Source organism: Polypterus senegalus, chromosome 11, assembly GCF_016835505.1.
Source record: "Polypterus senegalus isolate Bchr_013 chromosome 11, ASM1683550v1, whole genome shotgun sequence".
In the NCBI taxonomy this organism is placed as follows: domain Eukaryota; kingdom Metazoa; phylum Chordata; class Cladistia; order Polypteriformes; family Polypteridae; genus Polypterus; species Polypterus senegalus.
In genome coordinates this window covers 111441916-111586094 of record NC_053164.1, presented here as the reverse complement: position 1 = coordinate 111586094, position 144179 = coordinate 111441916, and the positions used below count along the sequence as shown (strand labels likewise).

The 144179-nt window shown below is 37.7% G+C and overlaps 1 protein-coding gene across 3 annotated transcripts; it reads left to right on the top strand.

Moving 5' to 3' along the window:
- The first annotated feature begins 36435 nt into the window (after positions 1-36435).
- etv6 (ETS variant transcription factor 6) lies at positions 36436-138868 on the top strand. Of its 3 annotated transcripts, XM_039769481.1 has the most exons (9): positions 36439-36945; positions 52448-52543; positions 75571-75700; positions 116678-116842; positions 124879-125016; positions 129857-130405; positions 133805-133947; positions 136166-136266; positions 137751-138868. In XM_039769481.1, exons 3-9 carry the CDS (start codon positions 75664-75666, stop codon positions 137851-137853), a joined length of 1236 nt encoding a protein of 411 aa, XP_039625415.1. In that variant the 5' UTR covers positions 36439-36945; positions 52448-52543; positions 75571-75663; the 3' UTR covers positions 137854-138868. The 3 variants fall into 3 exon arrangements, with proteins under 3 accessions (XP_039625414.1, XP_039625413.1, XP_039625415.1); XM_039769480.1 differs by lacking the exon at positions 52448-52543 and having other exon boundaries at positions 36436-36945; positions 75574-75700; XM_039769479.1 differs by lacking the exon at positions 52448-52543 and having other exon boundaries at positions 36437-36945.
- The last annotated feature ends 5311 nt before the right edge of the window (positions 138869-144179 follow it).

Here is a 144179-nt window from a genome sequence, read left to right as displayed (position 1 = left end):
GCATATAGCAAAGAAATATGAATTAAGTTTCTCATTCCAACAGATGGAGCGTCACAAACCTTTGTAGTAATGCATTTTATTACTGCAAATGTTTGTGATGCGCCATCTGTTGGAATGACAAATGCAGTTCATTTTATTACTACATGCATTAAAAAATACATTCTAATAGATGCTGCTTTGCAAATGTTAACATTGAGGTCTAAATTAGACAAGTAGCAAAGGTAGTGTTTACATAAATAATTAATAATCTTCAAATCACTGACATGTTTAAATTACAAAATTGTGTTCTTTTGTTATTCTGATGCCAATGTTAATTGTATTTGCCCCAGGCTAAAAAATAAAGTTGCTTCACATTCCAACAATAACAATGGATATGACTAGCAGTCAGATATTTTTTGGGATTCTAAAATGATTAAATAAAAGATACAAAGTTCAAAGCAATAAGCATTCAGGGTTTAAATCAATACATAGCAGTATGCTCTCCTATCAGTTAAAAAGATGCAAAATATCATTTAAACTGATAATTGAATTTGAGCAAACCATCTTTATTATCTGCATAGCTTATATTTATTTCAGCTAGTTTATCAAGTCACAATTCAAAACTTTACTTTGTTAAAGTTCTTATTTTATTTATTATTTTAATTCACTTTTCAGTAAAGTGATTTTTTGAAGACGTCTTCATTTTATCTTCTTTCAATCACCATGCACACAATATATAACCGCTGAAACATAAGATAACTCTAGAAACTCCTTCACTGCTAGGCCAAAGTTAACTTTGGAGACTCAAATGCTGCCCTCTGTGTCATTCACGTTTGTTTCTGAAATAAACATTTGACCAGTGTCAAGTATAACCAGGCTCAGTTTTTCAGATGCAGCATTCACAGTGGCCTTCAAATCTGTAATACAATCTAGTGCTACAATATTTGTGGCTGGCAGAACGCTGTGATCTTAAAAGCACTTTTGATTAAATACGGGGTAGATGTTACAGCGAGATACAGGCATTTATTTGCAAACCACATCCGTGTACTTTGTTCAACATACAGGTGCTGCAAATTAGGATTTACATATGCAAAATGTGTTTTGCATGCTGCAAATTGTTTTTTCTTCTTAACGATATAGTTATCTGTGTTTTGTTTCTTCTTTCACAGATAACACTCAGTCATGTGTGTTTTCCCCACCCAGGAGTACAGTATTGAATAAACCTGAAGATATGTTAAATACACAGACAGCATCGGAGTGCCCAATTCAAGTCACCACATTCTTGTTTTACTAATGTCCACCTTAGGTGTCGATCTCTAAAAACAACTAAATGATTCCAACCCATCATAAGACTATTCATCAATCACAACGGGTAAGTACTGGCAGATACATTTACTGTAAGTCACTAAGTCGTATCTTTATCCTCAGTCTAACTTCTTTGTAGACGTCTTTCAAGAGACATGAATATTATGGCTCTTTCAATTGAGAAAGTTGTTAAATAGGGTGACCATGCAGGAAGGATTTCCCACTCTCAGATATCAGTTATAACCTAATTGCATTTATCAGAAATCTTTATTTTTCCCATACTAAATGTTGTTAACTGCAGTGACTTATGCTAACACTACACTGCACACCTTTTCTGCACTTTTCAACCAGCGAATTCCTACCTCAGTAATCCAACAGGAAGCATCTGACCAAAGAGATATTCTCTGATTGTGCTTAGGTCACCATACACTTTAGTAAGCTTGAACCCAGCAAGAGATTCTTCTAGTGGAACACATCTTTTAGACTTAAAATGAGGAAGTCTTCCCCTGTAAATATATAAGGAAAACAAAAGTGAAATAAAGAAGGGTTGAGGACCAGCCATCATCCCGTTAAACATGGCAAAGAAACAGAAAATAAAATGCCAGCAACAAAAGGAATTGTTGTTGCTGCATTTCTGTGGCTGACTCTCTTACCAGGCTGCTCTGTTCTGAATTCTAATCTGGTTTGTCCATTAACATCGACTTTTTGAACTTTTGGTCTTTAAATTGCCCATGGGGCGGAAGTGATGGGTCATCTGGGGCCAGACTGGAAGTGACCTCAGTGGATTTCATCGTCCAGCCTGTAGTGAAAGAGAAGAGGCTGTTAGCAACTGCGTTTCCCCATATGCTGGTTTGTGAGTCCTTACTTCCAAATTGTCGCTGGGATGCTCCATTCAATATCAGGTTGTAATATTAAAATGTATGCATTGTGGCTAATGGTTTGGATCCTTTAATTGTTTTTTGTGGTCTTTGCTTAAATTTATGTAAAATGTGGTCTATGGTGCCCTAATCATGGGGCCTGTATGAGCCGAGCTGCAGTGTGCTGTTTAGAGCCTCCTTTTAGCTTTGTGGATTTGTCATATATATACCCGGTGTAAATGTGGGTGAAAGATACGAGAATGTACTGAAATATCGAAAAGAAGTGACAAATGACTCTCTTTCACTTACCCTTGGGCAGCCCCACAACATCAGAAACCTTCCATGGAGTGAAAGGGAAAAAGCTTACTTGATTTTGATTTTAATTATACATACAAACTGTAACTTTTTAAACATTTTTTCCTTCCTGTCATCCAAATTATCTGCCATTTTTCCCTCACAATAAGCAGTAAACATTTTTAACTAATTAATCTTTCCATTTAATTGGTAATAGACATCTTAGAAATTTTCAGTTTAGGCTCTTTTTGCTGTTCAGTGGTTGACACAGTCTTAGAATTTCTTCTTTTTTGCTATTAAATCCACAAACGTGCCCCAGAGGGGGGGGGGATTGACTAAGTGAAGTGAGTAGGGGGCAAAGTCCTCTAGTACCCTAGTATATTTATATATATATATATATATATATATATATATATATATATATATATATATATATATATATATATATATATATATATATACAGTGGAACCTCAGGTCATGACTGTAATTCGTTCCAAAACTCTGGTCGCAACCCGATTTGTTCGTGACCCGAAGTAATTTCCCCCATAGGATTGTATGTAAATGCAATTAATCCATTCCAGACATACAAACTGTATGTAAATATATATTTTTTAAAGATTTTTAAGCAAAAAAATAGTTAATTATACCATAGAATGCACAGTGTAATAGTAAACTAAATGTAAAACATTGAATAACACTGAGAAAACTTTGAACAGAGAAAACTAACATTGCAAGAGTTCATGCTACAGCCTTACGAACCGCTAAGGGAAAAAAATGAACATTTAAAAAATCTGTAATTTATGCAAAAACTAACCATAAACAACCAAGAAAACTAACCTTGCATGAGTCAAGTTCTGGCATGAAGGAAGTGGAGAGAAGATTACAGTTTTGAGGTAAAGTCTGTGACGATGAGGGTTTGCTGCATGCGCCCATCTCACTTCTGGGAGCCCTTAAACCCGTCACTGTCGGTAATGTTGCCGATGAGCATGACAGTGAGGCACTACAATTGTAGCAATCGGATGGTGCAAAAAGTGCCAAGTGCTTTTATTAAAATCAAGAAAACAACCATCAAAAACAAAGTCCAAATTAAATAAAGTGCAGTGCTTTCAGAATCCTTCAATAAGTAAATTATCCCATAAAAACAAAAGTGAAGTGGAGGTTAAAATCCAATAGAAAAAAAGTCTTCATTAAATACAGCGAGATTAAAACAATGCTTGAAGCATCTCTTTAAAAACAAGCCCAGTGCATTCTTTAACTGCCTTCTCAGCCTTACTGCCTTCTCACACTCTTTCTCTCTCTCTCGCTCACTCGCTCGCACACTCTGCAATTGGAAGAAATCCTTAGAAATCAGCGTGAGGCAAATACAAACTGATGTCATCAAAGACACAATGAAAGAATGAACAATAACTTCAAGAACATAAAATGAATAAAAAATATATTGAATACACCAAAGTAAATGTAAACAGCTGCAGGTCCTGACACATATCTACCTGACAAAGCTGAAAAGGGGATCATTATATAAGCCAACAACACTGTTTTTTTTGTTTTCTATTCACGTAATAATATTTAGTTCCAAGACAGTGCTGTCAAAACACTTAGTCTTTTTATTGAGTTTTTCTCTTCAGTTAAATGCTGAATGTTCAGTTATTCTGCTTTGACATTTTTGTTATTTAGCAGACACATAATATGTACACCAGTTATGGTCTATATTTATTTGTCACTTGTTATGAAATACTTCCAGGCTCATCTGAGGTATGTAATACCACCCCAGATCCAGAGGGGGTGCTAGAGCTAACCATATCTTAGCAGTCAAAATATATAAGATATCAGGTTAGTCTCATACAAAATATCATCTCTGCCCTTATTTATTAAACTTCTCAGAGTAGGAAAATGATCCTAACTGGCTCAAAATTCTTAGAGTGATGCAAATTTAATAGAACTCTTAGGAGAAGGAATACAAGCATTTTATTAATTTTTCCTAATTTAGGAAACTACTCCTAACTTAGCAGAGCTTGTGAACCATTCTAACCCACTAAAAGCATCCAGAAGATGACATTCAGGCAAAGATCACACATCCTAGGAATGGCAAACAGTTTTGGCAATGCATGACCACAAAGAACTTGTTAAAAGATACTGATTTGACAAAGATGGCATACTATTTGTAACAAATCATGTATGTTACATGATTGCTCCATCTAGGTAAAGAAACCATGCACAGTCAGTTGAAAGTGTGGGTAACAATACATGTAAAATGCAGCTTTGCAATAGTGATGATTTATTTAAAAAAGGCAATCACTTTACCACATGCAGGGCTGGATGCAGATTAACGTCATACCCAGGACAGAACCTGCAGGGAAAAACGTGGGGGTTGGTGGCTGAATTGGCACTCCGGCCACCACAAAAAACCTCCTACTGGTTCCACTCCATCTGAACTAGTGTGGTGCTGAGGTGTCACCCATTGCATGGCTGCACTCAGGTCCCAATCTGGATCCTGAGTTGGTGTGTCGTGTGGTGGGTGTGGCAATGCGTTGTATCAGTGTGTGCTCTCTCTCTTTACCATAGACACCCTAGGGCATCGGATAAATAGAGTGTCACACAAGATGAGGGGGAGACACAGCAAGGCACAATGGAAGACGATCAGGAATAGTGAAGGTCGCTTTAGAAACAATGTAAGAATAGTTGTGGCTAGTTCCAGTAACTTATTACTTTATGAGGTGTTTCCAGTGGCCATAACAATGAAGAAGTGATGCATCTGAAAGTACGGCTGTGAATTATCTATCCATTTTCTAAACCCACTTTATCCTAAGCAGGGTCACATAGAAGCTGGAGTCTGTACCAGCCAGCATAGTACACAAGGCAGCAAAAATCCCTAGAGTATTCATTATTGAATAGCCATCGTCATTTTCATGCTTTACTCTCATTCAGTGTGTATGTCCCAGTCTGTGTTCATTACAGTATTATTCTTTAATAAAAGCCCTGTGGAACTAGCCCCGGACACAGACAGGTAGACATGTTTAATCACCACCACACGTTTATTTACATTACTATTTACAAGTTCAAGTGCACACATAGAACCCCCAAGACTTCCCCAAAGTCCAGGCCTCTCACACTCCGCCTCACTTTTCAGGCCGCCTCCACTTTCTTCTTCCAGCTCTTGTCCTCTCCTCACCTGACTCCAGCCCTGAATGACGGGAGGCGGCCCCTTTTATAGTCACCCGGATGTGCTCCAGGTGCTTCTTGGCAATCTTCTGAGACACACTCCTGGTGTCCCTGGTCCTCTTCCCCCCCACCACTTCCGGGTGTGGCAGAAGTGCTGAGGTCCAGGGCTCCATAGGCAGCAGGGCACCCCCTGGTGGTGACCACGGGCCCCTACAGGGTTGAGCTTCCAAGCCCTGCACCCGTGATCCCCAAAGCAACCAGGGTGGTCACCCCCTCGTGGTCTGGAGGAGACACAAGCCCTCCTCCGGTCCTCCTGGGCATCCCGACTGGGTAGAAGCCCCAGGCACTCGCCACAACCCATATTAGTGTACAACTACCACCACTTTACAGTTTTTAAACTAAACAGGATATTCTGTTAAGGTCTCAGATATTTAGGCCACCAATAGGTTTCCAAGCCTTTCAACTTTTAAGATTTACTGTATATTGAAAAGAATATGTAGAACTGGAGCCCAAGCCTATTAACGTTTTTTTCTTATTAGCAACACATCCAGAAAAATCATATGGGCCACACTGCCTCTATGAATTACTTGAATATAACAAGTGTAAAACATTTCTTTTGACTAGAAATAATGGATGGTTTAATGAAATGAATGCTCAAAATGAAGTGTGAAAATTCCTATGCCGACAAAGTTTTACCACTTTCTCTTAAACAGTAATGTTTATGCAGTGGAAATGACTGTTGGCTCAAAACACTGCAGCCATAACCCAAAAGGAACGTTATACTAAACAGAGAGGTTTCTGCTTCCGAATAGAGATCATTCTCTTGCTAAAGTAGCACATAAAGGAAATTCTCCAAATTAGGAAATGAATTCAAGTCCTAACAACTCCCAGCAGGCTTTTGTGCATAGTTTGTAAAAAATGGAAAAGTGGAACTGGTTAGGCAATGATCTAATAAGCAGTCATGTAGGTCTTCACTCAACTTTACATTTCAGCAGATCTCATTTATTTGGAATAGGATTTCGGTGGGTATGATGTTGTCAAGGGTAGTTAGTATATAATGGCATAATGCAATGGGCTAAACAGTGTTCTTCCACAAATGAAAATAAAAATCATGATTTTTTTTTATGCTACATGAAAGATTTAGCAGTTCAGCGGGCCTATTTTAAATAAATAATCTGACAACTAATAGAAATGATTAAATTGTAACAGGATATGAAATGTCATTTAATAGAATTATGCACTGTTAACATTTCCAAAAACAAAACCTTAAACTGAAGTCGAATCCAAAGTTAGCAAGAATCTGCACACCATATTGTAAGAAAACTAGGGTGCTCCACCCCCTGCTCGCTTCGCTTGCCAGCCCAGGGTTTGTTTTCCCAGAAATATGATTTAAAGAGATTGTTTTTTTCATAGGAATTGTTACATATGCATTATGTTCACTTTTACTTTAAAACTTCAGTAAAAACAATGTTTGGAATGAACTTTTCTGATATCATTTTCATGGTCTTCCATTGTTAAATTTTCATCTGCTGTTATCTCTTTCTTTATCTCTGATTCGTTAATTGCTGCATTATCAAATCTTCTGCTTCTAACCTTTCTTTGATGATCGAAAGAGCCGTTTGTTCATTCGACTTTTTGGATAATGATCCTTTGAACGCTTCCCATAATTGTAAAGTATCAACTTGACCCATCATAATTATGTACACGAAGAAGTGTCTTAAATTATCAGACATCATTTCAAACATATAGTCGTCCAATTTACATAACCCTGCTGCTCACGCCGCTTTTTGAAAGGTACCGTACGTAGTTCCATCTATAGTTAGAACATCTGTATACGATGTTGCTCCTTTCGATTCACGTAACAACAATTTTAAATTAAACCATTCGATATCTTTTGGTGATGCAATATTTAATCAAGCAACACTTTTGCAATTAGTTTTTCTTGGCTGCCACACTCTTTTTTGTTTCTGCCACGTGTAATGTTGAGGAATTTGCACATATGTATATGCTTTTGCATTTACGTCTGTTTTATTAAGTTCAAAATAAGCCATTAATTTTGTATTTCTGTTTTTTGCTACCTTTAAAGCTTCTGCTTCTTCGCCCTCTTTAAACTGAATCATATTCTGACCTGGAAAATGAATCGTTAATAATTCAACAGAATGACTGCAACCGTACATTGGCAATTCCATTAAATGCCAGCCGCTTTCCATTGCACTGACAAACTTTGTCCTGAGACTGTTCTTTCGATAAAGTTATGCATACTCTATTGTGCCCTTTATGAATGTACTTTGGATGTACTTAATACTCATAACCGATGCACAATACTCAACATTAATAATAATAATAATAATAATAATAATTCATTTTATTTATATAGCGCCTTTCCCATGCTCAAAGCACTTACAAAATATAAGAAAGAACGGCAGGGTATACAGTATATAGCATTGTACAAAGCAAATAAATAAATAAATAAAGAAGACAGTAAATTCAGAGAAAGCCTAACAGACAACATAATTGATGGTCTAGCACACACACACACAGGTTACAGGAGCATCTTGACAGAGAGGTAAACTGAGAGAAGGGTAATAAAGTCAAGTAGAGCTAAAAGCCTTCCTGAACAGATGAGTTTTGAGTTGTTTTTTAAAAGAATTCATGGAGTCAGCTGATCTGATTAATTTCGGTAGGTCATTCCAGAGTCTCTGCACTATACAGCTGAAGGCCCTGTCACCCATGGAGTGTAGATTAGTGTAGGCACAACAAGATTGCCAGAATCAGAGGACCTTAGTGAGCGGGCAGGCACATAGTGATGGAGAAGGTCACTGATGTAGTTTGTCGCGAAGTTATTTAAGGCTTTGTAGGTTATTAGTAGGATTTTATATTCGATTCTGTAAGACACAGGGGGCCAGTGAAGACGGAGCAGGATGGGTGTGATGTGCTCGCTGCTGCTGGTTCGAGTAAGGACTCTTGCAGCCGAGTTTTGAATAAGCTGGAGCTGTGATATAAGACTAGAAGGGGCACCTGCCAGCAGCGAGTTACAATAATCGATGCGGGATGTGATAAAAGTATGGACAAGTTTCTCAGCATTAGAAAAGGAGAGGAAGGAGCGAACACGAGATATGTTATGGAGGTGAAAGTAAGAAAGTTTCTTAATGTGATTTATGTGGACAGAGTAAGAAAGGGAGGAATCAAAAATGACACCAAGATTCTTTGCAGTAGAGGCAGGTCTGATGAGATCACTGCCAAGATGGACTGGGAAGGAGTTCATTTTATTAAGTTGCATTTTAGTCCCAATTTGCAGGAGTTCAGTTTTGTTGCAATTTAATTTTAAAGAGTTCTGCTCCATCTAGGTTTTAATTTCACTGAGGCAGGTTGTGAGCTGAGAAAGCTCTGATGAAGTTCCACTTTTAACATTGAAGTAAAGTTGGGTATCATCTGCATAAAAATGATAGCCCAGTCCATAGCTACGAATAATATGGCCAAGGGGAAGCATATAAATACAGAAGAGAAGAGGGCCAAGGACAGTGCCCTGAGGAACTCCTTGTGTGACTGGCGCCAAGCTGGATCTGCTGTTGCCAAGACTAACAAACTCTTGCCTAGGACAGTGCCAGAGATACCCAGCATGTTCTCCATTCTGGACAGTAGAATGTCATGTCTGACAGTGTCAAATGCTGCACTGAGGTCTAATAGAATTAAATATGCTGGTTTGTCCAGAGTCTGCTGCCATGAGCAAATCATTGGTTACCCATAGCAGAGCAGTTTCACAACTGTGCTGCACCCTGAAACCAGAGTGAAAGGGATCCATCAAGTTATTAGTGGTTAAGTAATTGGTGAGCTGGGAGGCTACAACACACTCAAGAGCTTTTGACAGGAGAGATAAGTGGGAAATAGGCCAGACTTTTTTAACATTGGGGTTACAGAAGCGATTTTAAAAGTGAGCGACACAGAGCCAATGTCAAGGGATGAGTTTATTACTGTTGTAACAGTCGGGATTCTGGCATGAAGGCAGGATTTAAGTAGTGTTCTGGGGATTGGGTCCAGTACATAAGTAGTCAGTCTCATCTTACAAAGCAGGTTATTAACAAACGCAGATGTGACAGGTGAGAACTTAGAGAAGAAGCTGGATGGAGTGGGAAAACAGGGAGAGATATAAACAGATGATGTATTTATGTTAGTTGAATTATTTAGATCTTTAATTTTGTTACGGAAAAAGTGGAGGAAATCCTCACAGACTTCAGTAGAAGAGGTAGTTGGGCCAGATGCAGGTTTGAGTAGTTTATTAACTACAGAAAACAAAACCCTTGGGTTATTGTGGCCAATTTCTATTATTCTGCAATAGTGGGTGTTCTTAGCAGCAGTTAGTGCTTCTCTGTAAACTCTTTGGTGGTCAGAGAAAGCCTGGATTAAGATGACAATCGAATCGTTTGAGCAAATATGGGTTATATGGTACAATCATTGAATTATTGAGGATCACAATTTTACTATCTTTCTTACCATGGTAAGTGTGTTGTTTGTGACGAGTATCTCTTCGGCGATAAACAGGAAAGCCAGCCTTAGTCATATCTGTTGTTTGAACGAACACTTTTTGAAATTTCTTTAAACACTTTTTTTCTTTTGAGTCCCAACATACTGAATTTTTTAAACGTTGTCTGTGAGACGTGTTTAATGACTTTGTACCATAATTCAGGAAAGGTTTCTCTGTTTGGAATTTCAGCACAGACAAACCAATCTACATCATCAACAGTTAATAATTTATTCTTCAAAGAAACCAATAAATGCATGTGAGGCAAACCCTGTTTTTGAAATTCGATTATGTAACTGTATGCTCTGATTTGACTGAACACCATTTCGAGTTCATTTAATAAAAGTAAGACTTTCTGATAAAACAATCTACTTACGAAAGTGGGAATATCCAGAGCCGATGTAGCTGGTGGCATTGTTCTCAAGAATCTGTGGATTTGTGTACATTGTGAATTGCACGTGATTGTAATAAATACAGTAAATCTGGCTGACCGATATTTTTGGATATTGCCATTGCATCATGATATAACTGTTGCAACGCTCTTGGACTACCTTGATATGATGTTGGTAATATTACTGCTTTACCTATTTTGAATTTGTCTGAACTATTTGATTACATCTTGCCTGAAGAAGGGGCCTGAGTTGCCTCGAAAGTTTGCATATTGTAATCTTTTTAGTTAGCCAATAAAAGGTGTCATTTTGCTTGGCTTTTCTGAACTATTGATATTTGAATTTTGAACGTGATCAATGAGATCTTGCATATGTTCCGTTCTAAGTTTTGCTTGATTCGATTTAATAAAGAAGAGACAATTAGCCCTGAGTTTTAGATACGCATTAATAATGTAATGTTACGATAGATGTTGCAGATCTTTCTTCTTCACTTAGTCGTTGCTTACTTTCCTTATTATCAGAATTTGCACATAGATTATTATTGTTCTTTGTTGCATTTTTTGGGCATTCTTTTCTCTCAAATGCTTTTGGGTCTCTTTTTGACGCACTGCCCTTTCTTCTTCACTTAGTCATGGACGTCTCATCTTTTATACATTTTTTAGAGCTGCTCTTTCTTCATCGCTTAGTCATTTTTGAAGTTCTGTCCAACAACTGAGAGGTTAGATGACCATGATCTTGTTTGAAAATGTAGGCCGTGACTTGACTGTGTCACGGGACGTGAAAGTGTCTCTCTGAAGTGTCTGTCTTCTAATCTGTCTCTCTTCAAAAGATCACTTCTCATCCCTAGTTTTTTTTTTATAACATCGAAATATCCGCAATCTTGGATGAGTGGTATTGACCAATAGCATAGTGGACGCCACTATAGCCATCACAGTTCCTCGGGGGGCATCCAGATCCAACGGCACCCTTTTGAGACCTCAGCAAAATCAGCCATAAAAATCTTTCATTTTTGCAAAAAGTTTAAACAAATTTGTTAATTGTGAGGCTAAACCAAATAGTGAAAAACTGGCAACACAAGATGTTACAAGCAACAGGCAGGTGAGAAAATCTGCACACGTTAGCTGATAGATAATGAAAGGATCCATCATGATTAGAAAAAAGAAATAACTAAATGAAGCTCACATCAAGCAACTCGCACAGCAGGCTGTAGCCAAACTTCCAAAGATAACAGCTATGCTTAAAATATCAGGGGAACAGGGAACTGGTGAAATGTTACCAAGAGTACCATAAAGAGACTGTATGCATGTCAGGTGAATTGAACATCATTGCAAGTGCTTGTCCTCCTTGCCCACCTCTTCCTATTGCAGACAACCATTAGCTTGTTTATAATTGTGCCAAGCAACTTGACAGACCCAGACCCAGGTAAAAATAAGGTGTGGGAACCAGCCTCGACACGGACAGACACCAAGACAGCTTATGTCCAAAACACATGTTTTATTTGTTTCTTTAAGTACAGTGCACCAATCACTCACAGTCCTTCCTTCTTCCTATTCTTTTATTGCCGCCTTCACTCCTCTCTTGTAAGCTTCTTCACGCTCCCTCCCAGCTCCGGCTCTCTGACTGGAGTGAGGTGGCCTCTTTTATACAGTACTCCAGGTGCTTCCTGACGATCTTCCTACAGCACTTCTGGGTGTGCCGGAATTGCTGCATGAGCACCTGGAAGCACACCGGGTGTATCTGCCTCCTGGCCTAGCAGCACTTCCCGTTGTGGCAGAAGTGCTGCAGTCCTCGTCTCCTGGAATATCCCGGCAGACCATGGTGATCGCCACATGCCCTAACCTGGTGGATCTTCCCAGCTCGTTCAGGGTGGTTGCCCTCTCATGTCCCAGGGGAGGTATTGGTCCTCTCCTGGTTCTTCCACCTTCCAGGTATCCCAGCTGTGCAGATGCCCCAGGCGTCTGTGACAAAGGACATGATGTATTTAAATAGAAATAAGTGAATAATACCACTGGGGTCACTAAATGTTTTATTGTTACATGTTAATGCCACGGTTTTCCTCCTAACTGCCACAAATTGGCCAGGCACACTCTGGGTTTAATTTAAACTTAATATTTTTTTAAATAGTTTGTAAGTTCAGCAGAGAGGCAAATAAGTTTGAAATACAGGAGATCACCTATTTAGTATTGCTCTAGGTGCCAACAGAGAAAAGAAAAGTGTTAAATGCAGAAAATTGTCAAGGAATACTTAGGATCCTAGTAATACAAGTCTGGGTTCACTGTGTTCAGTTTTCTTTTTGCTGCATTTATTTTAGAATTCCGATTATCATCCAGATTGAAGTGTCCTGATTAGGTCTATTCATTCAGTGGAATTATTATTAACATTTTTGTTCTTTCCAATTGTTATTCCTTGTCGTGAATGTCGCTGTGTTATTGATAGCAACTGCATCATTGTTATAAACATCCATGCACCACCTTACATTTCGAATTTTAAACCAAAAAAGGCTAAACTGCGACTCAGTCCCATTTTTTCGCTCATATGTTACAAAGATCTCGTAATTTTAGAGAATAATGATTAACAAATAATGTCAAGAAATCAGAACTTTTCAGAAAGGCTTGGCATTGCTTTTGTAATGACTGTTTTGCATCCAAAACGTCCCCATCGCTCTCACCAGTCTCGTCTCCTGTCTTTTGGGCCACTTGTTTCCATGGATGGAACACCATCAGGGATAAATGCAGTCAAACCAACAGCTCAGATCTATTTGTTTCTTGATTCTCTTGCTTGCCATCAAGAGCTAATGAATTTGATTGCACCATTCACTGAAATGATGTGAAGTAAAGCATCAAACATTATCTTTTAGTTTGCATTTGTCTGACAAAATTGTCTTATTCAATTTGTGTATGCAGAACACATTCAGGATGGACATATTTTAATAAAAGCAGAAAAAACAGATACAATGCAAAAATGAATATAGCAAAAAACCAGGACAGAGTCACTTTTAACTCTTATGTCAACTTAGCCTTAAAAGACTCGCACTTCTTCAGACTTGCGAATTTTATGTCAACAATAGCATCCAAAAAAAAAACATTACATATGTGAAAATGCTAAAGATGGGAACATTAAATAAGGGTTCTATTGTAAATGTTTTTTTTAGAAAAGGCCCCCACCTCTGTTACTGCAGGTGGGCCCATGAATTCTGCAATATACCACTAATGCTAACAGTTCACACAGTTTGCAACCCCCAGTCATTTCTCAGAAGCAACCACTATAGCAACTAAACACAAGTCAAGTCAAGTCAAGTTGGGGAGCATGCACTTGTATAGTGCAGTGCCCCATGCACTACACGACGAAACAACTTGGGATCCCAGTTGGCAACCCCCCAGGCAGACATGCAGTCCAGTACCACCCTCCGGAAGTGACCCTCTATCTGCCACAGCCAGGTGTTATGTGGGTGACCCCTTGGCTTGGTCCAGCCACTTAGGTCCCCAACAATGAGGATCTTACGAGCCGGATCACCCTCGGGGAAACGCACCACATGGTCGTAGTGCCGTAACTGACGCTCCCTCACAATGCAGGTAATGTGCCTCATTCGGGACTCCATGAGCAACCGCTCATTCGACGCAAAGTCAAACCAACTGTACCCAAGGATTTTCTGGAGAGACACAGTACCAAAGGAGTCCAGTCTTCGTCTCAGGTCATTGGATAGCGTCCATGTCTAGCAACAATATAGCAAGACAGGAAGCACCAGAACTCTAAATACTTGAACCTTCGTCCTTTTGTATGGATATTGGGAGTGTCACTCCCAATCTGTCTACTGACTTCATAGGAAGAGTCTCCAGAGACATGAATGTCACTGCCAAGGTAAGTAAACCTCTCAACAAGGTCAACACTCTCCTCAGACAGACACACTGCTGATGGCTGTGCCCAAGAGGTCATTAAGGCTTGGATCTTGGTTTTTATCAAGGACACTCACAAGCAATGTTCCCTCTAAGCTGAGCGCGTGGGCGATCGCTCACACGAATTCAGAGCGTCGCTCATACTTCCTGCACGATCGCTCACTCCGACCGTCGGAGTCCAAAGCCGAAGGTCTTATTCTTTTAGGCCGCCACCTAAGAAACGTGCTTGCGTTATAAAAATTTTTTGAAACTTGTTTCTGTTTGTCTCAGCGAGTCAGTGTATGTGATTAACTTTGGTAAAAATTGTTTGAAACTTGTTTCTGTTTGTTTGGCTCTGCGTATGTGATTATCTTTGTTTGAACATAGGTTCGAAGTTCGAAAGTTTTATTTATTTCCGACTTCTGACTCGTGTTTAAAGCCTTTCTTTACGCACATATTTTGATTTACATAGAATTAGGCGCATCAGTTTATATTAGGAGTTTAAAATCAAGAGCCATGTCTAAGCGTCAGGCAGACAATTGTTCAGAAAACGCGATTAAAAAGTGATGTTTGGAATTCAAGAAAGAATGGTTGACAGGATGTTCAGTAGACGCAGACTTGCCACATGGCTCTGGACAACACGTGCAGCTGGGTGAAATTTTTGAGTACTCTGAAGTACGTGGTGTTATATGCAAAATTTGCATGAAAGCTGGAGCCAACAGTGAATGGACAGCAGGAAAAACATGGACCGACTGGAAAGTTGATCATCTAAAAAAACATTTAGGTCAAAAATCTCATGTGGATTTTGTCACAAAACTTAAAAATCAAAGCAGAGGGATTTTGAAAAGCATGCTAACTGAATCAAAAGAAGATCGTGAAACCAGGAAAGAGACCACACAGCGAAAACAAGCAACCCCAGATGAGATAAAGATTTTAATAGATAACGTTTTGCTTGCTATTAGAATAAATTATTCAATGCTGTCAGTTCAGGATATTCATGATCACGTCGGAAAATATGTCAAAATCCCAGAGAGTTGGCAAAGTAAGTAACTATGCCTTTGAGTTTAGTGAGTGTATAAACTCAGCTATCAAAACTGAAATGTATACCGAAATAAGGAAAGCAGCTTATCATACCTTGATAGTTGATGAGTCAACTGACATTTCCGTTTCAAAGATGTTAATTTTATACATAAAGTGCAGGAGTGAAAATGAATTTGTCTATAAAACTGTGTTTGCGGGAATCCTGAAGTTAATAGCATGCGATAGTTCATCAATCTTTCAAGCTATTCAGAACTTTTATTTTGAAAACGGGTTTGATTTAAACAAGATGGTTATGTTTAATTCTGATGGAGCCTTGGTCATGCTGGGTAAAAGAAAAGGTGTAGCTGCACTATTGCGACAGTCAATTCCACATTTATCAGAGCAACATTGTATAGCCCATCGTGAGGATTTGGGTATAGATGATGCATGGAAGAATATACCTTTGATGAGAGAGATAAAAACTTTAGTAAGGACTTTTTACACAATATTCTGCAGATCATCTGTTAAGAAGGCAAAGTTTGAAGAACTAGCTAAAGCTGCTGATGCAGACGTGATTGCATTTAGACCACTGAAGGAGGTTAGGTGGCTATCCAGACATTTTGCAGTAAATGCTTTGGTAAAGAATTATGATGTTTTGCTGCAATATTGCCAAGAAAAAGTGGAGGAAGACAATGATCCTGTTCACACATATTGCTTAGAGAAGTTATGTAATCCAGAACACCATGTAGCAATTGGAATACTTAATGATGTTCTAGCAGAACTAGCAGAATTAACTAAAATTCTACAAAGAAGTGTGCTTTCAACTATTGAAGCCTTTCAGTTTACAAAAGCAAAAATTAAGAAATTGCGATCACAGTATCTGGGAGAGAATAAGCATTTCCTTAAAGAAACAAGCATTCTAATTTCTTCATTTCAAGTCCCAGTGAACACAACATCAATAATAAAATTTATCCAGAAGATGTGTGACCATATGGACAGCCGATTTCCAGATGATGAATTAAAAGATTAGTCAATATTTGAAAAAGACTCTTTCTGTGCCACTGCAAATCAGGAGGAGTATTCATTTGGACATGAGCAGATGAAAAGCCTTGCAGCCAGATACTGTCTTTTCCTACAGAAAGATGAAGATATTCTTAAAAGTGATCTTTGTAAACAGTGTTCAGAATTCAAAATTCTTATTAATGAGAAGTTAAAATGTGGAGCATTAAAGACATTTTCAGATATTCTTACATTCACTCAACAACAGGATCACTTAAATGAACTCTTCTTAATCATGGATATTTGCAGGACATTCCAGGTCTCAAGTGCAGACTGTGAAAGAGGGTTTAGCCTGATGAACAGTATAAAGACTAAAGCCAGAAACCGTTTAGAAGTTGAACATTTGGAACATTTAATGAGAATTAAACTCTTCTTGAATTCTGGAAAGGCTGTAGACGTAGATAAAGTTTATAACATCTGGAAAGCAGAAAAAAGCAGAAGAGAGACTATTTGAATTTGACTAAGGAACTAATTTAGTAAGTTTAACTTAGTACATTTACTTAATATAAATATTTTGCTTATGTAAACCTGCATCTTCAATTTTTAAATATTTTTCAAATGTCAATACAACTTGTCATTTTACTGAAATAAACCCCAGAATCGCTACGCGAAAATTGGTGCTCATAAATTTTTGGCTTAAACAAAATGTCGCTCATAAACAATGTTTTTTGCTCACTATATGCTACTCCTTAGAGGGAACATTGCTCACAAGCCCAGACACTCAGACTCCTCACTCAGTCTCTCGAGCGCCCCGATCAAAGCCTCCATTGACTCTACGAAAATCACAGCATCGTCAGCAAAGTCAAGATCCATCAATCTTTCTTCACCAACAGATGCCACACAGCCACTGGACCCCACGACCTTTCCCAACACCCAGTCCATACAAGCATTGTACAGAGTAGGAGCAAGAACACACCCCTGACGAACCCCAGCATCAACTGGAAAAATCACAGAGGTTCTGCCTCCACTCTGCACAGCACTCACAGTACCAGTGTATAGGCCGGCCATAATATCCAACAACCTTGATGGGATCCCGTCAACCCTTAGGATGTCCCACAGGGCAGCTCGATCAACTGAGTCGAATGCGTTATGAAAATCGACAAAGGCTGCAAAGAAACTCTGCCGATATTCGAGTTTGCGCTCCATAAGAAGCCTCAGTGCCAGGATGTGGTCGATGGTAGATTTCTTAGGCATAAAACCAGACTGTTCCGGTCGCTGGTAGGTGATCCTATTGAGGACGACCCTAGAAAGGACCTTACCCAGCACCGAGAGCAGTGTTATCTCCCTGTAGTTGCTGCAATCCAGGCAATCATCCTTCCCTTTCCAGTTAGGGACAACAAGTCCCGTCTTCCACTCAGTTGGGATGATGCCTGTCTCCCAAAAAAGGAAGCAAAGATTGCTTGTAATGCCAGGAGGACAGCCTTACCACCAGCCTGGAGAAGTTCACCTCGAATACCAAAGATCCCTGCAGCCTTTCCTCCCCTCAGCTGGTTCACCACCTGTGCAATCTTGGTGCCATCCAAAAAAAGATATTTTGAAAAAATGATGTAATTTCAGCTATCTTAAAACTTATTCCAAACTATACATAAACACTAGAAATCGAACCAGCAACCCAAAAAATCTATAGTATATGTAAAGCAATCTAAAATTGAAGAAGACTAAAAAATAAAAAAATAAAATGAAACCAATTTATACCAAACCGGCTTAAACACAAAGGCAGCATGTGCAGCAAAGAATTCCAAAAATCCAGTGGCCCCCTAAAGCTGTGGACGGTGTCCATTGGAGGAAATCAAGCATGCATGCTGAGAGAGTAGCTGTGAAAGAATAAAAGGACCTATGTTTCCTCCTGCTAAACCACTAGATGCCACTCTCTGTGATGATCTCAGTTTTTCATAACCATCATTTAATACAGTATGTCTAATTTTATTGAACATGTGCATGTTTATTTTTGCTGTTTTGAATATATTGTCATTTTTCTGGGGATGCCATTTTGTGTTCTGTGTTTCAGTTGGTTCTCACCATTTTGAGACCATGTTTGTGCGGCTGTTGCCATTGTAGTTTGTTGTTGTTATGCCCAAATTCTAGCTGTTTAAGATGGCAGCACATAGTAGTTGTAATCTGAGTACTGGATTTTTTTCTATAATCAAACTTCATGGTGATAATATTTAATGGAACACAAAGCCGAAAGTGTACAACTTGTGGCTTGAATTTTTGTTGTTTGACTTTAATTCTGGCTTATTTAACTTTGTTTGTTTTCTCTGATTTTTTGAACTGCTTGCTTATCTTCTAGTTTGCCTCTTACAATATCTTCCATTCCCAGGTTTTCTGCACTGCTCAGTCATAAACTTTAGAGTACCAGGTCCTCCTGGGAATTCACTATTATTTGGGGTCCTAGTTTAGAAGCACTCTTTGTCATGCTGGGAGGAGACACTCCATGTACAGTTATACATGTCTGGTCCAATATCTGAGGGCTCAGATAGGGTGATCTGATGGCCTTGGAATTTATTAGGTCAAAGCTGATGTTGAATCTAAATATAAGGATGTAGCAGAAGCAATTCACGGATGGAGGAAAGGATGGTTTCCCCCTAGCCAAGAATTTTTATGAATATCCCCTGACAGGAAGGCTAAAACCACTGAACCACCTTTTCTAAAATGAAACTTTTTTTTTATTTAAATAATATTTTAAAAAAATCAACAAAACTGGGCACTTTAATTGTTTTCTAAATCCACTTTTAGATAGGACCTCTTCCACAGGGGGAACGGCATCTAACACCGCAAAGATAATTACAAAGTTTATAACTGATCAAAACTTATCAGACCCCTGGAGGTTTTTAAACCCAAATTCAAGAACATATTCTTTTTACTCACCAGTACATCATTGCTACTCATGGATTGATTGCTTCTTTATAGACAATAACTTCTTGCCTATGATTAAATATTGCAAATACGAAGCTATTGTTATTTCTGACCCTGCACCTATGGTCTTGGAGCTAAAATTATTAAGCCCCATACACTCACCCCAGAGATGGCCTCAACCGCTTCTATTAGCTGAGAGAATTGTACTGAATTTATATCTAAACAAATCAAATTCTTTCTAGAGACAAATACATCCCCCGAGATCTCTGCAGGAATACTCTGGGAAACTCTCAAGGCCTTCTTAAGAGGACAGATTATCTCATATCTTTCCCACAGAAATAAATCCGAAGCCAAGAAAGTAGCAGAGATAAAAAGTGAAATTACTAGAATAGATGAAGAACACGCCAGACTACCAAGCGAGACTCTACATAGAAAAAGGCAGGCTCCACATTCAGACAACTAAAGAAACTGAACAACTAATCTATAAATCCAGACATCATTACTATGAACATGGAGAGAAGCTAATAAGCTTTTAGCTCAACAAATTCACAAGCAAGAAGTGCAACACAATCTCGTAATCACCAACCTAACGGAGATAAAATCATCGAACACAAAAATATAATGCACACTTTCAGAGACTACTATAAATCCCTATATACTACTGAGTTTAAAGAAGACAATACACAATCTAATGCATTTCTGGATACATTACAGATACCACAAATAGACGCTTTTAGTGTGGAGGAACTTGATAAACCTCTGGCATTATCAGAATTACTAGATGCTATAAAGTCACTCCAAGGTGGAAAAGCAGGCCCTGATGGCTACCCTGCAGAATTTTACAAGAAATTCTCCGCTCAGCTAGCTCCCTCCTATTAGCAACATTTACAGAAGCCAGAGATAACCAATCTCTTCCACAAACCTTTCGCCAAGCACTAATCACTGTTTTCCAAAACAAAATAAGGACTTATTACAATGTGCATCATACAGACCAATTTCACTTCTGAATAACGACGTTAAAATACTCTCTAAAATCATAGCTAGAAGGATGGAGAAAGTGCTCCCTTCGGTAATATCACAAGACCAAACTGGATTTATTAGCGGCCAACACTTATCTTCAAATCTTCGATGCCTGTTTAATGTAATATACTCACCAACTAAATCAAACACCCCAGAAATATTATTATCATTGGATGCAGAAAAAGCATTCGACATGATTGAATGGAAATACCTTTTACTACATTGGAGAAGTTTGGGTTTGGCCCGAACATTTGTGCATGGATTAAATTACTGTATACTAAGCCAGAAGCTTCAGTTTGCATCAACAACATTTGCTCAGACTACTTTAAACTAGAGCGTGGCACAGACAAGGATGCCCTTGTCACCGCTGCTGTTTGCAATTGCCATTGAACCACTGGCAATACATTGTCGAAATACTGATCAGATAAAGGGGATTAGCAGAGAAGGACTGGAACAGAAAATCTCATTATATGCAGATGATATGGTACTGTATATATCGGACCCAGAAAATTCTGTGCCTGCAGTCTTAGCAGCACTCACAGAATTTCAAAAGATCTCTGGTCTCAGAATTAATCTGAATAAAAGTGTACTCTTTCCAGTGAATTCTCAAGCATATAATATTAGATTAGATACCCTACCTTTTATCATTGCAGAACAGTTTAAATACCTAGGGTAAACATCACAAGTAAACATAAAGCTCTTATCAACAAAATTTCACGTCTGCATGGAAAAAATTAAACAAGACTTGCATAGATGGTCAACCCTTCATCTCACACTAGCTGGAAGAATTAACACTGTTAAGATGAATATTCTTCCTAAGCTCCTTTTTATTTCAAAACATCCAATATACATTAATAAATCATTCTTTAAGCAATTAGATTCAACAATAACCTCATTTATTTGGAATTCAAAACATCCACGCATCAAAAGAGCGACCCTACAAAGACAAAAGGCAGAAGGCGGCATGGCTCTACCTAACTTCCAGTTTTATTACTGGGCAGCAAATATACAGTCGATAAGAACCTGGACACAAATAGAAGAACATACACAGGCTTGGACCGCAATAGAAGTAAAATCCTGCAGTACTTCTTTGTATTCCTTGCTCTGTGCTCCAATAAACACACGTTATCGGCAATACACTAATAACCCAATTGTGCTCCACTCACTTAGAATCTGGAACCAATGTAGAAAGCATTTTAAGACGGAGAAGCTTCTATCTGTGGCACCTCTGCAAGAGAACCACCTCTTTCAACCTTCACAAACATATGCAGTTTTAATATCTGGAAAAATTTGGAATTAACTTGCTTAGAGATCTTTATATAGACAACGTCTTTGCATCCTATGAACAATTACATTCCAAATTTAACATTCCAGCTACACATTTCTTTCACTATCTTCAAATCAGGAACTTTGTTAAACAGAACCTTCCAGATTTTCCTCATCTTGCACCCTCATCCATGCTGGAAAAATATTGCTCAATCTCAAGGACTTAGACTCCATCTCTACAATATATAAAATCATTTTACAATCCCTCCTTTCAAAGATCCAAGAGGACACTGGGAAAAATATCTCTCAATTAATATATCAGAAAAGGAGTGGAAAGTAGCAATGCAGAGAATTCACTCGAGCTCCATATGCAAAAGCATACAATTATACAACTCAAAATTATATATCGAGCACATCTGTCTCGACTAAAACTCTCAAAATGTTTCCAGGGCATGATCCAACCTGCGAACGCTGCAACCAAGTCCCAGCCTCACTGGGTCACATGTTCTGGGCCTGCACCAAATTAACATTATTCTGGACAAAAATTTTTAATTACCTCTCAGACAGCCTTGGACTCACAATCCCTCCTAACCCATTAACAGCTGTGTTTGGGGTTCTTCCAGAGGGCTTAAAGTGGAGAAGGACAAACAAATTGTGATTGCATTCACTACACTGTTGGCACGCAGACTTATTCTGATAAACTGGAAGACCCCAAACTCTCCTCTTTTAAGTCAGTGGGAAACTGATGTGTTATATTATTTGAAATTGGAAAAAATCAAATACTCAGTTAGAGGATCTGTACAGACTTTTTCAAAACATGGCAGGATCTAATCAGTAATATTTTAAAATAAGCTCATAAAGCACAGAGAATTTATTAATTTAGGTATGTTTACAAGCCTTAAATTTCACGCTGTCTAGCCCTCTCTCTAAGGGGTGGGGATCGATCTGTTCTCAACTTAATTTTTCTTTTTGTAAAAACTTGATTGCTTTGTATGGATTGCAATAAGATTAATAAAGTATATAAAAAAAAAATCAACAAAATATTCAGAAAAATCTATAAAATTCTAAAAAAAAACTGAACAAAGATAAACTCATCAACAAGAGGAAAATAACTAAACTGAAAAAGCCAAAAATCAACAAATTCAAAATTTTGCCTCCTTAAATTCTAAACCAATAGTAAAAAAACTGCATAAGAGTAAATGGTCATCTCTCCCACAAAAATATGAAAAAGTCAGAACACCGCCATAAGAGCTAATGCCACAGCAAGTCCCCGGTGGAGGCAGGCAATCATGTAATTACTTATTCAACCAAGAAACAGCCTGAGAGACACGAATGACCAGAAAGGGCATAAGGAAGTGAGGAGACAGAGGCAATTAAAACAAAATATAAAACAAAAACAAGCAAGGAATCAGGGATACTTTACAGAAGTAACAAAAAATAAAAACAACAACAAAACAGAACTGCACTCCTAGCAGAAAATATGGAGTTTTGGGTTGAAGGAGTTTCCCCTCCTCCATGTCAGTTGGTCATCTAATTACATCCAGGGATCAAATAAAAGAAAGAAAGAAAGAAAACTTCTACATCATAAATCAACAGAAACCGCTACAGACTGTTTTATTCACTTTTGTATCTTTTCTTTAATGTTAATAACATCAAACTGTTCCTACTCAATGGGTTGACATCTACGTATGCCTAGGTAAAATCTAGATATACTGTACACTGCATATATTTATTTTTATATATGTTACTGCAACATGTGAAAAGCTGGTATTGTATTGAATACCTAGGAAATCTATATAGGCATTCTTCACAATGCCTAACTTCATACATTCACACATATTTATTAATTAGATCGGATTAGATCTAGATTAGATTAGATTAATTAGAAAACCTTTTTTTGGTAAGAGTGAAGGTTTGCTTTGTACTTTGGTGGTTAAACTTTGCTTAACAATACCTGGTTGATTTTTCATTTAGTGTACGTATATTTATTAGAAATTATCATACTATTAACTAATGATAATAGTCCAAGTACATGCGGTATATCTTTATTTTTGTTGATTAACCAAGGGAAAGACACCTTGAGTTGTATGTAAATGTATGATAAGGTGCTATATAAATAAAGTTATTATTATTATTACCTAAAAAATTCTGATTAAAACTAGGTAGTGACAAGGGGTCTCATGTATAACGCCATATGTAGAAGTCACACTCTAACAAGGCATAAGCACAAAAGTAGGAATGTGCGTACGCACAGAAAAATCCAGATGCAGGAATCTGTGCGTACGCAAACTTCCACGTTCTTCCGCTCCATAAATCCCGATTAGCATGAAAAGTAACGCACGTGCCTGCTGTCCCGCCCCAACTCCTCCCAGAATTATGCCTCTTTGAATATGTAAATCAATATAAGTAGCGCTTAAGCTCAGCATTCTGTGAAAAGACAATGGCAAAACGAGGAAAAATAGAACAATTTCAGCGAATATCAAGTGGAGGCAAGGAAAAATGTACTATTTGTTGGTTTAAACTGGTATAAACAAGAAAAGGAAGCTGATCAAGTGCGAGTCGTAGCCCACCATCTGAGTGTCATATGAAAGCTTATTAGGGTACAGAGAAAAAAAAAGACACACAGTGGGGAAAAAAGGCACAAAATGTCAAATTTAGTCTTGAAATTTCCACTATAAACTAACACGTAGTTTATTTTGTCATTAAAGTAGAACATCCATCCATTATCCAACCCGCTATATCCAAACTACAGGGTCATGGGGGACTGCTGGAGCCAATCCCAGCCAACACAGGGTGCACACCCACACACACACACACTAGGAACAATTTAGATTCACCAATGCACCTAACCTGCATGTCTTTGGGAGGAAACTGGAGTACCCGGAGGAAACCCACGCAGACACGGGGAGAACATGCAAACTTCACGCAGGGAGGTCTCCTAACTGCAAGGCAGCAACGCTACCCACTGCACCACCGTGCCGCCTTTAAAGTAGAACATCACAAACTTAATCTTAAAATCATTTAATTTACTAGTTTCTCAAATCCCATTGTAACTAAAGTAATACGTTAAATGCTTTGTTTTGTATTTGATCTTCTATGTGCTCTATGTGTGTGAATCACTACGTGCTTCTTAAACAGGCTTTCTCTTCCTCTCACAGGACACAGAATACATTACATTCGTGATATTACAGCTCTCTAAATAGCTAAAATACTGAGATGTATACTTGATATCATTTTCATGATGATAGGAGTTAAAGCATGTTATTAAACATGGGAACACGGTGGTGCAGTGATTGTGCGCGACTTTTGATGAAATAATTTATTGCAGCAGTACTGTCTCTTTCATACGTACTAACCTCCAATTCCTGTCCTTCCTTTTCTTTCTCCAAATACCCAATCGCCACACAATCAGCTCTGTAATAGATGTTAAGCCATCTGTAAGCTTATAATGCCGATTCTTCAAAACTTTTAAGGAACATTGAAATATCTTCGTAGTACATGTTTAATTATTCTATCCTTCCAGTGTCGCGCCAGCCCCAGTGAAGCATACAGTGTGAAGTAGGAACAATCCGTGAACGGAGTGCCAGATCCTTGCTAGCGTAGCGACACCGTGTCCTTTAATTATTAATAATATAGATTATTTAAATAAAGTTAAAGTTTTATCTGTATAATATAATAAACATATTTTGCTGCATTTAATCTTAAAAATGATATTGTCATCATATGTAAATATGTGCTTTATAAAGTGGCTCAGGTTGTGCAATATTATAACTGTATCACAAGTTTACAGTGAGGTAATTGTACTTATAAGTACAAACAGTTCTACAAGGAGCAGTTGATACAGTGATTGATCGTGTTTAGAGCTCTTGGGGTGAAACTCTTTCTGAACCGCGAGGTCCGTACAGGAAAGGTTTTGAAGCTTTTGCCGTGTGAGAAGCAGTTCAAATAGGAAGCATGGCTGAGGCAGCATGTGCTTGATGCTGTATACCGATAATTCTCTTTCCAATCAGCTGCTCCGAGTGGTACAGTGAGAGTAATATGGAAAAAGATGATCCGCTGTGGCAACCCCTAATGAGACCAGCTGAAAGAAGAAGAAGGTGCAGTGAGAGTAACAACACTAAAGCAGCTATGGTATTTAGAATAGTTTGACCATTCTGTGGACCATTATATTGTTACTGGTTAATTACAATCAGATGCATTAAACTAATAAACAATATGCGGTTAATTTCAGTGTATTTATAAAGCTGCATCAGGGATGTGGATCTAAAAAAGAAAGGGTAACCACACAGGAACAGTAGCACTGCTTTGACGCTGGGTGCCGCCAGTCTGCAAAACCGAGCGCAGAACTTACGTACGACAAGGTATGAGCTACCGTGGAAATGTGCGTGGCTTTAGGCCAAGTTTAGGTTTTATACATCGCAATTTGAACGTGGAAACAGGCTTACACAACATTTCTGTGCGTACGCACCATTTATACATGAGGCCCAAGGAATGTGGTTAAATTGTGGAGTGACCCGATCAGGTCAGTTTGCATTTGACATGTTGTTTAGCAGTTCCAATAAGACAATTCTTCTCTATTTTATTTACTGTTTTTACTCTCTCTCTTTTATTAATAAAAAATATATTGTTTGGATCACCCCCAGCTAAAAGAAACTGTCAAAAGTGTACCTGCAGTTAAAAGGATGCAAACAAAAAAGCAAAAAAAAAAAAGGAAAGCAAAGAAATGTTTGTAATGTAAAGTAACATAATATAACATAACATAACAATACTTATTCAGTATTAAAAAGAAAAAAATATTTTTTCTTTATTTTTCTGAAATGAGCATGAAATGAAGGATGAGTACTTTGATTATACAAAGCAAAAAACAAATGTGAATCTTGTTAAGAATTGTTTACCAAGATCAAGTTTTATACTGTACATTGTGGCCCCCCAGGAGGACGTGAGGAGGGCTTGTGCCTCCTCCAGACCGCGAGGGGGCGTCCGTCCTGGTTCTGTTGGGGGCCACGGGTTGAGGGCATGGAAGCCCTTCCCTGTAGGGGCCCGTGGTCACCGCCAGGCGGCGCCGATGCGGTTTATCCGTCGCGGTTGCCGGTGGGGCTGGAGCCCGGCCGGGACGCCTTGGAGGACCGGAGGAGGGCAAGTGCCTCCTCCAGACAGAGTGGGGACGTCCGTCCTGGTTAGGCAGGGGCCTCGGGTACAGGGCTTTGAAGCCCAGCCCTGTAGGGACCCGTGGCCACCGCCAGGCGGCGCCCCGGTGCCTAATTATCCCGGGAGCCCGGCACTTCCGCCACACCAGGAAGTGCCGGGGGGAAGACTTTGTGTGGCACCCGGAGAGCTGCCAGGAAGACAGCCGACACTTCCGCCACGCTTGGGCGTGGCTAAGGACGGAACACCTGGGGCTCATCCGGGAGCCTTATTTAAGGGGCGGCACGGTGGCGCAGTGGTAGCGCTGCTGCCTCGCAGTTAGGAGACCCGGGTTCGCTTCCCGGGTCCTCCCTGCGTATCCAAAGACATGCAGGTTAGGTGGAAGTCGGGAGGAAGCAGACGGAGCTGGAGAGCGAGGACAGGAGGCGGCCAGGACAAAGGCACAGAGACTGTGGGCCCTGGACTTTGGGGGATTCAGTGCCAAGGGCGCTGGGGTTGTGAGTGCACGTGATTTGAACTTGTTATTGTAAATAGTGTAAATAAACAGTGTGTTGGGCAAAAATATGCTGTCCGTCTGTCTGTGCCGGGGCCAGCTTTCACAACATACATTTTCTGAGATTATGGTTCCATTATAGGAGTGTAGACACCTGATGCCTCTCCTGGCATCATCAGGCACAAGGCTGAAAGGAATCCTTACTGAGACTTCAGTTATAGTTGGGCAATTTAAAAGTACAAACAAATATGATATGAGTATGCTTGAGATGTTGGAAGAATCTGTAGTAGCTGGAGAAAATCCACACAGCCACTCGCCATAAGGGGTAAGAACCCAGTCTGAGCTTTTTGCAAACATTATATAATTCTCATTATCATGACATATACTTTTATTAATTTTAATTTGAAGCAAATAACATTCCATGCAATCAAGTCAAACACACATCCGAATCTGTTTCTCGGAAAGTTGAAGTCAGGACAGGTGATGAAACGGTCCTTACGGATGACAATGCAGTTGTGACCTGCTGGGCTGGCTACTTTGAGCAACTGTTTAAAGCTGATCCTCTGGCTAGGACGTTGGATATCTCTGGGTCCATGATTCTTGAGGCTGATCCTCCAATTAGCTGTGAACCACCCAATCGCACTGAGATTGCAAAGTTGGTGAACCAGCTGAGGTTAAAGAAGGCTGCCAGGATCTGAGGTATCCGGGGTGAACTTCTCCAGGCTGGTGATAAGGCTGTCCCCCAGGCATTGCATGAAATATTTGCTTCCATTTGGGAGACTGGCATCATCCCAACTGACTGGAAAACAGGACTTGTCATCCCTATCTGGAAAGGGAAGGGTGATCACCTGGATTGCAGCAACTACAAGGGGATAACACTGCTCTCAGTGCCTGGTAAGGTCCTCGCTAGGGTCATCCTCAATAGGATCTGTGATCACTTGCTCACCTACCAGTGACTGGAGCAGTCTGGTTTTATACCTAAGAAGTTTACCATTGACCACATCATGGCACTGCAGGTTCTCATAAAGCACAAACACGAAAATCAGCAGAGTTTCATTGCAGCTTTTGTCAATTTTCATACAGCGTTCAACTCAGTTGATTTAGCTGCCTTATGGGACATCCTGAGACTTTGCAGGATCCCCTCAAGGTTGCTGGATATCATGGCTGGCCTGTACACTGGTACTGTGAGTGCTGTGCAGAGTGGAGTCAGAACCTCTGTATTTTTCCCAGTTCATTCTGGGGTTCGTCAGGGGTGTGTTTTTGCTCCTACTCTGTTCAGTGCTTGTATGAACTGGGTGTTGGGCAAGATCGTGGGGTCCAGCAGCTGTGGGGCATCTGTTGGTGAAGAAAGATTCACTGATCTTGATATTGATGATGATGCTGTGATCTTCGTGGAGTCACTGGAGGCTCTGATCGGGGCTCTTGAGAGACTGAGCGATGAATCTGAGTGTCTGGGCTTGCGAGTGTCCTGGATAAAAACCAAGATCTAGGCCTTTAATGACCTCTTAGGCACAGCCATCAACAGTATATCTGTCTGAGGAGAGAGTGTCGACCTTGTCGAGAGGTTTACTTATCTCAGCAGTGACATTCATGTCTCTAGTGACTCTTCCTATGAAGTTGGTAGACAGATTAGGAGGGCATGGGGGTTCATGAGATCGCTGGAAAAGGGGTGTGTGGTGCTCCCGATATCTGTGCAAAAGGACGAAGGTCCAAGTTTTTAGAATCCTGGTGCTTCCTATCTTGCTATATGGTTGGGAGACATGGACGCTATCCAGTGACCTGAGACGAAGACTGGAGTCCTTTGGTACTTGAATCCTTGGTACCACTGGTTTGACTTTGTGTTAAATGAGCGGTTGCTAATGGAGTCTAGAATGAGGCACATTACCTGCATTGTGAGGGAGCATCAGTTATGGCCATGTGACGCGAATCCCCAAGGATGATCCAGCTCGTAAGATCCTCATTGTTGGGGACCCTAGTGGCTGGACCAGGCCAAGGGGATGCCCACGTAACATTTGGCTACCACAGATAGAGGGTCATTTCCGGAGGGTGGGCCTGGACTATATGTCTGCCTGGGGGGTTGCCAACCAGGATCCCAAGCTCTTTCATCACAGGGTGGGTGCGGCAACGTGCTGTACTAGTGCATGCTCCCCAAATTGACCTGACCTGACAAGACATATTTAACATACCAAAATTCAACACCCAGTCTATTCTATTTAGTTATATTCTCTAATTCTAATTCATCTTTTAACATACAAGACACATTAACAGTTAGGTGGCTAATGTGAAATTAAAAAAAAAGAATTGTTTTTTTTCCTAAAAGGAAGTGAGATCTACACAACTATAAACATATTCTGCTCTAACTTCATAGTTAAGGTCTTTGTTGAACTTATTTTCAAAGTATTTTTATAGTCACCTAACAATCTGTTGCATATTTTCATGTTAAAGAGACCATGAAAGGACACTGCATAGGGGCATTCAGACCACCAGGAAAAGAAAAAATGCCATGGTCAAGCCATATAAAAGGCACATTTCTGAGATTTATTAATTTCGGAAAAGACAAAAAGGCAGCATGTTTAGCCTCCTGGGCTGTCACGCCTATTTTTCTTTGTTTCCTGAACAAATGTAAAAAACAAAAAGTCTGGCTGCTGGACTACTTTAACTTAATGGGTCTGCTCCCACAATCTCAAATCTAGCATTCAGTAAAGGGTATAGTTCCTGGCGTTCTGACAGCCAAACCGGAACTGATAAGGTAGAGAGCTCTTTACTCCTTCTCGGGGCCTGTACAGGATGTGTCTTCCTTGGCTCTTGTGGTTGTGTATGGTCTGCTTTTGCAGCCTTCTGATCCTTATCTGAAATGGAGTTTTTAACTTCAGAAATTTAAAAAATTTAAAATTTGAATAACTGTTATTTTTGGTTGAATAAAAGAAAATGTGTGATCTGTAATGTATTAATAGAATGCAGCTTCCCTATTTATGATCTGATATTTTAATTTTCCATTGTGTATTAAGATAGTGTGTCAATACTTGTTTGCACTGAAACTGAAAGACAGGTGACAGAGATGGAGGTAGCAGAGTTAAAGATGTTAAGATTTGCATTGGGTGTGACAAGGATGAACAGGATTAGAAATGAGGACATTTGAGGGTCAGCTCAAGTTGGACAGTTGGGAAACAAAGTCAGAGAGGCAAGATTGTGTTGGTTTGGACATGTGCAGAGGAGAGATGCTGGGTATATTGGGAGAAGGATGCTAAGAATAGAGCTGGCAGGGAAGAGGAAAAGAGGAAGGCCTAAGAGAAGGTTCATGGATGTGGTGAGGGAGGACATGCAGGTGATGCATGTAACAGAACAAGATACAGAGGACAGAAAGATATGGAAGAAGATGATCCGCTGTGGCAACCCCAAATGGGAGCAGCCAAAAGAAGAAGAAGATTGAAATAGAAAAAGTATAAACTTGTGAGTTATATGCTAGGGCTATTTACAATAAAAGTACTCCTACAATAATTTAATACCATAAATGGTACAGAAAACAAGAGGTACAGTTCATCGTTTTTTTTAGTATTACATAGAGTCATTATTAGTTTATTCTCCTGGTCATTCCACTAACACCAGGAGCCAGAAAAAAAGAAAAGAGCATTTCATTTAAATCATGTCCTTTTGTATTAATCAAGCTGTGTGTATCAATGCTTATACTGTTGGCAGTGTGGACAACCCATTAGGTTACCCCTTGACACTCCAAATCACCCTTGAAATGGAATTAAAATTAAAAAGTACACCACACAGAACATTATATTTGGTAATATATATTATAAGTTAGGGAAAAAAGGATCAAAACTTGTGATGTGATGGCATAACAAGCCTTTCTCTGAGGAAACTGTTAAAAAAATTCAGATTCTAAATAAAGTTGACTTAAATATAATTATTGACTTTAAAACATGCCAGGCTGTTAGAACAGCTGATGTGTGGTAACTAGAAAAATCAGTGCAGGAAACTGAAGACATGATCACTGATCAGCTTTTGTCACTGTCATATTTTTATAATTACTATCAGATTTATGCAATAATGTGAATTATTCAAAGATCAATTGTGGATGATTGGAAGGATACTTGAAACATTGAGAAAGTTTTGGGTTGTAAATAAATTAAAACAAAACAGACACTCAATTGTGTATACAGAGATATTTAAATAAACTATCTGTCTTCTGTCATGAGGTCTTTAATGGAAATCAAACAGGTCATCTTCGGGAGCTCCATGCTATTTGCAGTTTGGGTCCGATACGAGACGCCATTCTCTGGGTCGTCTATTCTTTTATAATCCTCTGGCATTTAGGGACATAGTCAATTGTCCTCAGTGGGCATCTTCTCATTGCCGTGGGTGACAAAAGAGACAACAATGTTAGTGACTGCTCCCCCTGTCACCTCGGGGTGGTATTGCTTACATCTGTTTAGGTAGTGTTTGTCACTATATCATAGTCAGGATTGACGTTTCTTAAATCCAAACTCCATCAAAACGGAAAGACATCAGATTTTGCAAATTGGCAGAAAAACAAAAAGTGAACTAAGTTGTTGAATATATTAGCAGTGTTGTCATATTTTGTTGCATTTCAACAAATTCTTTGCATTGGAGATCAAAAGACAGTGCTATAAAGGAAAGGTTTTCCACATTCATTTTATGGAAAGAATAGACCAGAGGTTTGATGGAGAACAGAAACCTGATTGTGTTATTTATTGGTTTTTATAGAAATAATCTAAACATAGTGGTGATACAGTAGGTATTGCTGTTGCTTCATAGATCCAGTATCCTAAGATCACATTATACAGGTGCCGGTCATAAAATTAGAATATCATGACAAAGTTGATTTATTTCAGTAATTCCATTCAAAAAGTGAAACTTGTATATTAGATTCATTCATTACACACAGACTGATGTATTTCAAATGTTTATTTCTTTTAATTATGATGATTATAACTGACAACTAATGAAAGTCCCAAATTCAGTACGTCAGAAAATTAGAATATTGTGAAAAGGTTCAATATTGAAGACACCTGGTGCCACACTCTAATCAGCTAATTAACTCAAAACACCTGACAAATCCTTTAAATGGTCTCTCAGTCTAGTTCTGTAGGCTATACAATCATGGGGAAGACTGCAGCCATGACAGTTGTCCAAAAGACGACCATTGACACCTTGCACAAGGAGGGCAAGACACAAAAGGTCATTGCTAGTGAGGCTGGCTGTTCACAGAGCTCTGTGTCCAAGCACATTAATAGAGAGGCGAAGGGAAGGACAAGATGTGGTAGAAAAAAGTGTACAAGCAATAGGGATAATCGCACCCTGGAGAGGATTGTGAAACAAAACCCATTCAAAACTGCGTCAGAAGCGTCTCGCCTGGGCTAAAGACAAAACTGCTGCTGAGTGGTCCAAAGTTATGTTCTCTGATGAAAGTAAATTTTGCATTTCCTTTGGAAATCAAGGTCCCAGAGTCTGGAGGAAGAGAGGAGAGGCACAGAATCCATGTTGCTTGAGGTCCAGTGTAAACTTTCCACAGTCAGTGATGGTTTGGGGTGCTATGTCATCTGCTGGTGTTGGTCCATTGTGTTTTCTGAGGTCCAAGGTCAACACAGCCATCTACCAGGAAGTTTTAGAGCACTTCATGCTTCCTGCTGCTGACGAACTTTATGAAGATGCAGATTTCATTTTCCAACAGGACCTGGCACCAGCACACAGTGCCAAAGCTACCAGTACCTGGTTTAAGGACCATGGTATCCCTGTTATTGATTGGCCAGCAAACTCGCCTGACCTTAACCCCGTAGAAAATCTGTAGGGTATTGTGAAGAGGAAGATGCAATACGCCAGACCCAACAATTCAGAAGAGCTGAAGGCCACTAACAGAGCAACATGGGCTCTCATAACACCTGAGCAGTGCCACAGACTGATCGACTCCATGCCACGCCGCATTGCTGCAGTAATCCAGGCCAAAGGAGCCCCAACTAAATATTGAGTGCTGTACATGCTCATACTTTTCATGTTCATACCTTTCAGTTGGCCAACATTTCTAAAAATCCTTTTTTGCGTTGGTCTTAATTGATATTGCAATTTTCTGAGATACTGAATTTGGGACTTTCATTAGTTGTCAGTTATAATAATTAAAATTAAAAGAAATAAACATTTGAAATACATCAGTCTGTGTGTAGTGAATGAATCTAATATACAAGTTTCACTTTTTTGAATGGAATTACGGAAATAAATCAACTTTGTCATGATATTCTAATTTTATGACCGGCACCTGTACATGTGGCATTTGCGCTTACTTTTATTTTTCTTTCACATTCCCAAATGTGGGGATTAGGTTGAGTGCCGATTCTAAAGTGGTATGAGTGTGGCTGTTTGAATGAATGTGCCCAGTAATGGACTAGTGTCCTGTCCAAAGCTGGCTCTTGCCTTGTGTTAAGTGCTGCCAGGATAGGCAGCTGCCCTCTGTGACCCTGAAATGGATTAAACTGAAGAGAGAAATTATGAATAAATAACTCATAGCATATGCCACAAGCCACTACTTCGATTCAAACATCCAACCCTACTGCTAGCACCTAATTTGTTGTTATTAATTTGTAATTTTGTAGATTACTAGCAACTAGTCATATATGCATTCAAATTATTACGTACTACAAAACCAGTGCTTTAATTTCTCTATCGTGTTACTTTGAATTTGGTTCTTGCAATGGTATTCTCTGTAAAAGATGCTACTTATAATACATGTAAACACTAAGATTTGGTGATATAATATAAATGTGGTATATTTGGTAACATTTTACTATTGTCTAAGGAGCTATGGATAAAAAATATTGGCAGAGTTTAAGGTCACATGCCAATTCATTAACTTTGATTGGATAGACTCCTGGCAAATTAAGTACTACCTACAGTATTTATCTATCTATCTTTTGTCACACACGTGTGCATAGGAGGCAGCTGAAGGGCTTAGAGATGAATGATAATACATCTGCCCTGGCGGGGTGCACTGACTCTCTTTCTAAGTCCCTGCAGGCCTTTCCTGGGAAATCCCACCAGGAGCCACCACCTCAACTCAGGACACATCACTTCCGGTCCCGAGGACGACATCACTTCCCCCAAACTTCCTATGAAGCCTCACACCTTCTACCTGGAAGGCAGTTCTGTTTTGGACTCTGTCTCGTAACCTTGACTCAACTATGAATCATTTACTTTTGCAGCCAGGATACCGAATCAAACGGGTGGCTGCCCCAAACCTTGCCATGTCTCTTGTCTCTTCTTCTCACACTATCTATCTATCTATCTATCTATCTATCTATCTATCTATCTATCTATCTATCTATCTATCTATTTGAGATTAGTAAAACACTTGTGATTGATAGATAGATAATACTGTATTTGTCATTTTACAAAAGCTTAAACAGCATGGAAATACCATAAGAAACAATAACACCCTCAAATACACAAAATAATTAGAAAAAAGGAAGAAAACGAATGACTTGATTAAAGATAAAGATAAGAAAGCATGTGTGAGCCATTATAAAGGCGTATTGCTGTAGCTATGAAGGAATCCCAGCAGCCTTTCTTGACTCAGGTCTGCTGAATAATACGTTGGCTGGAAGTACTCAGTCTTAGTGCGTCAGAGAGAAGTGGTGCAGTATACTTTAAATTACATAGCCATTAATCAGATGTGCTTTGAGGTTTCTAATTTTATACTATTGCTAGCTATTTTTGTATTTTTAAACAGTAAATTTGTAGAAGATTTTTTTTCTTGTTTTTGTCAGTGTCATTTAAATCTTAAAACTTGCTTTTATCTAGTTTTTCAGTTTTCTCAGTTTTATCTTAACAAAACACAAAACACTCTGGATTTTATTTTTGTAGATGAGAACTAAAGCCTTTACTAACATCTTTCTATCCACAATCTAGTCCATGTTTTTGAACATCATCTAATGTATAAAATGGCATGGATATATAGCATCAGCAGCAGTGCCTGTGTTTGCGAACACAGTGATGGATGGCAATCCGTTATTAAAGCCAAAATGCAGATTTTTTTCAATAGTGTTTGCTTTAAAGATGTTTAAAACTGGAAGTCACAATGCTGTATTTTTATATGATTTCAAGGAAAAAAGTGAGGCTTAAAAACTATAGTTCTGAAGAATGTACAGACATCAGACACACCACATCAAGTCAGATTTCATTTATGCTAACTAATGGTCAGGAAACTGAAAGAGTGAGTGATTGGGGGTCATCAATGGAATTCCACAGAAATCTGTGTTAGGAAAGTCACTTCTCCCAGTCTGAGAGTCCTTTAGGTGCCTTTTTGCAAACTCTAAGTGGGCTTCCATATGTCTTTTCATCCGGAGATGCTTCTGCCTGGCTACTCTGTCATTAAGCCTAGATTGGTGGTGTGTTACAATGATGGTTGTTCTTCTGAAAGTTTTTCCCATCTCCACACAGCCTTGCCCAGATCTTTACCTTAACACAATTCCGTCTCTAAGCTCTGTGGGCAGCTTTTGACCTCATGGTTTGGTTTTTGTTCTGTTATACGTTGTCAGCTGTAGGACCTCACGTGGACAGATGTGTGCCATTCCTAATCAAGTCCAATCAGTTGTACTGACCACTGGTGGCCATCAAACAAGGTGTAAAAACATCTCAATGGTGACCAATAGAACAGGAGGAACCTGGACCAAACTTCAAGTGCCATAGCAAAGGGTCTGAATACTTGTGTTAATGGACAGACCACCCCCTCTGCCCAACTACGCCAGTGACTGTATTTACTATTATTTAGTGATTTATGCAGATATTGTTTCCAATTTTGTATATGCCCTTTTGTTCATTTTAATTTTCTGTGAAGTGCTTTTGAGCAAGGGAAAGGCGCTATATAAAAAAGTATTATTATCATTATTATTTCACCTTCTTTTCTGAATAAAAGAAAACATATAATACATTGTATATTAATATAATAGCATTATATAGCTGATATGTTGTAATGACGTTTTACATATAGTATTACACACGTTATTCATATATACATACATACACACTATCTTAGAGGCAAGTCTCGGGGTGTGCCTAGGAGAGGTGGGGGACGGAGCTGACAGACGTCGCCCGTTGGCCTTTTGCTCTTTGTAATGTGTTGCCACCGAGCGTGAGGGCGACCCTTCTCGCCAACGATGCCTCCCGCGGCCGTTTAAAGAGACGCAGCCCCTCACTTCCTCGCGGCGCGCCTGCAACTCGAGCAGTTATTTCCTGGATCGCCGAGTTCCCCTTTAAGGGGCAGCGATCAGTGCTGGGAATTAACGTCAACTCGGCTCCCGAGCACTCCGGCAGATCAATGAGCTGAGCGCGTTTCTCTTTTCGGCTTCTGTCTTCCAGGAAGCGGACAGCTCGCAAAATGTAACAAAAATTGGACAAGGGCGAGAGGAAGAAATCGCAAAACGTAAATAAGAGGAACGTCTTTTCACAGCCACGTTTAGAAGGAAACAAAGTCGCGGTGCGCGATCGGACGCTGGAAGAGGAATAGGAGGAGGAGGAAAGGGGACGGGAGAGAGTGACGAGGAACAGAGGGGATGAACGTGCTTCTCTGGATTATTTCAAGGAAATACGGGAAAGGGGACCGCGAGGGGGGTAGAATTGACCCCTTCATCCCTTCGGGGAACTTCCTGGATTGCACGAGACATGTCTGAAGCGCCTCTCCAACTGGCGGTGAAGGTAGGTGTGATCTTTTTAATGGACGTGGCCTTTCCGCTCTTGTTTACGGCGTTAAGTCGCGCAAATCACTGGAAGGGGCATCGGTTCTTCCCAGCTGTAAACAGGTTTATGTTGCCACGCGCAACAAAGCCACCTGATTCAAGGGCTGAGGGGGGGTCGGGCAAATGGTTTGCAGTCAGTGGTCAACAAAATACATGCGGTTGTCCCAACCGTTCATCAGTGCTCGTGTCATACTCTAGAACAGTCGCCGCTGAGAACTTGGGGGCAGCGCAGCGCACCTTCTAAGCGACTCGCAGCTTCATGGGAACTTCCAGCGGTTGTCGCTCCTGTCTCCTCCCGTTCCGTTTTTTAAAAAGTGTGGGAACAGGGCTGACTTCCCTGTCGTCAATGTTACCTTTTCTTTAAACAGAAGAACTTTTCACTGTCCGGTTTCAGACCTTAGTTTGGTTCTTTGTTTCTGATCATCAAGATCAATATTTTATTTTTGTATAATAGTTAAATTGATTGCAGTCATAAAGAAACATCGCCTTGAAGCTTAAACGTCTTTAAATGAAACCTTGCAGAATAAAACCTCAACTGTAACACAGTCAGTGGCCTAAAGGTAAAATGGGTTGGACTGCTATAATAAAAATAGAGGACACTTGTCAAAATTGAGCAGGTTATTACTTTGATTACTTATATCACGGATATTAATACAGTGAAAGGATCGTGACGGCGTCACATGTTAAACTGCACGTTTTATGCATCAGCATAGAACCATTTGACCAACTTGGAGAGAAGACAGGATATGAGCCCGTGGGCACAATCGCGCAGTCCAAGGGTGCGAGGGCACAGCATTAGCATGGCAAAATTGATTTTAAGTTAATTTCACTTTAGATTTTTTCTCTTTTCAGAAATCAAGATATTGTGTTTTGACTCACACTTATGCCCCCGCTACAGCGTAATTAGGGATGCAGAATATATATTTTTTTCAGTAATTTTTTTCATTTCATATAATACAAAATTATGCCTATACTGAATGATTAAAAGTACAGCCTCGGAACGTTAATCAGTTGTGGTAAAAATGATCCCAGCTTGAAGGAGTGTGGGCAGTGCCCTGTGATACAACTGGCATCCCATCCAAGTCTTGCTCTGTGTGTTGCTAAGGCAGGTTTCATATCTATTTGGGCCTTAGATTGGTTCAGTAGACATAGGGATGGAAATCAAAGAAACTGCAAGGATTTCTCAAGATCATAAATCTGTTATCAACTGGGCAAAGGGCATGCTTGTAAAATAAATAGTACTGACAATAATAAACCATCACACAACAAAAAAAAAAAAAATCCCCCTAAAAATGGATTTGTCCAGCCCTTGACTTTTCTTCCATAAATTTTAGATTTAGTTTTGTCCGATATTCCATGCAGATAACACTCTTTCAAGTTCTTTTTATATTATTTTGTGATTAAAAAGACAATAACATACATTCTTTAAGTCATCAGTAAAAAACAAATTGGTAACTGCTCATAATTCCCTTGCGTCATTTTCTTTCCACTGTACAGACCACGTGTTGACCAAGCCATGGTGATATTTACATCAGAACAGTGGCAGTATTCAGACTTTTAGAATATGCAAGGAAAAATGCAGTATCAACACAAAGCTACAGAAGACAGCATAAAAGCTGAAATTGGTCATTAGTGTTGCTGTCTAACAGTGGGTGGATATTTACTATTGTTTAACAGAGACAGGAATTTGTGCCAGTTATAGACTGTGAAACACATCTGTTGAATTGCCCCAAATAGTATTTGCAGCTCTCCTTATTTGTTGTGGATTTGCCTTGATGGGTTTAAACTTAGTTCTGCTACAAATGAAGTAATTCCTTATTTTTAAACTGCTATCCTTAGCCAGGTTTGTTTGGCATGGGAATGGTTGGAAAGAAACAAAAGAGCTGTAGTGATCGTGAAAGAAGAAAGGTAGCTGTGTTTTGCTTGTTAATCATTATAACTCTTGATGTGACATTTAATGTGTGATCTCTTAGATTTACTAATTGCTTCTGTGAAAGTATGTGGCGTCTTTAACAATAGAAGGATTTATGATAAGAACAGTTTAATATTTTCTCGTTTGTGTACTTTTATTTGAGATATGCATTCATTGTCCATAGAGTTATATTTAATAATAATAATAATAAGTTTTATTTATGTAGCACCTTTCATACACTCAAGGACACTTAGCAATTCAATACACACATTAACAGGACAGTAGAAATTACATACACGAAAACAAATAATACTCATTGAAAAGATGTGTTTTTAACAGAAGTTTGAAATTTAATAATAGATTTTTCCTCGCGAAGGCTGAGAAGGAGAAAATTCCAAATTTTAGGGGCTATCACTCTGAAGGATCTGTCACCCATAGTTACAAACCTGTATTTAGGTACGGTGAGTAACTTAGCGCCCGATGATCGTAATGCACGGGCAGGAGTGTAAGGGAGCAGCAGCTCAGACAGATAATGAGGGGCTAAACCATGAAGGGCTTTAAAAGTGAGAAGGATAATTTTAGATTTGATTCTTGAAGAAACTGGTAACCAATGTAACTCATAGAGGACAGGAGTGATGTGAGCAGATTTCTTAGTGTGTGCAAGTAAACGAGCAGCAGAATTCTGAACATATTGTAATCTATTGATATATTTAGTTGGGAGGCCATAAAACAAAGCATTGCAATAGTCCATATTTAGATATCAAACCACGAGGTGCAGGTCTTATTTCAAGTTGTGACTTTTGTGTGAATCTGTTTGTTCTGCCTGTGTCAGTGTGTGTGTGTGTGTGTGTTATCCTTGGGCTCCATTTTTCATAATGAAATAATTTCACACTTGCTTTTTAAGTTCCTTGAGATAATTGAATAATTACTTGGCACTTTGATTATAAAATCAGAAAAACTATAATTATTGTGTGCATTTTTTCCCAAATTTGTATTTGTTGATATGCATGATTTTGTTTTTCTTCTTATTAATTTGTTTTACTCATTTTGTTCAAGATTTGCTGCAATATTTGTTGCTTTATTTTGGCGTTGGCGGTTATTTTGTGCTTAGCAGTGTGTTCCTGGTGTTACATGTGAGACCTGAATGTTGCACGTTGTCACCTCATCACCTGGAAGGTATTTAAGGGAGTGACGTGTTTTCCTCCTAGTTTACAAGCTTCTCGATTCTTTCTTAGAAATCAGCCTTATAACTGTGTTAGCAAGCAGCCAGTGGAATTAACAATTTTTTAAGAACTACAGATAACTTGCATGTTATTTCAAACTCGTCTTTAACTTGCATGTTATTTCAAACTCGTCTTTGATTTACATATTAGGCTTTGTTGTTTCCTTTTCTATAAATGCACATTATTTGTTCACCATGATTTTTTTTTTTGTTTTTACCATGTCCTGGTCCATCCATAATAAATACTTTCTCCGCCTTCTCCTGCCTTGGCAGAATAGCTGGCACCTCGAAGGGGGAGGCTTTCAAAAGCAGCTGGGCAGAACCGATTCCAAAGCATCTGTTAGAACAAAAGTGGCAGGTTGCTTGGCCACCCTTCAATCCCATCCACATGTGTCTACTGTTCCTTTCTGAATTCGGCTCCATCAAAATATCAGTCACAAACACACAGTGTGCCATGTCTGGGTTGTCTGTCGATTCATCAATGACAAGGAATATACAATCAACCTGATTGACTCCATCGATCTCCTAACTTTGGAAATTCTCTACTAAGACAAGAATGTAACATGCAACAGCTGACAGAGCTACCTGTGCAGATTCAATAACTGTATTTGTTGAATTATCACGTTCAGGCTCTGATAAAATGCCTATAACATATTCTTTTTAATGCCTCTGCATTACTGAAGGCTTTTTTGTGCTTAAGCAGTATCCATGTAGCTTGAAGGGAAACATTTGTTGCTCAGTCTTATGGAGTTAGTGAGCGTGTGCTGCCATTATAAAGACTACTGTTCAGTTTATTCATCATTGAAGAGACAATTCTTGGTATCAGTTTTTTTCTTAAGGCATGTTCATGGTGACATTTTTGCAAACAAGCTCATTTTGATAGCAAAAAAAAAAATGTAAACGATTGCGCTTGCTCATTAGGAATGAGAATATCCCCAGAATGAATTGAGTGCGACATATGCTTGATGAGTTGTTATGTTGTGTAGGAACAAATTTAACAGGTTTAAATTGACTTAACGTTTGTGCAATGTTAATGAGTCGGTGACTGGATGAGAGTGTGTGTTAAAGTGTATGAAATGTGTGTGTGAGCAAGGTATGAATTACAGCAGGGCCTGGCTCAAAGAGTATTAGTTTTGTGAGAATTTGGCCCCAGGCAAATCTTTTTGGTGTCCCCTGATAGTGTATACACAATGTAACCAGTAGGGGGAGTCACTGAACCCCAAACCCTAGACACAATCACTCCTGAACCAGCCATGGGTTCAAATACATGTTATCTTTGGTTAAGATAACCAAAGTATAAACAGCACAGAAAACAATTCCCTTCCTTCACACTCCTCCCATCAAGTCTTGTCCACTGCCTCCCGTGGATAGAGAACATTCATATAATGTGAGACATTTCAATAACACTTTATTTGAAGGGCGTCTACATAGTGACTCCATAACATATGCATAATCATGGAATGACATTTAAGACGAGATACTGGATTATTAATGGACAGTTAACATCAGTATTTAGATGTGAAACAAAATATCATTGAAAAAAAACTTTTTCACAGCACTGCACTCATTTAAAATTCAACATAATTTAACTAACAATATGTATTGCTACATCAGAGTCTACACATATTATGTTTTAATACAATGCAATTGCATCTACTTTATAAACATTTGAATCATCTTATGAATAATATTATAAAAATATAAAATATTGCTTCTTAAATAATAAATGTTATTCAATAACCTATTCGTGTGTTATGAATCTCCATGTTGACACCCTTCAACTAGACCGTTAGCAATATTTATTCCCCTATTGGACATTTAAAATAATCTCAAATTAGTTGAAGTTAAACATACAGACGGAAGACTCGTGTCTTTCTATAACTCTTCAGTTCTGCTCAGTTGTAGCAGTCACGTTAATTTCTCGAAAAATGTGTCCTCACAGTCCTCAGACAAAAAGCAAGCATATTAAAATGAGGAATCAAGAAATGATGCTTGTTGACAGTGGCTTTGAATGAATGAAACATAAAAGAAAAAGAACCAGCCATCGTGACTGACAACGCCACTATTATAGAGCTACTTCATGTTACCTGCTTTGCACACACTCACTTTTGTGTCTCCTGCTGCTCTCAAAATTCCAACAATTGCCCATTTGCTTTAGCCGGGTGAGGCGTGTTGCAAACTTCTTCCTTTGTAGCAATACAGCTAGCCATGTGCTTAAAGAGATGCAACATTTATTGGACTTGCCAACACAAGAACTTGTGATTGATGCATTTACACAATGGAACGACGCATTGGAAATGCAAGAAAAGTTTTTGGAAGAACAGCGAGTCATCTCAGCAGCTCTGCATATAGTCAGCGAGGTTGCTCCTGGTGTGACTGGCATGCCGTGCGCTTGTCTGCAGCACATCCGACACAGGTGCCCAGTGGTTTTTAATGTGTGATTGTCACGTAGGAATCTGCTGCCCCGGATGTTCAGCTGTCCACCTGATTTAAGTGTTGAAGACGCTGATTTCAGTTAAAGAGGACCCACCAATTTATGCAAGATAGTAAATTGCTCTTTCCATAGAAAGTCTTAACAGGTGCATCTACTGGACCTGTGTCACAAAAATGACAATAAAAGATCATAAAGGTTTGGGGCAACCACCCATATGATGTGCTTTGGCTGCAAAAAGGTATTTTTAAAGATAGCGAGTTGTTCACAAATCTAAAACAGAACTGTAGTGAATAGTCAAGATAGCGGTTTTAAAGGCCAGTCTAGGAAGTGATGTCATCGGGGCCGGAAGCAGAAGTGACGTCATCAGAGGTGGGGCCAGAAGTGCTGTCATCAAAGGCACCGGAACTGGAAGTGACGTCATCAACGGCGTCAGGACTATGTGGGATTTTCAGAGAATGGTCTGCAAAGGATCGAGAAAGACAGTTAGTGCACCCCACTGCCCCCTGGTCTGACGTGGAATTGCCATTATTCAGGCCCTTTAGTTGACTCCTACTCACACGTGTGTGACAACTGATATGAAAAAAATGATCATGATGAAATTTGTTTTTCCCCATATCACCCAGGCCTACTCATGCATGCACCCATTATCACTCATACTGGGCCAGTTTAGTTTCATCAGTCAATATAAAATGCATATATTTGGATATGGAATTGCAGTCTGAGAATCACATGGAAAAACTTGCATGGACATAGAAAGTACTTTCAAAGTCAGGCCAGAATTTGAATGCATTCTCTTAGTGCTTTGAGACATCAGAGCTACCCATTGTGTCACCCTATCACCTGAAACTAAAGTAGTATATAAATAATAAAGCGGCACTGGCTCAGCCAACTCTGTCAGTGTCACTTGCACTTGTCTGCTTAATAAAAACAGGGTAAGTTAGAAACAAGTAAGAACTACTCTTTAAGTGAAAAGTTTAAGGCAACTTCTGTCCAACAGTGTATAAAATATACATACTGTACCTTCTGTCTTAAACACATCACACAGCTTTATTTTATACTTAAGAAACTGCTAGTGGGAATTGGCCATCTGTTAAGCTAGTAAATGCAGGAATTGTCAACCATTTTTTAAGCTTGGTGAACAAGAAAGCCTGAAGCTACTTCAGGTGAAAACAACATGCTTGAACTAATTTTAACAGAATTAGGGAGCCAGATATGAGGAATGGGCAGGGAGGAAAAAAACCCGCTTTCTGAATAGAGGTAGGTGTCCAATTAAGTGCCTACATTGTAATAGCTACCCTACCATGTTGGTTTAGGAAATATATTAAGACATTAAAAATAGCATCTAGTCCTAAGGCAGGCAATATGGTCAGGTGATTCAAATGTAAAAGTGGGAAGTCACTGGATCAAGCCATCTTGAAGCCATCATATAATTAGCATTGGGTCCAAGAGTTAAAAACTACTGATGGGTTGTGGGAGGGTGCAGGTGAGTTTGAAAATCCATGTATTATCTGTATATCTGGGCAGACCTTTTTGCTTTAAATTCCTTTGATTTTTCTCCTGGGGTATAGCAGCTGCTGATATCTTCTCAATGTGCTTCTGATATGTGTAAAGAACGAAAGACTGTAAAGCACATGTTCACGTTTTCAAGAAGCATATTAACTTGCCTCATTTTATATATGTGACTCACTTTCTTACCTACTACCCACGCTAAAGTCCAGAGTTTATACCACAGCCTAGTGGCTGTCTTCATTTGCACATTCTACCCATGGGCTTTCTTTCACTTACCAAAGACGTGCATTTTAAGTTAAATGGCAGCTATAGACTGACCAAGTGTGTGTGTGTGTTTTTGACTATGGTGGACTGGCATCCAGTCAGGAATGGTTCTAACTGTGTTCCTGGTGCTGCCCTCAAGCAGGGGGCCAACAATGGATTGATGGATGGAATAGATGAAATTTAGAAATGCATTGTCTTTTTTTTTTTTTTTAAGCAGGTAATGCCTCCTTTATTATTTGATTTGAAAGATCAATAACCAAGTGGGCAAAATACAATAATTTACCTTTACTATGCTGTATAAATAGATCAATTCTCAGAAATAATCAATGTGGCTTGATTGCTTTAAGGATGTGAGCTTGTTATAACTTTATAGCTGGGGAGTTCCGCATTAAGTATACATATTTAAATAGTGGAAATCTGTTCATAGATATTACTTTTTTTGTTTGTTTTTATGAAGTAACAGGAAAGGGTAGAGTCCAACTCGAAACAGTTTAGAGTGTCTTTGGAACACGCTATTGCTATTTTCATTTGATCGAGTTATGCTTTGTAATTATGCTTTTGTTTCTTAACAAAGTTGTAAAAAGTGGCTAAAACAAAGTTTAAGATTCAGTATTTCCTAGAAAACATCTATTATGTGAAAATATGTGAAGTCTGGTACTATGCACTATGGTGGAAGGTTTCACTCTTAAGGAGTTTTACAGCACTACTTAATACACAGGAGATACTTACTGACTAGGAAGTGATGAGAATAGAGTTGTGTAACTTGCTGTCTTCAAAGTGGGCTAGGAAGAGTCAAAAACACTCCTATATGGTGTGTCCCATACACATACCTGAACATGCTACTGCTGGAATTAAGGAACAGTAGGTGGGTTCAAGATCACAGGTAGATATTGTTAAATATGCATTTTAAATCTGAAAGCAAGCAGATTTGAGACAGGAAAATTTCAGGATTTTGTTGGGGGAAAATTTAAAAACCTTAACTTGTATTTCAATAGATCATTTATATTGTGACTAATCCCTTTCTTTAACTGTATTCTTATCCAAATTATGTTCTTATTAACTAACACCGTTACCAATGCTTGAAGTCACAGCCTTAGATTATTTTAGATGCTGGAGGGCAGTATGCATTAGGCTTGGAGAATATGGTGGTAGTATTGTGGTGATGTTTGTAGCCTTGACCCACAATTTTATTTTTTCCTTGAGATGATGATTTCAAATGCTCAGTTGTGCATGCTAGAGGAATAAAGAAATATTTCCAGATTCAGGAAATGATTACTTAAGAAAAAGGGTTGCTAATCTGATGCATCGTTACTTAGTTTTGGTGGCCTAATGGTGACAAGCTCATGTTAAGTAAGATAGACTGGACTATTTAAGATTGTATTTTATGGTTATAGTATTTGGATTGTATTGTCAATAGATATCTCTGTTTTAATCCTTATACACCACTGCTGGGGGGTTTGTTTTGTTTTGGACATGCTCTGTCTCTATATGCTCTTCAGATGACTGGGACTTTGTGAAGTGTGGTCTAGCCTCACGTGGTCTAGCCAAATTGGGTGGCGGAGGGACTTGGTGAGAGAGCAAGTTATCTCAAATCTGTCATTTTAATCCTTATAATTATAAGTGCCAATGTAACAATAGGCTTCATGACAACAAAATGTTCAGAAGCAATGTCTCCATGACTGAACAGTTAACTTTGTGAGTTGGAATGTTAACGGTCTAAATCATGAATTAAAGAGAAAGTATTCTCTCACCTAACAGGTCTAAACACTAAAATGGTATTTTGCCAGGAGACCTACTTAATTAAGCAAGAATCATTTTCAGCTGCACAGAGACTGGACTGGCCAAATATTCCATTCCAGCTTTACAAAGAAAACTAGAGGTGTGGGAATTCTAATACATAGAACAATCTCATTTGTAAGGAAGCAGATTCTCTCCCCTCTCTTTTTATTGTTTATTTGTATTCATTTATTAATTTATCTATTTACTTATTTTTACTAGTTTAAAGTTTTACTCTGTTGGCCTAGCTCTCTTTCTCATTGGTGGGGGTTGATTTGTTTCGAACCTAGTTTTGTTAAACTTGACTTGCTTATATGGATTTTTTTTATTTTAATAGAATCAATAAAATGCTTAAAAAATTAGAAAGTTAATGTGCCTTGCAGCAGGTACCAGCCTTCAGGTGTGCTACAGCTGATGACAGGCCGGCACCTGCTCTCATGTGGCAAGATATTTGCATTTTTGAGCCTGTGAATGCTGTTCTAAAGCCAGTTGATGTGTCTAACAGTTTTTTTGATAGTACTTAGTAGGCTTGTACTGATAGGTGATATCATTTGCAATCAGTGGTTGATTACTGACATCACCAATAGACTTTTCTTTGCAAAGGATTTGAATCAAGTGGTTAAACACATAAACACACTATGCACTTGTATCCCAGTTGTATACAACTATGCTGTAAATGCATTGCTTTTACTTGAAGTAGGAAACTTAAATGTTTCTTTACCAGAAAGCTACAAATCTAAATATATTTTCACCAATAAAACTCAAATTAGCAAACTGACAACATCCTCTATTGTGAAGTTCAATATAGTAGACACTCTGTTTTAATCACTAGCTGAAGAAGTCACTTGTCATGTATTATTTAGTGAAGACAAGAGAGGCAGAGGTTGTGCTGCTGCAACTGTGTAATTGTGACAGCTCTAGTGAAAGTCACACCTTTGCTGCGGTCATCCTGGATGCGTGAACAGAATCAACATTCCTGCTTAGATCATTCAATGACCGCTACTGCTGTTTGCCAGACTCTGCAAGCATTATTTCACATTCTTTAGTTTTTGCAAAAGACAGCATGAGATTTGAAGAATGTGCTGCAGCCAGTGTCATGGTATAATGCCACTGGTACTGGCTCTTCTAACACCTTATCCAGCCTTTTTGTAATAAGCAAATCAGTGAGCCAGTCTATTTGGAAAGAGTGTTGTGCTCTCTGGTCAGCTCAGCAGAAGACTTCACCAACAAGGGAACAACTCTGTGCAGCGTTGGCCTTCAAAGGCTAACGTATCCCACCACTGGCCCTAAAAATAATTTGACATAGATTATTACAATCGAAAGGGATACAACCACTTAATTTAAATCTAGGCTAATTTTCTTTACAGGAGTGTCATTTTTGAGTAGTTGAATGCTGACATGTATGGCTGAAAAATACATATTATGTGAAGCAAATGTAATTTATTCACATAAATAATGTGAAACGGCTATGGTACCATTATGTTCACCTCGCACTGCCCTGCCAATAAATAATGGCTGGTGAGATACAGTGTAGTCCACTGAATGCTGATGATAATTTGAGTTTGTTATGAATCTTTCTCAATAAAAAATCTTTTTGCTTACTCAACAAATTACTTTGGTTAATTCATTTGAGTCACCATGCACATTTGCTTTGCAATCAAAGTGTAGCTGGATAGGCAAGGCTGATTTCTTAGCCAACCATTTGCACATCTGTATTTTTCTATATTTAATTGAAAATATTTTTGTGCCATTTCACAGTGCATGGCAATTATTAATGAGGACACCCAGCAGCCAATTTATAAAAAGCAGGAATTGAGGAGAAGCACTCTTGGCAATCTTTTTCTCTTAAACCCCCAACCTGATGATATCAGCTATCAACAATGTTTAAGAGGACGATGACCAACCTGAGTTTTACATATTGCCCAACCCTAGAATGCATCATCCAGTATTTTGGGTATAAAAGAATGCACTCAATGACTCTATGAAAATCAATTTTTCAAATTAGTTTAGTTAGGAAAAGGCTCCTTAGTAATGGTTAGGACCTCTGCTTTGAGTTTTGATTAAAGACTGTTATTTTTCATCATTACACTTTGGCCTGTTTTTTTTATGGCTTTACCAGGAATTTTGGGAGAGACTGATACAACCTGCCCCACTAGAAATGAATGATTCTGCAGTCAATATGGTAGAATCCTTCAAATTTCTGGGCACAACTATACACCCTCAGCTGGGACATTAACACCACTTACATCACTAAAAGGCACAGCAGCCGTTGTACTTCTTACACCAAGTGAAGAAATTAAGTATTTCCCAGCCAGTCCTAGTTCAATTTTACAAAGCCATAATTGAAAGTGTAATCACATTCTCCATTATTGTCTGGTTTGGCTCAGCAACGGCACACTCCAAATCTAAATTACAGTATATTGTGAGGTCTGCTGAGAAGATAATTGGCTGTGCTCTTCCATTTGTGGCAGACCTGCTGTCGTGTGACTAACTATATCATAGGGATCGCCACAGAGTCATCTCACCCAGCTCATGCCTTATTCCAAAAATTCCCCACTGGTAAATACTTCTGGTCAGTTTAAACTAAAACTAACAAACACCTCAGTAGTTTCTTTCCCAGAGCCATAGCCCTTTCAAACCAGTAATTTAGCCAGTGTTCTTTGTATATTCATACGTGCTGTCATACACTTATGAAGGTTTGTGTGTTTACAGTGTATGGACATGTATGTGTGTGCACTTGCACACATACTATACACTCACATTTTCACTTGCACATCATCATTTGCATGTCTCTTTTATAATTGAATTGCATCCTTTGGCCACATTAGTTCTGTCTAAATCTGCCCTAGTGATACTTTCAATTTACCTTCCTGATGCTAATTTTTATCACAAATTATTTTATTTGTTCAGGGTTTTCCTGTAATGTTTGTATTTTTGAATTTATTGTGACTTATTTTCTTTTATTCTATTTCAAAGCTTTGTGTTTCCTGTATTTATCTTTTTTTTTAGCATTTTATGCTGATACTTTTTGTATCTAATGTTATGTATTTGATCTTGATTCTGATTATAGTGTTTTACACGCACACACTTAACTGGGTGAAGATGAGGAACTTGATTAAGGTAGAAACCTGGTTTATTAAAAACCCATGTTTACATGCATAAGTATGCTTCTGGAGTTCTCCTATGATAAAATGCTCTGACCTCATTAAACTGCACAAATGTCATCATCATGTGTTTTATAAAAACGTTTAGTCCGTCATGTATTACGAAATAAATAGCATTGATCCCCATTTTACATCCTCGATCTGAGCGCTCGGTGATTTGCAGTATGAACACTGGCCACATGTATAGCAAATAGTTGGAATAAAAATAAACTGGCACTTTTTTAATATGTTTCTGTTGCTGGATTGCATACAGCACACTCTTCTTTTCGACTGTGTGATTGGGCTCCTCAAAGGAGCGGCACACCAGGACGTGTCTTTTCTGCCCTACACTCAGTGCTGCTGTGATAGTAACTCTGGGATATTGCTTAAATAAAATAAGCATTGCATTTAATTACTTGTAAAAATGAATAGAATTAATTAACACACGTTAGTTTTTACTCATTAACCTGCTGCTCTTGAGATTGAGCTGTGGAGCTTAGCTCTGTATGTTCAGCTCATCAAAATAAATGTAGTGGTTTCTGAAATACTGAGAACAGAATATTTCAAGCAGGAAAAGGAATAATGCGATCATATCTTGTGGACACTTCCACCTATGACTGTGTGAATGAAGCTAAGCAGGCGAGCAGAGTGCAATGAACATGCTTAGACTACAGAATCAATTTGGGGTTTACTTGACCGACCAAATAAATAAATAAATCTCTTTACCTGATTTCTCAGAGACCAGTAACTCAGTTTCTCTTAACACATTGTCGGGCAACTGGTATGCCGTGGAATTTTCTAGGGGCGCCGCGAAAACTTTTGTAAAATATTTAAAATTGCTAGTGTTTTTGAACTTTTGGTTGATAAAATTTTTTTTTTTAAACATTATCTTTTTAATGTTGGAAAAACAGAACACTTACGGAAATGAAGTCTAAGAAAAGTGAGAGACTTCAAATGATCGACAAGGAAATGCACGTCTGTCTTTCGAAAATTGATCAATCTCATATGTGCTGAAAAACAATCTCAACGTTCACATTAATAAAATTTACGATTTATCCTTTGATTCCTTTATTAATAAATTGTCTTTCAAACTTGTAAAATTAACTGTTTTTATTGGTGAATGTCCATAGATTGTGTCGTCATGACTTTATTTATGGGCAGTCCCTCAGGTGCGCCGCAACTCGAAAAAGGTTGCCTTTCACTGTCTTAACTAGAATAAGAGTTTATGTGATATTTTAAATACTAGGTTTCTGGGAATAACTGGATTATTAAAGTGCATCTAAACACACTGACAATAGAGCTACCCACTTTTAATCTGTTAAATTTTAATTATATCATGGTGTAAAGTTTTGGCCAAACAGCCCACACCTAGGTCACACTTACAGTATTGGACTGTGGGATGTAGGAAGAATCTGCACAGTAGCAACAGCTGTGGCAAGTAAAAATCAAAGCAAGTTTTAAAAGAAATGGCTCTTTGGCTTGTCTGCACCAGCAATGGAATAAACTGCTCCATTTTCTAGCAAAATGCTTCAAAGAACAAAACAAGTCTCTCTAGTAATAGGACACGTACTACTGTATATTACCAGAAGCACATCATACAGATATACAGTTATAGCAGCAGGAACAAAACAGCATACTAAACACAAATCTACAAACGCTAAATTTCCATCATTAGTTTGGTTTTCAATGGCAAACTAATGTTGATTAGTATAATTACTAATATGTAACAAATATACTGAAAGCACATACAGTATATCATTTATTTGACATTGGCAAATGTAATGCAGTCTCTCAATTACAATTAAGTGAATACAGGTAAACAGGCTAAGCAATAACAAAGTGTGATCACTCATATACTGCATGATGCTTTGAAAGCATTGCAACAAAGGCTGCTTTTATAAGAGCTCTTGAATAATGAATTAATGTAAAACTGTCAAGTCTGATTTCACACAGGAAGCTTCAAAGTTGGGACAAAAGTAAAAAAAGGGACATATTTGGACAATTAAAGCAGCAGGAGATCATTACATTTGTAATTTAAATTAATTTGCCATTTGTCCATTAAATATTACACTTCAGTAAGGTTTTTTTTTTTTTTTTTAACCAGCTAATGATGCAAATGTGAATTTCATAATGGCAAATGTTACAAGCCTAACAGAGTGATTCTCTGACAAACCATATTTTAAAAGCATGTTGTTACAAAAATAGCTTTACTTTGTTTAAATGAAGATTTACTGAATTATATTGGAATTCAGTAATTCAACAGTACAGATAGTAATGTTTGAGTTTATGAATTTAGTGTTGATTTTAAATAGTGGTTTTCAGTTACAGGTGAGTTAATGTCAGAGAACACAATTATAATGTGCAAATGGTAAGATTAATCAGGTTGTCCGTTTTGGACACGAGGATGCGCTCCAGCTCCCCAAACACCCAACACAAGCAGGCTTAGACACAGATTTAAAAGACAAAGAGTCTTTTATTGTGGGAAAACTCTTTTTACAAGCGTTTCCAACCACCACAGCCACAGGTACAATAAAGCACTGTACAGCTCGACTCTTTTCTTCCTTCTCTCACTGGTCACTGCCTCCTCCACGCAAGCATTGTCCACCTTCCTTCCGACTCTGGCTCCATGATGTGAGGCAAGCAGCTCATTTTATCTAATCCCCAGGAAGTGCTTCCGGTGACATGAAGCTGCAGGTCCAAAGCACTTCCAGGTGATGTAGGAGCCTTAAGGAGTAGGGAATCCCAAATCCTGTAGTTCCCCCAGGCGGCCCCCATGAGACCCAACACAATTTCCTTTGGGACTACAGTACCTGGCATGGCTTTTGGGCACCCATGCAGGGATGTGAACCTGGGCTCACTGCCATCTAGTGTCCTCGGGGAGACAAAGCCTTGTAAAGCTGTCTCCCCCTGTCCTTCCATCCTGAGGGCGTCCTGGTCAGGTAAGGCTGGCGACCATCCCTCACACTGTGATGATGGCAATTCTTTATAAATCCTATGCCAAAATCCCCCTGTGACAATAGCACATATTGTTATACTGGGTGAATCCCCATGTCTGTCATATAAGTCTTTGTAATTTGATATTTAAGAATGCCAATACTATGTTGTTTACTTATATTTAAATTTGTTGCTTACCCTGACATTAGACTTTGAAAGAAAAAGAGAGTCTTGGCAGGAAACTCATGCAGACATTTATACTTACAGGGAGAGGAATCTGAATCACTACAGCAGTGTGCTATCGAAATATAACAACTGACATCTTATTGACAACGTGATTGAAGCAAAATTCTACAGCCACAGGTATCCCCCAGGGTCAAAATTGGGGGGAAAAACATACTGTCTGAAATATCCATACTACCTCCTGGATAAACTTCTACTTGAATTGCATTTGTTTAATTTGTTTCTTGGTTTCTTACTGTGCTTCTTGTGTGTCAGTATCTTTTTCACTTTCATTATGCTATTCATTGGCGTATAGGTTAAAACTCATTTTAAATGAAGACTCAGCAGGTAAAAAACACACCCTGACTTCCCATGTGACTTTGCACAAATAATTTAGCCTGATTTTAATTTGTGTTTGCATTTTGCCCATCAGCTTGCTTTCACAACCTTTTAATATATCTTGCATGTTTAGAGACCGAGATTACTGTGAAAGTGTCTCACATCTAAACATATACTGTAATTACTCAGATGGACTTGGGTATGGGTATCCCACAACTTGCTTTTTTTTTTTTAGTTATCTTCAAGTAAGCTGGTCTCAGTGCAAGTAGAGTACGACTTTGATTTATTCTTTATGATCAAATGTGCCTTCATATGTGCAAGCAGCTCTTACAAAAGAGCCTGTTGCCCTCTTTATCTTCTCAGCTTAATTGTAATCTAGTAGACAAAAGTTGTAGGATCCCAAATCTGCTGGAAACACACACACACGAACTTACTCTTGGACTTTATTAAATTTGTAGTGTTAGTAATCAACTGTTGATGTCCTGTTTGTCTTTTAAAAATACACAAATGAGCTTTTATTTGATTTTCATGTTCAGATTGTTGAACTGATAAATTGAGGTTTTTGAATTAATTACAGTATCTTGTGGCTTTTCTTCCTCTGTGTGTGCTCACCTGTCTCTATGGATGTCATGTTTTTTGCATTTGAAAGGAATGTAAAAATAAAACGAGGCCTTGTTAGCAAAGGCCCCCAGTGGGGAAATGAGGGGAAATGAGCTGCATGTCTCTGTTGTCCTGAAGCTGTTAGAGCCTATAGTGCAGTAAAAAGTGACAGTTAATACTTGAAGAAAAATAAAAAAAAAACATATCATTATATTAATCATTTTTAGCTATTTTGCTGAGTATACTCTTGATGCTTAAATGTGCATGTGCTGTGTTTTCTTTCCAGCACAGTTTTCTACGTAGAGTACATCACCCGAGTGTGGAAAATCATGTGCAGCTGTCTTATCATTCGCAGCCTTTATTTTTGTGTGCATCTGTACAGAATGTTGATTTCGTGAAATGCTTTTCCATTGCTAGATTGATTAAATTGCTGATTATAAACTGGCCCGGAGTGTGTGATGGTTCTCTGCCTTGCACCTGATGGTGCTGGGAAAGCCTCAGGTCTTTATGATTTCAGATTGTAGGTCCTTGAGGGGATGGGGCTGTGTAAGCATTTGAAGAGTTCTGTGTTATTTAATGTCTTGTGTGTCATTTAAAAAGTGCGATAAAATGGTAACTACAGTATTTTCCAAATTTGCTTATTATCACAGATTTTTGCTACAATCAATCACAGGGAACACTCGAGTTCAAAACCATACTTATTATTAATAATAATTTATTATGTTTATCTAGTTATTTTCCTACTCAAAACACTTTACTTAGACAGTGGAGAACCACTTCAACCACCACCAATGTGTAGCAACCACCTGGATGATTTAACAGCAGCCATTCTTATGCCTGTACACTCACTCCCCATTGGCTATAAGGTGGTGGAGGGGTAGCTAATAAGGAACAGGGACTTATGAGGGGGCCAGGATGACCAGGCCATGGTGGGCACTTTAGCCAGAACATCTGAAAACAACCTACTCTTTTTGAAAGATGCCCACAGAGAATCGGGAGCACTTTTTTTACATCTCATCCATAGGATGGTGTCAGTTTTTACTGCACAGTTTCATGCACCTCTGATGGTCTGAACAACACCTCCTTCAGCAGCAACCCAAGCTTTTCTTAGATGGTCTTCTATCTAAGTACTGACAAGGCTTAGCTCAGCTTCAGGTGGATTACCAGTTTTGAAGTGCAGGTGGCATGGCTGCTGGCTTACCCACTTCAAGTCACCAATCAGTTCAACACAAAAGTTTGTGAATGGAAAGCAGCATTCCTGGAGAAAATCAATGAAGATAAAGGAACGCCTGTAGATTCCACCCAGACGGTAAGCAGGCCAAGATTCAAATCAGCACTCTAATGCACTAACCAAATCACTGCTCGGGATTGAAAATACGTTTTTCTCAATTGGATTACAAAGTTAGGCATATTATTAATACTTTTAAAAAAATATATCTTTGGTCAATTTGGCAGATGATAGTCAAGCATTTTATTATATATTTTTTGTTTCACCTTAGCGATCTCTTTATTCTGTTTTAAAATATCTAGCCTAAACATGCTTTTACAAAGTGAAAGAGAATTTTACTAGAAAATTAACTGTAAAGTTATCAATTTGCCATACTTGTACATTTATCTTCAAGCATAAACATTCCCTGACCCTTTTAGTGCACTTCAGGGTTACAGAGGGCCGGTGCCCATCCCTTCCACACTGGCTGCAAGGGAGTCGCACGTCCTTGGCAGGGTACCAGACCTCTGCTGGGTCTACTAACACCCACATAAGGCCGGTCTGAAATGTCCAATTCCCTAAAAACATGCAAGTTACATTATGTGGGAGAATAACCTGAGCACCCGAAGTAAAACTCACATAGACATGTACAAAATGTGCAGACTCCACAGATAATGATGGTGCAGGGTTCAAAAGAGAGAGACTTGATCTGTGAGGCAGCAGCGCTAACCACTGCTCCACTGTGCCACCTCCTCAACAACATTTTTCAAATGAATATTATTTTAAATATCAGGATTAAAAAATGGCCTGCTGTCTAAATGTAAATAAACTTATCAACTGTACAAACTTGCCACACCCATAATGTCATCTAAATTTCTTCAAACAGCCACCACTATTTACTTCTTTCTAACCAGGTCTGTCTGTGGCACTCCATCAGTGGTCACATTCAGATCACACTTAGAAAAACGTATCTTACCTCATTTTTGTGTTTTAAGTTGGTTATAACTATATTCTCTAATTTAACTTTTCTGTACTAATCCTGATTATGCAGTACGATCATCTCATATTGTCAGAATACATATATGGACTATCAGTTTAAATTTAATTACATACGGTCTTTGAAGTTTACTATCTGTAAGTTTCCATATATTAAATAAGCCGTGATTTTATCTTTCAAGTCTGAATTTTACTCTTGCTTACTTTATAATATGGGATCTGATGGAGGGTGCTATATAAAATATATTGATGCACCAATATGGAAATTCGGAGCGATACCGATAACCGATATGTTTTTGTCCATCTTTGCCAATACTGATAATAAGCGATGGCCGATTATTTTTTTTTTTTTATTCAAGTATAAATGTTTTAAGGTATGCTGAAAATATATTATGAATTATCAAAGAAAGAACAGTTGCATGTGAAACAGAGATTAACTTTTTATTAACTTGCTGAATTTTATGCTCTTCTTTGCTATATAAGCAGCCAGTACTTAATGCGGGGGAAAAATTGGAAGATATGGCTCATCTCTATAGAACAAATATTCCAGGTCATGTACAAAATAATCTGCTTAACCGTACACATTCTGAGTAACTTAAGCACATCAACACACCATGCCATTACATGACATGGCATTGGGTATATTAACAAAAAAATGAATGCGTATTCTTTGTGCTATAATCAGATATATATTACTTTAAGTAAAGCTAAAATAAAAGGTACAATGATGCCAATTAACCTAGGCTTAAGTTGGCTTCTTTAAAAGTACAAATGGTAGGTTTTTCTTAACAAAAAGAAGCATTCCTGCCTTTTCACCAGCAAGCCTGATTCTCTTTTCATTTACTATATTTGACACAGTTGAAAAAAAGGTGTTCACTGTCTAAACTGGTACAAGGTGCCGATAGGTACTTGATCGCTGCCTTGGCCAAGGTTGGGAAACGGGCTGTATTGCCTTTCCAATACTGGAAGGCGCAGTTATTTAGATAGGGGGCTCGCTGAGATAGTTGTTAAGCTGAAAAAAATGTTTACAAACTTTTACCTACGTTATAATAAGAAAATAATAAATTATTATTAGGTTGACCAGATTTGTGGTAAAGAAAAACAGGACAACCATACCAACCACTGCCATTAATAAAAACTTGTAATGTTGAAAGCTTGATATATAATGATTACACTTTGTAATGCAGGTGTGCCTTGAAATGTTGAGAGACTGCTGTATATTTCAGGGTTATTTTGTCTTAAAGTAATGCTTACATGAAAACTGGAATAAATCTTGTCTTAAAATCTTTTACACGTGGTTCCGAGCGACACTCCCCGAAAGGGCAGCACGTCCCCAGAGAGGGTCCTACTATGTCCCCAGGGTCCAACATGGCACCCTGGGACATCTCGTTTCGGCACCCCCTCCAGCGCCGACGCACCCCTCTGGTCTGCACCGCTCTCGCCCCCTCCGTCCCCGCCAGCCGGGGCACCATTGGCCTCCCGTTCCAGGAGGGCAGGTTCCACACGGTGTAGGTCCCAGCGCTCGTCAGGGCTTCGGTCCTGTGGAAAGAGAAAAGGGAGGGCCAGAAGCACTGCCGGGACACTCGCACCGAGCGTCCCACCGGTCTCCGTACCAGCAGCGCTCATATATCGAAACAGCCCACGACTTGCCTGTTTGGCTCATCCACCACAGGTTCCATGCCCATCCTCTCGATGTCCACGGGGCCGCTCTCACAGGCGGCTTGCCCAGCAGCACCAGGGGATTCCCTCTGCCTCCGCAGAGGACGGCCTTCCTCCGGACGCTTGCACCCAGCGAGACGTCCCCTCCTATCGGAGGAACCGGCATTCACCCCTCGGTTCCTCCTTCTCCTCTTGGACGCCTTGATGGTCTGGGTCTGAGCATGGCAACAGCTCAAATCCAGCCCCGTCTGCATCCCTGCAGAGCGACGGGAGACTGCCGCGGGCTTGGAGCGCAGGGCGCTAGGACCCAGGGCACTCATCAGACCCTGTCCCACCAGCGCCTGCGTACTCGCTCTCCTCGCTCCGTCGGCCGTCTGCACTGGCGCGTCCGCTGTTGGGGATTTGCCTACTCGAAGCCGGTCTTCCTTTACACAGTCACGGCCGTATTCGGCGAAACCCACCTCATGCTTTATGGGGACGGCAAGACTTCCCTTTCCCAGCGGTACTCTGTCGGCCAAAGGCTCCAGCGTCGCGACGATCCTCCGTGCTACTTGGCGTCTCTCCCGACGCGACCGCCTTCCCCCTCAGCTGCTTCAACCGTACAACGATAGTACCCAGCAGCTGTAACAAAGGCGACTCGGCGGGCCGAAGGGATCCCTCCGGCACGCGCTGAGCCGCTGGCGAAAACAGAGAGACAGACGCCGGTGGGCATACCTGTCCATCAGCCCCACTCGTCGCCTGCCTCCTGTGGGCCACTCCCTCTGGCCCAATCGGGTCTCTTCTTGGCACGAGACTGGCGTTCCTTGGTCCCGCCTCTGTACCGTCATTGGCGGGCACACAAGACACACCGGCCAATCCGGTGCCTGTCAGCTGTTGGGACATCCGGCCCGTGGCCATCTTGTCTTCCCTGCTCTGGGTGCGGTGACGTGCCTCCTCGCAGCCTCGCAGCTGCTGTGCTTCCTTGAGCTGCAGCGGCTCCGACTTTGCAGCTTCCATTTCTGCCGCCGTTGCGCTGCCGACAGCCCGCGGACCAGCGCGCTCCTGCCACCGACGCGGATCCGGGTCGTCCCTCCCTGAATGAAACAAGGTTTGTCTGCCCCCAAAGGGCCGGTTATTGCAGGGCAGGGCACTCACCTCCCGGCTTCCGTCACTCCGAGGCCCCTTCCTTGGTGTGGCCATCTTTGTCACCACACTGGCCTGGCCGTCCATCCAGACAGCGCGACTCCCGGAGCCCACTGCACTCAGGCGATGCCCGTTCTTTCTCTTCCGCACCCGGGGATGGCCATTCTGTGGTCCGGCGGCGGTCCCTGGGGTAAACGCTCCGCTGGTTGTGCACGGGCCGCTCCCGCGGCCAGTGTGTGGGGTCCGCTGCTGCGCCGGGCCGTCCACAGAAATATCTGTTTTTCTCGCAGGTCCCCACCTTGGAACAGGTGGAGCATCCTGCCGATTATGCCACTGTGGACGCTGGCCCGGACACACACAGACGGACATCATATTTCACCCAACACACGTTTATTTACAAGTCAGTTTACAGTTTAGTGCACTCACAAACCCCAGTGCCTCCAGCACCGATTCCCCCAATGTCCAGTGCCTTTCTCCTGGCCGCCTCTAGTCCTCCCTCCAACTCCATCCTCTTCCTCCCGACTTCTGCCGATGACTGGAGGGAGGCGGCCCCTTAAATGGGAACCCGGATGGGCTCCAGCTGCTTCCCGGCATTTGTCCATAGCCACACCCCAGTGTGGCGGAAGTGCCGGCTGCACACCCGGAAGCCATCCGGGTGTCCCCTGTCGTCTTCCCCCCAGCACTTCCTGGTGTGGCGGAAGTGCTGGGCTCCCGGGATATTCAGGCACTGGGGCGCACCGCCTGGCGGTGGCCATGGGTCCTACAGGGCTGGGCTTCCAAGCCCTTCACCCGAGGCCCCCAACATAACCAGGGCGGACGCCCCCTCGCGGTCTGAAGGAGGCACAAGCGAGCCTATTTATATTATATATATATATATATATATCTATATTTATATTTATATATATTTATATATATATATATATATATATATATATATATATATATATAATCTCATTTTTAATGTAGGTAGATCATTTCGACCTGGTCATTTCAAAAGTAGCTTACAAGCCGAAAAACTGTGGGCACCCCTGGCCTAGCCGAACAATGACAGTGTTAACAAGCCTGAATTGTATCGGTTGTCTGTATCAGTTAAAATGTACATATCTTACTGATTTCAATGTCGTCATTTTTAATGATCATCGGCCGATAACAATACAGTTCCTGATATATTGTGCATCTCTAATAAAATAAGCACTGACTTGACTCCTGTCTTTGCACTGGGGGAAGAAAACTGGTTACAGAGTTTACATAAACATAAAAAATGAGAAATAAACAATTATTGAAATTCTGTTCATTCACACAAAGTACTTAACACTTCAAATGTAAAATAAATGATGTATTTTCTAGCTCCAAGAAACCCTGAAAAAAGTCCACAGAGAAGATGGATGAATAAAATAGATATATGCCCAATTTGGACAAATTATAAAAATACTACAGTCAGAATTAACTGCAACTGCCAAATCAGGTTTTTCAGGGCTGCAGCTATATTTGTCAGTTTTTGTCTTCCTCTTTCTAATGCAAAATTAGGACCTGGATGGCATTTGACAAAGCTGTCCTGTATTATCCTTCTTTGTGCTAACATTCAGTGGTAAGTCAGGCATTCATGTATAACATGGAGGTTTATAGTTTAAAAGATATACAAAACTGCTGCGTTATCAAGGGGCATCAGGTATCTGCTCTCTTTCTCGGTACAAATGACATCACAAATAATATGGCACGTTTACATCTAAAGCTACCAAGTCATGGCTCTTCTGTAACAATTTTAAAAATAGCCAGGCTATGAAGCTAATTCTCCTATATTATTATAGCCTTTTCTTTTATATCTGGTTTAGCAGACATGTGTATTTAAGCTTTTTTGATGTTTTTAACTAAAGGTAGCAGAAAGAAAATTAAAATAATCTTGTAAAGATACCAGTGAGCATGTTAAATTAAATCAATTAACCACCACCTATATCTTATATTGAGCTATTAGCAAAATACACTACAACAGTATTGTGCTTGGATGATTACATTATCAGTAGTATCATTTACCATCATTTTCTGAATGACCTTAAATATGTGGACGTTTTCTGGTCAGTCTCTTTCTGTAAAGTCCTTGATTACAGTCATTGCCTGGTGTTTTGATAAAACACATTAATAGATTCTTCTTTCTGAGTGTTAAATGACTGGCATACTCCAGCTAAATAAGGCTGCATTCATTTACTGTTGCTAGCTGTAGCTCAACAGAATAACTAGTAACATGGTGAGCGGAGTAGAACATTTTATATTACAGTGAAAAATAAATACATCTTGAGCTCAACACCATCTTCTCTTCTTGCAAGTAAAACTTTAGATAAGTTATGCTTTCTACGTAAGACATAAAACACATCCTGGATTTTGAGCAAATTACTCTGCTACCCAACCAAGGGTACTGCGGTTAGAACTGCTTGTGTAATGGAACTTGTCTGCAGCATATTTTAAAAAATAACCTTTAGCAGAATAATAAACATATGTAAACTGCAGTGAATGTAAATGTACTTTTGTTTTTTCCAACCTCAGTCTGTCTCCCATTCTGGGCTGTAAAGTGTCGTCTTCTTCTCCTTCTTCTTCTTCTTTTGGCTGCTCCCATTAGGGGTTGCCACAGCAGATCATCTTCTTCCATATCTTTCTGTCCTCTGCATCTTGTTCTGTTACACCCATCACCTGCATGTCCTCTCTCACCACATCCATAAACCTCCTCTTAGGCCTTCCTCTTTTCCTCTTCCCTGGCAGGTCTATCCTTAACATCCTTTTCCCAGTATACTCAGCATCTCTCCTCTGCGCATGACCAAACCAACACACTTTTGCCTCTCTGACTTTGTCCCTCAACTGTCCAACTTGAGCTGACCCTCTAATGTACTCTTTTCTAATCCTATCCATCCTCGTCACACCCAGTACAAATTCTCCACCCATTCCACCCTGCCTGCACTCTCTTTTTCACCTCTCTTCCACACTCCCCATTACTCTGTACTGTTGTTCCCAAGTATTTATGGTCACTCATGTGCCTTCGCCAACTCTACTCCCTGCATCCTCACCATTCCACTGACCTCCCTCTCATTTACACACATGTCTTGTTCCTACTGACCTTCATTCCTCTCCTCTCCAGAGCATATCTCCACCTCTCCACGGTCTCCTCAGCCTGCTCCTTACTATTGCTACAGATCACAATGTCATCAGCAAACATCATAGTCTGCTGGGACTCCTGTCTAATCTCGTTTGTCAACCTGTCCATCACCATTGCAAATAAGAAAGGGCTCAGAGCCGAACCCTGATGTAATCCCACCTCAACCTTGAATGCAACCGTCACTCCTACCACAGAACTCGCCACAGTCACACTTCCCTCGTACATATCCTGTACATCTCTTACATACTTCTCTGCCACTCTCGACTTCCTCATACAATACCACAGCTCCTCTCGAGGCAATGTCATATGCTTTCTCCAGGTACACAAAGACGCAATGCAACTTCTGGCCTTCTCCATCAACATCCTCAGAGCAAACTTTACATCTATGGTGCTCTTTCTTAGCATGAAACCATACTTCTGCTCACTAATCATTACCTCACTTCTTAACCTAGCTTCCACTACTCTTTCCTATAACTTCATGCAGTGGCTCATCAATTTTATCCTCCTGTAGTTACTAAAGTCCTGCACATCCCCCTTATTCTTAAATATTGGCACCAGTACACTTTTTCACCACTCCTCAGGCATCCTCTCACTTTCCAAGATTCCATTAAACAATCTGTTTAAAAACTCCACTGCCACCTCCATGCTTCGCTTTTCCATTTTTCATCCTCTTCAGAGCTGTTCTTACTTCCTCCTTGCTAATCCGTTGAACTTCCTGATTCATTATCTCCATATCATCCAACCTTCTGTCTCTTTCATTCTCTTCATTCATCAACCTCTCAAAGTAATCTTTCCATCTGCTCAACACACTCTCCTCACTTGTGAGTATGTTTCCATCTTTATCCTTTATAACCCTAACCTGCTGCACATCTTTCCCAAGCTTAGTCCCTCTGTCTAGCCATTGGTACAGGTCATTTTCTCCATCCTTATTGTCCAGCCTCTCATATAACTCATCATATGCCTTTTCTCTAGCCCTTGCCACCTCTCTCTTCACCTTGCACCTTATCTGCTTGTACTCTTGTCTACTTTCTGCATCTTTCTGACTATCCCACTTCTTCTTCGCCATCCTCTTCCTCTGTATACTCTCCTGTACTTCCCCATTCCACCACCAGGTTTCCTTTTCCTCCTTCCTCTGTTCAGGTGTCAGGCCAAGCACCCTTCTTGCTGTTACCCTTACTACATCTGCTGTAGTTGCCCAACTGTCTGGTAACTCTTCACTGCCTCCCAGAGCCTGTCTCACCTCCTCCCTAAACTCAACTTTGCAGTCTTCCTTTTTCAACTTATACCATTTGATCCTTGGCTCTGCCCTCACTCTCTTCCTCTTCCTGATCTCCTACGTCATCATACTTTCCAAAAATAAATAAACCTTTCTTTACATTTACTCAGATGAACTCGTGAATCCTTTTAATTATAGTTTAAGTTCCCACATTACACTTATCCTGCCAGGATGCTGTGGTGGAAAATGAGGGTTCACAATTTTTTGAACGTTTTTGAATTTCAGCATTCTGTTATCGATTGCTGTCATTTTTTCAGTTGCAATAGTAATGCAGTGTTTGGGAATTTTACGTACTTTGCCCATCAGTATTGGGGATTTTTTATCACTTTTATTGAACTTTTCATTTATAACAGCTGATATGTTAAATAAGGCAGTGGGAAGTAAGAGTGTATAAAATCAGGCTCATAAAATGAAGTGTTTTGTTTGCACTTTTGTTACGTTATATAGCCCTGGAAGTAACAGTTTCCATGAACAAATGCTTGACTGTTGTATAATGTAAAAGACAGAGCAAGCAGCTAATTCATTGTTTGGTTCTTGCTTTTTTCTTTAAATGTGATTTGTCAGACCTAGTAAATAAAATTACACTTCTCTGCATACACTTAGCTCTGTGTTCACCAGTTTTATTCATCTGTTTATTAGTTTTTGAACCAAATCGGTCCACTATTGGTTCCCAGTGAGACACAGTCTGTTTTAGAAAGTTCAGAAAAGCACGAGCTATCCGTGGGCATTACAGTGCACACTCACATACGTCTGGCCAAACAGTAAACCTTCACACCTTTTGGATGAGAGAAGGAGTTGGAGTATCAAGTAAAACAAACAAATGCAGTGAAAACTACAAACTCGACACAGACAGTAACCAAGCTGACACTGTACCCAGAGTCCTGGAGCTATAAGGCAGAAGCACTATCTGCACTGCAATTATCCCACAATGTCCCAGTTGTAACTTAAACTCAGTAGTAACTGGATTATTGTACTATTTTACACAATTAATGTTCATAATCATACATAATTCAAGTTTATGGCTCAGTTGTGTTAAAACTTGATGGTGTATTATTTTTTCATCTTACATTTGCCTCTTTTCTTCCTGAAGCATGTAGTCTGTTTGATACGTCTACAATGACAACAAAAAGTGTTTAATATGAAATGCTGTTTTCATCAGTTTTTAGCACAATCTTACCAGACAAAATGTGGGTGGGGACTATAGCAGCTGCATGACCGCCTCAGAGACCCGAGTTCAATTTACTTTTCAGTTTGCATGTTTTCACATTCCCTTACCTTCCACCTACTAGTCCTGTTCAGTTAGTTTATGTTCTTCAGCAGTACAAAGTCACAGTAGTTATTCTTCCACTTCACATGTCTAGGCGCATGGAGTCAATTCCATGTTATGTAACTTCCAAAGTTGGGTATGTTAAGTTAATTGGTATGAATAAGTGTGGATGTCCTGGGCTGAATTTTATAATAAACAGTGTCGGGAATTTATATGCTGGGGTTGGCATTTAAGACTGGGTTTTATAAAGAATGATATGGTCACTATGATCTACCCGATTTATTCTACCATATGCACGTAGTAAATTTATCCACTAACACTTTTTCTTCACTAGATGGAACTTGGTTGTAAAAGTAGACATTCAATGTCAATACCAGAATTAATCAAGATATTTTCATCTACACAAACTCTTTGAAGGTGTTTTGTAACAGCACACTTTTTAAAATAAGTTTGTCAGAAAATCACTTTGTCAGGTTTTTCATATTTGCTGTTGTCAGATTGTATGTGTATGAGGGAAACATTATCTGGTTAATGACAAGTAAAGGAGAGTAGTATTTAATGAGCAAGTCAAATTCATTCACATTCACAGTATCACCAACTCATGATGTCTTAATTTTTCCAAATTACTCCTACTTTTTATTTACAGTTGAACAAACTTTGCAACTACCTTAATGAAATCAAGCTTGTCGATTGTAGATGAATCCATTATTTCGGAATTCCTGTATATTTCTTACTTTACACCCTTGATCTATCGAAAGTGGGACTTGAGTTTTCTAAGGTATAGTGTATGTAACAAATATGGAAATAAGTAATTAATATATTTTGTAACTAAAATTAGTTTCCGCATGCTGTTTCTTCATTCAAATGTTATTATTTCAGTTGAGTGTATGGACCTACTTGGTCCCTTCTTTTGGTCAATGACAGCTCCCTTGAGTTCTTGCAGTTCTAAAGTCTCATGGGATAGTTTTAGTCACTTTCTCTCTTTTATACTACATTGTTTATTTAGAGTGATCTTTTCAAGTTATATTAAAATTAATGCTTAAATTGTATAAAATACATTCATTCTATAAATACAGATGTGTGTGCCAAATTACTCTACCCTCTCCTTCATGAAACCATCACATCATTTTTGAAGTTCTAAATGGCATTGTGGCATGTCACCTTATTTTTACTTTTTCTTCTTGGGTCATTATGAGCAGCCTGTTTCCATTTTAACTACAGGATAGTAGCTGTGGTGCACTGTGCTGCACAGATAAAGGCGAGTGAATACCAAAAACGCATTTTATTGCCAGGTATAAATGTAATATACAGAGATAATCTATATATGAAACCCATATTAAAGCTTGTCTTTGCAAAAACTTAACAGTCCTTGTTAGCAGTCCTTAGCAGTCCTGTATGCAGCATGTTTTGAATATTGATGTGGCAGGTTGCATTGAAAAGATCTAAGGGCCTGATGTGGCCATTCCAAAATTTTTAATGTTTTTTTTTTCCTTAATCTTTCTGATGTTTCCTTGATTTTTCATTTTAGATCAGCTTGCTTCCTGATCAGCTAACGGACAGATGGTCTGATGGGCAGAATTTTGGTGTTCTTTCCTCAATGGCAAGTCACCCACAGCAAAGTATCTTCATAGAATGACACTACCGTGAATTTTTGGAAAGATACTTTTATTGTAGAATGCTTTGTTATTTTTGTCTCTAGACATAACTGTGAACATGTCTGCTAAAACGTCATAGTTTAGAATCATCTGTCCATAGTAGATTGCTGTTGAACGTTTGAGGATCATGTAGGTTTATTTTGGTGAACCTGAAATGAGCAGTCATTTTCTTGTGAGGAATAGTTAATACCTTACCAAGAGTTGAATTCTTTTCAAGGGTCTTAGCTGATGTGGTATAAGATAACAGATCCCTGCATGTCATTAGTTGTTGTAATAGTGTTGTCAAAAGGTACAGGACACAGTTTATAATTGCATAACAGAATGAAATTGAATCCAGGGAATTTTAGAAATAGTTTAGCACATGCTTCCAACCTGTTACTGTGACGTGATGTCTCTGTAGAAAGTGTGTAGTCATTTGTCAGGGCTAAAATTGGTCGCATTTATATTAAGCAGGGCTGGTCTCAATCAGGTACAATTGTTAATCTAAGTAGTCAAATAGTTAGCATTTCCATAGCATCTTTACATATTCTGTTTTAATCTTAATATGTACTGTATATTTTAGGGTAGTTGTTGCCATCATTTTTGTCGAGCATATTGAGGTGCATTCAAAATATGAAATGTGCAATATAATTTTGTATTTATTTTTTTAATAGCTGACCCCAATTATCCCTTAAATTGGTTTGAGTTTTGGGTGGGGTTAGAATGTGAAGATTAATAAGTTTTTTGCACTTGAAAATTGCATCTTTTTGTGATTTTTTTATAATTTGAGTGCATGGTAATTATTCATATTTTCCGTCAGACTCTCCTACAGCCAAAAAAATGATGTGACCAAATTTACTGAAAAATGAGCAGTCATGCAAAAATTCAGCCAGGAGGTAAATGGTTTGTTTTTTTTCCTTTCCAGCATTTTAGGTAAATTTAGTCTACACATGCTGTTGATGTCTTCCTGGCAGTAAAACCAGGAAGCATTGGAAAGCATTGATTTTACTGATTTAAAAACTTGTATATTTGGATCAGACATTTCCTGGAAATTGCTTCATAAAGAAGTTTGATCAAAGCAATATTGGTTTTACACCTGAATTCAAACGAAAATTGCACAATCCCCTTCTCCCCTACGCTGATTTTTCTCAGTGTGTTGCAGGCTCCCTTTTAATTGGTTGGTTTCTGCCTTTCACACAGTGCAGCCCGAAAAGTCTATGAACCTGAAATTGGATAAAGCAGGTTTGATAATAGTGGGAGCATTTTTATACAAATGATAAATGACAGTTTTGAAATTGCTGTTCTGTTAATGCAGTATTGCATATGTAACCACTGACTCAGCTATAGTCCTGGGTAAATCAAGAGACACGTGTCAGATGATTCCCGTTAATATATAATGTGGCCTTATTAAATGATGTGAACTAGCACATGATGAACAAAATAATGGTCAATAAGCTTTAAATCAACCAAAGACACCCATAATGTTCATATATGGAGGCTTAGCTAGATTTAATTAATTTTTTTCTACAGTATACAAAGACTGAAAAACAGGTGTTCCTATTTACAAATGTATATGTGGAATAGCTGGTTTTGCATTTTCTTTTAAAGAAAGGCCAATCCTTTGTGGTTATCAAACATTTTTTTCCCATTAAGCAATAAAAATAGGACAATGACTAGTGTTTAAAGCAAAGAGTAGGTGAGGTCCTTATAAGATATTTTGCTGTTTATTTTTTCCCTTTACTACAGTAACAAGCCAGATGTATTCATTCCTAGAATACCATTCATTTGCAGCAACATGCCTTTTGAATTCAAAAGAAGTTGGTTTCCTGTTCAACTGTCCTTTGCCATGTGTGTCAATTAGGCAAAAGGCCAGTCAGTTAAAGTTACGTTAAGCAGCTAGAAATAAAGTGCTTGTGCTACTAAAGGAAAGCACAGTGTCATATGCTCATAAGTACTTTCCACAGTAATCTCTGAATAAATTGATCATAGGGAGAACACTGAAATTCAGTCCAAAAATAGCACTGAAAAGAACATTCTCAAAATTGACAAAGGTCATTTGGATGATGTTGACGAGTTAGGTGAAACTGGCATAAACAAGATATGCTGGAAATGAATTGCTGCATTCCAGAAGAATCATATTGCATGTCTAAGGAACAATAACTTGGATGTCTTGTGGACACTATGAAAATGCTGAATTTTGGATTAAACCAGTGAGACCTTTAGTAAAATGTCAGTGTATTCTATCTCTGAGGATACATGAGAAATGCAGTGTAATGTACCAGTAAATACAAAGCATAACACAGGAAGCTCAGAAATGTTATGTTTTGGAATGGCCTACTGAAAGTAATATCATTTTAAATCCTTAAATACACTTAACCCAATTCGGTGGTTTGGGGGATTACCATCTGTAATAACAGCATCAGGCATGAGGACTGAAGAAGATACCAGTCTATTACAGTGCCTACTTGAACTTCCAAACTGAATTGAAATATTTTGGCCTGACGTGAGCAGTTATTGCAAATCCAACAATGTCAATAAGTTTTGTATGAATCAAAATGTCTCAATGTACTGAATTGATAAGAGGGACATGAAACATTTTCTTTACGTCATTAATGGTCAAGAAGATGACATCGTTTTTACCACTTTTTTCAACAAAAAAGTAAAGTTTGGTTTAGTGAGTTCAATGGTGAAGTATAGTGCAGTATTTTATGTTTTTATTAATACATAACTGGAACTCATTTGTTGTGGAGTGACTTATTAATTGTAACACAAGCATGGGATCACACTGCTTGACTTTATGTTGTGCTTTTACTGGCAGTTCTGTAGTGTGACACCACTAGTGACTCAGTCACATTGGTCTACAACAAAAGCAAAAATTAGACAGACTACTGAGTTAGCTAGTCATCTGTTTGCTCACCTTACTGCTCATTATTGTTTGGCTGCTGTTTAAACAAATCAGTTGAACTTAAGTCAAAAGCCCTATGTGCCATAAGCAGCAGTAACGTTTTGCTAGTCAAGAACATATCTAGAGTCAAAACCTACAGCAACTACAGCCCCCTAGGACCTGAATATGACAACCCTGGAGCAAGCCAGGAATTGAAGCAACAGTCTTAAGCTGTAAAGTTCCTTGCCTTAGAGCTACATCATATTACCTCCCCAGAAAAGTTATTCGCTGCCATGGCCTGGCTATGAACTTTTGTATTTTATTTGCCTCAGTAGAAGATCCATGCCTGTACTTATCAAGCATCTACAACTACACAAATAATAATAGTAATTTTATGTTTAGCTTGTGTTATAAAATCATTCAATATTCGGTCTACATCAGCAAAATGAAGGCAGCTGCAGTAGCTAGGACACTGTCTCTCTCTCTCTTTCTCTCACTGTTAGCTAAGGTGGTCTCACTGCTCTGGCCCTCATTTTTTTCGAGGAATTGTTGGAGCATGTCAAAAGTTGAAAGGTTTTCAAGGTCAATCGAGACTCCAGAAGTACTGTGCAGGTGTGTCCTTCAAAACCCTTTATGCTCACTTGACCAACCAGGAATGTTAGAGTTATGAAGATACATGTGAACAAGAAGAAAGAGGCCAGCAGTGATAAAAGTTGTAGAATGTGAACAAATTTGGGATATACTGTTATTTAAGGTGGGAAAATGCATAAGGCAACCGGCTGGGTAGGCAGGGTGTGAAGATACCTTGTCTTACTTGGGCTCAGTGGGGCAGATATGCTTTTTTGTTTTCTGTTCTTTTTATCTATAACCTTGATCCACGTGATATTTTTTATTTGTTTTGTTATTATTTTGTTATTAAGCACATTTTTAATATTTCCCATTTGGCTATATCCTGGGTTTCAGGACTGCTCATCAGTTGCTTCTTCAGGTCACAGTTAGGACATTTGGGTGGTAATTCTAAAGATGCGGTTGCACTGTATAGAGTAGAGTAAGAGACTGTCATCATAATTATATACACCCACAACACATTCAGACACTTTGAATCTGCTTCTTGGTTGCCGAGGGCTATAGTTTATCCTGGTAGCACTAAACAAAAAGGGTAACCAACTCCCAGTCACACTAAGGCCAGTTAAACTAGCATGCATATCTTTAGTGATGTGGGAGGAAAATCTGTACAGGCCTTATGAGAATATACAAACTGCACACCGGCAATGACTGGTTGTGGGACTTGAACCTAGGATGCTGAATCAGTAAGGCAGAAACACTAATCATTGTCTCAATGTGCTACTGTCATCATATTCAATATTTAACAGATTATATTCACTAATTTCTGATGTGCAACACACATTAAAAAATGCACTACAATACAATCATACCAAAAATACTGAAACAGGTATTGCTTATACATTAAAAATATCAGTTTTACTGATGTTCATCATGTTGACAACGAAGAAATACAATTGTTTTCTTTAAAGGTGTTTCTGGTTATATTCTGGAAACTAAGAAACCTGAGAAGAAGCAGTTTGTCCGACATTAATTTGTAATTAATTTGTAATTGACTGTCAGTTAAAGCTAATAATGGAATCTCTGTGACTAGAGCCTATTTGTATAATAAGCACATACATTATTACTCATTTTGGGGCAGTAAATTAAAAAAAAGAAAATGGTAATCGGACCTTTTGAAGGTGATTTGATGCCTGTTGTATTTTTATATTTTCTTTAAATATACAGTATGTCAGAACATTCCCTCTTATAACACAGATTTAATTGCATAATAATGGAGGAAAGCTAGTAGGGCAAACAGGCATGGGAAATATACTTAAGTGACAATGTTTAAATATACAAATATAATAAAGAAGAGCTGGGTCTGTAGTCAGGAACCAAAGCAGCTTCCCAGAAAGATATCAGGGAAAACATTCAGAGAGGTGGCACCTCAAATTGACAGCTCTCTGATCTGAAGAGTTGCCCTGATTATAACCTGGGTTTGCTCAGACTAGTGTATCTAGGCTTTCAAACATTATGAGGACTAGATTTAGAAAACCTGCTTGTCTTGTTGAACTTAAGGGGAAAGAAGCAATGTTTGGTTGGCATTGAGGGTCATGAAGGTGATTCTGATTATGACTGGCTAGCTGTGGGTAGTGACCATGGGATGTAATGCATAAAATAAACCTAGAATTGGTATAATTCTGATATACTGAAGGATGTTAGAAATTAACTTGAATTTGGTTTGGTGTTATCTCACAGTAATTAGATGCCTTCCTGAGTTAATGTGTTTATTTATAACTAATCTTTGATGTCTTTACAAAAGAATAGGTGTGGGATTAATAGCTTTCGACTCCAATGTTTGAGTGCAAAGATCCGAATTAAAGCATGGCGGAGAAATCTGCAGCAAATCGCTGTAGACAATATACAGTCAACAAAATTTCTTTCAGAAATTTTTGCTGAAGAAAACTGAAGGAATATGTTTTGTTCCTTGCCATGGCTGGAATTGCCAGCATTGACTTGAGAATTCTTTATGAAACATTTCTTTTGTGTCCTACCAGGTGGCTTACTGTGACAGTGGTTTTAACTGAAATATGCCTGGCAGTTTGTTCAATTCCAAATAAATGAACTGTTATTTAAAATACTTCCAAGTAATAAAATAATCGTACAACACAGTGTTATGTGAGTGTAATCTGCAAACATGATGAGTTTCATCAGTTAAAAAAGTCCTGTAGAAATGTTTGTACATATTATAGATGTGTGTTGGGATACTCTCAAAACACGTGCTAGGAAGAGCACACATAGTTTTGGTTGACTTTAAATTGTTTGGCATTATATGAAAAGGTATAGTATTACGATTATGACAAATGGCATAAGCATTTAGCAATGTAGTTTATGCAGGCATTGAGGAAATCAATCGTGCCTCCAGGACTAGAACAGAGTAGGGTTAGGATACAAAAAAAAGTGCGTTGGTTAATTGGCACCAAGTAAGCATGTTGATGAAACAAAGCATACCAACAAAGCAGCACAACTGACCAAATTTTGCCTTCAGTGTAAAGAGATGTGACGTGGCAGTGAACATAGTAATGGATGCCCATGAGATGTTGGTTCTAGTCAGTCCAGCCTAATCCTTTACGTCTGTGGTTCCCAGACTCCGTCCTGAGCACCCAGTGTGGCTGAAGGTTTTTGTTCCAACCAACTTCTGTTTTTAACTGAACTCCTAGCCCAAATTAAGTGAGTTGTTATTTGACAGTTTCTGTGTTTGAGGGTCAAAGGAGAAATTACAAATGTAAGTTTGGTAAATTTGTAGTGTATTAAGTAGTTACATGGGGATAATGCAGATTTTTTTCCTTTTATCAACATTTTCAATCTGCTTTTCCAGGTGTTCTGGTTATTTAATCCATTTTTTTACCAAATTAGTGGGTCTGATCCTGAAGTAGTTTTAGCATTTCATCATTTAGTGTTGTTTGCCCAGGTGTCTGCACTGCTGGATTTTAGTTATCATTATGATGATGCAATGAAGGGAACAAACTACACGGAAAAGGGCAAAATAATCAGAAACAACAAATGAAAGTTAAGTATTTAGAGCTATAGCAAAAACATAAATATTATAAATGTCTTTTTAGAACACTAGCTGAAATTCCCAACAGGAGGAAAATAAAGTGTTTTTTTTAATTGTTTGAAGAAAATATAATAAAAAAAAAAAACCACAACTTTAAAAATAAAAATAAATTAACAAACAATTAAGACTCACTAATGTGCTTGTCTTACGGCCTTGTATGTATGTTATCATCACGCTCGGAACCGGCCAACTCGCGTGCGCGGTGGTGCTCAAACATAACAAAATTCTGGCATTCACCTCCAGCTCTCCCTCTGGTGGTCGTTTGGAGTGTCAACTTGATGATAACATGCATACAAGACTTCAAGATCACCATACTCAGAAGGGGGTGAGTTACAGCTGATTTCACCCTACAGTATTTTTAGTCGACCAATGAGTAACATGTGTACCAAGTTTCATGTAAATCGCTCCAGCCATTCAGAAGTGATGCTGGAACATACACACATACGTTGACTTTTTATTTATATATATATACACACACATATGTTAGGTCCATAAATATTTGGACAGAGACAACTTTTTTCTAATTTTGGTTCTGTACATTACCACAATGAATTTTAAATGAAACAACTCAGATGCAGTTGAAGTGCAGACTTTCAGCTTTAATTCAGTGGGCTGAACAAAAAGATTGCATAAAAATGTGAGGCAACTAAAGCATTTTTTTAACACAATCCCTTCATTTCAGGGGCTCAAAAGTAATTGGACAATTGACTCAAAGGCTATTTAATGGGCAGGTGTGGGCAAGTCCGTCATTATGTCATTATCGATTAAGCAGATAAAAGGCCTGGAGTTGTTATGAGGTGTGGTGCTTGCATGTGGAAGATTTTGCTGTGAACAGACAACATGCGGTCAAAGGAGCTCTCCATGCAGGTGAAAGAAGCCATCCTTAAGCTGCGAAAACAGAAAAAACCCATCCGAGAAATTGCTACAATATTACGAGTGGAAAAATTTACAGTTTGGTACATCCTGAGAAAGAAAGCAAACACTGGTGAATTCAGCAACGCAAAAAGACATGGATGTCCACGGAAGACAACAGTGGTGGATGATCGCAGAATCATTTCCATGGTGAAGAGAAACCCCTTCACGACCGCCAACCAAGTGAACAACACTCTCCAGGGCTTGGTAGGTGTATCGATATCCAAGTCTACCATAAAGAGAAGACTGCATGAAAGTAAATACAGAGGGTGAACTGCAAGGTGCTAGCCACTCATAACCCTCAAGAATAGAAAGGCTAAATTGGACTTTGCTAAAGAACATCTAAAAAAGCCAGCACAGTTCTGGAAAAACATTCTTTGGACTAATGAAACCAAGATCAATCTCTACTAGAATGATGGCAAAAAAAAACGTATGGAGAAGGCGTGAACATTATCCAAAGCATACCACATCATCTGTAAAACATGGTGGTGGCAGTGTGATGGCTTGGGCATGCATGGCTGCCAGTGGCACTGGGACACTAGTGTTTATTGATGATGTGACACAGGACAGAAACGGCCAAATGAATTCTGAGGTGTTCAGAGACATACTGTCTGCTCAAATCCAGTTAAATGCAATCAAATTGATTGGGCGGCGTTTCATGATACAGATGGACAATGACCCAAAACATACAGCCAAAGCAACCCAGGAGTTTATTAAAGCAAAGAAGTGGAAAATTCACCTGATCTTAACCCAATAGAGCGTGCATTTCACTTGTTGAAGACTAAACTTCGGGCAGAAAGGCGCACAAACAAACAGAAAGTAAAAGCCGCTGCAGTAAAGGCCTGGCAGAGCATCAAAAAGCCAGCAAAGGGTTTTCAACCAAGTATTAGAAATTAACATTTTATTTCTAGTTATTTAATTTGTCCAATTACTTTTGAGCCCCTGAAATAAAGGGATTGTGTTAAAAAAGTACAGTAGTTCTCTCACATTTTTATGTAATCTTTTTGTTCACCCCACTTAATTAAAGCTGAAAGTCTGCACTTCAACTGCATCTGAGTTGTTTCATTTAACATTCATTATGGTAATGTACAGAACCAAAATTAGAAAAAAGTTGTTTCTGTCCAAATATTTATGGACCTAACTGTATATAGATTAGCTGAAATATCCAGTGTTTCCTGGGAGGAAAATATATTTTTTTAATTGTTTGAGAAAAACATAATTTAAAAAAAAAAACAACACAATTTTAAAAATTAAAAAAAAATTAACAAACAATAAACCTGGGTTTGCTTCCCGGGTCCTCCCTGATAGAGTTTGCATGTTTTCCCCGTGTATGAGTGGATTTTCTGCGGTGGGCTGGCGCCCTGCCCGGGTTTTGTTTCCTGCCTTGCGCCCTGTGTTGGCTGGGATTGGCTCCAGCTGACCCCCCGCAACCCTGCATTAGGATATAGCGGGTTGGAAACTGACTGACAATTTGTATATATATATATATATATATATATATATATATATATATATGTGTATATATATATATATATATATATAATATATGTATATAATATATATATTATATATAATATATATAGTGTGGTCTTGATTTTAGCTGTTAAAGTGGTATGGAGGTGTGGAGTTTGTGTGTTCTTTCCATATCTACATGGGTTTTCCTCCCACAGCAAAAAAAACAGGCATGTTAGGTTAACTGTCAACTCCAAATTTGCCTATGTGGGATTTTATCTTCAGTGCATTCAATGCTGCCTGGATCGGTTTGCAGATGTCCCTTATTTGGATTCTGTAGGTGATAGATGCATTGCTGATTCTAGCTGAAATGCTTTTCCTGTTCTTTGTTTTTAGATTTTTTTACTGTCCAGAAATGATATTACACAACAGAAGCTGTTCTTTATTATTAGATGTCAGGTATTTGACACCAGTTCTTTTCATTTTTAATTTATCTGTTTCTTTGATAAATACTTTATAAAGGGTGTTGAATGGTTATGTAGTGGTTAGGTATAGAAAACTGGGTTTGTATCTTGGCCCAGTTGCTGATGGTGTGGAGTTTATTTGTCTGTCTTGTGCTCACATTGGTTTCCCCCCACAAATTCTAAACACCTGCCTGTGTAGTCTGACCTTCTGACCAGTGCTACCAAGACAGGCCACTTGAAAATATGCAATGGACGGAATGGATGGCTGAATTTTGTAAAGTAGCACATATTTAATAAAAAGCAGCAAAAATTTAGAGTAAAGTAATCTGAAGGATGAAACAGCTAAGTTAATATTTTTAGGTTCTACTTTAGCACAATATCGGCGTGCTTTATTCTTATGTGTAAACTGTGCTGTTCGGAAATTAAACAGAGGATTCAAAGACTTCTTTATTTTATATAGCTGGATGTTTATTTGACTGAAAGATTTTTTTTTTTTTTTTGAATGCACATATTTCAGAACTTGTCTTGTGTTTGTTTTGTGTTCCAACAGCAGGAAAGGATCTCGTACACACCTCCTAAGAGCCCTGTGTCAAACTACGCTTCGTCTCCGGTACATGTTCCAACACAAAGAGCCAGCAGCACCATGGAGGAAGAGCTAATCAGACTGCCAACACACCTGCGTGAGTAACTCTCATACATACGTACACAATGAAGGTTACGCACACACATTTGCTGGACACACTGCCTCAGGCAAAGGAGAAGCAGGAAGTTTCATTGTATTAACCTGTTACTCCTTTAGTGAGTGGATTCAGTTTTAAAGATACATGAATTATTTTAAACTCCATGTACACCGATAAGTACATATGTATTTTTGTCTGTGAGCTCAGGTTTTTAAAAATGTTTTAAAATTTTTGTAAATTCAGATAGTGACTCATTTATGGTATTTTGCCATGCTATTTGAATATTCAGATTAACAGCTAGTGTTTTACTATTGCATGTGTTCTGTGCGTAAGCAAGTAAATAGATATTGGTCTATTATAGTTTAGATATTTGTAGGTATTACCATAGTTAAAATTCAAGAGAAATAGTTGGTGCACAAAAAAAATAGTTGTTAGGGTTTTAATATATAATATATATTATATATATATTTTTATTTATTTTTTTCTCCAGCTCTTGGAGTTTTTTTTTTGTTTTTTCTGTCCACCCTGGCCATCGGACCTTACTTATTCTATGTTAATTAATGTTGACTTATGTTTATTTTTTATTGTGTCTTTCTATTTTTCTAAAGCACTTTGAGCTACATTTTTTTGTATGAATATGTGCTATATAAATAAATGTTGATTGATTGATTGATTGATTGATTTTTATTGTAGCCTTTGATTTACTTTATAACTCCTTTTTTCTAATATGTGATTTTTAACATAACATTCAGAGCTAACACTGTGAAATCTTAATTTAGTTCAGGGACGATTGGACATCATTTTTATGTTTAAAATATATGTATCAGTTTTATCTTGCCCAAGCCTTAATGCTTCCCTTCTTTTCCCTTACCCAATTTTGAACTCATTTTGTTGTGGACCTTTGGTTCAAAAATGATTAAATACTTTAATTGCAAAGGGTATATTTTCATTTTAAAAAATGAGAATTTCTGTGGTTATATTTGTTATATCAACTGTTTTCAGTACCTTATAAAATTTGCCATTCTCCAACCCTACTTAATTCCAGGTTCAGGGTTATGGAGAGTCAAAGCCTATCCTGAATGTTTGGAGTGAAAGGCAAGAAACCATCCTGGATAGGGCAACAGTGCATCATAGGGTCTGTTCAGTCACACATCTGCACTTACACTCACACTCAAGCCAATCTGGAATCACCATTTAACCCGAATTGCACGGCTTTTTGGGGTGTAGGAGAAAAACCCCACTACTTTTTTATTTTTTATTACTGATCTTTATTTGTCTTATTTTTAAAAGTCCTTTTTGTTTGGTAAATGTATCAGTAAATCAGGTTGCTGCAATAGGTTCCTGTTTCACAGGTTCATTTTCAGTAGTTTGTTGTATCCTTAGAGAGTGGAAAATCACAAACGCCATTGTCCATTGTAATCGGTTATGCCTTCGGGGACCTGGTCAGGCTTTTTCTCTTGCTAGTCATGTGCCAAAAACATGCTTTCTGAATTCCCTCTTAAGATCATTCCCCATTGCCACTCACATCCACATTTGCTGCTGTGCCTTTTTTGACTTTCAAAAGTGAAATTGCAGAAGGTAGAAAATAGACTAAGTTGCTACTCCCAAATTCACTTTGTTTAAAAATGTTCTAAAAACTAAAAAATATAAATTTGTTTTGATAAGAGAGTTCAAGTAATACTATAACACATTCTTCTTGTTCCTCTAGAGACAATTTCCTTTCATATTCTTAAAATTCTAAACTGTTTATCCTATTTGGCGCATAACTCTGTAACAGGGAAATGCAAGGCATGATAAATTCTTTTAATAAGACATAAATGTTTTGCAGGGTGTAATTTGCACAGTAGCACTTGTAGCATTACAAGTTATTATTATTATTAGTATTATTATTATTATTAAACATTTGGATGACTGCTTTATATAAGGTGACTTTAAAATATGGGTAAACAATTAAACTATATTCTAAAATTTAAAGCATTAGTTCAGGTGAGTTGAATGACGTACTCAGTATCACACAGTGAATCAAATGAGTAAATTGAACCAGCAACCTTAAAGTTTAATGTCCATTGTTTTAGCCGCTACACTTTACTGCCTTTCTGCTCAGAACACATGACAGTTCATCTTATCAGGAATCTTATTTAACCAATAAAAAAAAAATGAGTGCAGTCTAGGCTCTGTTTTTTCACTCCCACGTATATTAACAAAAATAAAGATAATGCATGGTTTTCCACATTGTTTTTGTAATACAGACCTGTTTGTTATTGATGCCATTTTATCTGATTTCATAGATGTTAACCTTTTAAGGTTGTTGGGCTGCCTTGATCTTTGTGGAGTCATGTGCAGCATATTATTAGCTGTCATTCTACAGACGACGTTATATTGTTTTCTTGGTGGCAAATCATATCTGCCTCTATAGCTGTTGTAATTATTTAAGAAAGAATGATTACTATTCTAATTATGTCACAGATTAAATATACTGTATTTTCGATAACATGTTTTAGCTGGTTTCCTCCCACAGTCCAAAGACATGCAGATTAGGTGGATTGCCGATTCTAAATTGTCCCTAGTGTGTGCTTGGTGTGTGTGTCCTGCGGTGGCTTGGCGCCCTGCCCAGGATTGGTTCCTGCCTTGTACCCTGTGTTGGCTGGGATTGGCTCCAGCAGACCCCCGTGACCCTGCGTTCGGATTCAACAGGTTGGAAAATGGATGGATGGATGGATGGGGATGTTTTAGCTGTAACACTGGCCTGGTGTAACAGTTCTTTCTGTTCTTAATTTCATTGTGAAATTGTATACTTCGCTCCTCCACCCCTCTATTTCCATACCAGAAACATATCAGAGTGGGTCATTATTAAACTTCCCCACAGAGATAAAAGGGGAACTTGCATTAACTGGTTCAACTTATTTTAAAGTAGGAAAGGCTGAATGTAGAAATAGAGGAAGTTTAAGTTTATTGTCATATGCACAGTGGTATAATGCTTTCTCGAATGGGACCTCATATCAACAGAAAGGAGTGCAGTCAAACACTAGATAGATAGATAGATAGACATTATTGGTATTCTTGACCTTCAGCGGGCCTATAATAATGACAATACAAGGTATTCATGGTCCAAAAAATAATATTAATAGGGAGTTTTTTTTATTGATTTGGCCATTGTTCTTAAAAAAACCAGAAGGTTGCAGATGCAGTTGCTGCAGTCATTTAGCCTGCCTGTACACTAATTGTAATAAAATGTTTATCTAAACAACCTTAATGTAACTTGATCATGTAAGTTGCATTGGGTCAGTGAACAATTATATAAAAAAAGAATAATATTAATAATAGTAATAATAACGAGTTATAGTAGTAGTAATAATAATAACATTTTATCTAGTGACTTGGGCACTGATCTTTAAATCAGAAGGTTGCCAATTCAGTCTCTGCCTTTGGCTCAATGTATGAAACTAAGTTAGTCATTTGTCCTGCTTATCTTTAAATTTAAGAAACAAATATGTAAATAACTGCACTGGTCAAGGGCCAACTATATAAATAATAACAATGCTAATAGTAACAATAACAATAGTTATGGTCATAATAATATTACAATATTAAATAACTTTTTCTCTTAAGTAGTTAAATTGTTGAAAACCATTGTTATGCGTGGTTGCTGCCTAAAGGCAGGAGTCAGATCAGTCAGGGTGAGCGTGGTTCCTAATTATGCTGTCTGCCTTCCTTTATTAGTGTAAATCTGCTCATATAATGGCTGGGGCTGTCTTCACTGGCTTCTCATTCATTAAGCACTACAGTATGTGGTTTATATTTAGAGACTGATATGTCTTCTACTGATTGATGTTGTTTGTCTTGTGTTCTATAAGTTTCCAATGCGACCATATGCATTGTCATAGTTCATGTTTACTCCGTTGACTGCTCTTTGTGCTTCTGCAGGGATGCATCTGCTTGTTTTTCTTTATTTATAATTTATACGCTCTTGAATTCCATATAACAAAGAAAATATGACAGTTCTTGTATATATATTCTTAAAGTTCCCTTGGGATCAATAAGTATCTATCTATTATATGCACTAAATGCACTATAGATCATCAATTATTGTATACCCGGGGAAGGACAGGAGCAATGAAATATATTCTGATCTTAGAAATATGTTTAATTAGGAAGCATGGGGTGAAACTTTTAAAATATTTATGCAATATATGTGAACATTGTAATGCATGTGAGTTGTAAAAGAGTTCACACTGAATAAGGAAATGCCTGCTGGTTAAGTCAGTATTTCCCGGTTGCCCTCAGATTCAGGAAGCAGATACTTGACTTTTATTTCCTTTTTACACTTTTGAAGTGCCTGACAAATGCTTCTCTTTCACAATTGTGTCTTTTTATTTATTTATTTATCTGTTGTAAAAGAACAGGTGGACTACAGGATCAGATTTTAAGAGGACAATGTTATAATTGTTAATAGTTCTTGATATTTACATTAACACAGAATTATGCTATAAATACTAAGCAATGAATATACTTTTTTATTGACAAAGTCTATACATATTTAGAAGTGTGGTGTTCAGTAGTTACATGGAGAGAAAAGTATTGAAATAAAACATTTCCAAATCAAATTTTTTGTTCTAATCATAAAACCCAAAGGTTGAGAAATTGTCATTAGCTGTAATGTAAATTATACTTTAGATTGTCCATCCATCCATTTTCTAACCCGCTGAATCCGAATACAGGGTCACGGGGGTCTGCTGGAGCCAATCCCAGCCAACACAGGGCACAAGGCAGGAACCAATCCTGGGCAGGGTGCCAACCCACCGCAGGACACACACAAACACACCCACACACCAAGCACACACTAGGGCCAATTTAGAATCACCAATCCACCTAACCGGCATGTCTTTGGATTGTGGGAGGAAACCGGAGTGCCCGGAGGAAACCCACGCAGACACGGGGAGAACATGCAAACTTCACGCAAGGAGGACCCGGGAAGCGAACCCAGGTCTCCTTACTGCGAGGCAGCAGCGCTACCACTGCGCCACCGTGCCGCCCTACTTTAGATTGTAAATTATTTAAAGCAAGTAATAATTTTTTTGGTGTTGTCATCTAAAAAGAATGCCACTTTAAACCAATCATTGGTAGCATTAAATGAAAACATGTGGATCATTTTGTTAGTAGTTCAGTGTAATTTCCCAATGCATGGTAAAGAGCATCACTCGCTATAACTGTTCCTGTGGTTGTTTTTTAAAAAAAAAAAAAGTATAAGTTTAGTGGCTTTCTGCCATCTCATATCTGAAATAGTTTTTTTTTGCAAATGTAACATGCGTAATTGATTAGGTAAGTGGCAGATACTTGTGCTTCTAAGATCATTATGATTCATCCTAGAATTTGATACAAAAGCTTCCATTACACATACAGTATACCGGTAAATGTTTACTCTGAGTAATGGATTTTCTCTTCCCAAAATTGCATTTGTGGTTTTGATGGTGTGGCAGCAATTTTATGATCATGTTTTGTTACTCATTGCTAGATTATGGGAAAAGAAATTGGGGATATTCGTTAGTATAAATTTGTTTAGTTGTTCTGTTGTAAATATAAATCAGTTTTCATTTTTTTCTTCATGACTTGGTTACTTTCAGTAATTTTTAAAAATGTATTTGACATATTTAGCAGTAAATATGGTAGAAAATAGATAATATGTACTATAATTTGTTTTTTGGCCAATATATTTTAGATGCTTCATTCTGTTAAGTGGAAAAATGTAATTGGCTTAGGATCTTAGGAGTTACACAGCTGGCCCGACAGTTTAGGGCTATTCTTTTACTTACTTACTTACTTTAAACTTTATATTATGTCCTGTGAATTTCTCCAAATAAGCTAGTGTGAAATAGCTTTGTTTTTCTACTTTTCTGCTAACCTCATTGACCACCAAAAATGAAAGTGAAGCAGGCAGCCATTTTTCCACCTTTTTCATCACAAGTGTTAGAGCTCATAGTGGTGTGGCTTGTGCATTGAGTACATCAAAAGTAAGCAATTTGAGCACATGCATACAGGAAAGATGTGAATTATTGCAGTACCAGTTTTTCTTTTTTCTACCTTTTTATAAATATGTTGTAGTTGTAATGTTTTTCTCTGAACTGATTTAATGCTGCATGCAATGTATTGCACTTCTTCCAGCTGATTTGCTATTCATCATTGTACCTTCTCATTATATACACAAATGTTTTGTTAAACACTGCCATCAACCCAAACAAATGTGCTTTGTTTGCCATCAGGTGCACTCTTAATGTCTGTTTTGCACATAAAAAAAGACTATTGTACAAAACAAAACTAGTTTAAAACAACAGAGCTGTGCTAAGAAAAACATGCATGGTGACACAGGTGGAACCAGTCCAAGACTGTGACGTCATTTTTGTCCAAACATTTTCATTGGCATAGATTTCATGTATAAAGTAGGAGGCAAGTAAGCCATGACATATTGCATGCAATTGTAGGAAAGAGGGATGTTTGGTATATTTTGACCTTGGATACATGCTACTTTTCCCTTAATACAAGTAATTCAACTAATTAACAGAGTAGGATGTCTTGTTAGCGTTTGAGATGTTTGTCTGCTTTTTGTTTGCTACAAAGTTATGATGATGGTGTTTTGAGTGCTTTCAGATATGGAAGAGAGCAGTTCCAGGGTAAGTTATTTAACTAGTTATACTTACTGATCAAGGCTGAATAATAAGTGACACGCGGCACATTGATTAACAAATACAAGTAAGAATTAGACTGTACATGTGATAATAATGACTCTGTAAACATATAATCTTACAGAAATAAAGCTGAAACCAGTCTTTTAGAAAGATGTGTCACTAATGATTAGGAGGAACTAGAAGTGCTTGTCCCTGTTACTTCTCTGGAGCTTTTTATTAATTTCTGGGTTCTCTTCTTCAGTTTTCTGCATTCTTGGAAGCCTTATGCAGTGAGTATGGCCGTGTATTTTCTCGATGGGTGATACAGTGCTAGTGCTGCTGCCTCACGCTAAGGAGACCAGGGTTTGCATCCCAGGTCTTCCCTACATGAAGTTTGCATGTTCTCCCTTCGCCTGTGTAGGTTTCGTCCCACTGTCCAAAGACATGCAGGTGTCATAGTCAAAAGTATTTGTGAAGTTACACAAAAATAATACTCATGCCTAATAGGACAGCAATCAGTCTTCCCAAGGATAGATTTCAAGGCAGTTTTCTCTAATAGAACGGCACAGAATTTTTGATAAAGTAATAAAAAAATCCTAAAGTGATATCTAGGGATCTGCAGTTCACTTTCACCTTGACGTAAGTTACAGTAGTGTTCATGACTTATCCTTTAAAAAGCACTGGAGAAAAATGAGATCCATGAAAATGTAGGAAGGGGTTGATCAATATACTCTAATAAGAATACATTTATTTCAGGTTTTCCATAATACACCTGCATGTGCTTCAAGATTTCTGCATCATTGTTTTGTAGACCGATGAGACTTAAACAGATTTCTCATTGCTAGTAATGTCTATTCAGAATATATAAATACTGAACATTCCACATGGGAAATTTCTTTGTAGTAGTGTTATAGTTTTATTTTTTATGATAGGTCTAGATCTGCTATTAATTCCTCTCCCTGTCTGTTAACTAAAGGGCAGCTTAGTCCGGTAGGAAGCAGTGATCCAAAAGATACCCTGTAGTCCTCTAACTTGTATGGTATTCATAACAGGTGTGACCTGTAGGGGGAACTATCACAGATCCCAAACTCAGGAAAAAAAAAAGAAAAGAAATAACAATACAATATCAGGAAGGATGAAATAATTACATTAAGAATGGTTTATAAATATATAGTGTAATTCTTTTATAGTTTATTAATACACAGGTGTAGTTATTACACAAGCAATGAGCCTACCAATGCGCTGTAATGTCTCAGTCTAGCTCTTGGGTTGGTACTTTAATTTTTTCACACCCTAAAACACTAACTGACATTCCTTAACTGATGTCTATACCCCCGACCCCTTCACCTTCCAAAAATCACACTGGATTTTCTGGTGGTATCAGACCATTATTATATTGCTATTTTTCTCTACTACCTCTGCAATCAAAAGATACTAATCTGCAATTAAAAGATACTAAATTCCTGTTAAATGAGATTAACCTGAGTGGCAGGCAAAGGTTGGTAGAGTAGCCAAAAATTGTACTCAAGTAAGAGTACCATTACTTCAAAATAATATTGCCTCTTTTTCTGAAGCTGCTAATTTGTTTTCTCATTGCACAGATTTTGCGCTAAAATCACAAATCAGGAACTATTTCTGTTTTGCAATATCACTGCCCACTAAATGAGGCTAAAATGTGTTATAATATACATGCAGGTCAGTTTTGAGCAGTTCTGATATTATTCTGAGTATATATTTCTGATATATACTGTGTATGGTGTGACAGATTTCTTTGGCTGGCAATGTGTTGCCAGAGGTGAAAGACGCCAAAACGGTATTTAGGGTCACCTAAACAATTTGACCCTCACTGTTGAATGGATTATCTCTACATGTCACTGTAGGGGTCATCAGTAGATAATAAGATCGCTGAATGATAGTAATGTTTTAAAAATAATTTTAATACTTCTTCTAGGGTGATAATGGTAAGAGAAATGGTAATTTTTTGTGATCAGGTAGATGACTGTAGTTTCCAGCCTCTTAGTACAGGCCAGGACCTGACAGCTGTTATGGTTACCTCTCTTTAAATGAAAATATGCACATAATATATATAGGAGCCTGCAGTGGGCTGGTGGCCTGCCCGGGGTTTGTGGCTCCAGCAGACCCCCACGACCCTGTAGTTAGGATGTATTGGGTTGGATAATGCATGGATGGATATACAGGAGCAAACACCAGTGGTCTCAGAGCCCTGGTGATGCGAAGGGTGTCCTTTACGAGTAAGTCTGAAGATAGCTGAACCTAATCCTAGGGCATGAAATATGTATCCACTGTATTGTTGGTTGATGTCTTTAGTTCTTCCTCTTACCAAAAAATGTGACTTTGAGATATTGTTAATTTAATTTCATTATTGTTAAAAGCAGATGAACAGAAACAACACCCTCAATATTAAACCTTTATCTATATAAACAATATTGAAATAACATTTTTGCTGCCACGTTACATGCAAACAACATTTTAGATTTTTAAGAAATTTTAGAGGGGATTTCTATAATCATTCAATATCGTCCCCATGTTGAAACAAAATTGCAGCTTTGAATTTGCAATGAGACACAAAGAAAAAAACAAATCGGAGCATGACATCAATAGGTTTTGCTATAGGGGACCTACCTATCTCCATTACAGATGCCATCAAGTAAATGTAAATATTAAACTGTGTAGTGAAATATGAGTAAAGATTATTGAGAAAGGGAGATAAGAATTTGAGTATTTATAATCCTGTTTCTCAATTTCTGCTTTCCTTAATTGTTTAATGGCTCAAAACTTTCCATCAAAATGTGTGGGAGGCAGCAGATTTAATAGGATATGGGGAGGGGAACAGTAAGGCCATGTAAGTGCCACCATTACTCTGTCAGTATCTGCTTTGCCACTACTAAATAGACTTATTTGTCCCCGGGGGAAATTACATACAAAAAAGACAACATAACATACATGACCAGACTTTCGTTAGTGCTTATGATACCATATCCGGCTTTATGATGCATGTTTAGGTGTATGTAGTAACAGGAACCTAAATATTAAGTAATATTTTGCCCTGCGTGCACATCAGGCTTCTGCATATGTGATTGATTTTTCCATTTTGAGTTTTTGTTTACATTTTTGTCAGATATGTACTGCAAGTCTAATGGAAAAGAAAATTTGAAGGAAATATTGAATTTTCACTTTCATTTTAGCAGTTATTATGCATATCATGAAGAAAAAGCAAATCTAAAGCAAATCTAAATTGGAGAATTGCATTTTCAGTTTAATTATGACACTGACACACCAAGACGGGAATGGAAAATGAAAACACAAAATGGAAAATTAAATGACAAAAGGGCGATTTAAATGTTTTTTTTAATTTTCACAAATGACTGCTATGTGTGTGGAAAATGAAATTGCAAGTGGTGTTACTTAACTATTTATAATTTTTGCAGCATTCTTGCACGTAGGCTGAAAAATAAATGGCAAAAGAGAGATTGCATTTTTTTTATATAATTTTAATTTTCATTTCCTTCTTTGCAGAAAATACCTCCTTATAGTCAAATGGCTGACACTGCAGTAATTTCTTAAAAAGTATATTTCATTCAACTTTTTTAAATAGTTTTTTTCAGAAGGCAGGATCCAGTACAACACAAAGGTATTAGAGCTAAATGGCTAATACTCTCTTCTTATATATTAAGCATTTCATTTGGAAAAGACCTCCTTGCTTGCACTGAGTTATCTTTGTATTAGGCCTTTTTCTTTATAATTTGAAGGTAACTGCAGTGGTAGTATTGCCATATGTACAAAGGTAATGTCCACCTTTTAATATTTTCAGTCTTGCTTTCACACATCTCTTTCTCTCCTTTCTGAATCTCCAGTCTAGCTTAAAAACTGTGGTGCTTGCTTGAATTCAAAGCTTCCCTCTAACCTCTTATCCTTCCATAAACTCTCTTTTGCTCCTTTCAGATCCCTTTCTATATATCTCTTTTATGTAAAGTTTTTGACAGTCCCCTTTTAATTACTGACACTTGAACCCATCATCAAATCATTAGTGACATGATGCAGTTCTGGAGGACAGTTAACCAAAATTGTTCTTTCAGCTCTAACTAAAAACCTTCATTTTCACTGCACTCAGTATTTTTCTCGATGTGTTTAGCTTTGCTTTCTTCTTTGTCTTAATATGGTGCTGTGTCCGTCACTTCAGTGGTTTTCAGTTTCCTTACACCTCAGTTTATTATGTCTATTTGATGTTCCTTTTTGAAACTTTTTCACATATCAAGAGTTTTTTTCTGGGCACAATTGCAGCTTAGCCATTTTAGGGTGTATATTCCCTAAAACAATGTTAATCCATTACTGGTGACCCTGATTCTGTAACATGATCTGACTAGAATTCTCTTTAGCTAAGATAAGTAAATGGGCTTACCAATTACCCAATTTACGTAGTGTGATATGTTTTACAAGGATAGCTTGGCTAGATCAAATAAAAATAGTCCAATGAGTTTTATTTATTTTTGTTTATCTCAGTTCAGTTTTCATGTTCTTATGTTGTCAGTCATTTTAGGTTACAGTTTATTTTCTTATTTTCTGTATTCATCCACTGAATCTTTTGCTGTTAATTTCCATGAGAAAAGTGAGAATGAAAAGCATTTACCTGTATAATTCAGACAGCACTAGTATTTTAATTAACAGCTTCCTGCTTGGGCCTTTGTGAGTTGCCTCTGTCCATTTCATATCCTGTTGTGATTTCCTGACCCACAGTGCCAGTGTGTACTGGTAAACATACAGGTACATAAAAACAGCAGCACCAAAAGTCAATCATTAAATATTATGATATTTACAATAATATGCTAAATTTCATACAGTTAGGCAACTTTATCAAAATTTGAACATTCCAGTAAATGCCTTTAATTTCATTGTTCAGTTCTCAAATACTTGGATGCTGTTTTACCTGTTAGGTACAGCTGGAAATCTTGAAAATGTCCTTATTGCTTTAATTTATTTTATCATTTTTCAAGATGCGTTGTGCTTTATTAAACTAATTTGCTCATAAAAACCTTTCAGTCAGTTAAATTTGTTTTTTCATGGTTTGATTAAACTTTTGATCAATCTGTATAATTATTAGAGTGATAACAGAGCCAATATAAAATTAAACATTATAGTTTAGATTGTTTCTTTAAGCGGTCATTTGGTTGATATGGGGTTCACAAAGTTAATGTTTTGTTACATGGAGCAAAATGCAAAAACAGAGTTCAATATCCAAAAGATTGATTTATTATACAAAAATAAATATATGGGAGGGTTAAAAAAGTTAAAATCACTTGGGTAAAGAGCAAAAGCTCTAGTACCGGGACTCTATCATCTGCATTGGGTGGCTCTTTCATCCAAAATAGAGTGCACAAGCACTTATACGACTTACGCAATGTCCCAACTCATCTCTCATATCTCCAGTATCTCCGCCAGTTTAAACCATTGCTCAACTCACTTCCTGACCCAGAGGTCCCTTGTGCAAAGGGCAAGTTTAGGGCATTTCTGAGAAACACCCCTGTTTAGGTGAGCACTGTGGCATTAACCCAGAACTTCCTCTGGCAATTCTTAGTGTCTCTGTATTCCTGAGCCTTATGATATACTTAGTGGCTTAAGTCATATTTGCCCTTTTAAACCTGGAGTAGGACTTGTTCCATACAGAGACCTTCTGCTGCTTTCAAAGTTTTGTCGGGATCCTTGTTGCCTTCTGATAATCCCCCAGAATGTGTTTTTAAAAATAGTGTTCAAAAAGTAATTATGTGGCTACTTGTCCTCAGACTGTTGATTTAGACATCCCACTAATAGCTGCCCACTACTGTGTCAGTATAGTGAGTCCTCCAGTTACACTTTCTGCTTCCTACATTGCTTATCCCTGATACAGACTTTCTAGGTTGACACCCAGACATAATGTCCTAAAAGTGTACTTTTCTGTTTTCTTCTATCTTTTAATAGATACAAAATAATTGGATCATTGTTACCCACTGGTGTTATGCAGTATTATATACGTAAAAGAAGACAGTCACTTAAAGATTGGTACAATGACGCAGTGGTAAAGGCTATTATCTTTAAATATTTGTGAATGCACAGTGCATGCTCCTACCAGCAGGAAGCAGGAGTGTAGTGTGTACATGTTTTGTTTACTTATATGCCAAGCCTGCCATTGATTATTCTGCAATGCTTAACAAAGTAAATTGTGACTAGGTTCACCAGATTGGTAACAATATGCATAAAATTCAAACAGCAATATTGTTCTGACAATTGTAAAGAAAAATTAAACTAACAGTGTTTCTTTGTATGCTAAAGACTGTATAAAAATTCAAAAAGACGTCACATGTGGACTGGCATCCTGACCAGGATTGGACAAGGATCCTTACCTAGTCGGGAGGCCAATATATGGCTGAATATTTCCACTATACGAGAATGCAGTATATCTGGGTTGGCATTCCCACACAGGCACCCATAGGGCATCCTACGATCTGTAGTCCCGTGGGGTAACCCTGTTGGGCTGCTGGGGAAGCTGCTAGGATTCATAGCCGTCACTTTATAAGAATTCTGGTCAACCTGGAACTGCTTCCAATAGGCTATGTCCCTAGTACCAGAAGTACTTCTGGGTCTTAGATAAAAGAAACCGCCCGATCTCAGCCAGATGAGTCAGAGTCAGGTGGAGGATGACGAAGCTTGCCTAAAAAGTGGAAGGTGAATAAAAATGATTGGTTTGATAATTTGCAAAAGCCTTTGTAAGATATTTGAATGCAAATAAACTCTTTTATTATATTATTATATTGGGACTGTGCACTTGTGTCTGGGATTTGGGGTACTGCAACACCCTGTAGTAGTCACTATATAGATAGATAGATTGATACTTTATTAATCCCAAGGGGAAATTCAAATATATATATGTATATATGTATATGTATACTGGCATGAGACAAAGAGTCCCAATAAGAGGAGAATGCTCCACAAAGTCATCTGTGGAGTCACTGCGTCGTCTGTCCTTGGTCCATTACTTTTTCTGATTTATATTAATGACAGCACACTTGTCAAATTTGCAGATCGCACTAAAATCAGAGGGAGGCAACAAACAGAATTCAAAAAGACCTGGACAACTTTCGGAACTGGGTGCACACTTGGAAAATGCAGCTTACTGTAGAAAAGTACAAAGTGCTACATGTGGACAAAAGGAACATCAATCATAAATACAAAATGGGAAGCACTGTCATCCAAGAAGCAACCTCTGAAAAAGATTAAGGTGTATATATTGATGCAACATTTTCATTGACTAAGCAATATATAGAAGCAATTAAAAGGCGAATGCAGTTTTAGATTATATCATAAAAACTGTTGAATTTAATTCAAGGAACATTCTGCTTGAACTATATAATGCACTAGAAGACCACATCTGGAGTAAGACATAGCAACACTTGAAGCTGTGCAGAGGAGAGCAACCAGGTGCATTTCAGGACTTACGAGCATGTCCTACTCAGACTCAGAGAATTAAACCTGTTAAGTCTCGAGCAGAGGAGACTATATGGGGACCTAATCCAGCTCTTTGAAATCCTCAAAGGTATTGATAAACGGCAACATTCTTTTGGCTTAAGGTTGAATCATATACTTAAGGACATCAGTGTAAATTTAAGGGGAAGTGAATTTAAAACTGAAGCCAGAAAGCACTACTTCACTCAAAGAGTTGTGGGACTCTGGAACAAACTACAGAGACATGTAGTTAATGCAGAAACCTTGACCACCCTTAAAAAGAATCTGGATGAGATATTTTGACAGTTTTAGCTATTAGCTAAACAAACAGGCTTGATGGACTGAATGGTCCCCACTTGTATATCAGATATCTTATGTTCTTATAAATAGACACGATATACTATAAAAACCATCATTCCTCATCTACATTTTGTACTCCATTCAGTCCATTGTATAAAATAGTCCATAATTTAAATAAGCATAAATTCAGATTTTGCATGTAGAAAAAATAAGTACACCCCTAAATTTATCATTACCTCAAATACCTAAAATTAGCATCGGATACACCAGATGAGGAGCAAATGATTAAAACATCATTAAAGAAAATTTTGGAGGAGACTGCCTTATGTAAATTTCAGACATTTAGATTGATTTGCTCTTTTTTCTTGAAGTGTGTGTTACAAGCATGGTTAAATCGAAAGAACCTTTTGAGGTCTTCAGAAAGAAGGGTATAGATGCTTGTTGGTCTGGGAAGAGATTTAAAAAGATCTCAAAACAACTGTAAATCAAATCAATCAAGTGTCCAGAAGACCATCTACAAGTAGAGAAGATTTCAAACAACTGTTATCTTTTCCAGAATGGGCCACACCAGCAAGTTCAGCTAGTGACCTGAGGACAGGATGCTGAAAGAAGTTACTGAGAACCTCAGACTTTCATCACAGGACCTACGGATAAGTAGAAGGAAACCATTGTTGTCCAAAAAACATCTGGGCAAGGCTGAAGTTTTCCAATGAACACCTAGGGAATGACCAGGGTTCCTGGGACAGTGTGTTCAGGAAATACAATGGAAAGATAGAATTATTTGGCCATAGTACCAGAAGATTTATTTGGTGAAAACTAAAGACAGCATTTAACCAGAAGAAAGAATGGTGCTGGAATTGTTATCGTTTAGGGTTGATTTGCTGCATCAGGACTTGGGCAGCGCACCATCTTTGAATTGGTTACTTGAGGATAATGTGAGACCACCTGTCAGAAGATTCAAGCTAAATTGAAAGTGGACCATGAAACATGATAATGATCTTAAACATACCAGCAAATCCACCAAGGGTCGGCTGAAAAGAAAGAAGTTAAGAAATCTGGGGTGACCAAGTCAAAGTTCAAGTGCATCTAAGGCACCCCTCAAACATTGCACAGCTGAAAGAGCTCCGCATGGAGGAGCACTAAACCTTTTTTTAATTCAATGTTAGAGACTCCTAGGCAGTTATAAGAAATGTCTACTTGATGTTGTAAGTACTGAAGGGGGCAATACCAACTATTAGAACTAAAGGGCGCACTTAACTTTTTCCACAGGTGGAAGTAGCATATTTATAATTTTTCATTGAATAAATTATTGCAAATTAAAGTTTTCATTGTTTTTTTTTCCCAAGAACATCACCTCTAAAGATACTGTTTAAATTAAGATTGACTCTTGAAATATCCATATAATAAAGAAAAAACATCTCATAGGGTGTACTTACTTTTATATAAAGCCCAGAAATGACTGTTTATGAAGTCTTTAGCTTCAAATCATCTTATAGTCTTGTTTCTTAAAACTGCTATTTTTAAATGAGATAATTTATATGGTGCTTTCCAATAATGTTCCTCTTTTTTCACATTCATGTAAAGCAAATATGAGTATCGGTTGCAGATTTCACAGCTTCAATACATAAGGCAATTTACTTTTAAGATACTGCTTAGTATATTTTATGAGAAGTATTGTTAAGGACTGAAGTAGTGGCAGCTTAATAAATGTTGGGTTGTAACTTTTCGAATGATTTTGTTATTTTTCATATTTTGTCCATCATTAGAAAGTGCTTCAGCACTGTGTGTTGTTTTTGTTAAGGTTTCCATACTACTTTCTCTTTGTTGAGTCTTTCTGTATTATTGCTCTGCTTTTAAAGCCATTGATTTGTCTTTTTCCTGCAGCTGCCATTTTCAGGTAGGAAAGTAAGTGGTAAATGAGTCACTTGTTTGGTGTGTCACAATAGATTTGCTTTTTTCCCTGTGGTGCATTGTGCTTGCTTCATGTTTTTTTTTTATTTATATACGGAAATGTGGACACAGTAGCTTCCTTTAAGCAGGTGAGCTCTACATTTTAGGAACCCAGTTGTGCACTGATGTGGTTTGGATGCCGCTCAAAACTTTGTATGTACACTATATATAAAGAGAGCATTTGTTTTTAAGAAGTGCACTTACGTGTATTTGTTAAGTATTTTGTTTTTAGACCAAACTACATAACTTATTTAATTGCTCCCTTTGTCATCTTTTGTTGTTTCTGACCAGTGTCTGCACTTTACAGTATTTAGGTGTTTAATTTTCTTGACTTGTGCAAAGTGCAGCAGTCATTTACACAAAGTTTCTAAATATTGTAATTCACATTTAAAAATCCATATTAAACATTTATGAATTTTTACTTTCCTTCTCTGTCTGTAGTTTTAGTGAAATTATGCAGCTTGTGCTGCTCATGTCTGAATGTTCTGTTGCGTGCTATATTAAACAGTAATAATACCACCATTCAGTTTCAAATATTTTCCTGTCAGATGCTTCTGTGGTTGCAATTAGGGCTTATTTTCCTTTTCTTTTCATTTTTTACTTAATCTTTTAGACACACATTTCTTTTCCACAGACGCACATTTCCAGTGGGGACGTTTCCCAGAAGGAATTTCCTGAGTTTGTAGACGGCAGCTTCCTTCAAATTAGTTTAGAAAGGAAGTTGTTCTGCCAGGCATTGATTATTCATTGCTTTTGCTGTAAGGACTTATTTTAACCTGTCGTGTTCTACATCACCTATTGATGCATATGCATGAATGCAAAAATTCTAACAGATGTCTTTTGATGATGCTAATGCACTTTGTTGTCCATTTTAGATTATAAAGAAAGAATCAGTTGTGTTAATTTTAAAAAGTGAAAGCAACACCTTTTTATCAAAATTGGGCTTTTATGAGTGAGCATCGAGATGTGCCGGAGTGGTCCCTGCAGTGAATTCAATGAGCTAGGGTCCCTTTGTGGCCTGATTACCATGCTGTACCCAGTGCACTCAGGTCTCAGTAAGAGCCTAGAGAATTCTACTAACATGTTCAAATTCTTCCTGTAGGTGATAAGAATTCTTCATACCTTATTACTTCTACAAAAGTAGATACAGTATGTAGAAATATTTCTATACTAGTTAATGTTGTCTCATCACTAAATTAGTCAAAAGCAGTTCTAAACAGCACTACATTAGAAAATATAATTTGTACAATATTATCCTTGCCTATATTTTAGGTATCCCACCTATACCTTGGTTTGTCGTGTGGTGGGTGCGGCAATGCACTGTATCAGCGCGTGCTCCTAACCTAACCTTCTCCACCTAATAAGTGAACATGTGCTACTTAAATTTTAACTTCCCCGATGAGAATCTGATTTTTTTCTTTACCTTTGCACACCACTGGATGCTACATTTTTGTGTTTTCAATATTCAAGATTTTTTGGTACTCTTTCAGTGATGATTAAGATATCCCAAATTAAACATATAAACTGAAGGTGAACTGTATTGATTGTAAACTTACAAGCTTTATGGTTTTAGTTTTATTGTTGTTTTGTAAATGAAGCATATATAGGCCGATTTTGAATGTTTAAAGCCACAGATCACTGACTTCTGCTTGGTTGCAATATCACAATGTTTGTCTAGTTTATTTGACACAACCAACGGGTCTTCCCCAAACCATGTCATACTGTACATGGGTATAATATGGACTTTTTGTTTAAGGTCTAAATTCAATTTTCCATTTAGTGTAAAGTTTTTTGTATTTTATTTTCAAAAAGCAGAACATTAAAATGTCATGCTATTCAAAGAGTAACAACATATGCAACCATTAACTTCTAAATCATTTGAAATACAGGATTTAACATATTTAGTTTAAAGTATTGTTACTCTTGAGTTATTTTTGTCCATATTCAGTTATTCAGTCCGCAATTTTGGGCTAGCTTGCCATGTATGTAGAGTTTTTAATTATATCTCATATGATTTCAACTTTTTCTGTTTTTTTTCTCTTTCTGTATTTAGTAGCTGTCTAGTCTAGACTAATTTTCCTGTTTAAATTGTATATGTAACTCTTTTGTTGTTATTGAAACAGCAGATAATATATTCCCCTTGGGGATTAATAAAGTATCTATCTGTCTATTAGTTCAGTAAGAAAACTTTGTGATGTCCACTTAGTATTATTTCGTGGTTTGAAATAGAGCATGTTACTTCAAAAAGGGTGTGTGACATTTACTTAGTATTTGATTAAAAAAGATGCTGTTATGTTAGAATTTTATTACATTCTTATTAAATGTTAAATGGTAGAAAATGTGTACTCTGTATCAAAATAGCAACTCTTTTTTGATAGGGCACAAATTAAAAGCAGAAAAGAAGTATGTAGAAGTGAGCCCACTGCTTATGCGTACAATAAGTTACAATAATGCAATCTGTGGTCAAAATGAGGTTGTAATTTTCATGCAGTCCAGAATGTAGAACAGAAGACATCTGTGGGAAAGAAAATGATTTTAAAACCAACTTGTGCTGGGATCATTGGCGGATGATAAAACCTCCATGTTTAGTAATACAAGTCATAATCCAAAAAAGTATTGTACTCATGCTCCTCCATAGTGATAGTGGCCCACAAGTGTATCAGAGGCAGCAGTCTATAGAAGGATGGTACAATAGTATGTCTTTAATATTTGTTTTTCCTATTTTGTTTATGTTCATTGCCATAAATGTTGTGTACAGATCAATTTATGGAACTAATATTCTGTATTTTGAAACAGAAAAACTTTGAAATATCAAAGTTTTCTAGCATGATAAATCTAATAAGTTTATTTATCAATTCAGTATTTGTGGATGACCTTCAGCCTGATGCAAAAGTTATTAAGAATTATTATTTTGCGCTTAGATTTTGTGCAAAGTCCTCATGATATAAGTTATTGACTGGGATTCATTTATATTGATTATACATTTCATTCAGATAATATTACCAGTGTATTGGTATTGAAATTAATTAATTTAGCTATAGTACGTAGAAAATTCAAGAGAGCATGTGGTCATTTCTTTTAGTTCCATTTTGTTGTACATTTGATTTTACTTGCTGGCTTTTTATACAACTCCAGAAGGAAAAAAATGAAATAGGGCCAGTAATGCCTTTGTTTTTTTATACATTTAATTCTCAGTCATTCTGAATTCCTTTACTGGTCATATACTTTGCATAAAATACATCAAATCATTCATGTGGCAACTAGAGCATGCCATGTCATGTTTTCGGCCCTGTTAGCTCTTCATGTATCTTTATGCATTTGTGTAATCATTTCTACCTTCAGCTACCTTAAATGTTAATTAACTCTGTTATATTTAATAATTCTAAATTTCCTTTGAAGGTTCAATTGACAATTGACTTGGTTTTAATGCACATAGGCTTAATGGACAACAGAGAATATGCAAATGACTGTAACTGCAGCAGTAATATTTTGAAGGGCTACAGCCAAAGTTTTAACATTGTGATTGGTTCCTTAAACAATAATGAAGCTACAGTATTTAGGTTATGACTGACATAGTTCCACCTTAAAACAAAAGTCAAAATTCCTTTTTTGAATATGTGACGGAAACCATTGTTTGATTGATCAACATTTCTGTGCCTACCAATAAGCTGACAGACGTTTATCACTGAGGAAAGCAGCAGAGGCGGTTCATTTACCTTAGGAATTTTATTAGCCTCTTGTGAATTCGTTCTGGGTGTGAAAAGTGTAAACAATTTCCTGCCCTGTAGAAAAACCTATGAGAGGATTTTTTTTAAATGTATAAATTTACTTTGTTGTCTTGTTTGTTTTAAAAAGCTTACAGATACAGCGTTTAATTTCTGAAAGATACTTTGTACAAAAATGATGGTGCTATCATTTTAAAAACATAGGATGATAATGTAGTTATTATTTAAATAGCCCTTCTCACAATGTAGCACAAAAGCTGTTCTGTTAACACTATACCAATTTGGTCAGGATTCACTCAGAGTGTAAGTGAGACTTTATTTTTGTATCAGGCAGTATGGCATACTGAACTCTAAACAACTGTACAAATGCATGTTGTCATAGTTTGACTTTGTGTTTATTTTTATATGTTTTCTTTGATCTCAAGAAATAACTGAAACTTCATTCTGGGGATTGTGTATAGTCAAAGAATCCCATGGTTACATTTGTTTCTTGACTCGATGTATTTTTAAAATTGTTTTATTTAAATCATGTTTTTTTTTTTGCAGTGCCAGTTTAAAACAATTGTTATCACAATTGCTTACCATTGTTAGACAGGGCAGCTGGGAGTGTGTTACACATGACATCATTTCCGTAAATGTGTAAAAAGTCAACATTGTGCACTTTGTGGTTTGTTCAAGTTTGTGTGGATTCAACTTTGAAAGTCTTGATTTATGTTTTGTGTGTTAATTTGAAACCTAGCTATGAAATCTGTCTTTCTGACTACATCTTCTGACTGACATTTTAAACATAAAATAGTTGGCAAACCAGAGGAGACCGTTTACTCCGTCAAGATTGTTTGTTTAGTTAATAGCTGTTCCAGTATCTCATCCTGATGCCAAGTTTTCTGTTTCAACTATATGGCTCTGTAGTTTGTTTCAGATTGTCACAGCTCTTTGGGTAAAGAAGTGTCCTCTGGCTTCAGTTGTAAATACATAACCCCTTAATTTCACTTATATCCTTGAGTCCTTGCTTCACCATTAAGGTTGAAAGAATTCTCCCAAATCTGTTTTATCAGTGCCATGGAGAATTTTGAAAACCTGGAGTAGGACTCTATGTAGTCTGTGCTCGAGACTAAACAGGTTTATTCTCTGAGTCTGTTAGAGGACGATATGTCCTTTACTCCTGGGATGCACCTGGTTCCTCTGCTATGCACAGATTCAAATGCTGCATTTTCTGTCTTGTAGAAAAATCCTGCCTTCATGCCATAATCCTGACTGTTACAACAATAATAAACTCATCCCTTGACACTGGCTTTGTGCCGCTCACTTTTAAAATCGCTTCTGTAACCCCAATGTTAAAAAGTCTGGTCTTGATGCTGACAGTCTTAACAATTTTCGGCCTATTTCCCACTTACCTTTTCTGTCAAAAGCTCTTGAGCGTGTTGTAGCCTCCCAGCTCACCAATTACTTAACTTTTAATAATTTGATGGAACCCTTTCAGTCTGTTTTCAGGGCGCTGCACAGCTGTGAAGCTGCTGTGCTACGGGTAACCAATGATTTGCATATGGCAGCAGACTATGGACAAACCAGCATAATAATTCTTTTAGACCTCAGTGCAGCATTTGACACTGTCAGACATGACATTCTACTGTCCAGAATGGAGAACATGCTGGGTATCTCTGGCACTGTCCTCCAGTGGTTCAAGTCCTATCTGACTGCTAGGCAAGAGTTTTTTAGTCTTGGCAACAGCCGGTCCAGCACAGCGCCAGTCATACAAGGAGTTCCTCAGGGCTCTGTCCTCGGTCCTCTGCTGTTCTGTATTTACAGTAATCCGTCCTCGATCGCGGAGGTTGTGTTCCAGACCCCCCTTCGATAGGTGAAAATCCGCAAAGTAGAAACCATATGTTTGTATGGTTATTTTTATATATTTTAAGCCCTTATAAACTCTCCCACACAGTTAATAAATATTCCCTGCACAGTTATACAGCATAAACCCTTTGTATTCTCTTAGATATTAGGTAAGATTCATTGAAATTATGTATGTAAACACACTGTTTATATACAGTAAAACCTAAATATTTTAAAGATAGCGAGTGTCTCCGATATCACATATGTTACAGCCATTACAATAGACAAGCCACCAGCAATAAATACGTACAATGCAAGAAAAATTGTATACAGTAAATGTATGTACAGTGACTGTACTGTAAGTAGAAAATTAAATATAGTTACACATCAACAATGACACAGCGACTTGTCCAATAACGATGAGTTTAGTTTTACTGCACAACAAAGGAGAGCGTTACAGCTCTTCTAAAGGAGCCTCTTCAGGCCACTGTATATCACCGCCATTGTTCTTCTTCCGGCAGGCTTCAATCCAAATCCCTAAAGCAGATTCCATCCAGACTACTGCCTTATTACATCCACTCACAACTCATTTTGCACCCTGGTTAAAAGGACACTGCGGCCGTAGATCTTATATTCCTTTCCTACTTTTAAATAAAATGAATCATAGCCTCATTGAAGCAGTAGCAGGAGCAGATCGTTTTGGAGCCTTAATGAAGGGCTTGACTATGCACAAAGATAAACACAAAAGAGCACAAAAGTTAACTCTTTACACAGTGAAACACGTTGATGCTGAATGAGCGAGACGAGACTTCCTGGTTAACACTGCATTCAGCAGGCAGGAACTTAACTGCATGCTCTGATTGGTTAGCTTCTCAGTCATCCTCCAATAGCATCCCTTGTATGAAATCAACTGGGCAAACCAACTGAGGAAGCATGTACAGGAAGTAAAAAGACACATTGTCCGCAGAACCCGCGAAGCAGCGAAAAATCCTCGTTATATACAGTAATCCCTCCCACTGTGTGTACAGTGACACTAAACGTACGTACATGTACTAAGTACTGTAAGTAGAAAATTAATTATGGTTACTCACCAACAATGACACGATGACTTGTCCGATAACAATGAGTTTTATTTTACTGCACAACAAAGGAGAGCGTTACAGCCCTTAAAGGAGCCACTTCAGGCGATTGTGTAGAACTGCCGTTCTTCTTCAATCCATATCCCTAAAGCAGATTCCATCCAGACTACTGCCTTATTACATCCACTTACAACTTGTTTTGCACCCTGGTTAAAAGGACACTGCGGCCGTAGATCTTATATTCCTTTCCTACTTTTTAAATAAAAAGAATCGTAGCCTTCAACAAATCCAAAACGTTTACCTTTTCGGCAATCGTTAACATCTTCCGTTTGCGCTTGGGCACGGCCCCTGAAGCAGTAGAAGATCGTTTTGGAGCCATAATGAAGGGCTTGACTATGCACAATGATAAACACAAAAGAGCACAACTCTTTACACAGCGAAACACGTTGATGCTGAATGAGCGAGACGAGACTTCCTGGTTAACACTGCATTCAGCAAGCAGGAACTTAACTGCGTGCTCTGATTGGTTAGCTTCTCAGTCAGGAGAATTTAACTGCGTGCTCTGATTGGTTAGCTTCTCAGTCAGGAGAATTTAACTGCGTGCTCTGATTGGTTAGCTTCTCAGTCATCCGCCAATAATGTCCCTTGTATGAAATCAACTGGGCAAACCAACTGAGGAAGCATGTACAGGAAGTAAAAAGACACATTGTCTGCAGAACCCGCGAAGCAGCGAATAATCCGCGTTATATATTTAGTTATGCTTTCATATAAAATCCGCGATAGAGCGAAACCGCGAAAGTCAAAGCGCGATATAGCGAGGGATTACTGTATTTAGTTATGCTTGCATATAAAATCCGCAATAGAGTGAAGCTGCGAAAGTCGAAGCGTGATATAGCGAGGGACTACTGTATATGTTTCCCCTTGGCCATATTATTTGTAGCTTTGGACTGGGTTATCATTTTTATGCAGACGATACTCAACTCTACTTCAATGTTAAAAGTGGAACTTCATCAGAGCTTTCTCAGCTCACAACTTGCCTTAGTGAAATTAAAACCTGGATGGAGCAGAATTCTTTAAAATTTAAATTGTAACAAAACTGAACTCCTGCACAGTCTTGTTGTGCCCCACACTCCATGGGTGACATGGCCTTCAGCTGTATAGCACCCAGACTCTGGAATGACCTACCGAAATTAATCAGATCAACTGACTCCATGAATTCTTTTAAAAAACAACTCAAAACTCATCTGTTCAGGAAGGCTTTTAGCTCTACTTGACTTTATTACCCTTCTCTCAGTTTACCTCTCTGTTAAGATGCTCATGTAACCTGTGTGTGTGTGTGTGTGTGCGCGCTAGACCATCAATGATGTTGTCTGTTAGGCATTTCTCTGAATTTAGTATCTTACTGTTCTTTATTTATTTATCTGGTTTGTACAATGCTATATATTGTATACCCTGCCGTTCTTTCTTAAACTCTATGAAGTGCCTTGAGCATGGGAAAGGCGCTATATATAAATAAAATGTATTATTATTATTTATTATTATTATTAGAAAGACCAGAACTGCACACAATACTCCAAGATGTGGTCTCAGTAGCACATTATATAGTCTGAGCGTAACATCCCTCGATTTATATTCAGTAGTTTTAATGATATAACCTAAAATTATTATTTGCCTTTATAATCGCTTCTGCGCGTTGCTTAGTTGCTGAGAATATTGTGTCAACATAAACCCCTTAAATCCTTTTCAGATGTTGCTTCTCTTAGGACAGTGTCTCCTATTTGTATTTATAATTGATATTCCTTTTTCTCATGTGTAGCACATTAAATTCCATTTTGCAAGTGTTTGCCTAGTTCTGGAGCTTGTCCAAGTCTTTCCGAATTGTCTTTGCTGCTTCCTCAGTGTCTGCCATTGCTATTTCACAAGTTTACCAACTACACCAGAATCAATGTCGTTAATGTAACTCAAAAAAAGTAACAGTCCAAGGACAGACCACTGAAGGGCTCCACTGATGAACTCACTCCACTTGGAGCATTGTTCACTTATCTGTGATTTTTGTCTCCTGCTGGTTAACAAACTTGTTTTGTAGGTAACCTCTGATGCCAACTGCTTCTGGTTTCAGAAGTAATCTTTGTTGTGTGACCGTATGAAAGGCTTTTTGAAAGTCTATGTAAATTATGCCGGATATTTTGCTTTGTCAACTATTGCAGTTGCCTACGCAGAAAAATCAAAAAGCTTGGTTTGACAAGTTCTTAACTGCCATGAAACATGCTGGTTGTAAAGGTATGTTTGGCTCAGTTTATGTGCATATCCCAGTTTTCGACTCTCTTGTTACATTCTAACTATGAATTTGGTTTTGAGTACTGAGCTTGTTTTATAGATTCTTAAGCTCTTAGTCTGTACTTTTCCTTATCTGTTTATTCCATTTCCTTTCAGAACTGCCGCCACTCTGTGCAGTCAGTATACACGTAGACAGTACTATTCAGCATCTCTACTTGTTAAGAGCCTTGGGATAGTTTTTGATATCTAAATGTCCCATTTGATATGCAGGTTTTTTGTTTGGTGTCAAATTTGAAACCTAACTTGTGTGTGTTTTGATTTTGTTTTGTATTATAAAATATCATGTTAATATTGTTTTAGCTTAGAAGTATTCAGTCTGTTATGACCTACAACATGTGGAGGATTGCTGATCTTTCAATTTTTGGTGAAATGTTGAATTAAATGTGCATTTTCTTAATTCTGATCAAGCATATTTTGTTTTAGTGGGGTAAACTCTGGTAAATTGTAAACATTTTTTTTTCAATGGATTAGAAACATAATATAAAAATACTCTCTGTGGCCTAGTAGGTATGACCTAGCTTGGCCTGGCTAAGGATCATAGCCAAGCACATTAGTTTTCCTTTCAAACAAGGGACACTAGTGAGCAGAGCAGCAACATGCTTACAGCAAAAAGAGATTGGCGAAACAAAAAGTGGACTAATTAGTGAAAGTACTAGTGAATGGTCGTCACCTTCATGTGCAGGTTAGTGGATATAGCAGTATGTGCACACTGCATTATAAGCACCAGGAGTGGGTTCACCTTCTTTTAAACACTGGTGAAAAACACAATATTATTTACATGTACAAGGAAATCTTAATTTATTTGGATATTATCAAGTAAGAGCATATTGCTAAATGACAAAATAAAAAAACAGATATTGCAGTTTTTTTTGCTTTTATTAACCTGAATCAGCAGGAAGCAGAATTCATCAGAACAGGTGATATTTTTTGCAGGGAATTTTTGTTTAGTATTTCTATACCTTAAACTGGTGCATCAACAACTTCTCAATTACTTGCATTAAAAATTCTCTGGGAATCCATGGCCTTCAAATCATCCTGTCTTCAAATTAAAACTGCTTCTTTTGAGGAATGTGTGTTAGATTTCTTTCCTACAAGTCAAGGTATAATTAATAGAAATGTTAGGTTGAAAGATGGTTACCAGAAGGCCTACTTTACCTCCCCATATATTTTTAATGATGGCATAATGATTGCTGCTTTTATCTTTAATGGCTAGAGGGAGAAGAAATCAACTGGTGATTTCTGCTTAAGTGGCATTTGCTTGTAAGCCTTTAAGTTATGAACTGACTAATGTCAGTCTTGGCAATATTTTTAGATGGTTACTCAGTAACATTGTTGGCTTATTCCTAGTAAGAAATCTAGTGCTGTTTTAGGCTATGGGATCCTTTTTAAGTCATGGGATAGCAGGTCTAATTTCTCAGTAAAACTATTCCTCTGTTCACACTCTAATGACCTCTCATTGTAAGCACACTTAGACAGATATCTGATTAAAAACAATGGTAAATATAATTACATATATTTATGTTGTTAAACTAAAAAAAAAAAAATTATTTTCACTTATGTCAAACTTTTAACACAGTAAGACTATTTAGTACCCACCATTTTGCTAATTGCACTCACTCATAAGAACACAAACCTCTGAATTGAGTTTGATGGCAAAACAAACAGTATTGCAAAGTTTCAGGTTATCCTGTTTTACTTTAAAGACATGATTGGCTTGCATTTTTTTAAAAAACTTTATTAATTTTTACCTGTATAGTACATTGTTTTTGTTGCCTGATTGGCAAAATCATCAACCCACTTGCTTAAGTTCAGCTTCTGGGGTCAGACCATATCCCAGTAGGACCATGATCAGCCCACCCTAGAAAGGGTGCCAATCCACTCACATTGGGCCAGTTTAGAGCGTAGTGACCAGTTAACCCAGCACTCTCATTTTTGGGATGTAGGAGGAAGACTTGGAGAAACCCCACACAGAAATGGGGAAGATCAAAGAAATACTGTTTAGTCAGAGACCAGTCCAAAAGCAATTTAGCAATATACTGATTTATATCAATGTATTATGTAATTAATAATTCTCATAGAAAACGTTTAAGCCTTGTAAATGCAATATAAAAATGCCATTTGGGCTTATCAAAATGTACCTGATATTTCAGAACCTGTTAAATACAGAAAACTTCTTTCTCGTATAAGATGTCTTTATGGCTGTCTTTAGGGTCTTAATATCTAATCAGCATTTGTAGTACTGATTATGCAGTAAATGCTGTTCTGTTCTTGTACAGAAGACTTAGGAGAAAGTATGAATTTGTAATTTTAGGATTAGTTTATTTTGTTTGCATGAACCTTTGCACTCATGGATTGCTGGACCCCACTTTACAGGCTGCTTTCACAAGTTGTCAAATATGAGGCAACCTCTTGGGGTCAGTGGCTCCCTAATTAGTCACCGTGGAGCCAGCAGACGGCCTGAGAAGCAAAACTGGTTGTTCCTGAAAATAAAATTTAAAAGCATATTATAGTCTTAAAAGTTATGCACTGCCATGCTGGTGTTTGTTAGGAGCATCACCTCAGTGATGATGAAAAGTGTAACAGTGACTGTTGATACTGTGGTACTGAAAGTGTTCAGGTTGGGAACACTATGTGGTAGCATCTTGTTTCTGGTTCTGTGAACTGTAAAAACAGAAGAGTGAAATCATCTGTCTTGTTAGGCTCCTACAGCAGAGTGTGGCTTTTTACTATTCTTAAATAAGAAAGGTTAATATAGGGATACATTTGTGACAGTGTTAGTGAGACTATACCAGCAATATGCAAAAACTAGCAGGAGAAGCCTTAAGTATTGTTTACTTCAGCAGGAAACAGATCAGAACTGATGCACGGAAGGCTTATGTGTCTTTTAAAAGTAGCTTGGGACATTTGATTAAAGAGTGCATGCCCATGTATGATGTGATTCATCGAATTAAGATAGGCATATCCTAAATGATAGTATTCTACATAGCTAATTTATTGTATGTTCCATCAATCATACCACCAATTTCATTGTTTAGCAAACACTAGAGTTGTATCAGGACTCCTTCAGTTACCAAAGAGTATTTCACGCACTGGTTAGGCACTTGATCTAAATACCACTGTGCAACTAATAATACTCGCCAGCAACTGCTCTGACTGCTCTGAAATGGTTAATAACAGAAACTTAGAATTTCTAAACTTACACATTGTAAGACAAATGCATTGTTATAGGTCTTGTATTTATTAATTTAGGCCTTTTTTTGTGGCTTGCTGTTTCTGTCATACTTTTGGATCTTAAAATATATTTTTTGTATTTCCATTTTAAGTTATAAAGTTAATGTATGAGTTTATTATCCTTAGAAAAAATTAGCTACTGCACCTTTTTTCAAAAGGGCAGTAATTACGACCGAAACAAATGCTTATTGTGTTTTTATGTATTTATGAGGCTAGATCTGGCTTGCCCTCTGTCTGCTTACACAGTTTTCTCAATGAAATGCTTTGTGTTGAAGTCGGAGGGAAATTTGCTTCCCCTGCTAGCGTCTTTCTTGAAGAATTTCCTGAGTGAACAGGTTCTGTTTCCTGAATGCATGTGGTGTGAAAGAGGAACTACGTTATACTCCCCTAGACACACAAAAGAAGTACACTTAATGTTTAAGAACACATCCATTTAGCTTAATTGTCATATAATTGTGGTGTCTTTATTTAAGTATTTTATTAATTGGTCTGGGCATCGATAACTTGTGCTTTTCTTTTGTATTTACTTGACCGTACAGTTTACTTTTCTTCCTGTAACTGTTTACATTAATATTTTTGGTGCCTCTTTTATAGTGGCTACCACTTTAACAGCAAATCACCATGGCTTTTCCTTTGGCAAAATATTGTTAAAAAAACAGTATCACCTGTTGCTTGCAAAAAAGAAATTTCCAGAGAAATCATTGCTTGACATAATGTAGGAAAGCTTCATTTTTGAACTTGTATGCTGTATACCATTTGTCCTTGGGTAATGTATGTGTTTGAGCTCATTTTTTGTCATTTTCTGCTGAGTTAATTGAACTGTGATAGCATTTGGGCTTTGTGTTGATGAAATAATTTACGTTCTTGAGTCAGAGCATTAGGTAAATAATAATAATATCCAGACAGATCATTGTGTTTATTGTGTTGTATTGCGTATTGTGTTTATATATTATAGGTTTATTATGGTGACATCTACAAAGAACAGCGAGATTCTTACTTGCATATACTAACCAAAATGTCACCACTCCCCAGTGCCATGTTTAGTAAATAAGACTACCTTCCTTTATTAGAGTCATTTGAGATATGTTGTATCTTTTTTAGGGTTTTATTTTTACCGTGCAGATTTTATTTCTGAAGTATTTTTATTTTTATACCTCTTCAATTTAAAGTTCATTTATTATTTGCATTGTTTCACGATGCTATTTTGTTTTTGCATAGGCAATTTGCTGCTTCCGGTTGCTATGATTATTCTCCTATAAGAATTTGGGAACATGAAACTGCTGATGTCATAATGTGCAATCATATTTTAATATGATATTTTTAACTAACTTATTTTATTTGAGACTGGATAATCTAAACTATTTTTTGTGTTATTACTTTTGTTTCTGTTCTTACTTGATTAATGATCCTCAGGTTTGCATTTTTGAACTTTGATTTTTGGTTAGTGATTAGAATTGAAAAACGATCAACTTGACTTTGGTATTTTGAACATGGCTTGTTATTTCACCATGTCTCTTATCTCCTGGACCTTTTCATAAAATCCCCGGTATAGAATATACCTCACCTTGAAACTTTGTTCTTCCTTACCTGAAAAATCTCAGAATACGTTTATGGTTACCAAGCAGCATAAAAAAAGCAGGCAAGTATTTAAATTATATCCTGACATGTTAATTATTTCTATTATTTGTATTACAAGAAAAGTATTAGGTATTTATTGGCTGCAGGTACAGTGGTTTAATTCCCATCTTAATCATTGTCTGTCTAGAGTTTTCATGATCTCCATTTTTCCCATTTTCCCAACGTACATTGGGTTATTAAGAAAATAATAGTAAAGCTGTCATGGTTTTTCTTTCCACTTCCCAGGAAGGTGTGTTTTAGGTTAATTGGCAAAGCCGAATTAGCCAGGTATGGGTGAAAGCATAAGTGTGCCCTACCTACAATAGACTGGCACCATGTTCAGGGTTGGGTTTCCATTTTGCCTTTTCTTTCATAACAGATTGTGGCTCCCCATGAGTTGGATAATTGGGATAAGAAAATCAATGGTTGGATGGACTGCAAACCTGTTAGTCGGGTTTTTGTGATGCTATACCTCCATATAAAATTGAAAAGAAAATTCTGTTGTATAAGTGCATTTTTTGATTTTTTTTTTATTTAGCTAGCTTTTGCTCACACTTTCCTGTGTAGTGCTGCTTGACAGCACTTAAACCCCATCTTCAAATTCAGGCTTGCGTCATGTCTGTGGAGTTTGCATGTCCTCTCTATATTTGCTTTGGCTTTTGCCAAGTATCTCAAGTTTCTGTTGAGTCTAAAGGTGTACTTTTTTAACTGGAATGGCAGTTAGTGAACCTATGTGTAATTTTGTTTGCTTTTTTCTCTTTTATGCATGAACAAATTTTATCTTCCCTTCCCTTTAAAATAGGTAACTGCTCAAAGAAAATATATAAATGCATTTTGTTTGTTAAACGAGTGTCTTGTGTATCACAGTTGTTTACTTCTACAGCTATAGCTTATTTGGGATAACAACAAGCCACTGCAGTAGTCTCCAATTTTGCAATCTTTAGTTAGAAAGCTCACATGTCATTGTGTCCGACAAGCATACAGAACAGGAGGAGTCTAACGTCCCTCTCCTCCCATAATAATGCAGTCCTTTTCCAGACGTTGAAAATTCAAGATAACTTGTGGCAGGACAGGAGGCAGCGAGCTTCAAAAATAGTTCATTCAACATGTTTTAAAAGACTAGATTTTGTTTAGAGGCACCGATTGTGTAAAAGTATGGAAAATGTTAATGATTAAACAAATGATGTGGTGCATCTCTGTGGGAGGGAGAAAGCAGTTTTTAAGTTGTTGTGAAAGGTGATGGAAATTTTGGTTTTATTTATTGCTCAGTTATTTTTATTTTGAAGGAGCTTGTTTTTTAAAGTGTATGTTACTATATATATGTGACAAGTGATCTGTCAAGCATAGAGGTTTGTATTGTTAACAGGATTTTTATAGATGTGCGTATTAGCTTAATTGGTAATTCTAAACTGGCTCCATACAGATGAGTGTGATTGTGTGTCTAAGTGTGCCCACTGTTGGAATGGTAACTGCCACTCACTTTTTACATGACTGGATCTTGTGAGACTGGAACAACAACCATTTATTTCTTGTTTAGCCCAAAATCACACAATGAATGCCTCAATTGGCTTTAACATGCCCTGTTTTTGACAGCCCTCACGTCGTGACTCTCTAAGAAGGCTAAAAAAAAAACTCCCAAAAAACCTTGTAGAAAAAAAAGGAAGAAATCTTGTGAAAAGCAATTCAGAGAGAAGACCCCCTTCCAGATAGGTTGGGCATGCAATTTGTATAAAAAAGGGGTAAATACAATACACAAAACAGAACACAAGAGCTAGATGACCAATCTGTCATTGCCATCCTAGAAATACAATACATTACAAACCACTTACTGAATTACTCATTGGTGACACCTATTGCTAATAATAGTACTAATACTATTCATATAATAATAATATAATTCATATAATTCAGTAATAATCAATTCATATAATAGATCACATTCCATGTATTTAGTGTCTGGCAGCTCTTCCTATGGCATCCTGCTTTGTGTTATTTTGCTTTTATTTTTGTTATACTTTTCCCAGCTTGCCATGCATGCATATGGTCTTTAATCTGTAGGCAGGTTTAATCACATTCTCTAGTCATACTTCATGGCTCAGGCTCCAACTTAACAAAAAATTATACAGTGTATTGCCTTGTAAAAACAAAGAGTGTTATCTGATCCTTGCAATAATATTTAAACACCTTCTGGCTTGTAACCAAAATGAGAATTCCAGCTCTAAAACACTTTTGCAGAAAGTGAAACTAGGTTTTAAATGTATGTTTAATTAAAGTAAGTACCAAGAACAAAACAAATTTCTAGTCAGCCACTAAAAAGGGCATCATAAGTCTGCGGGGTATTTTGCTTCATAAGAGAAATTTAAAATCTTCCATACGGATTATATTTGATTCAGGACAATAATAATACATATGTGAATGTTTGTGTGAGGACCATCTCAAACAACAGAAGAATAGTGTTGAACCTGTGTAATATTAATGTGCACTAATTAATAAAAAACAAATGTAGTTAAATAACAAGCTGATAGTAAAATGGGAGCTAGAAGGGTGATTAAGCTCATTTTGGACCCAAAGCTTTGCAGATTGAGGGGTGATGATAGACTCTGTCATGCTGTGTCATGTGATTAGAGAAATTTCATTTAAATCCCATTCACCCCATAAGTTTTACTGCATAATTTAAAACAATTCCTCAGATTTGAAATTCTTCCAAGTAAGAGGTTTTATTTAAAAAAAAAAAAATCCAGATGTTCTTTTTTTATTTAGAAATGACAAGAATATGTGTTTTTGGACTGGAATTATGAAACTGAATTATTTTTCCCCATCCCTCTGTGGAATTGCTGGAAATCTGTTAGCAACTTTGGGCACAAAACATGAACCTCTTCTGGACTTGGTGCCATCCGTTGCAAGGCCAGCTAATACTAGATTTTAACTCCAAGTATATTGTGTATTATATTTAGTAGCATACATGTATATGATATATCCATTGTGATGTGATTTTATGAGTGCGGCAAGCAGCTAATTTGACATGCAGGAATGATTTGAATTTACTTACCTGCAGATCATAAAACATTATTTCTCCGTGTTTATTAAGTGTTCATTTTTTGGGTGGTTTCATTTCAGTGTGCTTGTATCTTGACATAATTAATACTTTCGAAATAAAGATTTTTTGCAAAATACAGCCTGAAAAAAATAACTATTAATAGGTTGTACTGTATCTACTTAAGCAATTGTTTATATTATTTGGGTCTTATTATTAACATAATTTTGCTGTTGTTAATATAATACATTAATGTAATACATTTTACTTTAAATTTTAATTTTCCTTAAGTTTATTTTTTCTATGTGGTATTATTGTATTAAAGTACATTTACAGTTGCAGCACAGAGCTGAATTGATTAACTATAATTTCACATTTTAGTGAGATGTTATTTTGTAGTCCACCTGCAGCTTTTAATGCCTATCTTGCTGATCCGTTATTTGTAATGAGCATCAGAGATGGCTGCTGAACAGTGATAAAGCCTCATCAACTGTCTGTTTGGCCACAGGAAATTTCCTGCACAGGAAAAGTTCTGTGGAACTTCCTGCTGTGGATGATATTATGGGAAGTGTAGCTACTGTTTTCAGTAAAACAGCTGTTGTTTCTATAAGATGTCTGTAGATAGCGGCAGGTGGTGTTTTGCAACTTAAAAATATGCATCCATTTTTTAATGGTTAAGCTGTTGCTGTTATATGAGTTGTCAAAGATTTCTTAGTTTGTAATTTTTTAAGTATCAGCTTGATCTCCAATGAGTCACAGTTTACTCTCCTATAATTTCATTATTTGTTCAAAAAACCACCCAGGCATAAGGTTGTTACAGCTATTTTGAAGTACGGTAAATATTTTGACTTGCTATTGTTTTTTGTCAGATCTGTGTTCATTTTGTTTGTGTAATATCGACTGTAAGTTTCGTACCATTGTGAAATCCACTACAGGTCAGGGTTGCAGGGATCTATCTATCCATCCCTTATCATTAGTCAGAAGGCACAGAAGGCATACTGGCTCAGTTGTACAGTAAAGTAAAGAAGCTACAGTTAAAAGTCCTTCGTGAGTAAAACCAGCTCATGTAAACTTCACGCACAAGTTACAATGTATGTACAGTAGTTTGTACCTGTATTCATCAACCTGGAAATAAAAATATGTTAGTATGCATTCCTTTTGGGGAGCAGCATTAGTGGATTTTTACAGTGCTTCCTTTGTATCTTTAAGTATTTTCTTTTTTTTTTCCATTGCAACATATGGTGCAGGTAAATTATGCCTAATTTTTGCAGTTACTTTGGCTTTTGGAAGTTGGTATTTCCGGCACCAATTTAAATGCATTCACCTCTTTCACTACTAAAATCAAGAAGTGAGCTGCCATTCCACTTTTGTGTGTAAACTTAAGAAATAGTCAAGGAATATGATCAAACAGGATGAATTTAAATTAGTAAGTGCAGAAATGTATGTTAAATTAAGTAAATAATTTTACACTCTACTTTGAATTGTTCATTTATAAACTGGGGTGGGAAAGTTGATCCTCATCTTCTGGATATTAGGAACTTCAAACCCAGTCACAAGAACAGGAGAAACCAGCAGAATGTTTAAGTGACCATTAGCCAAGAGTAGGAGAACAAATGAGAGTAATGGCTTCATACAAGTTGATAAAGAATAAGCCATGTTGATAAATAACATGAGCCATTTAGCTTAAGTGCTTTACACCTCATCACACTACATGAATTTTCTAGCAATCTTTAGTCATAAACTTACATGGTCTTGGCCAACTGACAGCATTTGTGTCGTGCTCCCATGGCCTCCAGTTGCCAGTTTAATATTTCCCAGTGATACACCCAAAGTAGTTTATGACTTGCTCTAGCAAAATTGAGCCAGTTTGATTATGATTTAAGTCATAGAGGCTGGCTCATATGTGGACATGGTGGATGTTGACTACCAATGATTGCTCATCTGGAAGACATTGCATTTATATGGTGTTTTTGAAGACACTGAAAGCGCTTAACGTAGAAAGTGGAAAGCCACTTCAACCAACTCCAAAGTGCAGCGTCCACCTGGATGATGTGATGGCAGCCTTTTTGTGGCAGTATGCTCAACACACATTAGTTATTAGGTTGTGAAGAGGTGAGAAAGATAGTTAGCCAGTACAGATACTGTAGGAGAAGATTAAGAGGCCAGGGCGTGATAAGCAATTTAGTCAGGACATCATGAAGCACCCTACTCTTTACGAAAGATGCCCAGGGATCTTTTATGACCACAGAAAGTGAGGAACTCAGTTTTATGTCTCATCCAAAGGACATCATTATTTTTGTAGCACAATGTCCCCATAAATACATAGGACATTGGTATCCACACTCAGACTAGGGGGTACATACCCCCTGCTGACCTAACCAACATCTCTTCCAGCAGTAACCCAAGCTTTTTCTGGTTGGTCTCCCATGCAAGTACTGACTGGGCCCAGACATGCTTAGCTTCAAGTAGAACACCTGTTTTGAAGTTTACATGATATGGCTGCTGGCATATGAAGCCACATGCAAAGAAGAAAAGTGGGAGGTTTGGACCCTGCAACTAGAAGAAAGTCTTGTTTGCCTGATGTCTCATGTTGGTTGTTGTATGGCAGAATGGAAAAAGAAAGGACTCACTGTTTTAATGTGATTCTTTTCTTTTTAGAATGAAGAATGTGTGTTATGGGAGGTCTCTTTCCCCAAGGAATCTGAACATACCATCTAAAATGTGTCCTGTTAAAAGTTTAAATATAGTTGTGTCTTGCTATAAATTTTTTTTGATATGGGTGCTGCCAAAGGGTTGGTGTGTTTCCAGGGAAATCGTACCTAGAGATATACAGAATTAAATCTGACCCATCTAATTGCATATCATTCAGGATTTGAATTCCATAAGCTATTACAAGGAAATTTTAATATAGTTTTAGTCTTTGGCTTTCAGATCTTTGATTTTATCTTAGAATTTTGTTTTTTAAGTAGCATTTTTGGGCATGAAAGGTTGGTTGTTTGGAGTTCTTGGTATGTTTATTGACCTTGTCTTTCTCCCATTCCCTCCTTATTTACAATTTGTTGGTCTTGACCAAGAACGCTCAGCATAATTGGAAAACATTTTGTACAGCCACAAGTACTGTCAAACAGCATGCCAGTTGCCATTCAGCATGCAGCAAGTGTACAATACTTTGGAAATCTGAAACTGCTGAAAAATTGTGACAGCGTTATGTAACCCATCATCCCCTGCAGTTTCTAATCATATAGTCTCAAATCCTCAAGACTTTGAGCTGAGCAACTGGAGTCATTAAGTTTGACATGCTCTCTGACTAGAAATTGTGTAGCATGCTACTGGCTTTAAGAGTGATAAAGCTTTTGAAATAAATAAGAAAGAGATGGGAATCCATAGTAGTGTGACCACCTGGGATGTTATGTGGTTGTGATATCAGCTGTGTATTTGAACTCAGAGTCTTATTTTAAACTTGTAATTTCTTAATACTGAAGAAATAGATTTTTGAATAATGATACTTTATCTGTTTTGGAGTATTTTCAGATATGTTTATGTATATTTACCTTTTTATTTTTTATGACATTTGTACATAAAATTTTAAAAAGGCAAATGTCATGGATGTGCCAAGGGTTATGGATGCCCAAGTCTAATCGATGTGCATGGGGAGTGAAGGCTAGCCTGTCTGGTCCGATTCCACAGAAGACCTGCCGTAGCACAAACTGCTGAAAAATACGAAAGGTGTCAGAACACACCGTGCATCACAGCTTGCTGCATATGGAGCTTTGTAGCAGCAGACCACTCAGAGTACCCATGTTGACCCCTGCCCACCTCTGAAACTGCCTACAGTGGGCACGTAAATGTCAGAATCTGACCATGGAGGAATGAAAAATGGTGGTCTCTGATGAATCACATTTTCATTTAGACCTTGCGGACAGCTGGGTGTGTCTATTGTTTACTGGAGGAAGAAAGGGCAGCAAGATGCACTATAGGAAATAGGCAAGCTGACAGAGGGAGTGTAATGCTCTGGGCAACATACTGTTGTGAAACCTTGGATCCACACTTTCATGTGAATGTTACTTTAAATTTGTACCACATACCTAATATTATTGCAGACCACGTAAACCCCTTCATGGCACTGGTATTCCGTGATGGTTGTGGCCTAATTCAGCAAAATAATATGCCATGCAACACTGCAAAAACTGATTGAGGAATGGTTTTAGGAACATGACGAAGAATTCAAAGTGTTGACTTTGCCTCCAAATTCCCTAGATCTCAGTCTGATCAAGCATCTGCAGAATATACTAGGAAAACCAGTCCTATCCATGGAAGCCCCATCTCACAACTTATAGGACTTAAAAGGATCTGCTGCTAACATCTTGGTGCCAAATACCAAAGGACACCTTCAGAGGTTTTGTGAAGTCCATGCCTTGATGGATCAGAGCCGTTTTGCCAGCATGAGGAGGACCTACACAATATTTGACTGATCAGAGTATTATTCTAGCTGAAGTTCTGGGTTTTTTTTTTTAAAAAAAAGGGCAACTTTTATCTAACAGACAAGACTTCCCTCCCCTAGAATTTTTAAAACATTGTCATGCGGCAATCTCCTGTTGAGGTGGCACTATGGGCCAGATATGTTTACTGCGAAAGCTCATCTTCCTGTGATAGTTGAATTTGGTTGCATTTCAGTGAATTTTCTTTTCTGCTTGTACAGGTATTATTGAGCAGGGGATCCACGTATACTTTTCTTTGACTTTGATACCAAATTAATATTTCTTTGAAATATTTCAAAGTTTAATCCTGTTGTCTTTCTTCCAGCAGCCATATCTTAAATGATATTTTGGTATAATTTAAATTTACTTCACACAATTCATATTGTGCATATTCAAGTATAAATTGGCTGCTTCAATAGGGTCTAGCTTCCTGAAACCCTAAATTAGAAGAAACAGATCTGGAAGAATGGATAAATGAATGAATGTGTGGATGGATTTTAAGTAATCCAAGTAAGTAATGATGTTAACCAAATCTTGTCAGTTTGCAATATTGTTAACATAGTTCATTTTTAAGTTAATATCTTGAAAATTGTGATTTTAATTTCAGGCTATCTCACTTAACTATTGTTTATCTAAATATTCATTCTTCTTTTGTGCCACCTTGTCAGGGAGTAGACTATTCATCTGTCAGTACATGCATTTACTAAACCCGCTTATTATATAGTGATCCAGCACTCATCAGTAGTTGGCACAGAGTAGAGACTAACTTCAGAGAGCATTCTAGTCCAGGGATGGGCACCCTCAATAATCTACCCAAATTCATTCACTGTGGCCCAGTTTAGACTTGCCAATCACCTTAACCCTACAAGCACAGGGCAAAGTCTTAGCAGACACAGAAGATCATTCAAACTTCACATACAAATTTAGCCAGCTCTCATTTGAACCCATTCTCCTGGAGCCCTGAGGCAGCACTAGACCAGTGTATTTTTTTTAAATCTGTCTTTTATTATTCTCTAGAGACATGCATTACTTGATTTCATGGTTTGCAGGTAATCATTATAATGCTTTTGTATATCATGTTCAGGTTCACTGCTGTTTCAAATTGTACATGTATTCACACACTGGGACTCTGAAGTTTCTGTTAACAGTTTTGCAATGCGAAAGACACATTTCAGTTATAAGTATAATACAGCAGTGACACCTGGAGGTTAAAGAAATAAATAAACACGCCTTTGTTGAATTAATCAAACAATAAGTTCTTGAAAATCCCTCTTGGAATGGAGACAATATGCTGTTGATGTGAAATTGTGAAAATTGCAGATATAAATTTTATCTTTTTAATCTGGTCACTTTCAATCACAGTACTATTTTATGTTGGTATCTAAAAGACAATAAATGTTTTAAATTACACAGTAAGAAAATGTTAATTTATGGTGTCAGTATTTCTTTTTTTCATGAAACATTCACTGAGAAATCTGCCAAGCAGGGCGTAATAGTCAGTCTGCAGTGCTATGTATTACATGGCAGCGGACACATCAACTGTAATTACAGTGGTGCACAGATGAGTCATCTGCCATTTTTACCATAATAAATAGAAAGACCTCCACAGTTTACACAGGTACAATTCTAAATATCTTTTTACTAGGTTTCAAAAGTAGAAATCTTAATGATAGTATGATTTATTAATTTCCTATCAAAAGGCAATTCGAATGCTGATCATTACTTAATGAATCAAAGTGTTCATTTTCCATTTTTATTTCATCCTGGGATTAGATTGTTTTCAGGATGATAATCTCCTGTCTATAGATCATGTGCAGTAATTCAGTGATTTGCAAAATGTTAAAGCAGTTATCCTCATGTCACCAGATGTGAATCCCATTTAACATTTTAGAGAGAATCAGGAAATACTTTTTGCGTCATTTTTCCCTCTCAATCAAAAAGGAAGGAATGAGTTGATCGACTTTCTTGTGAAGTAATGGTGCAGCAGTCGTCTAGTGAATCTGTTCTGGGATCATTAGCTAGACATTCATGCTGCCTGCAACACCATCTAAAATAATTTGTCATACCTAAAGAACAAAAGATTTACACATCCCTTTTCTGAACCTGCCTTTTTATTACAAAATGGCAAGGAATTCAGATAATATAGCAAGAGTGAGACACACATACAGTACCTAAATCCACAAAAGACAGGCCAACTGTGTAGTCTGTTAGTATAAACGTCATCAGTATGTTGGTGGAAATCCAGCATGGAGCTAGAGGGAAAACACAAACTGTGGACACAACAGGCCCAAAATAGAACTGAAACCAGGGACCTTGGAATTGAAGAGTCACAGTACTGTCCACTATGTAGCCCAAAAAAAAGATTATTGTTTCAAGTTTTATCTTGATTTCATGTTTTAATAATACTGTACATATTGTACATATTGTGCCAATATCATTCCCCTGAAGTGGGCCCTGTTTTGCTGTGTATAATCCTTTCAATGTTCAGCCTCTAAAATGTGAAAACAAAATCTTAAAAAAGCCAATCCTTTTCTCTGTTTGTTAAGTAAATCCAATTCACTTGTCTCTTGTTTTTTGTCACTAACTTGAGGTTATAGTGAAATTCACTATAGGAGGTTGACTCCAGATATTTTAAAATTACTACCTTGCCTATATGAGCCATTGAGTTTCTGAGGTAAAAGGTTCCTTTTTTATCCTTCATTTTTGTAATAAGAAAAAAAAAGAAAAAAAACTTTTAGACGTGTATTTTTGTATGCAAGTTGCATTATATGTTAGTTTAGTGGTTAGTGCTGTTATTACTTTATTAATCCCAAGGGGAAATTCACAATATGCGTGGTCACTATGAGATGTGCAGGATTAGTTAATTGACAACACTAAATTAAGAAGGTGTGAATGAGTTTGGGTTTGTGAGTGTGTAGTCCAGCTGATTGCTGACCCACCTAGCTTTGTGCTTGATTCTGCAATCCATAAATCAGCCAATTTTAATGAGTAAAAAAAAAAAAAAACTAGTGACAAAATTGTTAAATTGTGTTCAAATTGTATATATGGTATGCAGCTTGTTTTACAGGCCCAGTTAGTTAGATTAAAACAGAGCGCTACTTGATAGCATGAGAATTCTTTAGATTTCAAGAGATTTTGTCTAAACAAAAATGTAATGAAGTTCCTTGGTTTGTTTGCAAACAGTAATATACTGTGTTTATCCATTATTACAATTCTGTTCCGTTTTCTTGATGTTTTTCATCACAGGCTTACAACCCATTTATTGGGCGAGGGAGGATGTGTCCCAGTGGTTGAAATGGGCCGAGAAAGAATTCTCTTTACATCCCATTGACAGCAACACCTTTGAAATGAACGGCAAAGCCCTTCTGCTACTCACCAAAGAGGACTTCCGTTATAGATCACCACATTCAGGTAGGAGTTCATCAAACATGAAAAATGTTTTATTTACAAACTAGCAGAATACCCGCGCTTCGCAGCGGAGAAGTAGTGTGTTAAAGAAGTTATGAAAAAGAAAAGGAAAAATTTTAAAAATAATGTAACATGATTGTTAATGTAATTGTTTTGTCTTTGATATGAGTGTTGTTGTCATATCTATATATCTATATCTATATCTCTCTCTCTCTCTCTCTCTCTCTCTATATATATATATATATATATATATATATATATATATATATATATATATATATATATATATATATATATATATATAGCAGGAGAAGTAAAAAGAAAAGGAAACATTTTAATAATAACGTAACATGATTGACAATGTAATTGTTTTGTCATTGTCATGAGTGTTGCTGGCATATATATATACATGTGTACATATATACACACATATACTATGGGGTGCCAAACAGGCAAATAAATTGATTTTGTGAATATATAAAGTCGGCGTCAGAATATATAAAGTCAAAACTTGAATATATAAAGTCATTCCCGAATATATAAAGTCAAAAGTTGAGTATATAAAGTCATCGCTGGAATATATAATGTCAAAACCTGAATATATAAAGTCAGCATCGGAATTTATAAAGTCATTCCTGATTATATAAAGTCAACATCGGAGTATATAAAATCACTCCTGAATATATAAAGTGAAAGTCAAAATCTATTGATTGAAACGACTGTGAACTAAACTAAGTTAACAAAAACGTATTCAAAAAAATAAATTAAAAAACACTGTTCGGTTAATGTTTTGAAAATGATGCATGTGCCCTGCCCAGGATTGGTTCCTGCCTTGCGCCCAGTGTTGGCAGGGATTGTCTCCAGCAGACCCCCGTGACCCTGTGGTCGGATTCAACGTGTTGGGAAATGGATGGATATTCCAGCGCTGACTTTGTATATTCCGACGCTGACTTTATATATTGCAGCGCTTACTTTATAGCCTCTATTCCGACGCTGACTTTATTTATTCAAGATTTGACATTATAGATTCCAGCGCTGACTTTATATATTCCGACGCTGACTTTATATATTTAAGTTTTGACTTTATATATTCCAGAGCTTACTTTATATATTCCGAAATATTCCAGCTCTGACTTTATATATTCAAGTTTTGACTTTATATATTCGAGAATGACTTTATATATACAAGTTTTGACTTTATATAGTTAAATGTAGTCATAATTGCATAACTTTTTCTTTACCATAGAAATTTAAAGACTGAATTCAACTTCCATTCCTAACAAAGATATTTCTGGCGACTAAATAGAAGCTATTTGTATCCAAATTCAAACTATTGAGCTGTTGCCTGCCTACCTGAATAAATCACCCTCGCTTCGCTCTTACTTTTTTACTGTTCATTTAATCATGGAGGATTACACTGAATATGGCTTTACCAAAACAATTATTGATGGCGAATCGATTATTCATAAAGCTTCAATTGGTGATCTGTTTTTCTGTGTTAACCTCATATTTTTTCATACTTCTTCTCAAACCAAGGGGGTGCGAGGGTAAAATGAATCGTGAAGCTCTGATCAATGTAATCGGTGTACCAGGAAATCATGCATTGACAGAAGTTCCCCTTTGCTTGTGATTAAATGCGTTAACGCGTTATGGAGCACATGCATCGAAGCTTCTCAGCTGTGCTTGTGCTAAGAAAAGGAAACATTTTAAAAATAACACGATTGTCAGTTTAACCTTTTGTAAGTAGTGCATGGAGGATTCAGTGTGGAGAAACTGTAGAGACAGCATGTGTATTAACTTGTGGATTTTTCTGTGAGTATTTGGTGGCAGCGTCACAAAGTCGTAACACTGTGTTAGCTGCGGAGCGCAGCTCAGAGCGAAATGAGGTGAATGGGAGGGGAGATGATGACGTGACTCCGCCACCCGCCTTAACTGTCAATCCCCCACAAACACAGTCTCTCGGAATTTGCATAAGCACAGCGCCTCACCTGCAATTTTAACTTAGTTACAAAGTGATCAAAACTCTCGTTTATATCCTGCGTCCTGTCATTAAACTTGTATCCCACATTAGCCGTGGGCATGACAAACGCCAGCGGCATCCTGTCTATGAACTTAATTTAAACTTTAGGTTTACACCGTGCTTTGTTTCCGAAGTAGCAGCACTCATGAATATGGTTGTATATGTCACTTGCTCGCTTCTTATTGTTTTGCTGTCTTCTGAATTATATAATGCATGTTTTCTTCAGCGCTTTTTGGAGCTCTTCCTGGTTTTCTACGTACTGCGTTGACAGTCAGTTCACGTGATTACGTGGGAGGCGTGATGATGTCACAAACTCCGCCCCCCACGGCTTTTGAGCTCAACTCCATTACAGTATATGTAGAAAAATAGCTTCCAGTTATGACCATTACGCGTAGAATTTCGAAATGAAACCTGCCCAACTTTTGTAAGTAAGCTGTTAGGAATGAGCCTGCCAAATTTCAGCCTTCTACCTACACGGGAAGTTGGAGAATTAGTAATGAGTCAGTGAGTGAGTCAGTCAGTCAGTGAGGGCTTTGCCTTTTATTAGTATAGATAATGGACACTGCTGGCATTAATGCATTACAGTGATATTCACCACTTTTGATGTTCACTAATATTCTATGGCTAGTAAGTCAGCAGTGACCAAATATCCAGATGATGCTTTGTACTTCAAAATACACACATTCTATTCTAAACTATCAATGGTAAAAAATGCTGCTTTATGTTAAAAAGTATCAATTAAAGCAAAGAGTTTCCCATGAACATCTCAAATTCTAAAGAGTATCTCCATCTGTTGGATACACACTTTAGATATCCCTTCACTCTTCCCTGGGTGTCTACACCTTGTCCTGTACCTGTTAATTTTAACTACCTGATGTTAACTGTTGTTACACTGCTACTTATTCCTCTAGTTCTCTGACTGTTTGGCATGCTAAGCTTCTTGTGCTCATCTTTAAAATTTGTCTGTTGCCTCTTATGTTCCTACTTTCTTGCCAAGCACTCCGAATGTAATGTGTATATGAGTTTGTTTTTTTTAAGATAAAGACTTCTGCTACATATAGAGGAGAATAATAATAATGGTATTTGAAACAGCTTTGAAGTTAATTGTAATGTTCTGTTGATTAAATAGTGAATGCCATGCCTTAGTGTGGCATAGGGCACAGTGGTTAGTGCCACTGTCCCAAGTATCCAGCAACCTGCATATGAATTCCACAACCGGGCATTGTCTTTGTGGAATTTCCACGGTCTGCACTGTCTGTTTTAATTTTCCATGCATTGACAAATGTTTTAATCCAATTGAAATTGGTCCACTGTGAATGCAAGAGTGGATATGTTGGTTTCTGTGGGCCCTGAGACTGTTTTTCTGTGGTATGCCATAGCTAGTATAGTATGATGTACAATAAAAAGCATGTTTCTTAGGAAGTTTCTGTCTGCAGGTAGAGTGTCATTTTGTTTTTTAAATTCTCCTCATAAGAGAAAAACATTGGATTTATTAGTTCTTCAATAGTGCTGCTTGTCCAAACTGGACAACCACAAAAATATGAAACTGTTGAGATATTTCACCATAAAGTGACATTTTCTTTTGAAAGATTACAAGACAACTAAATTGGAATTCATATTTATTTATTTAATTTTATTAATTTTATTGTAATCATTCCATACAAATAGATCAATTTTTGCAAAAAATCGACCCCCACCCTTGTGGAATTCATATTTATATGTCACTATTAACCAAGCATTAGTAGTAAATATTTCCCAAGTCTCTTATGGCATTTTTGGCAAAGTCTTTAAGTTGTACAATAGACATGTAGGTGAAGAGGCACGGTGGCTGTGACCCAGGCAGCAGTTGTCATATGTCAAGCAATGGTTGAAGGCACACAGAGGCAACAGGTTGTGGAAGAATTGTAAGTTACGACAAAAAAAGCTATATGCAAGTATTATATAACTTAATTAAGCACTAAATTTATTGAATTTCTTACATGGTCAGTAAGTTGGCAAACTAAAAAAGCAAATTCTCCAGGATACTAAATATGCAGCATGTGCATATCTCTTTTGGCCTCGAACACTCCACTCCATTAAATGAGCATTCTGCGACATACATTTGGACTTGAAATGCACTCAGGTTGTGTTAAAATTCTCATTAGCGAGAAATTAATTGTTTACACATTGCCTTTTAGGCAGATATACTGTTAATGTTTAAAAATTCTACAGTTATATTTTTTTTTTACTTTATTTGTGTAAGTAAACTGTAAGATGATATCCTTCTTGTATTATCATTGAGAAGATCTTTTCTGGTAATTTGTCTTTAACATGTAAACAATAAGCAGGAATGAGGTGCCAAACCTGGCATTTCTTGGCTTTTTGATGACATCCAGCAGTGTTTGCAGGATACAGGATATTCAATCACTGAAAAGCCCTGGCCTAAGCTCTTTATCTCTACAGAGCTTCCAAAAGCTATGATCAGGTATTATGTATACAAGTAACATTGCTTATGATCACTTGAGAGCAAAATGTAAAAAGTAAATGCCAGAATGCAGTTAGAAGAGAATCTTTATAAAAAAGCAAACAATAATTTTAACTATTTTTCAGCAGGTTTAGCAATATGAGAACAGTAAATGAGGTTAAAGTGTATTAAGAACAAAAAATACTTAAAATAATTTAAAAGAATTATTCAAAATGTAACAGCAGGGGCAATACTTGTAGCTAGCATCTCCAACCCTAAAAAATGCCAAAATATATCAAAAGGATACATTTATTAAATACTGTAAATCTGGAAGAACAACAAAGGACAAAAATAAATGAGAACAACAAGCTGTTCAGTCTCTCTCTTGGCCAGCGTCAACAGGATTAAATGCCATGCTCCTGGTGGTGTTAGCCTTTGTCCCAACTGACATTCTAACACGACCGTATGCTCATAGGACTGTCAGTCATGAGTCAGCTTTAAAACTTTTCCCAGGGTCTTTTACAGTCAAGCCCAGAATTCCTTCTGGAATCGACAGTGATATTCTAAGGTTTTAGACTCATCTTATCAAGACAACCTGAGGGTTAGACCTCTTAAGCAGTCTTACACTTAAAAGTGATATTTAAGAAGAAAGATTACTGGACTTCAGCCAGTCTTTACATGTAAGGTTACATTCTGTCATGCTGGAACTAGGTGTTGCTCACCATCTGTAAAAAGGTGTTTCAAGTTCTTGCCCACACTCCTAGGCATCTTTCTCATTTTAGATGAACATTCTACTAAATCAGCCATCTAGAGTAATGGGACTATGAGCATTGATTTAAAAAGATTTTGGGTGTTCCAGTGGACTTGTCATTATCAACAGTCACATTATTATTCAGAATTAATTAAAACAAAAAAGGATAGAAACTTGGTCTGGTATGGTCTGTCTTGAAATTAATGTGACTTGATTTAAATTAGGAGTTATTTAAAACATATAAACATCCATCACTGATGTACTGACATAAGCTCACAGAAGACAATTTCCAGAATATTTCATCATTTTCACAGTAAATGTTTCTTTAATTTTAGTGTCATTAGTATCATAATAGACGTATTGTCAGCTGTGCAGAGTACTGCACATGCGATTTTATTTTTTTACACATGCGATTCTAAGCCTGAAATGCTAGATTTATTTTTGATCTCTATATTATGGGGAATTATAGATAATATCTAGAGACGAGATACTGCATAGAGCTGTGCCAGTAAGCTGTTTGCCTTATTTGAGTCACTAACCAAAAAAAAATTCTGTTTGTCGGCGGTTATACCACCATTGTGTGGGGCTGTGTGTAAGGAACTGTTGATTCTGAACAAACTGGTTAAATGCTTTTTAATCTAAAAGGTTATTAATTTTTTTTTAAGTGTCAATTTTTATTTAAATGGTGCAAATCACTTCCAACAATATATGGAATATGCAGACATATATACCTTTTTAACTTCAACAAATGGTGCGTTTTTTATTTTAACGGTGCAAATTTGTATTTAAACACTTCACTGCAAACTGTAACATAATAATGAAAAGATTATAAGCTGTTCATACTTATAAAAATGAATCATTACACATATACACATGTGGATGAAGAAGATGAGGGTGAAAAAAGCAATGGGGTGACTGGTTTTAGGCGTTCCATAAACTCCTCAAATTTTTATAGTATAGTGACCTCATTTTTTAACAATCCTGTCAAAAACCCACTTTAAGGATTTCTGACTTTTTTTTTTGTTTAATCTTAAATAGAAGTGAGTCCAAACTGCAGAAGTTACTTTTGGCGCAAAGTAAAATCCATCTTCAGTGTCACTCCTTTTCATTATTCCTACCGTTTTTCCAGTGCAGTTTTACCAATAGTACTGTAACTAAGAAGCAGAAAATGTAAAATCATTGCTTGTAAGAACATTCATTATTCAATGCTTACAGATCATGGGGCACATGGGTTTATTCAGGTAGCATTGGTTATGGTGGTTATGGATTGTTTAGTGTTTTAGTGTTCATTACATGTTTATTCTTAATACCCATGTTCATTTTTTAAGTTAACATTTTAATAGGTACTGAATGATTACAGTTTATTTAGTGTGATGTGCTCTGATTCATTATTCTGTTTTTGCCAAAACAAAACTGTAATTCCGATTTTGCACATGTCACTGCAGCATCTACCAGTACAGGCCTTCTGCCACACATCTTTTTACGATTGTGAATCAAGCATCAGAGTTTTAAATGCAACACTTGCTGCAGCTGACCACCATTGCTGGGAGATGATGAAGGTTGTAACTCATGGCCATGATATAAGATTATGAATGAACGAATGGCTGCATTTAGGATAGTTTAAAAATTGTTAGTAAATGTATGAAATTCACACATGTTCAGGTAACTAGTCAATTAGTGCATAGAAAGTTACTTTCTTCTCTAAAACATAATGTCTGATAGTGTTAACATAACTGATGCATTCTAGCATTACCTTCTTAAAGAAGAGTGTCTTTTCTTACCATCTTGATGTAATTCCATCAGCATTTGATTCCCTTATTTTTTGTAGCCTGTTCTGAAAAATCCCCTGTAGCTGATCAAAGCATTATTCCTTCCTGCTTTTAAAATTTCATTGTTCATTGTACCAGTCCTTTACAGTTTAATCTAATCTATGGAAATATCTGCATGCACCAAACATCCTGACAAAGTCAAAGCAGCCAGCCTTACTCTGTATCAACAGGCAGTTAAATGCCACTAATCTCTTGCTATGGAAGGGCCTGCAATAAAGCAGTTAAAGCGTCTTAAAATAAATTTAGACCCAGAATGGAGCAAGATATTGTTTTGGTTTTTTTTTCTTTTCCAAGAAAAATGGGCAAACACTGTACTTGCATGACAGTGAATAATAATGTTATTGTTTTACTGTCCTTTGGTTTGCTTTGCACATACTTGAACTTTTGGAAAGCAAGTTAAAATAATAGACGAATATCAAGATTTTGTACACCATAATGAATGACATATTGGACTGTCAAAGTTCATGACTTGTGTATTAACAGAAATTACAAAATCATTACAACATTACACAAAGAAAAGAAAAGAAAAATACTTGTACTCCTTGCATACCTGGGGTTTTGGTTTATACTGCAACAGAATGCCTCCAAGTCATTTGCAAAAAGTAAAAAGATAATCAGCATTTATAATCTATTTTTGAAATATGAACATGTTCTGTGGTTTTCGTAATTTATGAGAAATTACCAAAGCAAGAAGATCTCCTGAAGTTATTAAACATTCTGTATTTTAAAGGGTACTAATACATTTTTTTCATTTCAAGACAGTTTTTACTAACCACTGTAATCATGTCTGCCTCAAAATTAACGTGCAAAATGTAAAGAGGATCAGCATTGTTTGTATTTGCTTTTATTAAAGACTTTAAGAACATCCTTTTTACACATTCATTTTTTACTTTTCCTTTTAAGCTTAAGTTTTATTTTGCCTGGATTTCATCTTTTATTTTGGCAAATACTGCTTTCTTCATGTGGCTGACATATGTTTAAAAACCTGTCTCACAGGAGATGTTTTGTATGAACTTCTTCAGCACATCCTGAAGCAAAGAAAAGCCCACTCAATGCGTCCACCATCCTATTTTTTCCCCGGAAACTCCTTGTCAGCACAGACAGAATCCAGGCTTCACCAGCAAAAATATGGCGGTAAGACCTGTCTGCTTTATCAAATACTACAAAAAAGGATTGGTATACTTTGTTACGTATGTATATGTTTTTCTAGTAAACATGCTAAGCTTGTGTCATATTTTAACAAAAACACAGATTTGTTATATTGTAGTTAACAGTGGCAAAATATGTGATGACTCCTATCTTGTAATTTTTGGAGCCAATTTGATTTTTTTTTTCCAGATTTCATTTTTTTTTAAACCTACTAGAAATAAAACAGGCTACTGATACCATCTGAAATATCTTTCTGATTGAAAAAGCCTTGAATGGCTCAGCACTTTCCATCTACTGCTATCTTTTTACTTTTGCTATTTGTTACCCTTTCCTTATTTATATTAATAATTTAAGGGTAGAGTACTTCTAATGAGATACATTATCCTTTCTTATCAGTCCTCATGCATTTGTATACCTCTGACAGTGTGGTTTAGCTCCATGCTTCCAGTTGCATGCTGGGAGCCTCTTGAACGCTCCACCATCTGTATTGTAACCAAGGGATGAGCCCAGCAAACGAGGACACACATGCAAAGTAAGGGGTAGTTGCATAAGTGCATCAGTGCTTTTATTAAAGCCAATAGAAACAAATAGTGTTCAAAAACAAAGTGCAGAGCTCAAAACTCTTCAGTAACTAATCCTTTAAAACGGTGAATGTCCATGAGTTAAAAATCAAGATTTAAAATAAGAATAAAAACCACCAGCACAGTCATCAGGGCAATGTTTCTTTCGCTTTTGGATGAGCCCAGCGTATCTTTCTCAATGTCTCTCCAGCTCCCCCATTACTTGCTCCTTCAGTGGAGAGATTATACCTTTATTCCTCACTAAATCTCTTCAAACATCACCCCCCCAAATTTTGGCTGCCATGAGCAGCATTAACCAGACCGCTTGGAGTCGGATGTTCATACTTCTCGCTCCCCAGGTGTACATCAGATCCCTATAGCGGACTCAGCCTCAATTGCACCCCCTCCTCCATACCACAAGTGGAAATGATCCAGCCTAGAGTGCCGATCCTTCTCTCTGTCGCAGGGCCTACGACCATGCTGCTTCTTACACACTGGCTGACTCATCCTGCCTCTCTTCCCGATGCTGTTCTCATGGCTCTATTCTCTTTTCATTTTCTTTCAGTTTTTTGCTCTTCCATTCTTCCCCTTCTGTCCTGTGTAGGCTACTTTATCCTCTGTTCCCCAATTAGGTACGGGTGCGAGGTGGCACACCATCTGCGGCCTCATTGATGTGCTTGACCAATCCACCCACCTACGCACATGTATGCGACGTGGTCAGCCAGCTCCCCACTTAACTACAGAGTGAAATACACACTCACACCCATTTGGATCCTGTACCTACTCTGGGCATGATTATTTATTTAAAATTGGCCACTGATTTCCTACCTATATCAAAATACCCAAATTGTATATTTCAATCTGCAGTATTAAAACTTAATTACTTTAATTACTAGTGAAGAAAATTGTCATAGCAAGCTATACGGCTGTATTTTTTTCTGATGAATGTGGTTTAGATGGAGCATGTCAAAACACTCTGGCTATTAAGGGCTCGTACATTTTATACAAGTTGCTTATGCATATACTGTCTTGATTTGTAACTTAAACGTCAAAATCTCCCATTTTATAATTAGTATGTCACACATCTGTCTAAGACTGCATTACTTCTAAAGGGACTTTCTTTACTCTACCTAATCGCACATTGTCTGCAAATATAAGTCATACATTTTAATATTTTTTATCTTAATCAGTTATATGGATTGGAAATTTTCTTTGGCCTTGGAATTGATCCTTAAGGGACTCTACTCTTAAACTCAGTGTCTGATCTGGCAGATGGATCGTTACACAGAAATGATCTTTTTTTAGTTTTAATACCTCTTCTCTTGGCATTCTATTTTTTCATCATGCTCATATCTGCTTAAATACAAAACCAACTTCAGATGTAAATTCAGTAAAGCCTTTGTCAGGTCTTTTTAAGTCACTTGTCACCTTGGTGTTTTCTGCGATGATCAGTTTCATTTTTTGACAACAGTGCGGGATTAGTATCAACTCACACTTGAGGTTCCTGGCTTAGGACTTTTACACAGTAAAACTTTTTAACATATACTGCAGAAAGCAAACAACAGCTAGTTTACGTCAATATCATCAAGTTTACAAAATAACTGACATACTGTATAACTGATACCTTTTATTAATTTAATTGATATGAATTTACAATTTCTAAAGTCTTTAACAGGTGAGCAATGCACGTTTTCAGAGTCCTACACCAGCAGCAAGTTCACAGTAGTCTTTACAGTATGTAGTATCCCATTAAATATGAATCTAGACCACTATCTACATCCTCTGTTGCCTTGGCTTTGTCATATAAAACTTAATACAGCGGGGTGAAGCTTATAAACAATGTTTCAGGTTTGTACAGCAATTGACCAAGCTGCAAATCTTATTTAAAGACTTGAATAATCTTATTCCTTGACTGCATTCTGCCACGTGCAAAGCTAAAATTACATTCAATGTTATAAAAATAAGGTGCATGGGAACGTCCAGTAGGTCTCTAGTGGTAACAGCTCCTGCCCATGAATAGACGTGTGGTCCTGAAAAGAAACAGAGCTGGCAAAGTCATTGTCCCACTGTGAGCTCCAACGGAAGAGATAATTAGGGTCAATAAATTGTTAAGCAATCAGGCCTTTATAGGCCAGCACTGCACAATACAAATCTGAAAAATATTTTCCTGTCAAATTGTGATTACACAGCTTCTATTGACCCATTTTTTTGCTTTTGAAAGAAATTCCTGAAAGCTCCTGGAATATATAAAAATGTGGAATGACTTGCAAAGCCATTTTTTGGGTTCTGTGGCATTGCCAAACCACGTTCATAGCCATAATGTCTAGTTATAAAAAGTCTTGGTCAGATCATAGAATTCTTGTTTAAAATTGTCTAAAATGCAGGACAAGATCCAACTTGTGAGTTTTGTCATCAGGTACCTGTACCCAGACCATATATTTTGGGAATGTCCTACATTTAAATAATTATAACAAAATGTTTTTGCATATCTCACAGATAGCCTTTAATTTTAAATCACGCCTTATTCATTAATGGTGGTATTTGGACTACTATTAGATAGGCTTAAAAGCGTGTTATGAGAAGCCAGGTGTAATATCTGATACCACACTAGTACAAGAGTCCCAATCCACCATCTATAGCTAAGTGGGATAGTGATGTACTGTATTATCTCAAATTGGTAAAAATCCAATTCTGTTCAAGAGGGTTTTCTTAAAAATGTTTTCAAAGCTTGGCAAGAATTATATATATTTTTAAAATAAGCACACGTGACCAGTGTTTAACTTGCTGTTTAACCATATACATTGTCACAATAAGACACAGGAAACATCAAAGGTTTGTGGCAGCCACCCATATAATATCCCTGGTTGCAAAATGGGTATTTTTTCCATGAGTTATGCATGGTACAATGTCCAAAACGGAACTGACTTAGGTTGAGTAAAATAGCGTTTTTAAAGGTCATGACAGGAAAAAGGTCATCTGGACTGGAAGCGGAAGTGACGTCATCCCAAGCACCAGAACTGGAAGTGACGTTTTTGGAGCCAGAAGTGACTTCATCAATGGCGCCGGCACCTAGGGGGATTTACCGAGGATAGTTTTTGCAGAGGACAGAGAGAGAAAGTTAGTACAGCTCGCCACTCCCTGGTCTGGCATGGTGTTACTATTAATTAAGCCCTCTAGCTGCCTCCCATGCACACGTGTGTGACAACAAGACAAAGAACTGTTTTAAATGAGCAATTTATTCATATTGCACTCATCTTTTTTTGGGTGGGAGCTGAATGATCTGTTCTTTTCTTTGGATTAGTTTTGAAACATACTGTTTTATTTGCTGTTTTAATTGAGTTTTGTTTTGAAATTAAAGAAAAAAAGTCTTGCTCAATAATTAATACTTTCTGGAGTGCATATTCTAAGAGCAAGGCATAAAATTACAAAGAACTTTCTAACAACAATGAGTGATTTAGCGGTTTGTCTCATTTTAACTAAAGTCACTGTTTATGGCTCTGTGACTCTTCCATCAGCAAAAATTGACAAAATGAATCCATAGTGGAATAACAATATGAAGACTACAGTTCACTAACAGGGATGCTTCCTGGAACATTATTGTATGGATTGATAAGTCAAAATAGAACTTTCTGCACAATGTGAACACAATGTGATACAGTATATTAAATAGTATTCTACAGTATGGTTAAATAGAGTTGAAATGGCCTAATCAAAGTTCTGACTTTAGCCCCTTTGAGAGGTTATAGCAGACATGGTCAAAAAATAACAAACATCACTGGATTGAAGCAGTTCTACAAGGAGAAGAAGGTCAAAATTCCTCGACAGCATCATGTGACACTAATCAATAACTACAGGAAATGTCTTGCTTCAGTGAATATGTCTATTTGGGTAATTATTTTCTTTCACAGGGGATACTGGGTACTGCATAGATTTCCTTAATAGCACACATTTTGTGATATTTATTTGTGTGCTTACTCAGGGTCCCCTTTATCTATTATTGTGTTTTGGTTGATGATGTGATAACATCTTGCAGTATTCTATAAGCTGAAATTCAGATAAAGAGCACAAAGGCAAATACATCATTTCTTATCAGTTTCACAAATAGAATTCCCTTTCTCTGCCAAATGAGTTGCACTGTCTGCAGGGCCTAATTATTTTCTTATCTTTTGTATGAAAAATGTACTCCCTTTTTTTTTTTTTCTTCTGAAGCATTTATGTTTTATGTTAGACTGATCCATTCTATTTACCTTTTTTATTTTCTGCAGATACCATAAGGCTCAGTTCCAGGGTTTCAGAAAATATCCACCATACCCCACCCACTATTGAGCTTCGACACCGGCCCCGAACACCTACAGTTAACAATCGGGCCTCTTCACCTGACACAGATCATCATGTACAGAGATCCCCTGTGCAAAGCGCTCCATGTAGGTTATCTCCAGAAGTGGGACCCCCTGGCCATCCCCATCCTGAAAATAACCAGAACTGTACCTCAGATGAACTATTTCACCTATCTGTGTCTCCAGTGGAGAACAACAATAACCAGTGTGGTACTCCCTCTGATGGCCAGGGCTGTGGAAGTCCCTACCCAGACAACCCTCGTGTGATTCAACTGATGCCCAGTCCCATCATGCACCCAATGATTATCAACTCTCGACATCCTTTAGAATTCAAGCCCAGAGTTTCAGAAAATGGGCACGTGAGAGATGGCAAGCCAATGAACCTGTCTCACCGTGAAGAACTTCTCTATATGAATCATACAATGGTGCCTGTTTCTCCACCGGAAGAGCATTGTCTTCCAATTGGAAGGATTGCAGGTAAAGATCATGTGAAGCCAATCAATTTGATATCAAATGAATGTACACAAATTCAGATTTTTTTCACTATCATTAAAATATCATTTGGCTTTTCATTTTATATGACAGAACTCCACAACTCTGATGTGGACTTTTTAGTTTTGTCTGGAGTGGATAACTGTTTATACTGATATTTTCATATTTTGTAATTAGATTGTTTTGTGAAAAGTAGGCTGTTTGGGGGATTGTGCCAAATTTGGAATTTAGGAGTTTTTATAATGGAAAACTCTGGGAATGTTGTACTGTGATGTACGAGTTCATTTACCACCATCAAGTTTAAAAAAAACTTTAGGTTTGACCTAAGTTAATAAAAATATGATCTAGATATCGAAGAAAGTTAATTTATTAGTAGATTTTTCATTATTCATTTTTTTCATTAACACTAAGATTACCAAAGCTTACAAAAAAAACTTGTAAATCCACTCACACCTCTCCATCAGCGTCTTTTGTCTTGTAAATGCGTCGATAACCCCAAGCAACATACCGCCTACTATCTAATCCGTCCACCACCGCAGAAAGAGCAAAATCCTCTAGAGCTGTATAGGGTAAATAATATATCATTATTTGGAACACATGCATTTCACGTGTGTTCCGTGTCTACAAAGATCTATGTAAGTGTAGGATGACAGAAATGCAAGAAATGTTGAACACATACCTAAAAGACAAACTTTTTCCATGTTTTAGTACTAACGACAAAATTTTGGCATAAAGTGTATAATGTGTGAAGTCCAAATATCAAATAAGCACATTCACAAAAGGTATAAATATAACAGAACAAGTGTGCTTTTATTCAAGATTATAACTAAGGAAAAAGAAATCTGGTTAGTGTGGCTTGTTGTAACGACTTCTTTGGTAGTACAGCAGTAAGAACTGCTGACTCCTATTCAAAAGGTCACCGGTTCGAGCCTCCCTTTGTCTCAAAATAAACTTTTTGAGTAGTGAGCTGATCTTGTTGTTACTATTATACAATAAAAACATACATTTGATTTGAGTCTGTAACAGCCGGTGTAAATGTATGATGCTTGTAAAAGTTAATGGGTTTTTTTTTATTCATTTTTATTCTCAGTCGCATTCACGCTCGTCCCGATCTAAAACTATTAGTTTTCAAATAAAGACGTGCTATAACAGAGGTGAACTCAGATGAGGATGAGGATGAGGGTTCTACATTGGAGAAAGAGAACAAAAGCACCACTCACATATAAGAACAATGCAGCTGCACCAGGTGTAAAGGTGAAGGATGGCACCGTCTGGATGCACCAAGAAGTCGGGCATCATCCTGCCAGCTAGTCTGCCCCACACCTGTCCTTCAATGAAGCAGCATGGCTTACAGAGCTTGCCAACGTATTGTGCAAAATCCTGTTTGTGATTATGTTTTGTGATGGTCTTTACATAAGAAATATTTATATGTTACTTATATAAAGGCCAGATCGAATGTTATTTATCTTGATTTATTTACTTATCTTCCTACAGCGTAAAGTCACAAGTAGACTTCAGAGCTTCCTGTGTTTGATAGACATAGGCACGCTAACACAGTACATGTGTATTGAAGTGAGTTCAGCTGCAGGTGGAAGCTCCATGCAACTGTCTTTATGGTTCTGACTTTGTCCAAAAATGGTTTCATAAGCTTTATGACCTTAGTCTCGGAAAGTCTTTGTCCTGTGGCAAGACTGGGATCTTTTCCTGAATAAGATCAAACACAGTTGCGTAAGCTTTGGTAATTCTAGTATTAAGAATGAGCATTTATTTTTCAACATTTTTTCAGGACAAAAGTCTCAAAGACATAAAGATGAATTAATAAACTGCGTGCATTTATTTATAGTTTTATTTTCTTCATTTTAGTCAGGAATTAGGCGGCGCAGTGGTAGCGCTGCTGCCTCGCAGTTAGGAGACCCGGGTTCGCTTCCCGGGTCCTCCCTGCGTGGAGTTTGGATGTTTTCCCGTGTCTGTGTGGGTTTCCTCCAGGCGCTCCGGTTTCCTCCCACAATCCAAAGACATGCAGGTTAGGTGGATTGGCGATTTTTAATTGGCCCTAGTGTGTGCTTGGTGTGTTTGTGTGTGTCCTGTGGTGGGTTGTCACCCTGCCCAGGATTGGTTCCTGCCTTGTGCCCTGTGTTGGCTGGGATTGGCTCCCCCGTGACACTGTGTTTGGATTCAGCGGGTTAGAAAATGGATGGATAGTCTGGAATTAAATTATCAATAATTAATAATACAAAAGGGAAAAGAAAACATAAACCTCATATATCAAGAACATTCCCTAAACAATTAAAAAAGTAACAGACAAATAAAAAGCTAAAATCTTTATTAGAAGTTACAGTTACAATTAAGACCAAATGACTCCAAACTTTGAAAACCCCAAATCAAAAGTAATTCCAAATGCAAACTAAAATAACATCACTTAAACTTTTACCATAATAATACAGGAAAAAGAGACAAACTCAGTGAATGGAGAGCTAAGACGGTTCAGACTCAGGTGATTGGGGGGGTTTTTGTAACATTACTGTGCTGCCATTTTATTTATTGTTTTCTATTGCAGGTACTGCCATTTTGCATGTTTTTCAATAGCTGTAGCAATATTGTTTTTGGTTCCCAGGTCTGTTGCCATAAAATGACATGACACCATTGCTGCATGTACTGTGACTATAAAATATGGTAGAGTGTATTCTCTCTTAAATTAGTGAACAGCTGTGAACCAGGCAATGCACAACCATTAAATAACAACAGAAAGATTATTACTAAAAAAATGGAGGATAAATACAGAAAATGTCATTCTTAAACATAGTGGTTAACAGAAGAAACATAGTAACTTACAAAGAAAAGAAAGAGAAGACCTGGTATCTAGCACGTACTATTAAACAGATTTCTTATAGCTGCATTAAAGAGGTGTGAAACTTGGTTTTAATTCTGGTTGCAAAATGAAATACTATACACTCTGCTTAATTAGCTCTGCCATTTGTTTATCTTTTATGTCACATGATTTTAGAACAATTTTAAGCTTTGCATTTTCTCGGTTTTGCAATAAAGTAAAATTTTCATTTAGGAAATGTATGACTTTTCACCAACAAAAACATACAAACAACTTGCTAAATGTGTTAATTTTCCATCTAGAATCAGCTTCAGTAATTGTGTCTTCATTATGGTTGAGGTATATACATATATACACACATACAGATACTGTATATACAGTATGTATATATAAATCTATCAGTGAAACACTCTAGTAAAGATGTGTTAATCTGTGTATGTACAAGAGTCTTAAGTTCATTGCTACTACATTATAGTAAACCGCTAAAGAATCCTCAAGATATAAAAGCACAAATTAGTAAATCTTTTAAGGCAGCCACTTTTCATTTGTCTTGACAGATTGCAGATTGTTATGGGATTATGTTTACCAGCTGCTCTCTGACAGTCGGTACGAGAATTACATCCGATGGGAAGACAAAGAAAGCAAGGTTTTCAGAATAGTGGATCCGAATGGACTTGCTCGGCTGTGGGGAAACCACAAGGTAACCATAACCTGTTTATCTTATATTGTATTTGTATTTAGTTTTAGAATACATCATTTGCTTTACATGTTCTTTTAGGCTTGCTGCGTTATATGGAAATCATTGCAAGTTCACTTTCTTTCTAAAAAGGGCTCATTTTATCCATAGTGATTGTTATTTTGTCATGTTTCCAGTCAGACTGTCTGCTTCTGTCATACCCTTCCAGCAGTGCAGTACCCGTGCATATGTACTTTGGTATAAAAAAAAAAGTTCCTGTTACTGAAAGCTCCAATTGTTTTTTTAAATAACCAAAACTAGTAAAAAATGCACTTTTCATTATGAAATTCAGCTTTAAAAAAGAAACAGACTTATGTAAAAGCTAAATCTGATCACACCATTTAAAGGTACTGATGTTACTTTTGATCTTTCCAATAAGCTATAGCTAAGCTGTATAACTTTAATAAGAAATAAGGTAACACTCCAAGTTACTTTTTTTTTTCATTACGCTCTGTGAAGAAAAGTGGCTATATGTCAAGGGTAAAGTTTTTAAAAAACAAACAAACAACATTTCTTCCATATCTTAGGTTCAATTAAAATCAAAAATGGTATTGCACAACCGTTTTGAGTATTGAAGATTTGCCTGTCCCCTCATTCATTGTTCCAGAGTCCTGTCTTCAACTCAAAAACTCAGTCCTGTTTGAACATGCTTTACATTCATGCACTGCTCTGATTTTCTGGAAGAATTTATTTGACAATGTTTTAGCAAAAAAAATGCTTGTATTTTGGGTGTTGTGATGTTGACATAATGCTGGATAACTGACATATAGATCACGAGTGACCTGAGATTTTTTTCCCATTCTGATATTATTTGCTGTTGTTCAGTATTGACACCCCAGCTCATTGAAGCCTGCTATTATGTACATTTTGTGATCACCATTCTTCACTAAAATATGACATACATTTTTTTTCTTGGCCATCTTTATACATAGCAAAGGGTAAGTAATAGATAAAATATTGTCATTTTTGGGTGGAGTATTAATTTAAGGCTGATTTATACCTGGTGGCATGGATTGTGAATTATCTTACAGACAGACCTCAGTATGTGCGTCTCGGGAACTGCAGGTCTGACATTGTGGTCAGCAGCTCAGGAGCGCCACAGGGGACTGTACCTTCTCCGGTGTTTTTCAGCATATATACATTGGACTTCCAATACAACTCTGAGTCCTGCCATGTGCAAAAGTTCGCTGACGGCACTGCTGTCGTGGGCTGCATCAGGAGTGGGCAGGAGGAGGAGTATAGGAACCTAATCAAGGACTTTGTTAAATGGTGCGACTCAAACCACTGACACCTGAACACCAGCAAAACCAAAGAGGTGGATTATTTTAGGAGGCCCAGGCCCCTCCTGGACCCCGTGATCATCAGAGGTGACTGTGTGCAGAGGGTACAGACCTATAAATACCTGGGAGTGCAGCTGGATGATAAATTGGACTGGACTGCCAATACTGATGCACTGTGTAAGAAAGGTCAGAGCCGACTATACTTTTTTAGAAGACTGGTGTCCTTCAACATCTGCAATAAGATGCTGCAGATGTTCTATCAGACGCTTGTGATGAGTGCCCTCTTCTACGTGGTGGTGTGCTGGGGAGGCAGCATAAAGAAGAAGGATGCCTCACACCTGGACAAACTGGTGAGGAAGGCAGGCTCTATTATAGGCATGGAGCTGGACAGTTTGACATCAGTGGCAGAGCGACAGGCGCTGAGCAGGTTCCTGTCAATCATGGAGAATCCACTGCATCCACTGAACAGGATCATCTCCAGACTGCTGTCACTGTCCTGCTCCACTGACAGACTGAGGAGATCGTTCCTCCCTGACACTATGCGACTCTTCAGTTCCACCCAGGGGGTAAACGTTAACATTATACAAAGTTATTGTCTGTTATACCTGCCTTGCACTCTCCACCTTGCATTTTTTTGACTCTTTAATTAATATTGTTTTTATCAGTATGCTGCTGGGGATTAATAAAGTATCTATCTGTCTGTCTGTCTGTCTGATGCTTTGTCATCATTTGACAGATGTGTATCCCAGTATGTGCTTACATCACTTATCATTTAACTCCCCCCATTTTCTAAACTTTCCATGTTCCAGATTGAAAAATATGTTTAGGTATATTTTTAGTTTCCATGAATTGTCGCTAAATATTATCTCTTTGAATAACACATACTGTCTTTCTCACTACAGAATAGAACAAATATGACATATGAAAAGATGTCAAGAGCATTGCGGCATTACTACAAGTTGAACATCATCCGCAAGGAGCCAGGACAAAGACTTTTATTCAGGTATTATTTCCTTCAGGTAACATTTAAATTCCCTGTAAATTATCAAGTAGCTGATCTATTAAAAAATTACCATAATCTTTTTGCAATTTGTTTTTAGAACTTTCAAAGCAGAATCTGTTTTATGTTGTCTTGAATCTTATTGTAAGGCAAAGTTAGGTCAGGTCAGTGTTTAGTGCATTAGGCGTGACACCACATGTTTCAATGGTTTTAATTTGTCACCCTCAAAAAACACTGTAAGGAAGAGATCAAAGGTGGATGCTACTTTGTCATCAGTAATTACTCACTAAGAGCTGTGCCTGAATACCTTTATTGACAGATTTGAATTCCCTGTTCAAGTCACATAGCCTAAATTTGCTTCATTATCTCCTTTGGACAAATTAATTACTATCTGTGTACATAGGTAGTATTTACTGATGAAAATTTCAAGTGACTAAAATACTCCACTGAGTTTGACAAACTGCTTCTTACTGATTTAGGTAAATTTTCAAAGCCACTTCTCTTCTTTTAGTGTGGAAGGCATCCCCTCTTGTATGATCTGCTTCCTGAACGTATATTATTCTTATAAGTCTGTATATAGGTTAGTAGATTCATTATTGTCATGTGTACAGAGTACAGTGAAATTCTTACTCGAGTGTGCTTATCAACATGCAACAGTTCATCTATATACAGTATGTCACAATTCGTAGCTCCTGATATTTTGTTACCAGCCCTGCCAGTCATAGTGATATGTCTGCCTTGAAGTTTCCTGTGGGAGAGTCACTACTCACACTTGTAAAGAGCAGTTTTCCTAGTGTTCATAGTAGTAAGGCCAGGATGGAAAAATGACCAATCAAAAGACTTAACATAAAAGGAGAATAACAGTCAGGGAGCAAAAAGAGATGATTTTGGAAAAGCCACGTGAGAAGCTTAGTTCAAGTAACGGTTAATAACCAAAGTAAATGTGAGAAAATCAATACACCACAAGCTCCAGTTAAGAAAGCTAATGAACATGAACAACTTTCTCAGATGCTCTGTAGCATCAAGAACTCCAACTTCTTCCTATTCCATGTCAACCTTAGAACGTACATCCCCTAAAAGCTGAACCAAACAGTAAAACAAAGAACATAGAAGCCCAGATTATCTGAGGTATGGATTTCCTAGACTTAATTCCTTGTTTTCTGTGTGCATTTATCATCCTTGTTTTTTACTTTGTGATCTGATTTCTTCTCATCAACAACAACCAATTTGTTGGGTTAAATTGAAGATCCTAACTTTTATGGCCCCCGTGCATATTAGACCAGCAATAGACTGGCATTGCTCTCATCGTGTACTCATTTTTTCAAAAACAATTGTTGAAACAGTTGAATTTAACTGTTTCCATTTCAAAGTTGGTAAGTGAATGTTTTACCTAACAAAATAATTTGCAGTGTTATTGGAGAATAGTTTTTTTTTTCCTGGATATTTCTCATGAATTTCATTATTATGCTCTCACACTTGCTCCACAGATTTATGAAAACCCCAGATGAAATTATGAGTGGCAGGACTGACCGCCTTGAACACCTGGAGTCTGACCTGGACGACCAGATGTATGTGGAAGAAGAGTGTTGATGTTTGTGACGTCTGAAGTGAACCGTGGAAATAATTTAATGTATGGGGAGCTTGATATTTTTGTAAAAGCACAAATTGGTGCTTCACTTTACACTTGATGCAAAACTTTATAGCACCTTATATGTGAGCTTCAAATTGAGAATTAAGACGTAAATCTACTGATTGTTTTTTGTCAAACAATGCATCTGAAGAGGGTTCTTAAAGTCATAAATTAATAGGAGCAGTTGGGGGACATTTACAATGATTCAAATATCTGATTGTTTAGAAGGGGATGCAGTTGTCAAGTTGTCTCTGGCATGCTACTGATGAAGGTCACATGGAGAACACCTTTCCATCCTCCCTGCACTTCTGTGTCATGCAGTACCAAGTTTCAGGTGCATCTTTCTTAATGTAGAGTTGGGACAGGCAGGAATGTTTTCTCCTGCCAAGTGGCATACTCCAATATTTGAAAACAAGATTTTAAGAGGTTTAGGTGACACTGTCTGTTGTCAACCTGCAGTGTTTTTCAGAAATTTTTTTACATGCACAGCTTTTTACAATTAATGGTAACCTGACAGTTTTCAAATCTTCTATCTAATAATTTTTGGTTTAAGAAAAGTGATGAATTGCGAATGCTCATTCATAAATAGCATTTGTGTTTTGTTCCAAATCTGCATGACTGATTTAAAGCAAATATGGTGTAATGAATGAAATGAAGTGGTAAGAAGAGAGCAAATGCATTTAAAAAAGCATTGCAGGTTTTGAGAACGTGTAGCTTTAAAAATGGCCCAGGCTTGATTATGCCTTTCTAAAGCTGTAGGCCATTTAAGCTGAACTGCCAACCAAATCCCAGCGGTGTGGCACTTGTAACCAGTCGGTTGACCTGAACAGCAGAGGCTCCAGTTCTCTCTCTTGGCCACGTGACCATGAAATGTTTTGACCAACTTGTGCCTTGATTTGTCTGTAAAGTTATTCGTTTTTTGTCAACTTTTTTTTTTTTTTAAATTTTTTTAATAAAACAAATCTGAGCTCAATATCTGTTAAGAAGAGTTCCAAGAGAAGCCTTTTATTATTAATATGAGATTTATAAAGTCTGTTTTTTAGGTTTTAAATGCATTGTGTCACAGTTAGATATAGGTCGCAAAATAACATGGGTGAGGTTTGAATTCTTTTCAGCTCCCCCCGGTAGGGACACTGCCTGCTTACTTCATGAACAGGCTTTGAAAATGATTCATATGTTGTTTAATCAGATGTGTAAAAAAGGCTAAGATATTTTAGTTCTCCTAGAAATTGTAGATATGAAGCTACCTGACTAGAACTTTAGGCTCCAGCTTCCCCACCACCCTACTCAGGGTAAAGCAGGTTTAGAAAGTGGATGAGTGGAACTGAAAATTGTCAGCAGCAAAATAAGACAAAGAGTGGGTTACACATCTCTGTTAAAAGCAATATAAGTACATACGCTTAGTAGGCCATGCCCAGAAAATATAGGTGGATCTACATGGAAAGGTTTGATTTTGGGAAAGCAAGTCTATTTTTATTAATGTTATTAAAATATGAAAAGCAAAAATGTATGTTTTAGTGCCCTTTCTAACAGTCTCATTTGTTTTTCACAATTTCTTAGAAATCGCCATTAATCATAATGAACCTAAAGAGCTTTAAAGCCTTATTTTTGTATTTGTAAAGCAATTTCTCTTTCTACGAGACCATATCATGTTTAAGAATTCAAATACACAGGATGAGATGTTTAACATCCATAGTGCCTGGGAACTATGCAAGGCAGGGGCGTTCAGCTGACACCTGACAGCATACCTAAAAGAAGGAACCACACTGTATTTCTGATGTTTTGAGGAGGCTGGACAGCCACATCACTGGGGTTGTCAAGTGCACTCCTACTTTCATCAACATTTTTGCTGACTAGGCCCACAATGTCTCCAGTAGCCTCAGCAGTGGTATCTGGCATCCCAGGACCACCCCCCTCTGCATTTGTCCAGCCTTATTTTGGGAGACCAGACAGGGTCTTTTCTTTTACTCTATAGCCACTGGCTGCTCCATTCTGCTACCCTAGATATTTCCTTAATGGCATAGCGTAGGGCGTGCCCACTAATGCCAATGTACCTCATCAGCCTTACAGTGGATGTTGCAATAAAGCCCCTGCATCCAACCTCCACTGGGTAGATTTTTACATTCCATCCTTGCTGTCCTGCCTCCGCTGCAAGCTTGGAATATCTTCGTTTTTTCTTTTCAAAAGCTTCCTGCACTGCATCTTCCCAGGGAACTGTGAGCTTGCACTGTGTGCCTGACCACAAGACCAGGTCAGTGCCTCAGGTTGGTGACTGCTATTTCTGGTGGGACTGTGAGTCATTGGCCCACGTCCACCAGCATTTACCAGTCCTGCGCTGTCGCCATCTCACCCAATCTGGTCTTCAGGGAAAACTTGTGTTGCCTTTGGTCCCCTTCCCAAACAAATAACAAAGGTACATTTAAGTTGGTCTCTCTGGATGGCAGGCCATTGATGGCAGTTCTCTTGCTTTCCAGAGCAGCTGCAAGACATTTAAGCACTTGGTCGTGTCTCCAGGTATATCATCCTTGAGAGAGGCTTACTTTGCATCCTGTGAGGATGTGCCACAGTGTACCTGGTGTTGAACAGAGGGGGCATGATGGATCTTCGCCTAGCCATTGGTTGAGGTTTTGAAGAGTAGGGAGGACATCATAGGTAGATCGAATGAGGAAACTTATCTTACCCGCTTCCATCATCCACATGTCCTTCCAGCTGATCTTTCACTTTTCCAAATTCTCCCACCTCATCCTGTTTAGCCCTGCACCACAGCCTTGGCCCACCTTCTCTCCTTTTCATGCCAGCAGACTTCAGCCACGACCATTTTCCTCCGGTCTGCTGGGGTTGCCTTACTCCAGTAGGATCGCCCTTTGCCAAACCCCAACCCACTTCTATGTTGGACTTGGCCAACAATGTCTCTGTGGTAGAGTGCAGATTTTGCCTGCTGGACTGCATTCTCAGCTTTCCATTTCCATCCAGTTTCCCGAGTTGGTGCGGCAGCTCTAATCATTTGACTCTGAAAGCATCATCTCAAGTCTCACTTTAGCGCATTTAAATTCTTCAGTGTGGCTGGAAAGAGGCAACTGAAGTAGCCCCAAACCATACAGGGCTACATTGCTCAGGCATTGAGGAAGGCCTAATCACTTCCTCACATAAGAGCTTACCATCCTTTCCATCTTCTCAACTCTTGTGAGGGTGATGTTAGACATGGTTAATGGCCACAGCAGGTGAGGTAGAAACCCAAACTGTAGGCACCAAATTTTTTTTGCTTACCAGGCAGCACTGAATCATCGATGCTCTTCAGGCCTTTACTAAGTTCCTCCTGAAGTTCATAAGCCTGATTGGTATCCTTAAGCATTAAGTTAAACCACCTCCCCAAACCTTTGATTGGTTTTTCTAGCACTGTTGGAATAGGCTCTTGATTAGAGAAAAACTTTCGCCCCACTAGCTTGCCTTACTTAAAATAGTAATTAACTACAATTATTAATTCACCCAGAGACTGATGCTTCTGTCAAGCACTCATAGTTTAAATTCTTAGAAACGCCGGACCCATTCAAACACACAAGGTGTTGCCGTCTGTAGTTTCTCCTCTGCCTCAACTGTCATCTGACTTCTTCTTTGTGCATTTTGGAGTTAACAATTGATAAGTTCATTCTGTGCACTTCTTTATCACTGAATGTTTAAACATCTCATCTAATTAAGAGAGCTGGTAGAAGTTGGTCCAGAGTTAGGTTAATTTTGCTGCAAACCTTATCCAAACCATCTTTTCATTTTACCATTTATGCCCCCTAGCTGTTTGTCATCTTCTTAATGCTTGTGCCTAATGCAAACGTGCCATTATTTTACGAAGAACCATAGGCTACATCCACACTACTATGTTTTTCATTAAAAACCAGCATTTTTAAATGAAAATTATCTCCCTCCACTCTAGTGTTTTCACATCTCTGCCCACAATAAAATGACCAAAATTGCATATGACATAGCCTTTTGTCTGACTGGGCACGCATTGGTGGAAACAGTGAGAGGAAGTCTCCTCCATGCTAGACATTCATTTTCAGCTTGCATTTACACATGGAGGACAGCCAGGGGGAATACAAAAAAACAAAATGTTTAGATGCATAAAATTTGTTTAACGCAACAATCACCATGGAAAGCAACTTTTGTTTGTCTTGGAATGACTTTCTTCTGTAAAGGGGTGGCGAGTCAGGAAGTGAGACATTCTAATGAACAGGATCCAATTAGAGAATCATTAGAGTCTGCGTTTTCAAAACTCTTCATTTTTACACTGCAACGCTGAGTTGGCATTTTCAGAAGTATATGTATCTGGAGAGTGATTTCAAAAGTCTCTATTTTCAGGAGTTATAACTGCAGAGGTAGTGTGGGCAAAAAGACTAATGTCAGCATTTTTAAACGAAAATGTAGTGGTGTAAACCTAGCTAAAATGGGATACTACAGTGTAGGGCAGTTCTCAAACCCGGTCCTGGAGAACCCCTGTGGCTGCAGGTTTTTGTACCAACCAGCTTCTGTTTTTAATTGGACTCCTGGGCTAATTAAGTGAACTATTATTTCCCAAGTTCTGTGTTTTAGGAACAATATAGAAATTAGAAAACTAAGTTTGGTTAAAAAAAAAAAATAGTCCCATAAAAGTGCTTAGTACATTTTAATAATGTATTTTTTTTCTTTTTAACAATATTTTAATTCTACTTTTCCAGGTGTTCTAATTGTTTAGTGAATCCAATATTTACTAATTAGTGAGTCTAACGCTAAAGTAGTTTCAGCCTTTGATTATTCAGTGTTGTTTGCCTGGGTGTGTGTTCTGCTTGTTTTTAATTGTCATTAATAAGCACAGAGAAAGGGCAAAGTATAATAACATCAACAAAAGAGAGTTGCTCATTTAAATCAGTTGCAAACAGAGCATTTCTAAATGTCTTATAAATGTAAAAATCACACTGCTGTTCTTTTCTGTATGTAGAATATGCAAACAGAAAAAAAAATACCAGCTAAAGAAATGAGTTCAGTGTTATCAGTTGTTGTCACTGATTATGAATCTGCCTGGAACAAAGATCTGAAGCCACAGTGGGCCCCCAGGGCCGAGTTTGAGACCTCCTGATGTAGGGTATTTCTGAGTACATATTGTAGGAGTAAGTGTTTTCTTGTAATCTTCTCAAAGTTCCATTACTTTAAAAGCTGCTGAAATGAGAGGGAAGTCTTGAGTGAGTGTCAAGTCCAGCTTTACAGCAGTTTTGCCATGAATACAGTTTGGAGATTCTGTATTATGTTTCATGTTTACTGACAATGGAAATGTTGCCCAATATTTTGCTAATATTCAGCTAATTAATGACTTTTTAGAAAAGTTATGTCTTTATTGTCATTTTAAACTACTTCTTCTAGCTGCTGCCTCATACCTCTAAAGTTCTAGGTTCATTGTTTAGTTATTGACCGTCTGCATCCTGGTTACTCTGGATTTTCACTTGTATTTTAAAGGCTGTTGTGTTTTAGGTTGATGGTTCAAATTTGATACAGAGTGTGACCTGTGAATGGAATAGACATCTGGCTTCCCCTAAACCTGAAATGGAAAATGTAATAAATCAAGATGAAAATGTGCTGATTGGAACAAGACATACTCCACCATATAAGTTGCCTGTTAACCCAATAGAAGTTTGTGGCTGTTGGATTCTGTGTGCCATCACCGGCCAAATTCACTCATACCAGGCCAATTTAAAGTCTGCTGTTATGTTAATGTGGTAGGAAATAGTTGGCCAACCCATCAATATTTACCTATTTTATCTCTTCTGGCTTCATTGTGTTTTATTTGTTACGGAGGGGCCTTTTAAACCTCTGAAGGGTTTACTTCCAGGGTAAGAATGTGTATCTTAAATTCCACAGCAGATCGCGATGCACTGTACTCTGTTTAAATGGTCAGATACCCATAAGCAGACCTGTTTTGGTGGGCCCTTTAAACCCCCTGAGTCCGCTAATTTGAATAGAGGAGACCTAAAGGATGACCATCAAATCAGGCAGGGAACCAGGAAGCAACCTCTTTCTTTAGCACATGATGGATAAAAGCAAAAGGAAGCAGTGAGCACATACCACACGATCAGGCAGAGTTTGGTCCCTCTTGGATTCTGGAGAGGTGAAAAAAAACGTATGAACCTTTTGGCAAGTCACCCTCAGCAGTAACGTCAGTAGCAGATTACCCCTTCATGATTATCAAGAGAAGGAGGGCTTGAACTTTTCTTTGTTGTTGCAAGAATAACATTTTTGTCATGCCTCTAATCCTAGGGGGCAGTAT

What these genes read in the sequence shown, in the direction of transcription:
- etv6 (XM_039769479.1), top strand. Translation starts at nt 36,913, where the DNA reads ATGTCTGAAGCGCCTCTCCAACTGGCGGTGAAG. An exon ending in CTCTCCAACTGGCGGTGAAG is followed by an intron (nt 36,946 to 75,570) that starts GTAGGTGTGATC and finishes GTGTTCCAACAG; the next exon opens with CAGGAAAGGATCTCGTACAC. An exon ending in GGACAAAGACTTTTATTCAG is followed by an intron (nt 136,267 to 137,750) that starts GTATTATTTCCT and finishes CTTGCTCCACAG; the next exon opens with ATTTATGAAAACCCCAGATG.